Here is a 144,179-nt window from a genome sequence, read left to right as displayed (position 1 = left end):
AATCCCACTGAAAACGCTTCAGACTGGAGAACCAAGAGCACAGGCATCAGAACTGACCATTCTGAAACTTTGGTCCTCAACTTTTATAGTCCGTCAGCTTGGTAACCTCTGAGTCCAGCTGAAAACAGGACAAGAAGAGACGTTAGGAGTTAAAGCATAGCCCAACCCAAATTACTTTCAGAAACCAAACCCAACAATTCAGGAACTCAACACCAACTATTGAGCATTCAATCCAAAAGACTTAGATGAGTGTTTTTGTGGATTTAGCTTGTGGTAGACACCTTTATTTGTCCTCAAAATTTTTTTATTTATTTTGTTTTAATCCATAGATAAAGTCTCCTGGAGCTAGCTCCATCCCTCAGAGCCAATATTGCAAGTGGCTTATTACATTTTTATGACAATGCATATTTGGAAGACTGGGTCTGAATTCTGAGAGTGCAATTCATCTTGCCCCAGAGGTATTTTGAGAGCATGATTCACCTAGTCCTAGAGTAGGCATCTAAATTAGGTCAGATGAATCAAGACTTAAAATATCTATTTCTCTCCCTTTTCTGTAATATAACTTAGGTGGCCCACCAGATGTCAATGTCTTGGTCGTGGATAGCTAAAATGTAGGAGAGAAAAATCCCAAAGCTGTGCTATCAAGCAGTAGAAGTAGCCTATGTAATTTCATTTTATCATCAATTCCCCAGCTTTAACAACCCAGTATATACTAGCAACATATTAATTATCCAGTTCTGTTTGTGTGCATTTTTCTCACTATTAGTCTATTGTGCAGTCACACAACATGTGCAAGACAACCAGGGGATCAGGTCCAGCCAGCATGGATCCATGAAAGGCAAGTCCTGCCTGACCAACCCAATCTTATTCTATGACCGAGTGACCTGCCGGGTGGATGAGGGAAAGGCTGTTGACAGAGTCTACCTAAACTTCAGCAAGGTCTTTGACATGGTTTCCCACAGTCTTTCCTGGAGAAGCTGGCAGCCAATGGCTTGAACAGGTACACTCCACCGGGTTAAAAACTGGCTGGATGGCTGGGCCCAGAGAGTGGTGGTGAACAGAGTGAAATCCAGCTGGTGACCAGTCACCAGTGGTGTTCCTCAGGGGTCGGTGTTGGGGCCCATCCTCTTTAATATCTTTAGTGATGATTTAGGTGAGGGAATTGAGTGCACCCTCATTAAGTTTGCAGAGGACACCAAGCTGGGGGAGGTGTTGATCTGCCAGAGGGTAGGAAGGCCCTGCAGAGGGACCTGGACAGGTTGGATCAATGGGCCAATGGGATGAGGTTGAACATGGCTAAGTGCCGGGTCCTGCACTTTGGCCACAACAACACCATGTAGCACTTGTGCTACACAAGTACAGACTTGGGGGAGAATGACTGGAAAACTGTGCAGAAGAAAAGGACCTGGGGGTGCTGGTCGATGCTCACCTGAACATGAGCTGGCAGTGTGCCCAGGTGGCCAAGAAGGCCAGCGGCATCCTGGCTTGTGTCAGGAATAGTGCAGCCAGCAGGAGCAGGGAAGTGATCGTCCCCCTGTACTCTGCTCTGGTGAGGCTGCACCTCAAGTGCTGTGTTCAGCTTTGGGCCCCTCACTACAAGAAGGACATCGAGGCCCTGGAGTGTGTCCAGAGCAGGGCTACGGAGCTGGTGAAGGGCTTGGAACACAAGTCCTATGGGGAGAGGCTGAGGGCACTGGGGGTGTTCAGTCTGGAGAAGGGGAGGCTCAGGGGAGACCTCATTGCTCTCTGCAATTCCCTGAAAGGAAGGTGTGGGGAGCTGAGGTTTGGCCCCTTCTTGCAGATAACCAGTGATAGGACTAGAGGGAATGGCCGCAAGTTGCACCAGAAGAGGTTTAGGTTGGAAATGAGGAGACATTTCTTCTCAGAAAGTGCAGTCAGGCACTGGGACAGGTTGCCCAGGGAGGTGGTGGAGCCACTGTCCGTGGGGGTGTTTAAGGAAAGCTTGGACGTGGTTCTTACGGACATGGTCTACTGTGTGACATTGGTAGTAGGGGGATGGTTGGACCAGATGATCTTTGAGGGCTTTTTCAACCCTAATGATTCTGTGATTCTATTATATTATTTTAAAGGTCTTAAGTTTGGGTCAGTTTGGGTCAGTATACAAGCATTTCCCACATCTCAAAGCTTTAAGCACTTGATTACTAACCACACCAAGAATCTCTACAGACACCTGCATAAACAAGTCTATTAGTTGCAAAGATTGCAGTTTTAAGTCAAGGTGGATCAACATTTACTTGTTTTTTTCAGGTTTCTATACAAGATCAACTATAATTCTTCTGCACTGACATCTAAACCATTTTTGGCTCTGCTCCATATCCTATTTTAAGCCAGATTGTCCTCACAGTCATAAATGAAGGACATAACACTTTGTTTCACTTGTAAATGTCAAGAGATGTCGCATTATCACCTATGTTACCAGTAGCACTAATAACATTGCAGACTAGACTGCTCTATCTTCATCAAAGGCTATGCATCAGTTGAGACACAGTGCTGATGATAACCTGAGTCAGCTATCAGTGAAAAGAGCTCTTTATTATGTAGGTCACTGCCAGGGCTCATTTCAGCAAACACCTGCAAATCACAATTCACCAGAAAAAAAAAAAAAAAATTCTCTCATCGTCAAAGAACTTAAAATCAGAGAGCAGACGAGACATATGAATTTACTAGGATCCACATGCCTAAGTATACACACAAGAAGCTTGTCATAGCTTGCTCATTATTTGTTTATGATATAAACCTCTCTCACATCATTTTGGTTTGCTTTCTCATTGTTTTTTTCAGACTCCTTCCAAGCCATGTTTTCATTCTACCTATTCAGAGGCCATACGAAATACAGCAGACTAAAACACGCTAGAGACATCATAAAGTGGCATATACAAAGACAGTAACAAAGGACACTGCACGGTAAGACTAGTGCAGAACTCCAACCATAGATGTACTGGCAAGAAATCCCTGCATGTTAGCAGAGTAAAAAACATCTTTAATTTATACTCAGTTCACATATGTGTCCAAGACAACTATACACAGGAAAATTGCATGTTGGAGGGAAGATTGCCCTGAATGACAAGCTAGGTCTACCAGCCCTTCACATATTTGTTTCTTATTGTGTGCACAGTACTAAATGAATCTACAATTTTTAGACTAATTTTTATTTTTTAGACTAATTTTTAGACTAATCTGCAATTAGCCTGTTTTTGTTTTTTGATTTTTTTTTTTTCTTTCTTTACCAGTAATTAGTGGGGAGGGAAGTTTATGAAAATGAGCTCCCAAGTATTGCTCAACACTGAAATCTAATTAGTTCACTGTACAACTTACACTCACAACTAGTGTGTTTGAATAATGCATCCCATTTCTGTTTTTGTATCACGGCTGCTGCCTTAAAAGTCTGTCTGTTCTTTGCAGTCAAAGGACTATGCATTTAGGACATCTATGTGTTTATATGTATTAATATTACACACTTTAGAATAAATTAATGTATATTAAAATTATTTTGTGTATTAAATAATTTTTCCTGTGATGGAATCCTCTTGCTCTGTTTTTCATATGCAGATAAATAAATGAAATATGTTGAGCTACTATGTACCATCTGGGTAAATGTCAGCTAGATCCCTACCTAGAGGGTCTGGGGTTTATTTCTCAAGAGAGCGGGTGTTGGTTTTGCTTTTCTTGCCTACAGTTTGCACAGCTGAATAATTTAAAAAGGACTCAGTGCTGAAAGATAAAATGAAGATGGAGTATATTGTTTCTGGCTACAATCCCCAGTGCTGTAGGTGGCATTTTCTGCTAATACAGCTTGCAGTAGTATTGCTAACAAAAACATACTTGAATCATCATCATTAAGGTCGTGTCAAATTGGTTTTTTCTTCACAAAAAATACATACACAGATAATATTGAGCACAAGTACCACTAATATATATTTTAATTCCTACATACATTATATGCCTAAAAGAATTATTTTATCTTTCAGTGAGCTCACTGAAATTAGGACCCTAAATATCAGACCAAAATAGTAACTAGAGAAATGTTTTATAAGAAATGTTCTGTGCAAGCATAAATGCCTTTGAAACACAGGATTTTTTACCACATAATTAGTGAGCTGACAAAAGGTATCAAACCTCAAATTTTCTTTCCATCAGTACAATTGGAGTTATATATAGCAGGGCTGACACTGGTGAGAGAGAGTCCATTGAAACAGCATACGAGCATGTAGTATGGGGCTTTGTCCAAATCGAAGAATTTGCAGTATAAATAAGGGAAACAGAAGTCTGGAAAGGTCAAAGTGAAGAAGCAATTTGCCCAGGGCCATACATCAATTAAGTGTTAAAGCTCCATACTGACTCAAGATCCCTGGCTTAACAAAATGATGTGCTTTCTGTTTATGTGACGGTATAGGGGAAGCTGCCTCTTTTGAAGAAATACCATGATTCTGCACCAGGTACTAATCTTCTGTGTTTGTCTCATGGGGTTATTCTTACCTGCACTCCCAATTTTGTGTGCATCTCAACTCCAATTTTTTTCTGTGCAAAATTCAATCTCTGGCAAAATAAGAGCTGCATGTGTGCAGCTGCACACTGTTGTTCTTCAGATTGTATCTTCCTGAACTATATATGCTTTATTAACAATGACAGTATTTTGTAATTGAATATTCAGATAAATTCTGCATCAGGTCAAAATGGTTTATCTACGATCAATCTCTGATTGATTTGCCTGTACAGCTGAAATACTTGCATGTCTCCTCAAACACCAAGATGAGAACAGACTGAGCAGCCTAGTGAAGCATCCCCGAAGAGTCAGTAGTTAGAGGAGGGTCAAGGTGAGGGTCAATGCAATACCTGCTAGAGCAGCAGTGAAGTCACCATTTTGAATTTATTCTCAACTGAGGGACAACCTCATTTGCTCCTGCACACTGAGGGAGGAGAGAAAAAGGAAAGAAAGATGGCAAAGTTGGAAATGATAAATAGGGTAGGGAAAGAAGACTTAAGGACAGCGGGAAGGTGCAGAAGAAACTGAAAGAAAAGTGGGAAGAAAATTCATCTATAGTCAATATATCTCAAAGCAACATTAAGAATGAGCAGCTCAGCTCAGTGCTGTTCTCTTCCTTCCTTCATCTCCCAGATTCATGGCTCATGCTGGGGGCTGTAAGATATTTCAGGAAACCGTTCAAATCACCCCTCCAACTGAACAAAGAACTATGTCTGTATCTGCCTAATTCCTTGCAGATGTTCATCTAACTTGTTCTTAAAGTTGTTCCCAGATCAAAACTACACATCAGCACCAGAAAGCCTGCTCCAAACCATAACAAACAGCTTCTAATCTCTAACTTGGTGGTTTAAAAACTTTCCCTTGCAAGATTACTGTGTCTTTAGACATAGCCAATTGCAAGTGCAGGATCTAGTCAAATGAAGCCACAATTTGTTTTTTCTCAATTCTCACAGATCTTTTGAAGTCAACCCACATAGCATCTATAGACATACATGAAAACTAAAAACACTTAATTTAACTTATTTCCTCATAAGTAACATTTTCTAGACCTGCCAACATTTGAATCCCCTTGCATCCTCTCTACTCTCAATTGAAATGTTTTGTTGGACTGAGGCAATACTTAATGGAGCACAACAGCCCAGCTGAAGCCTTGGGGGGTCCCAAGGAAAGAGGGAAGATAGCTTCATGTTTCCACAGGCTGAAGTTCATGTTATGTACCACTGTGTACCACTATGTTATGTACCACTATGTTATCTGTGTTTGGGTTTGTTTGGCAAGGGGGAAAAGGCAAGGGATGGCATTGTTGACTTGCTTTTTGTTTATGAGCCATACAACCTACAAATAAGGATCTGCTACTTAAATAATTGTTCTCATTCTATTTGTGCAGCTGATTACTCCTGTCTAAATGCAGTTCCTTACATGTATTGCCAGTGAATAGCATCCTATTTATTTCAGACCATACCTTCAATTTGTCAATACCGCTTTATATTCTAGTCCTGTCCTCCAACATACTCACAGTCCCTTGCAGATTTGTGGCATTAGCAAATCTAATAAGCATGATGTCATTCCTTTCATTTTTGGAGATCCTCTGTGTATTTACGACCTTGCTAAGTTGTTGGGATAAGATACATGCTTTCCTGCAACACGTTAAAACAGCAACAAACAAATGAACTTTGAGGATATCTGTCCTCAAGAATTCAGTGCAGGTCTCCAGGAAGATGGGGTATGCCTAAACTGCCTTCAAGGAAATCCCAACACCAGTACCAAGGTTTTGTGCGCAGCCTCTCCCACAGGTCCAAGCAGGCCCAGCAGCCCAACACCCTCTTATCAAACCAGTAAGGTACCGCTAGAAGGACACATGCAGGGAGCTAACCCATGGTTTCCATTCATGCAATATGCCAGCTACTGTGCATCCCCTTTACAAAGGCTTTCTCAAAATGGAAGAGCGTCTGGCCATTCTGATGTGTTAGCTCTGGAGAGCTAAACCCATAACAGAGCTAGAGAATTTGAGGACATTGCCCTGCACCATGAAAAGGGTTGCAGATGTCTGCCATCAATAGAGATGGCCAAAAGGTCCCACAGATGACCTACTCAGGAGCCCAGGCTCCCTGCCAGGTGCAACCAGAGCCTGTGATTCTTTGAAGCACTCCTACAGTCCTTACTAAATTTTCGTCTGGTTGTAACTACACCAGCAAGCTACAGACCCAGCCTGCCACCAGCCCTGGCAGAAAGCAGTAACTGGAACAAGCCCTGCCAGCAGTGACTTTTCCCGGGACCCCCAAACATAGCAATGGAGAATCTATCAGTTTCAATGATATACTGTCTTAAGATCGTTCTGCATAGAAACACCAGCTTTTTAGGCCCTCAGATGCTGATTAATGTAACTGCTCAGTTCTACAAGTGACCTGAGTATTGTTAAATCCTATTCCCGCTCCTTCTGGAGATGGAAATGCTTCTTCAGCTCATATGATTCCTAAATTTAGTGAAATGTGATCTGAAATGGAATTTAACTCATCAAAAGCTGTCTATTTTATTTAGATGTTTGTGCCTATTGTCTTCAGTTGCTGTTTATTTGGAAAAAAAGAAACAGACACCTTTATTTCTATATAGCATGTTCACAGCTCTTCCCAACACCTCCAGCTCCTTCATCTACTTCATACAGGAGAATAAAATGTAAAATAAACACTTTATCTGACAGATTTCTATAAACTTCAACAGCACAGTGGGTATCTTGCATACTAAAATATCTTGCTAGCACATGTTAAAGAAAAAATGCCTCAATAAACAAAGTGAATAAAGTATAGATTTGCTCAACATTTGAACAAATATTGTTGAACAACAGCGGTATATGATAAAAGTGCTGTGAATAGACTTGTTCAAAACTGCTGAGGAGGAGAAGCTAATTAGACACTTAAGAGTACATCACCTTCTTTCATTTTCCAGTTAATAAACTGAGTAATGTTAAGGGTCAGAATACCTCTCTCACACTTACACCAAGGGGAAGAACAGGAGATTCTTGTTAGGTTACTGGTATAGAAAATTAGCAGATGACTTTCTGATGAAGAAGATGGATTTCCTTTGCTGCAGCTAGAGGGAAGTCATATTAGTATTAATAGATCTGTTCATGGAAAGCCCCATCACAGTTAGTGATCATCATTTATCATCATCACAGTTTCACCAAGAGATCCTAATTACTACTTCCCTCAATTACTCACAGAAAGAAAGAGCAGTGTTGTCAAATGTTGAATGCAGGAGACTTACTTTATGCCTGGTAGGAGACATAAGATGCCCATGGCAGATCTGGACAGTTATTTTTACTTTTCCTTAGGCTTAGCATAAGAAAACAAAACAAAACAAAACAACAAAAACAAACAAACAAACAAACAAAACATTTTGCCTTTAAAATTACCGCACTGTAAAGGCTCAGTCATTAAAAGAAACTGAAAAGGAACTCTTGTGGGTGCTGAAACTCCAAGGAGTCCAAGGAGAAAATACTTCATCTCTGTGTTTGTCTTCTTCCCTTCATACACATCTCCCATTTACAATTTGTTTTTCTGACACTTGATAAATTTCCCATCATATATTCATTACATGCACTTAACCATTGTCTACTCTATCTACTTCATCTTTACCCAGCTTGCAAAAGATGTGGAGTATGTAGAAATGGGTGCTATACAGCTCACTGGTCTAGGTCACTTCTGTATCGTTACACCTGAAATACATCAGAGGTTGCATGCCCAAAATGACACTCAGTCATGGCATTTTTGCTTTCCTGTATCCCTCTACCTGGAACCATAACACAATGCTGCAGTTCCTCCATGCTAGAGAAAGCCATAGGCTCACAGAACAGCTGAGGTGGGAAGAGACCTCTGTGGGTCATCTTTGTCCAGTGTCCTGGATCAGATCCCCACGGTTTTTTGCTGCTTGAAGACAATGAAACAGCATAGATGATAGATAGATAGATAGATAGATAGATAGATAGATAGATAGATACATACATACATACATACATGGACAAAATGCATGCTTGAGGCAACCGTTCTGGTCTTTACAGGTAACTGATGATGATGAAAAAGGAGAGACATTTATTCATCCCCCCGGTATCATGTAGCTTAAGATTCTCTTTGCTCTGTGTTCTCTGTATAATGCAGACAGCTGGGCATCAGCCAGCTGGGAGAGAGAAGGAGAGCAACTCCACAGACTATTCTCACCCCCTTGCTGCTACCTGTGAAATCCTCCCTTCTCCCTTCAGTCACTGGGGCACACTGAATGCAGGAGGGCTGAGTGAGAAGAGTGATAAGTTTGTAAATATGCTTATTTCCAGTAACGTGTATAAAATATGTATGCATGTGTTTATTTCCAGTAAAAGCTGAACCACTGGTAAGGAAATTAATGAGTACATAAGTCTGGGGTACCTGGCCGCCCCATAGATTAAATATTGAGCTCTGAGAGAACCTTATCATGTATTGCATGCATCATTCCTGTTAACAAGTGATCAAAACTAGTACTTTAAATGAATGTAGTGGGGTGTGACCAAGCTTTCCCTGCTCATCGCATACTGCCTGGTTGCAGAAGGCTTAGTTACACTGGTATATTGACCTCCAACTCCTTTTATATTGATTTTACAGCAGATGGTTAGATCATGTGCTTTGTATTCTCTGGTTCATATGTTCTTTATCATTCTAGCAATATATTTTGAGCTGATGGGTCTTTTATTCCTAATATTTTTTTAATGCATATCTTGTCTTGGATTCACAAATGCTACCATTTATTACCAGTATTTTCAACAATATCTACTTCCGTGCTCTACAGGAATATGTACTTAGAGAATTGTTGTTAGTATAAACTAGGAAAAAAATCGACATACCTCATTGCAAAAAGTAATAAACAGCTACATAATTGAGGGATCATATTGAGATAACAGAGATCATTGTATGTCTTTGCAGTATAATGTGCCATTGCTTTAAATTTGTCTGATAAGCAGAACAAAAGATGAAATACCCTTCAAAGTTTAAACAGGACATAGTTTGCATGTATGGTATAACCACCTCTTTTTATTCCATAGAACAAAATTATGTAAACATTATTTATATGCAATAACATTTATTGCCCCTGTGTTTGTTCTAACAAATTCATTATTTCCTTTGCTGTTTTAGCAGTGATCTTTTATTAGAACATATCGGCTGTGTTTCATTTAATTTTCTGCAGGCCTGTTTTGTTTGGCTCATTTATCTTTCCTTATCCCTTGAAACCATCTACAATAATTCAGTTCACTACTGCTAGACCTTCTGACAGAGGCAGAAATAATCAGCTCTAGGCACTGCTGATTCCGAAGTCAGCTAATGAGTATCTCATGATTCTGACCATTCTGTGTCTTTTAGGTTACTGGAGACTTTTGGATAGCATTTCTTTTGCCTTTGTCCTGTCAAAGAGTTACTTCTTCCTCTTTGCTCTCTACTGAAATACAGTTTGAGAAGTGTTACAAAGCCAAATCACAGACAGATTTGACAAAATAAAACTCTCAGCTGGTTTGTTGTTCCTAATACTAGTTAAACCCTCTTAAAACATTTCCTCCAAAATGCAGTAGCGTTGTAGAATATTTGAATATGGAACAATTTGTTGCTTAAAACATTTTAAAAGTAAGACAAAATCATGCAAATACAGTATCGGTTTTCCTTAACCTTGGTTAGAAAAACAAGGTATTTGGTGGTTTATAGTCAAGGTAGGGTACTTAATGTAAGAGATTTGAGTCATTTGTCTTTTCCTGTCAAACCCAGTGTACATGAAAATTTCCCAAGTGACAGGTATACACAGAAAAATGCGTGGGATACAACCAGGGCAGCCACAGTCCAAGGTCCCTCTGCTATCTGGTAGTGCATTACAGGTTTGCTCTGCAGGACCATTTTAGGGAAGCCCTTTGTCCTATGATGAGACACAGTTCTTAGAGTTTTTCTTATCTAATGTAGGGACAGTATTTTTCTGATAACACCTGGATGGTATTTCTGTTGTGTAGGAAATTTCATCTGTTGACATTCATTTTTCCTGTGAACTGGAACGAAGACAAAAATCTTCAAGGTCTTTTACACAATGAAGATACAGCTTCAGATGGAAAAAATCAGTAAAATCAAACGCTTCTTTCTGACTTTGACTTTTCAAATTTCTTTGGAATTAATATTATTAAATTTACTTTTGGCCTGATAATTGCCAGCAATTACTAATTACCAAGTGAAGAGTGAAATACAGCCATAAGACCACTTGTTTAATTTTGGTCTGACACTTGTTAACATCACTGTTTGCTTTGTATTTCTCCAATACTTTTTCACTGTTTCACCAAAGATAAACTATTTGCCTTCATCTTCAAGGCCCCTTGTGGACTATCACAGCCCTATTGCCATTCTGTGTGCTGAGAAGTTAACTCCTGTCACCACATAGCTCACGCTGTCAGCTTCCTCCCACTCTCATTTAATATGTTTTCTTCCTTCTGTTTTTATGCCTCTTGTCCTTGATAGGAATTTCCTGGACACATTTTCAAAAGTATCAAAGAATTTCCATTCAATTTCTTTTTTCAAGTCCACCTTTGCTCAAAGAGTAATAGTGATTTGGCTTTTGTTGTGATGAGGTCACTGGCTATTGGTCTGACTAATGTTGTTTCATTACTTATTATTAAATAAGTAATAATTTATTACTTATTCACCACCTTAGCTGGCTGTATTCATGCACAATATTGACTTCTATATTTGTAGGCCACCTGGGATAGTTACTGCTTTTTTTTCTTCTGTCTCTACAATACTTAACAAAATGAAGTCCAAATCCATGTAGGGGTCCCCAAGTATAATTTGTAGAATAAAGAGAGATGAAAGGAAAGTCTTACTTTAATCCAGCAGCATTGCTCTTGATGCATGGAGTATTTTGAAGCATCAGATAAGCTGCTAATGAATCCAGTGTGTCTACAGATTTTAAGTAGATTTCTTTAGGATGTACTCTGGTGCATTAGAAACAATATTGTATGGAGTGACTACAACTAGCTGTTAATAATCCATTTTTATTTATTTATTTATTTTTATTTTTTAGTGTTTGACATTGTAAACTCATTGTGGGACAGAGGTTTAAATTTTGTAAAAAATATATATGTGTGTTTGAAAGAGCTACCTTCTGTACTACGAGACTGTGTATCTAGGGAAACAAATTATATTCTAGTCCACATCCCTCAGTAAAATAGATGTCATTTAGAAGAAGCTCTTAAAAAGAGATTGCTTAATTGGAAAAACATCCTTTTCAATCACAAGTGGCTGAGCTGAAGAGTGTCCTCAGAATATCAATATGAGCTGAAGCTATTAAAATGTCATGGTTAACTTTTTAAAAAGCCTAATTTAATTATAAAATAATAATTAGAGTATTCTTACCAGTAAGAAATGCCTGCCTCAAATGAACTTCCTGTAAATTCTCAATTTCAATGGATAGCACTCCACAGGAAAAGATTCAGCATATGAACAATGAGATTGAGTTTGCAAATACTGTGATTAACTTACAGGTTTGCTATTGAAGGTAATTACTGGAGCATGCTGGAGGGCAGGGACGATTTACTTCCTGATCACACCTTGTACAATGTTTTTTGCACATGTCAGCAGCTCTTAAGCATAATAAAAATTTAAAAAAAAAAATCACCAGACCAATCAATGTTCTTATACACAGTGTAGTTTCCTTGCTTCTCCTGAAATCAATGAGAGCAGAGACCTTGTAAACTGAGGGAAAAGGCAGCCTGGCACCCTGCAGGATACCTCTTTGTTTAAGCTTGCATGAGTTAGAGCTTTACTAGCATTTTGCACTTACATTTTCATCTAGGTGAAGCTGTTACATCCCATACCAGGGCTGGAGGGATGCTTCCTTTTCATGCAGGAGATGCTGGAATAAGAGCAGTCACATTCAACAGAAATAGATTATTTGAGGTTAATTGTGGTTCTAGGATATAATTGCTGGCTTCTTACCCTGAGTAGTATTTGGAGACTAGTTAATGTAACTTCATGGAAAGATCACTCACCAGCTTCCAGAATTAGAAATAAATGTCCAATAAATCTCACTGGCTAGAGAATAACTGTTTCAGAAAAATAACATTGGAGTGTTGCAACAGAGCACTCGGGACCAACAATTTTAAAAATACACTTTTAAGATATGGAAGGACAGTTCCAGTTGCTAGCCAGGGCCAGTAAGATCACCCAAGCCAGTGTGCCAGGCTATAGCAGCAGTTAATTTGCTTGAAAAGTATCATTTGTCCACATTCATTTTGTTTTTAATTGGACTGATTCTTGGTTGTGGAATTATCCTGACTGGTTATCCCCATTCTGGTCACAGTGGATAGCCAAAAGTGCCCATTGCAGGAATAAACTTTTGGCTCCATAGTCCCAGGCAGAGGACCTGGCCTTTATTTTGTATTGGCCTTACTTTTTATTCAGCCTTAGTGTGAGAAGAGGCATGAGATCTGGGTCTTTAAAAGGCAGTGACAAAGCAAAGTAAAGCAGCAGCGCTCACAATTCACCCAGGGCCCAAGGCATCCTGGCCCATGCAATATGCAGTGAATGGTAAAAAGAGTCCCCAGTCTGCTGATACTACAGCAAACTGAACTTTGATTTTTGCAAAAGATGCCTCCAGCATGAGGGGGAAAGCTAGCCTCCTGGAAGACACATCATATCCAAACCTTTTCCCCCAGGAGCTACATTTCTCATGTTAAGTAGTTTATGGGATTTCATTAAATGGGGGTCACTGGAAGAACCAACAAATTCATATGCCTGCTCTAAATCTCTGTGAGAACAGCCACGTCAGCTTGGAGCACAGTGTCATCCATCATCTTACAAAACAAGGAGGGAAAGAAGTGCCCATGTTGTCCTAATCTAAGTGTGGCAAAACTGAGAGCTTCTGCCTCTGTCACTGACCTCCCTCACACAACAGACTCGGTGTAGGTCCTGAATTTCTCTGTGCTGTGAAACCCCATGACCACTGCCTGCACTTGTCAACCAGCTCCTCCTGGTTTACTCTGATCTTGCTGCCCTTTCTCACCTTGGCAGGTTCCATACAAGGTGCAGCATGCTGGCACCAGAGTGGTTAAAAAATAAAAGGCAATCAGGTCTCCATACCTCGACACAAAGACACACATTGTGCATTTCCCATTCAGATTCAGAAAGCTAGGAGACCAATAGACATGATACCCTAACACACAGCTTTGAGGGTGCACTCAGCCTTCCCTGAAGTTGAGATTTAAAGAGATAAATGGCTCAAATCAGGCTATGGAGACATTTCAAAAATCTTGGCTCTTTTAAGGCAAGATTATGTACTTGCCTCTGTAACAATTGCTACAGAATTCTATTAGTTTTGCAGTTCTCTTTATGCTGATTTATAAGTATCCTATGAAAGGAATCAGAGCAAAGACTTTTGACTCTGGCATGCACTTGTATAGCAAAGCAATGCACTTAGACATGCTTGTGTAGCTGGGATTTCCTTCCTTCATGTGCTGCATGGGGAACCTGAGGGGTAACACTGTCTATCTCCCTGCTTCACAGCCCTAACTGTGTTTCCTTGGCAGCAGCTGCTGTATCTAACCCTAGTCCGGTCTGGACCGGGTCACTGACCTGCATAACATGATTGTGTAAAATACAGGCACATTAGATTCCTGCAAATCCACTGGCCACCCCATGCTAAAAATAAATACAACTCCAGCTTTAAACATACAGCCTTTGGTACAGGAAGCCTGTGACAGGGATGACCCAAGGAGAAACGTAAGCTTTAAAAGGAGCTAGGAACAGTGTTGCAAAAGGTGGGATGGGAAAGCATGGCGGTGCAGCGAGCTCGTAATGGCACAATTATCCCAGGAACTGATCTCTCAGCTGGAAGCTGTTTAGCTGTTACCCGACCACTCATGGGCGCTGCATGTTCCCTTGCAGCTAGATCCGGGAACTCTCACAGCAGCAACCATTGCTGTGGCTCCATAAAGGTTTTTAGAAAAGTTGCTTCTTTCTCCCTGCAGCCCTGCTGCTGCTCAATGCTGGTTATCGTGCTCCTGTGAGTGTACCCTGACCTGCCAGTCCCTGCTGGCTGCATGCTGGCCTATGTGGTCAGGCTGCTGGGTGGCTGTTCTGAACAAGAGTAAAGCTGTACGAATGTCATTATTAACCATATGCTGGTGTAACCGACAGATACAAAGTATGCCTCAATTCAGGATAGCTGAAGTGTTGCTCTTAGAGCTGGTAAATGAATTGATGATTCCTCACTGCGTAAACTTGGACTGAGGGGAAGAATGATTTCACAGTTTTAAAAGGCTCTTTAAGTAGCAGTGTTCTGAACAAGCCTGCACCACAGTACAACTCAGAGTGCAGTCTTATCTAAATCAGTTTTATAACAGATAACTCAGGTTCTTGTAGCAGAGACCTCAGTGAAGGATATAAACCTACCTATGAAATCAGAGAAGCACTTCGATGATTATTAATATTGCTAGCACTTCTCAAACTCATTAGTTTAAAGCTGTCTTGGGTATGTCTGTGCTGTAATGCAGTCACAGAAGCAATTACAGACCTTGCATCAGCTGTGTGCAACCTGTCTGGTCTTGCGATGGGTGGATATGTGGTGTCTAAATCCTAAATCTCTGTCTTGCTAGATTACAGGCAGATCAGGATTTTAGGTTCCCTAAACAGTTGTGTAACTTTACACATGTTCATGCCTCTACTGAGGACTACAGTACTCTGTAGACAAGCTTTTGGTGCTTAGTATTGAGCACCAAGTTTAAAGTTACTGTGACAAAACAGGGCTTCCAAAATTCATGAGCTGTCTCTGCATTGCTCAGCACTTGCAAACAAGATACCAGTTTAATGAGATTTCCCCTATGTCCTGGTGCTTGACAACATCAGTCCTCAGATTGCTTCTAGTTCAGCAGGAAATGCAGTCCCAAAGACTTTTAATAACTCAATACCAAATGGAGGACATGGCAATATCTTCCTCTGTCCATGGCCCTCTGCCTTAGGAGTATGAAGGTCACTCACCCAATGTAGCTATGACAATCCACTCTTCCTTCTTCCCTTACTTTCTGAAATTTAGTTTCTTCCTGTGCATGTTTCTCTGGGTTGAGTTGCAAAATGTGATTGTGACTAGTAGGGTCCTTTGCTCCTCCTAAGGACTTTTCTGAGGTTGCAGTCCTACCGTATGTTGTATTCTTAGTTTACATGGACTCTCTGGGGATTGCAACATTTTCAAGGCTGTCACAGTATTTTATACATCAAATGTGATAAACTGTATTCACTGTACATTTGCCTATTAATCTTGCAATCTCTTGGTCACCTCTACCTATTGCTACAGAGCGTCCATGACATTAATAATACAGAAGACAGGTTTAGTAGTAGACGTACTAAGTCCTCCCCAGCCAGCTTGTGTCAGCATTAGCAGTTCTTGCTGCCCTGTAACGCATATGCTTAAACTCCTTTGTTCACATCGTGCTGCTGTGCTGCAGTTTCCTCCCCATTGGGCTGTCCTTCCCTAATTCTCTGAAGGCTACACTTTCATCTTTCTTTAATGCAAAGCAGGTCATTACCTTGAAAAGGCTTGTAGGTCACTTGAATACATTGTGCAACTGACCATATGTGGGTAAAGGACACCAGCAAATTATAGTCCTAGGGTTAAAAAAATAGTGCGTTGAGACTATGCTACACTGCCTAAAGCAATATGGTTTAGTTTAAGGTATATGGATATGGTTTAGCAGTATGGCATCATGCACAACTAAAAGAGTTATTTTTGTCCAGAGATGTCCCTTCTTCTTCCATTCTGGAGATAGTCCACACCATGTGTTCTGCTGGGAGGGCGTATCTTCCGAAATTGTAAGATAATGAGAATTTGAATACTTCAACACTGTTCTGCAAAAATCACCATTCAAAGAAGTTCTAATGCACAAACCCATTACAGTTCATGGGCACTTTGTGCAGGTATTTGCCTTCTATGCTAATTCAAACAGAAAACAGGGTTTTGAACAGGAAGGTTGGAGCTACTGGCTGTTTTCCTCTTAGCCAAAGAAGGTCAGATAGTCAACTGCCTGTTGAGTTACCTCTTTTAAAGGGCATATACAGCTATCAGTAAATTGAGAATGCCATTGCAAATATCTCATGATACTTGCCTGGTAATGTAAAACACAGCAGCAGCAAATCTTGTCAAGAACATGGAAATCAGTAGCTTGGAAAAGAAGTGTAGAACTTCAGTCGGTGCATTTGACAAAGCAACACAGGCCTAAAAGCTCCTGCACCAATGCAGCAAATGTTACTTCAGTTTCACATTGGAAATTACCAGTATGGGTGAAGCACGGAGGAGCCCACACCAAAGACTAGACTCTACCATGAAGAGAGTTGCACAAATGGTAATTGAGAGCAGAAGCATCACTATCTTATGACCACTTTTGTAAAAAGTAAATATTGTAAGGGGATGAAAACAAGGGGATATTGACTCACAGGTGCACAGGAATTATATTTGCAATGAAAGACCATTTTTTAAACAGACCTAGGAGAGACTTGTCTACTCTTTTGTTAAAAACAAACAGATCAAAACTATCTTTTTATAAAAGGTATCCTTGAAAATATATATATATATGCTTGGTACAATAGGTTAGTCTTTTTTTTTTTTTTTTTTTTTTTTTTCAGCACTGAGTCACATACAAGCTATTCTACCTCCTTGATATGAGATTTCCTATTTCAACCCATTTTCAAAATTAACTAACATAACAAGTTCCAGGATAACTGCCAGATCACAAGATATTTTTACTTTTATTTTTTGCAGCTGAAGACCAACACATAATAATACACACAGAGTCACACCAACTCACATTGAAGAGCCCTGGAAAATAGGCTCTTCCAGACAGAAATGTTACCATATTGCAGCTCTCAGTATCTCATAACTTGCATTGTGATTCTAAGTGGGAAATCCCCTATGGCTCTCTGAAAGTACGTATAATGAATTCAACACATTATTTATGTAAAACTCTATCCTGTTGAATATTCTGCTCTTAGAAGACACAGCTTTCAAAATTAGATTTGCCAATAAAACTCCTTTCCTTCATTGATAATCAGCAGAGTATCCCAGTCATTCCCTTCAATTTATTCATGACAATGGTGGAGAAGGAGAAGTCTACTAAGGAGTAATCTCTGTTCCACGGGATCACTCAGGGAAATCCATTCAAGGGAAAGAAAGAAAAAAACATGCCAAGTGTACATAAATTAGAGATAGAACTAATACTACTTACACTTGAGAATGTGCTAAACAGAACAATCATCATTTGAGAGTTAAAGTAAGGCTGGTAGCAAAGAACAGTGAGGCCTGGGACATCTCTGAGTGTCACTAAATTATTGGCAGTGCTAAAGCACAGTTTTCATTTCGTCTTGCTGACCTAGAGTCTGAAACAGAACAAACCCCCTGTGATGAGATCAAATACTATACCATCATGCTGGCAGAGACTCATATAGTGACGTCTCTTCCTTCTCCAGGATGGCAGATATTATCCTAGTTTCATAAAGCAAATATTGTGGAGTTTCCCAACTTTTTTATCTTTCAGGGGACATGCATGTAGAAGTTTTCTAGATTCATTCAGCAAAAGTAGCCAGGAATTGTTCAATACAGTTGTATATACTGCTACAGAACTTTTCTGTTGCCTTACCGATCTGTTCCTGTGCAGTCAAAGCTGTGACTGCATCCACTTCAGGTACTAAAATCAACTGAGCAGTGGTTGCACAGACCTCAGCTTTGGACTATTGATAAAATCCCTATGCATGTATTACTGTCAAGGTTACCTCAGCTTGCACTTAACGTAAACAGTCTGCTTACAGAGGCCCTTTTAATGATTCAGTAATGGACTTTAATTGCAGAATTAATTCCATACCTATTCTACAAAGCATTTTAATAGGCACTGAAATTCTACTGACTTCAGAAGGACCCAAGCATCTGCTCACATGTCTCTGAACTGTGACCAGCCCTCCCATTTCTGCTCATGCCACATCCACAGACCATGGCTCAGAGTGGTCAGCAGTGTGAAACCTCCAAAGGCAGAGCGTGGCATGGCAATGGGAGTAAGCCCCACCACTAGCACTGTCTACCTGGAAAATGTCACTGGTGAGCTACCACCAGATCGGAGTTTCAGGACCATGTCTCCCTGGAAGGGCTCAGAAGGGCTGCTTTTTTTGCCAAGGTTTTGGGTGCAGTATCATACTTCCAGCAATTTCAGCACTCACGCTTCTGACATAAGCAGTGCAGAAGACAGCATCAGCACTTCTGGAGCACTCATTTGCTTGTATAATTATTTAATTAGAATTCGCATGTGGTTAGACTTCAAGTTTATTGAACTTTAACAAAAACTGGAATTATTTTCCTGGGTAGCAATTAAGATTTAGTGATTGATGCCTACCTGCTACATACTTGGTGATATTTTTCTACTACGTGTCACTGTACCAATATTTTAGTGGTTTCTTGTTATAAATTGCTTTGTTGCCAAGTATCCCATGAAAGGTATAAGCCACAGCAGACCAAAGATATATTTTTGGATTTCCAAAACGGTCTGTGAGTAATGTGTAATATAATTTATTTATTTAGATGGCACTGCAGGGTTTGTCAAAGTTACAAGTTTCAAAGAGAAAAGTGGCCTTCCAGTATTGTTTGTACTGCAAGGAATAATCATGGAATTTACAGAATACAGAGCAGTTAGACAGCAAGTTCTTCATCTGATTAATCTGATTCAAATTAATATATTGGATTTTTAACCATAATTCTCTGACTGGATGAAAGTCAGGAAAAAAAGAAAAACAAAACAAAACAAAACAAAACAAAAACAAACAAAAAAAAAAACAAAAACAAAAACAAAACAACAACAACAACAACAAACCTATGAACCCAAAGGATTAAGGTGAAGACACTTTTTTGTCTTCAGCAAAAGAAAGCAAAATGTTCTGTACCATGAGATATGCATTAGTCTCAGCATCACTCAGGTAACCAGCACCCAGTGCACACAAGGGACTTACTCATTCCCTGTCTCAGCTATTATTTCTGAGCAAGCTGTTGATTTAATACTACACGAAGAAGGCAAGACTAATATTCAGTAACTGTGATGCAAATTAGCTGCATCTTTCTGAAAGTCTAATGACTGCAGTCTATCTCTTGCTTTATTCCAGTAGTTGTCAATATCCTGGTTGCATTTTGAAGCTGGGTTTTCAGCCCATTTGCTTGTGTTAACTGTATCAGCTGGCAGGAACAAACAAAGCTGATCCATTCAAATCATTCTGGCAGGGTACTGTCTTGACAGGGTTTTTCACAACATGCATTCTGTACAATAATGTTATATACTGAACACAACTGCCAATAGCAGCCATCTCTGTAGGCTCATTTACTTGTTTGTAGCACCTTTTTTTTTTTTTTTATCTATTCTTGCTAAGGTCTGGGTGCTCACTGACTTGCAAACATGTAATATGATACTGAAGTCGCTGCATTCACAGAAATAACCCACAAGGAACAAGATAATGAAAACAGAGACATCTATAGCACAAGTTCCAAAATCTGTTTGTAAAGGAGAGAGACTCTCTGAGTGCAGGAACACAGGTGCTTCCTCAAGATCATGTCACTCTGAGCTCTGTAATGCCCTGTGTCTCATGGCCCTGTCACCTGCTGCCCCTCTGCAGCAAACCAGATGATGCAGATCTGTGTGCCTTGGTTAGCAAAGCCTCCAGAACATACAGGTCAACATCCCCAGGTAGTTCACTGTTTTTCAACAGAGACTGCTGGTAAGCATGTTGAAGAATGGATTCCTGAGTTCTGTCAGAATCTGATCAAAATTTGTGCAATTAAACAAGTGAAGTGATTGTGGTTTTGTTGCTATTGTTCTTTCACTTACCTTTCCTTTACAGTTACACATACATGAATATTTCTCATCTATCAAATGAAGCACGAGATAGTCTATGAGAGCTGCTGGGTTTCCACAGAAATTTCTGTTGCCTTCGTTCTGCTTCAGAGCAAGGCAGGTGCAGAGAGTCAGCTCTTTCACAGGTGCACAGAAGTCACCCTGCCCGTCCTGCACTCTGTTTGCAATGCAAAACGTTGCTCAGGTGTACATGGATTTCCTCTTTTAGAATAAATGAGGATCCTGCTCATCTCTTATCCAGCCTTGGAATTTGTAGGATGTAGGCATGTGATGGTCTGACAGGTTTCTCAGGTGGATGTGTCGCTTGTCAGGAATGGAGTGCTGTGGCAGAGGAGTCTGCTGTGGAACAGAAAAATAATGTGTGAGCTACAAAAGGAATTGATGTTGATAGGGAATATAAACGGGGAATAGTTCACACACAGAGAGAGAAAGAAGCGTCAGTCTGAGGCAGCTCATCTGGTCACTGGGACATGCTTTCTGCTCTAACATCAAAGGCAAGGGCTTATCATATGGTCTGCTCATGAAGGGCAGTCGCCTGTATGAATGATACAGCAGTGGGAGGTGGCATTGGGCTCCGAGGGCAACTTCAAAAGGAGCAAAGATGTTTTGTAGGTTCGTTGTTGTTGTTTTCAGTAAAAGAGACTCATTAAAACAGAAAAAAGGCTGAGCTTCCCGCCAGAGAAAGAACACTCTAACAGCCCAGTGATATTTAGAGAAACAAAGACTCCTGTTGGTAAATATGTGCTTCTTCAGTTCTGGCATGAAGCGTGTTGGGGCCTGGGACCAGGAGTGGGTGCACAGCCTGGCCTGTCCCAGCAGAGTAGGGTGGGCAGTGTCAGAGCCAGCAGGGAGAGTGGTCCTGGAGGAAACATACCACCTGCCTGCCCACAGCACAGCACCAGCCTCCTGCAGCTGATTTACTTCCGTGCGTGGAAGCTTTCACTGAATGCCACCTGACAGGCATATGCATCATTTTAAACAAACAAACAAAAATCCATCTTAAAGATCCCACAGCCAAGCTGCAGTCTGAAAACCAGCAGTGCCCTACAAAGTATCACACAATTTATCATTTTCTTTTATGAAAAAAGCAGAAACAAAACCAAAAACAAATTAACACTATATACACATTTTCCCATGCAGCAGGCATGTGACGGAGCCTACTGGCAGGCATAGTAAATGGTGAGATCTCTCCTGCAATTAAGGTATTTGCTGTGGTTCAGCTCACCACTGAATATTCAAAAGTAGCCTCCCAATTTTCCACTGAAACATAAAATTGCAGGACAAAGGTCCTTTCAAAATTAATCATCCGTCGAGAAAAAAAAAAAAAGTCATGTTGAAATCAAGTAAAAGCGCACTTAACGGTGTCTATAGGAAAGGTTAAATTACAGGGACTTGTACAAAAGAAAATGCTCTTGTTGGCTCAGTACTTTTGCATGTGAAACAGCATGGTACCAACACTGTGGAGAAGGAATAATGCAGATTGGTTCCATAAATTTCAGTTCCATATGGGTCCTTATATTCTGCTCAGCTTCATGGTGTCCAAGAAGCCTCAGAGTTGTTCCATTAGGCAACATCAACTCTCCACTCTTGTTCTCCCACTCTGCCTCCAGAGTCACATGGTCTTTGTTGCAAATGACAGGGGAATATACAGATTCTTATTAAAAATAAATACAAATAAGTAACCAAATAACAAAGATGGTAAACACACCATATTGCTTGGTTACTACTTCTTGTAGTTTTTATTTTGCCAGTATAAAGCTAGAATTATCATAAGCAACGTTATTAATTAAAAAATTCTCTTTCTTTTCTTTTTCTCAGATTCTGGAAAATACATAAACTTGTGATTCTGTTTATTTTAGAATGGTATTATTTAGGTGAAGACAGAAATGTGCAATATAAACATATTTTCCAATGTCACGTCAGTAGGTAAATTGTTTCACATTAAAGATTTATCTCTCATCTGACAGTCATACTTTCAGTCATGCTGATCTCTTTATCTTCTTTTCTCTTTTTATTTTCTTCTCCTTTTTTTTCTTTTTTTCCTTTTTCTTTTTTTCTTTTTTTTTGGTGAAATTCCATTTCTTAAAATAACAGCCGTCTTTGTGAGATGACTAGGTTATCATTACCTCAGTAATCTCACTTTGAGATTTCAGACTATTCATTTTACCACCAATTCTAATCTGTCCTTTGATATTCTTCTTTTTTTCTGTTCAAACAGGTTTTTGATTGCCCTGGCTCATCACTGAGGGGGCTAACACCGAAGACAAAATGAGCTGACATCCCACAATGTCATTCAGCAAACCTTGTGCTCATCTTTAGGTACTGTCGAGGAGGTTAGGACACGGTCATAACATCTCCCTGTTAAATTCTTCTAGCCATTATCCTTATATTAGTTTTAATCTTTGCATCAAAACATAGCAGTTTTGACATAAAAAGGGAAGTTGTCTTTTTATATCTCTGACCTTTGTGCACCTCTATTGTTTGGAAACAGAAGAGAATGCCTTTTTGCTTCCCTATTTGTTGTTGCTGGTTGATACCTTTATAGTGTAAAATGTTCTTCTCTGCTCATGCTTTACTCTTTCTATTTTAACAGCTGATTATATGTTTCATAGCTGTGCCTTTGATTTCATTGTTTCTTTGTAATTTGGCTTAATAAGAAGTATTGTAGTTTCACAAACACTTAATGAACCTATAGGAGTGCTACTCAAAAATGTATTTTCTATTTTTTTCCAGTCTGTTTTCAAAAACCTTGTTGATAGCAACATATGTGCAGGAGCTTCTTTCTAGCTTTAAAGAAAACTTCGCATTATAGAAGTGTTGCTTACTGGGAACATGGTATGCTTGCTCTTCACTCCTTAAACCATGCAAGAGAGAGAGAGAAAGTAATCCAGTGCATATTTAAGCAATATCAGCTTCTTTGTGAAATGCTTTTGTCCCAGTCAGGACTCAGCCTCAGCAGGGGCTTATGTTCAAAGAGATGATGCATGTTGCACACAAAAAATATTCCAAACTAGTATTGCTATCTAAGGGTGAACACTCTTTTCTGTCTTGCTGTAACTCCCTTTGCCTTTATAACTTCTTCAGAGACTTTCAACAGCGTATGAAAGGTCAGACACAACGAAAACAAGCACTGACTTTATCTCCGCTGCCACATTTATTGATCTTTTTAATAGGCCAAAATAACAAATCTGCTTGTCAACACCACATTTTCGGTTGCAGAATTCAGAGTCTCTTGCTGTGTAACTGAGAGCCATGCCAATGCCAGACAGCAGTGGCACGACCCAGGCGCAGCTGCTCACTGCAGCAGCGAGTTCTCCTGTTCTGTGCTTGAGGGTGTTGTGAACACACAGTAGCCACTGGTGGATGTACATGTCTGCTTCTCTAGCTCATCCTACAAGCACTTTACAAACATTCATTTGTTACACCTAGGCTTACTTATTTGGGTTATCCTTGCCTAAGGCAACCGGTTAAAAAAAAGGGAGAACCATGACACATCAGCACAAAGGAAAGAACATATTGCACAGCATATAGATAATAAACGTGGTTGCAGTGTAGGCTGTTTCTGAGCTTGGAATTCATTTGTCTGTTTTATTTTATGTAAGATGTTTGAAACTCTTTTCTTCCCCTCTTACGATACTGTGCTTTCATTTATATTTTATTATTATTATTATTTATTTATTTATTTATTTATTTATTTATTTATTTATTTTCAATGCACACTACTTCTTTTTTGTATTGCAGGATTCAGTTTTACCATCCTTTCCTATCAGGCAAATCCATTCTAGGTACAGAGAATCTCACTTCCCTCTGTGCTCTTGTGTCACGCTGGCCTACACAGCTAACTAGCACACCATTGTTAACGTCTCTGTTGGTGAGGCACTTCCACATCACTCCTAACATGGACCTTTGTTTTGTAGCATACTTCAGCTCAAACCAGCAAAGGAACATAAAGAAAAAAAAAGCCACAACAAAAAAGCTGTTATTTATTATTATTATTATAATAAAACAAAACAAAGTGTATTCAAAAAAACAGAGGATGAATACATCCTTTACAGGTGGAATCAAAGAAATTGTTTTTCGCTTTTTTTTTTTTTTTTTTTTTTAATTTTCAGTTATAGGCTTTAAACTCAGAACCTATTTTAATGAATTCAGTAATCATAGTCTCTATGGAAAGTCCATAATGCCTCTTCAGAGTAGGCAGCAGGTAAAAGTGAGTGTCACAACTCAAGTCATTTGACTGGAAGCTCGGTGGGACAGAACTTTCCTCCTTGCCTAACTGAAGAGTATTGGCAATGCTTATGGGCACTGTGCAAATATTAACAAAGCAGCTGAGAATTTCTGAGCTGGCTGGAAAATGAAGAACAATGCAAATAAGCAGCAGGGGAGGTGGAAAATACATGCAAATGAACCTATACTTTCTGTTCCATAGGTCCCAAGCCTCATTACCTTTGAAACTTTTGCTTGTGCTTAAACAGCACTCCAGCTTCTTTCTCAAACATGGAAGTGGGGTCTGCTACCCACAATTTAATGAGCCTCAAGGAGATCAAAAGAACCAAGCGAGACAGATTCCAACTGTCATCTTAAAATAAATTATTTCTGTATTTGTTTATTTATAATTCTTTATTTTCTTTACCTTATAATTATTTTTACTCCACTTTTTTACATGTATTTTGGGGGATGTCTAGGAGAGGACAGCGTTTTTCTAGCTTGAGAGATGAGAAAAAGCACTAATGTGTCCTTTATGATCAAAGTAGTATTATATTTATCATATATTGCTTTTCATCTTCAGTATGCTCTGCAAACATGCATGTATTAAACCTTAAAACATTCTTGTGAAGTGTATAAGATAAGGTCATCTTCATTTTCTATGTGGAAAAAAGCTGTCAGAGGGAATTTTACTGCTCTGTGCATGAGAAGAATACACCATAGATCAGAATCAATGACAGTTTGTCTGGGTATGGAAGAAAAGTCCAAGTAATGGCATATAATCAGAGCAATTAGAGGCTTTTTTCTTCTCTCATTCCCTGTCAGTGAAAATTTTAATTCTAAAATTTGGGGTGGTAGGGAGATTTTTTTTTCTGTAGGGGAAAAGAGGTTAAATTAATATAAAATAAATTCATATTGGGGGACAAAAAGTAATAATACTAAAAGGAGATTACACATGGCAAAGGAAAAATTCAAATGATATTCCTATCATGTGACAAGAATGAAACTTGAGCAGGTAGTCTCAGCTCAGTTTCCTTGCATGCATTATGAAACAGTCATTACTAATAGGCACGAGTGCTACTTTTTGTTCTGCAGAGCCTCTATTCCTTCAGTGGAATAAAAGGTTATTCAGTATTCAGTTTGTCTTTTCCTTATCCAACAGACATTTCCAACCCCTCTTTGGTGCGAAATATTCAAGTACAGAAATACAAATATCTTCGAGGGTTTCCCCAGCAGGTCCTCAACACTGCCAGAGGCATCAGGGTCCTCAGTCAGAGCCCAGCATGAATAGGTGCTGCAAATCCTTCTGTCACTTGAGTCTCTTGGCAGATGTTAAAGGCAGAAGTAGCCACATACTCTGTGGCTATCTCCCTACTATGGTGCAGAAGAGCTTGGTGGCACAACCCTCTGTCTTAACCTCCAGGTGTGTACCATTGTATCCTTCTTTTCTCAGGAAAGAAGAAGTGACTGGGGAGGGGAGGAATCAGAGATCTTTTAAGATTTTGTCAGAAGACTTCTGATACACTTCTCCAAAACAGATCAGCCACTGTACCCCAAACCTTCCTCTCAGTGACCTCCCACACCCCCCAGAAGAGAAGATGACTCAACCTGAGACAGAAACCTCATTTAGAAAGAAACGGTCCATATGGTGTTTGTTCTACAAATTATAGAGGTTATACAAAGCTTACCTTGAGGCCAGATTACCAGCCTCAGTCCTAGCACTTGTATATGGGCTGAATATCTATGTACAAAAATATTCTTACTACAAGTACAGTTGGGGCAGCTTCTGCTTGGGTCTGTGTGAGATGACAGGGAGAGTTACACACAGAGCAGCTTCACAGAGCAAACACAGCAGGAAAGCCACATGTGAAACGCCAGCATTATATTAATCCTGAGGATAGTGTAGCTCCTCTCAAGTGCAAATATGTGATTTAATGGCTTCTACAGACCATGGTTATTCCAACCATGTAAATAAAATAAGCCTTTTCCATTAAAATTAGAGTGAAAGGTTTGTGTGTGCTACTTGGAAGCCAGAGATATTTCCTAAAACAAGCCCAATTCTTGCTAAAAAATAAAAAAATAAAATGACGTCAAATGTTGGTCATTGAGAAAAGCCATAGCTATGAACCGGTTCTGTGTAGTATGGAGTATTCACGGTGCTAGCACTTTCATATACTTCCCGAGACCAGAATTGAGAATCCCTGGCATTTAGTGACACCCAGTGGTGTTTTCTAGAGAGGACAAGCCACATTCGCTCTTTCTGAAATGCTGGACAGTTTTGTTAAACGAGTGGCTCCTCTGAACGCTCTAGGGAAGATTTCCTCTCTGCTTCCCTGCTGCTTTCTGAATCGGACGGAAAGGTAGGAGAGTCCGTAAGGATTGCCAAAAACACCACACACAGCCTATAAATGAGAGAACAGTTTCATAAAATACAGGAATGGGAGAAAAACCCTCTCTCTTCACATCAGACCCATATGTCTGGGAATGAATTTCAGCATGCTCAGAAATCACAACAGAGAGAAATGTGATGCATTGCTCTATGGGCTGGAATAAGACTTACATTGTGCAGGACCGCAGTCAAATATTTCATGTCTTTAGGAATACACAACAGGAAATTTTATGGGGTTGTGGTCGTTCTCATAACTTTTTTAATGTTCTTTTCGTATTTCTGACTTACACATTTTGGTTGTGTGTTTTTTGTTTGTTTGTTTGGTTGGTTTGGTTTTGACTTAATTTTCTAAGTCCTTTACCAAACTTGACAAGATCCTGGCATCCAGTTTGTGTGTAATTCATACTAAAAATACCTGTCTAAGGCATTACCTGTCTAACCATGAGACATTTTCCTGCAGGTGTCAGGTAATGAGTACAAAATCCCCCCCTGCCCTGTCATGCCAGGAGCTGGGTGGGGAGGAAGGACTCCCGTGGGCCTGGCCACCAGTGGGCTCTGTGCCAGTGCTCCCCAAACAGGCAGCAACCACAGACTGATTCCTAACCCTAAAACTGCCAAGAGGCTTCCAAGAAAGTCTCAGAGGAGGAAGTCACAGGTTTCTTCTAGGGTTTGGCAAAGAAGGATTGTAGACTTTGCTTCATCTGGGTCATGCCATCATCCCTGGGCAGCATGCCTCTGCCTGTGTTGCCCATGGGTTGGACTGTTCCAAAGCGTCTGCTTCTGAGTTTGAAATATCTAAAGTCCTATGCAGGTTGAATTCCTGCAGGCATACGTAGCGGATCCTGAATTTTCAAGCTTAGGCTCCATAAAGCCCTTTATTTGACATCTGTAGAATGGGACAAAGTTTTAGAAGTCTTAAAACTGTGATTGTACAGCTGCCTACCTAAGAACTATCTTTAAGAAGCCAGACTTGAAAATGTCACCATAACTTTTATGTTTGATTGTGGACAAAGTAAAAAACTCTGTTGTCTGCAGAACTCCAGTTCAGGCTTGTTAGCTTTTTAATCTTCACAGTGGTTTTGAATTTTTTCTGTTATTTAAATTTGATATCTACATGTCTGGGAAATTAGCTAATTCACTTGTAATAGCTTTTATGAGCAGTTCGTTTACGTAATTTATTTCATTACTGTTACACAAAATACACCACAAGTAGATTTAGAAAAAGAAATGGATGAGGAAGTTTTCTGAAAGTATGTTTTCTCTGAAAAATGTTGGTGAACAATAACATTTTGTGGAACCACACCAACTTTGACTAATCTTCCTTTGGAAGGTAGTAAAGAAGGACAGAAGCACAGAAATCAAGAGCATCCAAAAGCTGATGAGGAGGGCATCCTGCCGGGTTCCAAATGACCTGCTTGTCTCTGTTTCCAAATCCTGCTTGTCTCTGTTTCTTGACTGTTGTCTTTTAGAGTGCCAGGACAATAAAAATCCACTGTGCTGGAGCATTCTTTCATTGTAAGTTTTTCATAAGAATTTTCAAATGCTGTTCACCTTGTCTTGACTACAAATAATTATAAAAAGAGAGAGAGAGAGAGAGAGAATGTTTCTGTGAACAGAAAATAAATCCTGTTCACCTCTACCTAAAGAGCAAATGTTCTTTTGTTTCAGGAAGTATGCATTAGAAAAGAATTTTGTTTTATTCTATTTCAATACATGATTTTCTAATAGTTGCTACAGAAAGAGAAGCTTAATTCTGCCTTTTCCTATCAAAAAATGACTATTCTCAAGAAGCTTAACCTACTTTGCTTGCCCATAACTGATAGCATTATGCGGTTATAAGGGTCACACAAACAAGACTTTCACAGATAATTTTTGGTCAGCAGATTGTGTTAAATGTAACTTGATAATTCTAAACAATGCTGATTCCCACTGCAGTGGAAATCAAGTGTCTTTATTTGCTAACAGCAGTTGAAATCATGTACCTTTATTGTGCAGTACTCTGAAAAGGCATTCTTAAACAATTTTCTGTTTTGTCAGTAATTTAGAAATGGCCCAGTAGATTTTGCCCTGTTACCATAAGTTAATAAAAAATAAGAAAGCTTTCTTGGAATGATTTGGAAATTTGAAGCTACTCTGAATTTCAGCCCTAGTACCCTGCAAAAATACTTTTTTAAAGACAACACTGAGTTCATAGATCCCCTGAAGAGGTATCACAAGCATCAAATTGTACTTCAGTTTTAAGTTTTGCTATTTAAAGCATTCAAGGTGACGTGAGAGAACATATTTCTGAGTCTGACTTTTGATCTCTGAAGATAAACTTCCTTGAGGTGAGCAGATTAACAGGATGCACATTAATTGCTTCTGTCCTGCACTGTAATTTTCACTTTTTGAATTACTTTTAATGAAAAAAAAGAAAAGCCCTTTCATTTAAATAAGTTGTAAGAATGTAACTTAAAGAAGTGTGACCTTTCTTGGATTTTTCCCTCCATTAATTGCTTCTTTTCTTGTGCAAAACTTATTCAGTACCATGAGTGAGAACTTGATCATACATAGATGTACAAAGCCTACACAACACTACTTAGAAACTTATCAAAGTTTCAGATCTGTGATGTGTGTCTTATTTTTTTTTTCTTACTCTTCATGGTTCAGAAACTCAGTTTAGCAAAAAAACATTACTGGATTTGTGTCACAGTGCAACACTGCCAAGTTTAAACTGTCTTCACATAACTCACAGTTGGGTTTTATATGGAAAACTGTTGAAGGGAGACAACAGGATGAGGACTTCTTCCCACTCAAGGAGAGACCACTGCAAAAGGGCTTACAGCCACATGTTTATTTCATCTTTGGCCTGTGAGCAACAGCCCCAGCTCTACAACTGTCCTCTGTGTGGTGCTTGGAGCAAGGCTTTTTAGACCATGCTCCATTTAGACAATGCTCCATTCCATTCATCATGCCTTACACAGGACCATGCTTGAATCATATTCAGTTTGAATGTTAGTAATTGCCTACTCAGAGGAAAATTCTACTTTGGTTCCTGCTAAAGAAGGGTAGGAGGGACAGTAGGTATAAGTTAGATTCTTCCTTTCACTACCTACCCATGCTACTGATTAAGAGATACTATTAAAGACTATTCCATCTAGTAAAATTATTGAATTGTGAATGCATCTTGTGCTATGCTTTTGTGATGCCACTTCTGGTATTGTGTAACAAAATTAAAGAAAGCCAGACCCTCTTCACTGAACAATAGAATGTTTACATTAAAGGATGCTTCATATCCCTTTTATTTTATAAAGAGTCTCTTGTATATTGCACCCCCCTGAACTATCATGAAACATGGTGTGAAGAGCTATTGCCAAAATCACTCAAAAGACATAAACATTGCAGTGTCTCCTAAGAGTGTATTCCCCTCTAATCAATACTGGAAAGGAAGAAAGAAAGGTGATTTGTAACATTCCTTTATAATCCTGCCTCCAAATTATTCCAAAATGGAAAACAAACTAGAAACTCAGAAGTTGTTTTTTTTTCCCAGTGATCTCTCAGAGACAAACAGTTCAGGAATAGCTTTCTGTAAAGAGTAATGGGAATAAGAAACAATCAATTTTAAGTTGGAGCCTTACCAATTTACAAACAGGCTGAAAATGAACACCTTCAACAGGAGTGAAGCTGATGACTCAGAAGTTCCCTTACTTCATTTAAAAACCTGAGGCAGAAGGGATAAAAAAGGAAAAAAAAGAATGTTCTCAGTTTGTTGCAGTGTTGTTTCTTCCTGTAAGGGAGAACTTCTTCACTTGGTTTCACTTCTAGAAAGCTGAATTTATGGCTGAGCATGGACTTAGTTCTCCAGCCTCTTTTAAAGCTGAAGTGATGTTCACAGAAAATTGGGTTGAACAACCCAGGCCATAGCTTTTGTCTTTTAATAGTAAAGAAACATAGCTTTGAGAAAACATCTCCAGCTTTCCTCCCTTCAGAGTTGATCTGTCTCACTCCCATGGCAGGAAAACCTCCCTCACTGGGTGAGCCAGGACACTGCAAGGCTGTTCACAGGACCCAGCACTAACTGTTGGTCAGAGACCACTTTACATGGCATCAGGCAAGCTCCCCTGTTTGTCCAGCTCCTGCTTTTGTGAAAACTGGGTGGTATGTATAGATATCAGATTACATTCACATCCTCTTATAACCACATAGCCAAAAGGAAACCTCTAAAACAAATATATCTTCAGTGTGATTGTTTCTTGCCCTTGAACCACTGCAAAGGGCGACGAAGCTGGTGAGGGGCCTGGAGAACAAGTCCTACGAGGAGCGGCTGAGGGAGCTGGGCTTGTTCAGCCTGGAGAAGAGGAGGCTCAGGGGCGACCTTATTGCTCTCTACAGATACCTTAAAGGAGACTGTAGCGAGGTGGGGGTTGGCCTGTTCTCCCACGTGCCTGGTGACAGGACGAGGGGGAATGGGCTTAAGTTGAGCCAGGGGAGGTTTAGGTTGGATGTTAGGAAGAACTTCTTTACCGAAAGGGTTGTTGGACACTGGAACAGGCTGCCCAGGGAAGTGGTGGAGTCACCATCCCTGGAAGTCTTCAAAAGACGTTTAGATGTAGAGCTTAGGGATATGGTTTAGTGGGGACTGTTAGCGTTAGGTCAGAGGTTGGACTCAATGATCTTGAGGTCTCTTCCAACCTAGAAATTCTGTGATTCTGTGATTCTGTGAAAGTATTTTATCCCAGAGTGGTAGCACTTGCTTTGTCTGTATATACAGCCACACATGATTGTGAACTAGATCCTTTATTTCCTGCATTATTTTACAGGGAATAAATAACAATAAATTATTTTCTGTGCTTAAACCTCTTGTTTTATATCCATCTTCCTCTGAGCATTCAGAAAGAACTGAAAGACCTATTAAGCTGGACAAGCAGTCCAGCTTTCCTCTTAGCTCTTGCCTCACCAGTAGTCCTGTTCTTTGGCCAAAAAAAAGTATGATGAAGCATTTTCTCTTGACTGCAGTTCCACCTTATCTTGCAGTGACTCTTTCTGTAACCTTGAAGGCCTGTCTTTCACATATCTTGCATCTAGCTGAGCAATGGAGTCTACATATTGACTAGAGATATTATTTTGTTGCCAAGAACCTATGTTTGAGGAGGAAACTGAGCACTAAACCATTCGTTATGTAAATGAGAAAAAGCCACAAAGATTAGATCCAAACTTCCCCGATTTCAGGGTTGCTTATATCCTCTACAGTTCAGGTTTACTCTTTGGCATGTCATTTCACTCTTAATATGATTCCTTTTTTCCTGTCCTGCTCTCTCCACATCCTTCCCCTCCGCTTATGAAAAAAGGAGCTTGCAATTATGACAATTACACAGAGTTTCACTGCTTCATGCAGACACTTTCACCTCATGTCCCCTGTTACATTGTTTTAAGGCTATTTCTCAGAACTTAAAAAGTTAACCCAACAACATTTGACAGATCTAAATCCATGTTGTTTTGTTGTTGTTGTTGTTGTTGTTTTTCTTCAGAAAGCAGAAGAAATTAAATTTAAATTTTTCAATATAAACCTTTTTAATGGGAGGGAGCTAAGGACGTTCTGTTTTCTTCAAAATGGGATGTCTGCATGGAACAGTTTGGCATTGCTTTATTGTAAAGAAAAAGAAGTGCTTTGGTAACTTTGCTTGAAATATTTCTTTCTTTCTTTCTTTCTTTTTTTTTTTTTTTTTATCAAAGATATCACCAGGTGTTTTGTTTTGTTTTGTTTTAACCAAAATGGACTTTATATGCATTGGTTACATAGCAGGGCCATGCCTGCACCCATTTGTTAAGGTGCCCTCTGTGAATGCGCCATGGAAGTGCATCGTGCACCCACCAGCATCCAAATCAGCCTCCTTACTGTGCTGGGATGTCATCAAACTGAGAAAACATGCCCGTTCAAACTCAGATTGCCACATGCCATGACTGACCACTGAACCACACGTAACCAACACAGAAATGAAAGCATGTTCCTCTGTGGTCAGCATGAAGAGACTTCACCATGACAACTCCCCAAGCCAAAGGGACATAGAGACAAAAACAGCCTAAGCAAGCATTATTCTTCAGCACTATTTAATTGCCAGCAAAATCGCAGAGAATCAGACTGTACAGGGACAGGATAATGAGATAATCAGGGAAATAAAATATTTATCATGTAATAGTAGACTAGGAAAGTAAGAGTTGTATGACCTAGGAAAACACAGGCTGATAATCAGTGTGAGGGAGGAAAGAAAATATTTAGAGTGAAGTTGGCAGAAAAACTTACAAATATAACCCAGGCAGAAAGAAATATGATGCTGGAAGCTAGAAGGAAGTCTCACCAAGGATTTCTAAATTCAGGAACAGCCTCCAGTGTGAATGGTGAGGACCAAAAACCCCACTATTTTTAACATGGAGCTATTTCAGTTCATGACACAGACTGCAAGAGTTGGTTACCTGTGATAGCAGGGCTCTAAATTCAGACAGCCACAACACCCCTGGTACTCCTGTGTTAAAGGCAGCCAAACTAAACTGGGAGCTAAGATGGATTGTTAACATTCATGCTCTGTCTAAGAAAGCCAAGAAATACTGTTTACAGCTGTGTGAGAAATAGAAGTTTACAGCATTTATGGGCAGACAGATTTTAATCCTGAAGGGGCCATAATCAGGGCTGTGTGAGTAATCCACTGGAGGTCAAATCAAAACAAAAGTTGCAAAAATATTTGGTTCAGATCTATATCCTTACCCAGGCATGCAATAAGTTTGGATTTCTCAGTTGTCAGAAGAGTACCCTAACCACTAGGGTGGCTGGATATTTTGGGTAGGGGCATGATTTGGTTACTCTTGCTCTAAAATGGTGCTCCAAGTTTATGGTTTAAGATACTAGAATGGGACATGACTCAGCAGACACCATCCTTGCTTAAAGGATTTTTCTGAATTAGCAATGACATAAAGCAGAATGATCTCGAAGGGGAGATTCAATACAGGCCATGCCAGGATGTCATAAAGCATGGTAGTCAGTCTCATATGCAAAGCCCTCATGCAGTCAAAGTAAGTTTAACCAATTGTATCTTCTGAGCAATTGTTCCAGTTGATAAGCTTTGGAAGATGTGCAGGATAATTAAAATCATGACACTGTTACTCCAGTTTGACAAATCTAGACCCCCCTGGCTTTCTGTTCTATACAGAAGTGGCAAAGACCAACCTGTGAATTATTTTAAGGTAACCAAAGTAACATTTAATAAAGCTAATTAAATGATCTCTCAAAAATATTTCCCCTGGGTTATCTATTGAATAATAATGGGAAGGGAAAATAAAATGGTCAAAAACAATAAAGCCACAAGGAAGTATGTAAATAGTTCTTGATGACTCGATTAATTGTAGTTACTATGTTTAAATCACTTTGTTCCAAAACAGAAAAGACACTTGAAAAGATTCGGACTAAGAAAAGGTAATGACTTTTCAGCTCACAGGCCATTCTAATGCTGGATAGTATTCTGAAAGAAATATTACTACAGAGAAAAGTTTGTGAAAATGTTTGTTTCACAATCCTTTAAAAGGATTGTGAAAATGTTACACTAGCAGCACAAACACACGCACTGTTATTGAAGTGGGAAAGGCAGGAGAATATACGAGGAGCGCAGAATAGCGTGTAATAAGCTCAGCCACTGCCCTCTACTGAGTTACTTCCTAGTCCTTTCTTAGGATTTCCCCAAACTTATGCTTTCTGCAGTAGTTGTGTTTCACAGAGAAAATGTTTCTCTGCCCAGGAGCAAGACTGGGCTGGGGGGGCAAAGAAGATTACAAACATGAATCAGATTGTTATATCTCCTCCCACTTATCCCAAGGATGAAAAAAAACAAAGACATTTAAAAATAAAAGTCATTTTAAAAAATCTTTGCTGAATTTTACTCCCACAAGTGTGCATTGGGAGACTGTAGACAAACTTTTGTCAAAACCTTTTTGTTTCCACACCACATATCCCAAAATAGTTCCCTCTAGCAGATGCAGGCCTATTGGATATGCCGAGCAGGATGGCAAAGAAGGCTTGCCATTTTCATTGGGTAGAAAAGGTACTAAGTTTCCTTCAGTAAAGACTTACATGTGATGGAGAAAGCTAAGAATGATCTTTAATTCTTCTTGCTACACAAGAAATCATAATGAATGCAAATCTCAGAAGACTTCTAGACATGCGAAAGAACTTCTTCACAGTGAGGGTGACGGAGCACTGGGACAGGCTGCCCAGGGAGGTTGTGGAGTCTCCTTCTCTGGAGATATTCAAGGCCTGTCTGGACGCCTACCTGGGCAGCCTGCTCTGAGGAACCTGCTTTGGCAGAGGGGTTGGACCCGATGATCTTTCGAGGTCCCTTCCAACCTCCACAGTTCTGTGATTCTGTGATATTGTCTGAACAGTCAGAGGCTACAACATAGTTGTACAACTCGTGTTGTGGTTGTACAACTCGTGTTGTGGCTGAGTGCCACACAGCCACTTGCTCACTCCTCTGTCCTGACCCCCAAAGGATGGGGGAAGAGAATTAGAAAGGCAAAATTTAGAAAACTTGTGGGTTGAGGTAAAGACAGTGGAAAGGCAGTGGAAAAGTATGGGAAAGCGAGGAGAGGCGAGGAGCAGAGAGGAAAGACAAAGTGAATGATGCACAATGCAATTGCTCAGTACCATGCCCAGGCAGTCCCAAAGCAGCAGCAATACCCCACAGGCAACACCCCCAATTTTTATTGTTGAGCATGATGCTGTATGACATGGGACATCCCTTCGGCTAGCCTGAGCCAGCTGTCCTGGCTGTGTCCTCTCCCAGCTCCTGGTGCACTGGTGCACCCCCAGCCTCCTCACTGGCAGGTGAAGAAGCAGCAGGTTCATCCTTGAAGTTATGTTAGCATTGCTCAGCAACAATCCAACCATCGGTGCGTTATCAACAATATTTTCATGACATATCCAAAACACAGCACCGTATGAGCTCCTGTGAAGGTAATTAACTCTGTCCCAACCAAACCAGGACAGTAAGAGATGCTTAAATCTGATCTAGACAGACAAAGGTCTTGTTTCCGATTCAAAAGGCAATCCTTAAGACTCTGCTTATATACACAGCTCAGATGACTCCTGTCTGTTGAATGCAGTGTTCATAGCACAGGTCTGAAATGTGCCAGGGAAGACATCCTCCAGTTATCCCAGAAACAAACCAGTAGCACTAACTGCAATGATGTTGCAAAAAGAAGTTGCCTGTCTCATCAGGTCATACTGCCTCAATTCTTATAAACATTCTATCCAACATAACAGGACGAACTCTGCATTCAGACTTAGGGAGATCTAACATCACAGCACTAAGAGTGGTGAGACTCCAGACCTGCTCTTGCACAAGCAGAATTTGGTCCATGCTTGTTTTAACAAAATCAATTTAGTTTCCTCCTTTGTCTTCTCTTCCAAATAATCTTCACCCAAATATACAAATTGCTGGTTCTTGCGCACTCTGCTTTGACTGCCTAGTTTATTTAGCAATATCAGTGTTTCATCTGTACTTACATTTTTTATACCTCCAAGGAAGACCTCTTTTGAAGGTATATCAGCTAATGTGTTGGGGAGAATATTGTTATTTTCATTTAGAGAAGGCAGAACTGTTTGAAAAATTAGCTGTTTCACAGTGCAACTTGAACTCACACAGCATGAAAGAGTGTGTTGTGGGAGCCTTTCCTATCACAGCAAATTTCACCCAGGGGGTGTGGCTGAAGACTGGGTGGGATTTTTTTTCAAAGACCATATCAAAACTGCTTTTTGAATTCAGATACTGATGTATTTCTCCGGCAAAAAGCACCGCAACAATCAGTCAAATATTTTGCAGACTTGCAGGTTTGCTTATCAGCTGCAGGGTTATTCAAGAAGTTACTTGTGAAAAATAGCGTAGCTCTATTTTAGATCCAGAGGAAAGATATGGGACTTCAGCATGCAGTAATAGGCCAAAAATGAACTTGTATTTGTTACAATATTGAATTTGTTGCAGTATGCATGAAACAGAGCAACTGTAGTCAACCGAAACTAAACTTTTTATTGGAGAACAGAAAGCTAATTTACAGCAAAAATACACATACTCAATGAGATGAAAATGAAGACCTCAACTGCTTGCACTTCAGAGAAGGTAAGACTGAATACAAATGAAATATTCCTTTGCTGGTGCAGTATTTCTGCAGCCTACATTCTGGTTCAGCTGCCTGCTGGATTCTGAGTGTGTTTGAATGGGGTCGCCCATCCCATATAACCTAAGCTGGTTTAGGATGTATTTAGAACTCTGAACAAACAAGATTTCAGACCCTTTCTGTTTCATTAGGATCCATAGGCACTGGTTGCAAAAATGTACTCACAGGCTCACAGCCTGCCCCATTCTCCCTTTGATGTGCAAGGGTAGAAGAGAGTTTCACAGGTATAAAGCAGGATGAGGAGGCCAGCAGCGTGTTCCTGACTGTGCTTCCATGTCTTGGGAAATTCTTTTTCCTTTGAAGTGTAACAGTTAACAGCTGTTTGGACAGAGTGCAGGGAAGGATTCTGTGGGGTTTTCTATTAATTCACATGATGTAATCCAGGCTAAATGGGAGACGTTAAGATTGCATTCAAGGGAGACCAAGAGCCTGCGTTGTCTTTTACAGCAGAACTTAAATAAGCAAATGACAAGTGAGGAAAAGCATTGAGAGAAATCCAGTACCACATCTACAGTAAGGTATAAGTCTAGGTCTGAGAAGCCATTTAAGCCACAAATGGAACAAAGTTGGTGTTCTCTTCTAGTCCTTGTTGCACTTTTGAGCATATCACAGGAGACAGTGTAATTTATCCTGGTCTGAATAACAGGAAAATTTAGGGCATTTGCAATTCTTAGACAAGTCCATGGCAGTAAAGGAGCTGAAATATTAAACACATGAAAAAGTGTTCCTATGCAAAGTTTACCTTAAAAGTAATAGTTCAGCTTTTATTTTACATTAAAAAGGTTACTATGGCAACTGGATACCTGATCTTTAATCAAAAATAGGTTCTTATTCCTATGACAAATTACATTTTTTGAGATTCTTTCATCTATTTTGATTGACAACATATTTTCTATACTTCTTACAGTTGATTTTTTTTTTCTTTAAGTGGAAGTAACATCCATACTGAGACCTAGAGATCCAGAAACACTCACATGGACTTGCTTTATTGCATTTCTTTCCCTACATTATGTTCTTCCCTAATTCTATGCATGCTGAACTCAGTTTCCTGCTGTTGCACTGACTTACATGGTTTTCATCTGGGATAGGTTACTTCAAATGTGATTATCCTGATCACTTCAAACCAAGGTACACAGTTCAAGTAGCATTCTCTATCTCTTGACCTCTAGTTTGCTCTGAGTCTGTAACTCTGCAAAGCCCTATCAAAACCTTCCTCACGTATGACTTGCGTTGCATCTTTTTCACTTTTTCCTTAGTGCTCATAAATTACTACTATCCTCTCTCTGTTCTTTCTGGGAAGTGTTGTCAAGGCTGATATTTGGATCAGTCAGATAAGAAGGGCTTTGACCTTGCATGCACAAACTGTATCTGCCATCCCTCAACATTTTCAAGCTTACTCCCAAGCCTAAGCAACCTAATTACCAGGAAACCCCCTGTAACACCCAGCAGAATTCCATTTCTATTTTATGAATGTGCCCTTCAAAAATCTGATAAGATATAGCTTATATCTGATAAGATATAAGATATGCATTAGTCACATGCTCCCACTGTAGACTAGACTCACGCCTATAATTCTCTCTTTAAGATGATTCATTTAAAACATTTTAAAATTTTTTGTTCCTATTTAATACTCAACCTGAAATATGCCATAGTGGCCGAGATAAGTTAATAATTTGCCTATCACCAGGTAGGTTTGAATCCAGACTCTGCTTGCAGCTATCTGAGTACAGAAGGGAAATTTCCCACAGTAGTGAAATTTTCTGAAAATTTCCCTTTACTGATTGAGCAGCAAGATCTATTGTGGTTCTGGAGTGCCCAGAGTTATATGTTCTCTGATCAGACTTCATGGATGTGGACCTGATTTACAGCTATAGTGACTTTTGTCTACATTAGGGCTCCCCATTTTGCTACCAACAATGCAGATACAGCACCTCTGCAGTGGTGAATTTATTTTAAATGGAAAAAGAAGGCAGAAAAAGAAGACAGGCAGGGTCTGCTGCTGCTATTATTTCTACAGTGTCTAATCATTCATTTTAGAGTAAGTCAAATACTTTGCCTTGCTTTTCTGCACATTGACATTTAGCATAGATTTTCAAAGAAGCTTAAGCTTAACCTAAGCTTAACTGGGTTTACATTGCTGATATCTTACACACCTTTAACAATCTCATTGTGACTTGTACACACCAAGAAGGAAAGCTTCTGTTTTTCATACAGGTGAAATTAGAATTTCCTAAATATATTTAATAACGTGGAGCCCAAATGTCCATCACATTGTCATTTACAAGTGGGTTAGATGTATCCAGCCAGCAAAAGTATAGGTAGTGGAATGGATAGGAAAACTGAAGAGGCTGTATGAAAAATAGACTAAAGATTGTGTAACATTGGTGATAATCATTATGCTTCTTTTCAGAGAAGATGAAGAACTCTCTGCTTGCAGCTATCTTTTTACTTGCAACAGGTGAGTTTTTGTTTGATGCATGACTTATTACTCTTTATTAATACTAAGAATTCTTAACACAATTCAAAGGCAAGGATATATGACCAAAGTCATGACTGACTTAAGTTTGGGTAGGAGAAACTGCACTCAGCAACAGTTTATTTATTTTATTATTTTATTTTATTTTATTTTATTTTATTTTATTTTATTTTATTTTATTTTATTTTATTTTATTTTATTTTATTTTATTTTATTTTATTTTATTTTATTTTATTTCAGTTAAATGCATTCTTTTTTATTCCCTAGATTCCTGTAACTGCTTAAATTTGGATTTTCCATTGTGCAAGCAGCTTCCAGGTGGGTAAATATAATTCACATAATATCTAGTTAATTGTAAAGATGAACAGTCAGATCTCCTGGCAACATTTTAGATTTCAGCTAGAAATCTGCCAGCTGAAGTGATTTGGGTTTTAAATATTGACATAGGGTTGTTTGGCTGAAATCCGGCATGTAGAAGCTGTGAATTTCTGACCCTTTCCTAAGGCCCAGATACTTATTACAGGGCTGCAGACGCAGGGTCTGTCTCTACTTCTTGTTTCTAGGGGCCTCCTAGTGGCCTAATCAAATGACAATAGAATATGTGATGTTTATATTGACAAAAGTTTATGGTTTAGATTGAACTAATACATTGCAGTTAATGGTAAAAAAAAGAGAAGCCAAACACTTACCAATAGATATCAGTTTCACAGCAGCTGGTGGTCATGCTGGATTTATTGTAGGCAGCCACAATGTGGCTTGCTCGGAGCCATAGCAGGGAAGACAGTCTTTTACTACATAGTGGCACTGGATGAGACAACATCAATATGACTGCACTTTTCTGAAATTAACTATGCATAATTACCTAGATCTTGCTATTAGTCTATTGGACTAAAGCATTACTGAGAATACCAGAAAAATGTGAAGAAAAACAATGCATACAGGACTGCAAAAATTGAGCCTTGCTTGTTTTAAAGAGGAAATTGGATTGTGGCTTTTTGGTACAGGGGAAGTTTTTCCTTTGCTTGCACATCTCAGAGTGCAGTCTTGGCACAGGGCTAATATTCTAAGGTGCAGAAGAACTAACAATACATACGTTCTTTAAAAGGAAGCAGTACAGTAAAACCAAAATGGAATGGGATAAAAACAGTATGCACATGTGTACCTACAAATACAGGAAAAGTGGACAAGTGAAAAAAACGTGGGTAACATAACATGTTCAGCTGAAGAGTGTGATATAGGACTTTACAGGACTTTATGGGAATTTATAGGACTTTTTTAGTATATCAGCCAGGCCAGTGAGGGTGGAGTATGTTAATACACTGTTTCCACACATAGAAGTTACTATTTTTGCCTTGTGTGTTTTTAAACTGTCTCATAGAAAAAGCCAATTTATAAAGAAAGACTTTTTTTTTTTTTTTTTTTTTTTTTTTTTTTTTTTTTTGTAAGACCAGGAGCATGAAGAACAATACAAGTCCCCATGCTTCTGTAAGGAGAAACAGGTCTGCAGCACTGTGGTCACCACGTGGGTCTCAGTTAACAGGAATGGTTTGGGGAAGAAGTTAATAGGAATTCATCAGAAGGGGGGAATGTTTCCATTTGATTTCATCTCTCCAGAACTGTTATTTCACAGTTTCAGGAGCAGTATGTTGTTACAAACATACTGATGTGAAGTGTTACAGCAGTTCCAAAAAGGTGTTTTTTGTTTTTTGTTTTTTTTTTTCTAGTTCTTAATCTAAAAGAAAAGAAGAATTACCAAGTTAACAAAAGGCTCAATTTAGAGTAAAAGAGGAGAATAATGTGAGAGCAGTTGCTACTTTCTCCAGTTCTTAGAGCACCATATCAAGAATGCAGGTGGCCAAGGTTTGGTTTGGTGATTGGACTAGGAAAGCAAAGAACTAAGTAATTATTCACATTTGCTGTAGAAACAAGGAAGACATGATCTCTACCTTCCCAAAAGGAAGCTGCACACACCTAGGCTGATGCAGCAGACTTTCATTAGAAATGCATATTTCTTTTGGTAGGACAAGGGAGGTGTCATGGGTTGGAGGTTATAAGTCTGAGCCATAGCGACACACTTTTGGTCCAAAACAACTGTTAATTTAACTATACAGCTGCCATCCAAGTGGTGATAGACATAGCAAGGACACTCTGTAATTCAGGTTATAGGAAGAAATCAGTCTGAATGAGGAAAAGAGGAGGACTGCTCTTTTACTGCATAATTTCACAAGGGTGTTCTGGGGAAACAAGCAGGAGGAGCTGGAAATCGTGGTGCAATTAGAAAAATATGACCTGACTGCTGTAACCGAAACGTGGTGGGATGGATCACATAACTGGAACACTGGAATAGAGGGTGCTCTCTTCTTCTCAGAAGAGGTAGGCAGGGAAGGAGGGGTTGGGGTGTTGCCCTCTATGTTAGGTAAGGGATTGATTGTGAAGAGATGCCTCTGAGAAACAGCCATGGATAGGTTGAGAGTTTGTGGGCAAAAGTTAAGGACCACACCAAAAGAAAGTACAGCTTGTGGATGGTGTCTACTACAGGCTGCCTGGTTAAAGAGAACCTGTGGATGAGGTTCTAGTAGCTTCAGCTACTAGATGCATCATGTTTACACTCTCTCACCCTGATGGGGGACTTCAACCACTTGGATGTCTGCTGGGGAAGCAGCACAGCAGGGTGTGAGCAATCCTGAACCCTCACAGAGTGCACTGAAAATAAATTCCTCATCCAGGTACTAGATGAACCAACCAGAGAAGCATTACTGAACCTGCTGCTCACCAATGCAGACAAACTATTTAAAGGGGTTAAGATTGGAGGCAGGCAGGGATGTAGTGACCATGCCTTGGTCAGGTTTGTGATCTCAAGAAATATGGGCCTAGCAAAGAGCAAAGTCAGGACCCTGAATTTCCAACAAGTGAACTTCCAGCTTTTTACAGACCTAGTGGATGAGATCCCCTGGAACACCATCTGTAGGGACAAAGGAGCTGAACAGAGCTGGCAACTCTTTAAGGATGTTTTTCTTAGAGTGTAAGATCTCTCCATCCCCCTGTCTAAGAAAGCAAGCAGGAAGGGCAGAAAACTGGGATCCCATTTTTAAAAAGGATAGAAAGGAAGACCTGGGGAACTACAGAGTCTCTACTCTGTGCCTGGGAAAATCATGGAACAGATCTTTGTAGAAGCAATGTCAGGGCATATGCAGGACAAGGAGGTGATCTGAGAAAGCCAGCATGGCTCACCAAAGGTAAATTGTGCCTGACCAATCTTGTGGCCTTCTGTGATAGAGTGACTGTATCAGTTGACAAGAGAAGACCAACCAATGTCAGGTACCTGGACTTCTGCAAGCCCTTTGACCTGGTCCTATGTGACAACCTGATCTCTATATTGGAGAGAGGTGGATTTGAAGGGTAGACCATTCAGTGGAAAGGAATGGGCTTGAAAGTCACACCCAGAGTGTGGTGGTCAATGGCTCTATGTCCAGGTGGAGCATGGTGATGAGTGGAGTCCCTCAGGAGTCTATCCTGAGACTGGTGCTGTTTAAGATCTTTATCAACAACATGGACAGTGGGATTGAGTGCACCCTCAGCAAGTTTGCAGATGACACCAAGTTGTATGGTGCAGCTGATAACATCAGAAGGAGGGGATGCTATCCAAAAGGACCTGGACAAGCTGGAGAAATGTGCCCATGTAAACCACATGAGGTTCAACAAGTGCAAATTCAAGGTGCTGCACCTGGTTTGGGGCAATCCCAGACATGAGCACAGATTGGGAGAACTCATTGAAAGCAGCCCTGCAGAGAAGGACCTGGGGATTTTGGTGGACAAAAAGCTCAACATGAGCCAGTAGCGCACATCTGCAGCCCAGAAGGCCAACTGCGTCCTGCATTTTCAGAGGGTTGTGCTTAGTGGTGCAGAGTCTAGTTGGAGACCTGTAGCTAGCGGTGTCCCTCTGGGGTCAGTACTGGCTCCAGTGTGTTCACTTTATTCATCAACTACCTGGATGGTGGAACAGAGTGCACCCTCACAAGTTTGATGACACAAAGCTGGGAGGAGTGGCTGATACCCCAGAGGGCTGTGCTGCCATTCAGAGGGACCTCAACAGTCTGGAGGGTAGGACCAAGAGGAACCTCATGTAATTCAACATGGGCAAGTGCAGGGTCCTGCACCTAGGGAGGAATAACCCTAAGCACCAGCACAGGCTGGGGGCTGACCCGCTGGAGAGCAGCTCTGCAGAGAGGGACCTGGGAGTCCTGGTGGACAGCAGGCTGACCATGAGCCAGCACTGTGACCCTGGGGCTAAGAAGGCCAACGGCAGCCTGGGCTGCATTCAGGAGCCTTGCCAGCAGGTCAAGGGAGGTGATCCTCCCCCTCTACTCAGCCCTGGTGAGACCACACCTGGAGTGCTGTGTCCACCTCTGGGCTTCCCAGCACAAGAAGGACATGGAGCTACTGGAGAAAGTCCACAGGAGGGCTACGAAGACGATGATAGGACTGGAGCAACTGTTGTATGAGGACAGGCTGAGAGAGCTGGGCCTGTTTAGCCTAGAAAAGAGAAGACCGAGGGGAGACCTCATTAATGTGTATAAATATCTGAGGGGAGGATGCTGAGAGGATGGAGGCAGTCTCTTTTCAGTTGTGCCCAGCGACAGGACGAGAGGCAACAGGTACAAACTGAAGGACAGGAGGTTCCAGCTGAATATGAGAGGGCATTTCTGTACTGTGAGGGTGACAGAGCACTGGCACAGGTTGCCCAGAGAGGTTGTAGAGTCTCCTTCTCTGGAAATACTCAAAACCTGCCTGGATGCTATCCCGCACAATGTGCTCTAGGTGATCCTGCTTGGCAGGGGCACTGGATTAGATGATCTTCAGAGGTCCCTTCCAACCTTGGTCATACTGTGATTCTGTGGTCTTGGGCTACATTAACAGATGAGTGGCCAGCAGGTTAAGGGAGGTGATTCTGCCCTTCTGCTCTTGTGAGGTCCCACTTGGAGTGCTGTATCCAGGTCTGGGGCCCCCAGCACAAGAAGGATGTGGATCTGTTAGAGTGGGTACAGAGGAGGGCCACAAGGATGATTTCTCTCCTATGAGAAAGGCTGAGAGAGTTGGGACTCTGTCAGCCTGAAGAACAGAAGGCTCTGGAGTGACTTCATAGCAGTTTTAAAATACTTAAAGGGGGCTTGTAAAAAAGGTGGAGAGCAAATTTTGCTTGTGCAGACAATGACAGGATAAAGGGGAACAGTTTTAAACTACAAGAGGAGAGAGTTAGATTAGATGTTAGGAGGAAATTCTTCACTCTGAGGGTTATGAGGCCCTGGCACAGGCTGCCCAGAGAAGCTGTGGATGCCCCATCCCTGGAGGTGCTCAAGGCCAGGCTGGATGGGGCTTTGGGCAACCTGGTCTGGTGGGAAGTGTCCCTGCCCATGGTAGGGGCTTGTAACCAGATGGTCTTTAAGGTCCCTTCCAACCCAACTAATTTTATGATTCTATGAACCTGGGTAAATCTCTGAACCACAACCATCCTGTATTACCGACTCCAAAGAGACACATATTTACTTATCAAATAGCGAACCTTTATTGTTGAAGTAATAGGTCTACTGGTATCTTATTAAACCTCTTAGATATAAGGAACACGTGGCTCTACTTATTAGGAAAAAAAAAAAATCATTATCATGTTAAATATCCTGTACATTTTGATGTCCTTATCTACTTTTCTGAAGAGAAGAAAAAAACAACACATTTTATTTCTGTATCTTTTTTAAAAAGTGTGGGTGGTAATTTGAGACACAATGGCTGATTCTTCTGAACTAGTAGTTCAGACGGTAAGAGACAAAGCAAAAGGAGAAGAGTCAGATTTTATGATTAAAGTTTCTGACAAGTGATTTCTGAAATACTGAAATTAGCTTTACCACCAGAAACTAAAAGATGAGATCCTTTAAGAACATCATCAGCTGTTAATTTCTCTTTGGGTCAAAAAAAAAAAAAAAAAAAAAAGTCAAAAAATTAAACCCAAGTTGTTTTGTATATAAATGCATCCTTCTGCTTTGTAATGTGATCTTTCTGAATCTGGTAGTATACAATATTCTGTTGTTCTCCAGCAATTATTCTGAACTCTGGATCTCCAGATAGAGATGACTGATAGTTTTAGAGTAATTCTGGAGTCTAGTCAATCTGTGCTGTTGTTGATAATTACTCCTGTGCTATGGTGATATAATGCTTTGCAAGAAACTCCCCAGTAATTCTTTCAGTTTGGAAACTGTGGAAATATCACATTTTCCCTCAGTAATAATCACCAAAAGGAAGCCACTCTTGCCCCCTGACTCCTTAAAATTAATTATGCAAGATGTTTCACAGGGATGTGTGAGGCCTACGAGATCCTCAGTTCTGGCCTATGCTTTCCAAAATGTCTACAAAATCCTGTTTAGCTGTCAATAATCTGCTCCAAGCAAAGTTGTTGCCAGCTCCACTTTGTAATTCTGCTGAGGAACAGTGCCTCCCCTCCATGCAAGGCCAATGCTCCGTGTTCTGCAAGATTTCCAAGCCATAGTGACTCCTCTGGGGGATGTGTTTTGCACCATGGGTCTGGAGTGACCCACCAGAAGCCACTGCCTTGCACAAATTCCAGCAAACACTTGAGCGGTGGCACACAGCTGCTGCTCTGAGCATTTGCAGAGACAGTGAGAACACAAAAGGCACTAACTGCCAGACCAGGAAGGTGTGAAACCAGAGCAGAGCAGAGATGGGAGATAAAAATCTAAGGTCTGTTAGCAGAAAGGTGGTAACAGTTTTGTCATCTGCTATAGGGAAATTAACTTGCAATAACTTTCCTCAAAGTTAGTAAAACAAATTGTCTGCAGCTGGAAGTGCTTCCTTGTACATGTATGCATGGAATTAGTTCTGCCAGAGAGTGCTTCCAGTAGTGTAAAGTATATATTCCAGTCAGAATTGAAAACAACAACAACAACCACAACAAACAGTTTAACCAGTTTAAGCTTTAAATAAGTGCAGAGGCAAACTGCAAGCAAGATGTCAGTGTTGTAGGAGTTCAAAGGTGTAAAAACACCGAAGCCACAAGAAAAACCATGGCAAGCATTTCAGTACTACATTATTTGGTATGTAACAGCTGGTAAAGGGAATGCAAAACATTGGTACAATTCTCCATTTTTACTGTCATGTGGGAAAACTAGTTTTTCCTTGGAAACATTGCAACTCGTAATGTTTAATCTCTCTAAATGTTTCTGTCCCTTGTTCTGAACATTAGTGAGCTGCTTGCCTTGAGAATAAACATGACATAAGGGATCACACTTCTAGTACTTATTTCATTGCACAAAGAATATAACTGGCTTTATTATTTTTTTCTTTTGATTCTCCTAACCATCTTGTACTTTTTGATGGTAAATAGTTGCTTGGATGAGTGTTTTCCAATCCGCGTGTTTTCATTTTGCAGACTGGGACAATGAGTTGATGTGCTACAAAGAAATAAGTGAGGATCTAACTTGTACCTGGTTGCCAGCACCCAGTGCTCCAAATACTGTTAATTACACCTTATTCTTAAAATGGTAAGTCTAAAAGTCACTTCAGAAAATGAAAAGCTCTTATCGCTATTTGACATTACTCTTACCTGCCTGAGATGTGTTCTGATGCATTTCACAGAATCACAGAATCATCTAGGTTGGAAGAAACCTCCTAGATCACCGAGTCCAACCTCTGACCTAATACTAACCAGTCCTCCACTAAACCATATCCCTAAACTCTACATCTAAACGTCTTTTAAAGACTTCCAGGGATGGTGACTCAACCACTTCCCTGGGCAGCCCATTCCAATGCCTCACAACCCTTTCGGTAAAGAAGTTCTTCCTAACATCCAACCTAAACCTCCCCTGGCTCAACTTAAGCCCATTCCCCCTCGTCCTGTCACCAGGCACGTGGGAGAACAGGCCAACCCCCACCTCGCTACAGCCTCCTTTAAAGTACCTGTAGAGGGTGATAAGGTCGCCCCTGAGCCTCCTTTTCTCCAGGCTGAACAAGCCCAGCTCCCTCAGCCGCCCCTTGTAGGACTTGTTCTCCAGACCCCTCACCAGCTTCGTCGCCCTTCTCTGGACTCGCTCAAGCACCTCGATGTCCTTCTTGTAGCAAGGGGCCCAAAACTGAACACAGTACTCGAGGTGCGGCCTCACCAGAGCCGAGTACAGGGGGACAATCACTTCCCTAGGCCTGCTGGCCACACTGCTTCTTATGCAAGCCAGGATGCTGTTGGCCTTCTTGGCCACCTGAGCACACTGCTGGCTCATATTCAGCTGACTATCAACCAATACTCCCAGGTCCTTCTCCACCAGGCAGATTTCCAACCACTCATCCCCCAGCCTGTAGCTCAGCTTGGGGTTGTTGTGCCCCAGGTTCAGGACCTGGCACTTGGCCTTGTTGAACTTCATACAGTTGGTCCAGCCTACTGAGATCCTCCTGCAGAGCCTTCCTACCCTCAAGCAGATCAACACACGCACCTAGCTTGGTGTCATCTGCAAACTTACTGAGGCTGTACTCAATCCCCTCATCCAGATCATCAAAAAAGATATTAAAGAGAACTGTCCCCAGTACCGAGCCCTTGGAGATGCCACTAGTGACCGGCCTCCAACTGGATTTGACTCCATTCCATTTTAGGTTGTTTTATAATACTGATCAAAACCTTTCCTCACACCTCATATTGATTTGGTAAGAGCTCCATGTTCCAAACTGTGAGGAGGTTGACATTGGCAAGCAGACGTAGTGCCAAGCAGAAGCTTAGATTAGTTTAATTGTCAATGCAGAAAGAGCTAGAACCTCCGCTTGAACAGAAAATATATACAGAAAAATCTGAAATAGGTGCATAGATTCAGCAATTGCTCTGTCCGATCTGAGGAAGAGTGATTTATCACTTCCTAATTTCATGAAAGGTGACTGGCAAAGCTACTCTGGATCAGACTGGGAGGACCTCTGCAGCAACTGTGCTTACCTGTCTCTTTCACCGATCCATTAAATTTTGATCGAGACTAGACCCTTATCTTCCCTCCCTGTATTAAAGAAAAGATAACAGGGCAACTTTGTAAGTCAGTAGCTCTGTTGCAGAGAAGTGAAACAAGCTCTGAATACCAGTAATTTTCTTCACTGTCCACTGAAAACATGTAAATTGTCTTGCAAGTACCCTCTTCCCACCCAGTAAATCATATTTATCTGAGAAGCAATTATTTCTTCTTTCTATAGTTTGCTTGTCATTAGACATCTTTTCATGCTTCCAACATGTCTGCTTGGAAAACTATTTCCACAGATCACATTAATTGTTTCTATTTTTGTCTATCGATTTGCACTGAATACACTAATACACACATTGTACATTATATATTATGTTAAGCCACATATCGAATGAGATATTGATGATTTTGAAGTATTTTACTGCAATTTTGAATTATCGAGTTTAATAGCTGGAATTAACTTGTAGGTGTTAATCTCATAATATGGGTATCTTCGGTTTTCATGCTCCATTTTTTGAGGAAGTTAAAACAAAGAACCCATGTTAAATGTAGACAGGCAGATTAAATCAACATCTGCGCTGTGCTTTATTAAAAAGAACAAAGCAGGTTGCTGTCTCAGTACCTTCATGACAAAAGGGATTTTCCTCATTTTATATTTACATATTTGGGATCTCCCATGAGATTAAGGGCATGTTTAGAAAGAGAACTGAGATCAGAAGGCACAATCTGTGCCATGAGGCCATGTCGTGGGGTGCACAGGTTACAATACTGTATGCTGTTGGCAAATTCTGATACTTATAGCTGATTATGTTACCACATAACACACTGCTCTTTGCTCTTTGCATTTAAGAAAAAAAAAAAAAAGAGAGAGAGAGAGAGAGGGCTGTGGTTCTGAGCATCTCATTAAGCTAAGAATATGTCACTAAACTGGCATATTCCCCAGGGTGATCTGCATACTGCAGACTAGCAAGGCAGCCACCTCAGCGCGTGATTACTCTCCCTGGCTCCATCAATACTTTCCCACTGGAGGCAGCAGCAGGTGCCAACTTGCAATAAGCACCAAACCTCACTGAATTTGCTGCCTCATCTCCTGTGTCTTCCAGGAGCACTGATTCCTTGGAAGAGGAGAAGCACCTGTGAAACAGCTCTCCTTCTATGGAGATGCTATCAGCCAGAGCATTTGTAATGTCATTGCTCTTAAGTCTCCAGCCAAACTCAGACTGTGCTGTTCCTAAGCTGCCGAGTTGATGTTATGAGTGGAGAACTGGCAGTAAAATAGTGAAAGAGAAGGTGGACAAGAAGGGAAACAACTGCCTCACAGAGTCAGAGATTTTCCCAAGCCAGAGCCAGGGCTTGAACCTCATTCTCCTAGGCTACTAGGCTCCAGCCTAGTAATCTTAAAGAAAAGCTTCCTTTCTCCCTGTTCTTTGGGCTAGCAGGAAAACAAAAAGCAATTGAAAGGATTTTTTGCTTACCTGGAAGAGGACATCACCCCACTCCACAAATAACATTAGTTTGGCACTGATTTTTTTCCTTATCCTTGCTCGTTATGATTTAATTGTCAGGAAAAAAGGATCAAAGAAAAACTCCCACACAGATGTTCAAACCAAGCACTCAAGATCATAGTTTGATATATTAGTGCCTGATTCACAACCAGGCTGGAGCAGAAGATGGAGGAACCTTCAAGTTTTTGTTTTGTTTTGTTTTGTTTCTTTTTTCTTCTTTTTTCCAGTTATTTAATATTCTATTATGATCAACACACTTAACACTTGAAATATGTAGGTAGGTAATTAATATACCTACCCATTTCTTTTTAAGAACATTGAATTGGAACAGCTTCAGCCTGGAAAAATCTGTTCTGTGTGTGTCAGAGAGTAAATTATATAGGGGGCTTGTGTGGGAAAGCCTGGACAGAACAGAAACAGCCTGCCATTTAAGTCCTTTTCATGAAGGAAACATGACTGAGTGGTGAGGAAACACCAAAGTAAAGTTAAATCTTTCCCCTTGAAGTGTTTATTCATTACCCCTATCCCTGCTGTTCTTTACATATTCTTTACATTCATATACTAGTTCCAAACCCTCCACTACCCAAGAGAACTTTTTTGTGGTAATTGGTTACATGTAGGGCATTGGCAGAACCTCAGTTTTCACTATAGTTCACCGGAAAAGTCCAAAATCTCAGCTGGCTTCAGCCAGTCCAGATAGCAAGATGTTTCATCTCTAAAGGAATTACAAGGACAGTGTATATTGACATAGGACTGGCTCTAACACATGCTCTTCTCCCTGCTGTTCACTGCCCTAGATTATCCTCCTTTGAACAGTAATGTTGGACAAGATGATATCCAGAGGTCCAATACGACCTCAGCTGTTTTGTGAGTCTGTGAACTGTGGACTCCTATCTGCATTAAATGGTTTTGGCCTAAATAGTGTAAAGTGCCTAAATGGCTCCAAATAGTTCTAGACAGTCAACATACCTTATGGCCACTGAATTTGTTTAAATTTATAACAGAGAATTGGCCAGCTATTGGATTTGGGTGAGAATCAAGGTGGCATAAAGTATCTCTCCGTTAACTAGTCCGAAGCATATAGTAATTATGGAAGTCATTTATATAAAAAAAAAAGTTTTACTGCACAGTCACCATGAGTTGGAGGCACTTTGTATCTTGCAAATATACGCTGTGCCTGGTAGACTTACCCTGTTAACTTACTTTTACTGTTGCATCTTCAACCATTGCACAAGGCTGTGGAGGGGAAAGACTTGAAGACTTATTTGAAAAAACTGGAGGTATTTTCGGCTGCTAACAAATGCAGTATAATAAGAAAATGTAAACAAAGTCAAAGGACAAGGGAGATTGAAACTTTGCTTTAGTATTGTTCTTGAAAGAGCGTTCTTGAAGGCAAGTAACTGAGGATGAGAGGAGTACCTGTTTAGGCACCTCCCATGTAGATATGGCAGTACCTGCAGGAGTACAGAATACTAATGTAAAATCTGAGGAACAGGGTGTTTGTCTAGGAGGCCCAACTTTTAGTAACCTTCAAGCAGAGAAATCCCCTTCCTGGATGAATGTTGGAACTACAAACACACAGAAGCACCAGCAACCAGCAACCACTAACTGTGGGTGAAAACAACGAAATTTCTCAGACTTCCTGGGCCATTTTCATACTTAGGTATACTTAGGAGAAATCTACAGGTATGAGGACTGAGGTGGCATAGATTTAATTATCTATGTCTTGTTCCTGCAAAGCATCAGACTTCAGTCAGAAGACAGGCGTGACACCATAATACACCACGTTTTTCATACCTTTGTGGTAATTTAGATTCATTCAAGGAATTTATGTACGTCCATTGTAGGTGGCAAGTAGATTTTATGAAGTAATCTCTAACCTAAAGTTATACCTTCTAAATGCTATTTACATTCAATTTGAAGTACAAGAAGGCCATACAGATTTTGTCTTGTATCACTCTGTGCATTATAAATTTAAAGATTTTAACATTTTCCCACCACACAACACAGATTTACAAGTTTAAATTAGCTAGAATTACTGGGGTACTGGAATTACATTTGCTGTTTCAAGCTGTTCAGAAGAGTTTGGTCTTCATTCTGATTCCTTTTTTGTGAAGGGAAAGAATCCAGAAACTTTTCAAAAGAAATACGTCATCACCTTCCATCACAATAGAACGAAAGGATCTCTTCATGCAACGCTCTGCATCTATTTGGATAGCAGTGAATTATGCCCATGACAGCTGTGTGAAAGGGAAGAACATCTCGTTAACACCAAGCAAAGCAGGTACAACATCTTCATGATTTATGTTACTTCAACATCCAGCTGAAACAGTGGTAGTATTTTCTTCAAAACTACATTCAGGATCGTAAATTCTGATATACACATGTTCTTTTCACTAATTGAGTGTTGCAATCTGGCTTCTTTGGATGAAATCTTCATTGAAGTCAATTGCAGAAGTCGTTTTTTTTTTTTTTTAATGGGAGCAGGACTTTAAAACATTTGCTAGACTATAAAATACTTATATCCCCAAAAATATATACTGCGAATATCTTTGTGTACCATACTTTACCAGCTTCCTCTGCTCTCTGGTGGTTTTCCTAACTTCTTTATGGGCATGAAAAGGGCAGGCTGACTCAGTAGCAGGCATTTAAGGAATTCTTGCTATAGAGCATTAAAGTTTTAAGAAATGTTTTCAAGTTTCAACTATTTTCTCATGCTAGTTGCCTATTACACAGTGCTTGATGTATGTATGGAAATACATACGTGGGATGTATGGAAAAAGAAATCCTATGAACTATGCAGTTTAGATATTTGTTCACAGGTTCTCTAGAGTATCAAATCACTGAGATAACTTCAAGACCTTCCCAAAGCCCCACCTTCTCAGAGTAATTATATTCCAAGTAAAACAATACTTCTCACCACTGACAGGCACTACCAGTACAACCAAATTATCACTATGACCTCCTTGGGAGACTTTTGGACACCTTGCTTCTATTGGAGGAGAAACAAAATGTATTTACATTTAAAATTACATAGCTAAACACAGTTGCTTAATTTGGAAGCCATTAAGTTCTGTAAACTTTTCTACAGAACATGGTTTTAGGAACTATTGACATTTTGATTTTGCCATTCAGACTCACTCAGAATAGCACCTGTTTAGAAACAGGGTCTTCCTGGTATCAGGAGAAGCATTCACAAAAGAATTGCAAGAAGAACAATCCTATTTTGTTGACACCATAAAGATTTAGTAATAATTTATTTCCAGTCTTTTTAAAGTCTTGCAGTGTTCAGTATTCTGAGCCAAGTCTTATATTATATTTTCAGTGAAACACACCGACACACCTGACACATAATTACCAAAGCCTTCCTGCTTCTCTTGTATTGATAACATCTGCATATTTCCTATTTTAGGGAAGTGCTTGACACCATCTAACATAAATGCTCATCAGATCACAAACCAACTGAAAATAAAATGGGACATGCCTGCAATTCCTACACAATATGAACTGAGATACAGAGAGGCACTCACAGAAACCATTCAGTGGACGCTGGTAAGTATTTCCAGATGCCAATTACTTGAGAACATGAGGTGCATTACCATCAGCTCAGCAGTACATAGCACATATGGCAGGATGTAAACAGGATGTTACTGAAGAGCATTGAAATATAGATAGCGAGAAACCATTACATTCAGTTTGAAGGCAAATCTCACAAAGACCTCTTAGTTTTGTTCTGACAGATCCAGAGCTGTATGAGAGAGACAAATTAATAGTTTTATATAGAAAAAAAATAAAAATAAAAATAAAAATAAAAATAAAAATAAAAATAAAAATAAAAATAAAAATAAAAAATAAAAGGAAGAAAAAGAAAGAACACTGTGTTAGCTGGTAACCAGACAATAAGACACAACCATCAACAGTGTCTTCAACAGCTGAGGATCTACAGAAGATATTAGAAATGAGATAAAATCCCAAGTCCTGGTTACACATCAAGTGATGGGCCATATTACTTTCTATGCTGGTATCATTAAATTTTCAGAATTATTAGAGACCAGACAACTGTGATATTGTTCTTCAGAATGCCAGCAAGTATCAAAGTTAAGTAACTGACAATTTTTCAGCACGTATGCCTAATCCATTAAAAAAAAAAATGTTTAGACCTACACTACTGCTTACATGTCCTGGCTGAACAGAGTTAGATCATGAAGAAGAAAACATAATCTTGAAAGAATGAACAGAAATTGGCTAAGATATATAGTAATTCTTCTTTTATGATGGGGACTGCTACTTTCTTCTGCAATCAGAATAATGGTCCTTGACTGAGTAAACAGTTAATATAAGACTATGCTTTATTATGTTTATAAGACTATGTCTTATGTTTTATCACTGCCACATACATTAAACATCATTTATTTTTAGGTGCCCATAGAAAGCAATGCTGTCAACATCACTGTTTCAAATTTAAATGCTACAGCTTCATACATTGTTCAGTTCAGATGCATAGCCAAGGATGGTCTTCACTGTGTTTGCATTTGGAGTAGAGAGATTTTGGTCCCTCACAGTAAGTGAAAGATGGTTTCATGTAAATAAGCATGAGTGTAAAAGCCCTTTCCAATTTTATATCATAGGAAATAGCTTTGTCAGATACTATTGAAAATATGAAGATCAAACTGATTTATATGAGTGCATGTCTCCCTATTTTCCCATGTTTACCAGAGCTCATGAGCAAGCCAAGAATATCATATAATGCAACTACAGAAATCTCTCCAGGCAGAAGAAGTGTTCTTCTTAAGTGGGAGGTAATGTTCTCTTGAGTATGGGTCCCTTCTGTTATATCCATGCTATTCATTCATTACTTTATAGGAAGAAAACAGTCTTTCTTATTTTATTGAGGCTACAGTGTATGAAGAAAAAGCATTGAATATTGAATTTGTGCTTCAGAATTCACTGAATTTGTGTGGTTCTGTGCCAGGTGCTAGAAACTAGCAAGCAAAAACTACACCAATTTATAAACTATTTATTTTTTACTTAAAATTATTAAAACAGCAATTTCTAGGTTCAAGTAATTGACGAGAATTAATATCCTTTCCAGCTAACATCAAGAACTGGTGTGCCTCAGGCTTGTTTTAGAATTAAGCTTTTCTTGAATGATCCTTGTAAGACTTAATATGTTCAAGCGATGTACATTGTGTTTGACATGTTCCTAAGGAACAGTCATATTCTCAATAGACACCAAAACTTTTCCAAAAAGCACTTAGTAAGTCTACTAATTTGCTAATTCAGAAGTGCAAATACATTATAATCAGGAGAGAAAAGTTGTTCTGGCTTACAAGAACATCTTTCATGTTTCCCCTAATGATATGTAAAATTGACTTTGCAAGTGAGAGGCTTCCCTCCTTCTGTAGCAGGTGTCATTACCAGCAGACTGACTATAGTCAGTTGAACCATCTGAAATTGTCTTGGTAAGAAATGGATAATTGACAGTCTTGAATTCACATTTAAGGGGGACATAGGCAATTTCGTTGAGCAAGGTGTACCTGCAGGTTTTCACATGGAAACTAAGGCTATGTAGATGCTGAGAGAAGGAACATCTACAACTCCCAGAAACTTGCCATAGGGAATGTCTAAAGCAGAAAAGACAGAGACTGGCAGAGTTTTGATATATAAAGAAAATCCGGAAAGTTTTGTAATTACCCCATGTGGTTTTTGTAAGGGAAAGAAAAAAAAAATAGCAGAGGAAGTAGACACCTACGCTTCTGATTGGGATGAGATATCCCTTCTTTTCCTTTATCTCCTGAGAAGAAGGTAAAACTGCAAAGTAAATGATTCATTTTGAGATAAAGAAGTGGATTGTACGTGCCAATTTAAATGTTAAGACAAGAAAGCATTCTCCACTAAACAGCTTTGAGTAAAAAATGTGAACATTAAATACAAAATCAAGGCTAGCACCTTCTTTCAGGAAATCTCTCCTACTAATCTAGTATACTAAATAAGATTAAAGTCCAGATGGCTTCAGCAAAAATTGAAGAGGCACAGAAAAGGAGTATACTCAAAAATTAACATGGTAAATGGAGAGGAAAAAAAAAAAAATCTGCTGCCTTACTTGTTTAAGCCAATTTGAAATAAACAAAGAAACAAAACAGCTTTAAAATTGTAGAGGCTAGCTCCTCTGTTCTTATTAAAGTTCCATGTATAAGCTCTACAAAGTTTAGACCAAAAGACACAAGATAGATGGCTTCAGCTCTGAACATCCAAGCAGGCATTACACATTGCTTTCCTCAATGGAAATAGTATAAGACCTCCTGCTGCACCGCACAGTGCTTGCCTTTTCCAGTCTCATGTTGTTAACTTAAGAAAGTTAAGTTCTGCTTGATTCTTCTTGTGTAATAGACCTCATATGCAACATATTCTAGGAATCATTTCTCCTACACACAAATATTTTCCACTTTCAAAGTCTGGTGACAGAACCATAATGCTATTCCCCTAGCAGCTTCACCAGAACTTCAGATAAGGACAGTGGTTCATCCCTCCAAATGCTGTGATAAACTTCTTTCATTTCCATTTTAAGAACTTCCACCTTTAGCAGAAATCCCTCTCAGCATGTATGTCTTTGCCTTTTACATTTGTTGACCATCATCCCATCTATGTTAGTTCAAATTTATGCAATTATTTCACTAAGATAACTTGACCTCCTAGTTTAGTGTTCTCTTTACACTATTAATTCACCACCAAGGTGACTAAGAAATAATAGACACACTGGATGTCAGAAGCAATTTTTGCACAGTTCCCAGACTTCCTTGTATTTCTTTCAGTTTCTATCTAGACTGCAGTGGTTTGAATTTCTGTCCACTCATTTTCTGATCTGTCATGAAGATTAATACAATAAAATAATGAGTGAACCATTATCACCTAAAAATTTGTATCAATAGTTATATAACATATTCCAAGGTTGTAGTGTAATTATCAGCATTTATCCTCAAAGCGACTGGATAGCTAACAAAGTCTACTAGATGAACATTCCCAGAGGCATAAACTTCAATTCAACACCTCTCATTAACTTTCAAATTCCTAATTATGAAGGGTATATGTTCCAGTGAAATGTAGAGAATATTACGGCTGCTTCACTGCTGCTATGACTAGTTGGATGCACGTAACTAAGATCCCAGTTAAACAAAACACTTAAAACTGTGCTTAAATCCTCTCAAGTTAAGAATACTGTTAATATTAAGAAAATACTTTGCTTAATTGATTACTGAGAACCTAATTGAAATATTATCATTTTATCCCCATTATTAAATCTGATGTTTTGTTTATATAATTCCATTGCTCTTGATTTTCCATACAGGACATAACTTCTATAAGATCATAGAATCATAGTATATTGGAGTTGGAAAGGACCCACAAGAATCATCGAGTCCAACTCCTGGGTACCCAAAGGACCACCCAAAAATAAATAAATAAATAAATAAATCAGACCATGTATCTGAAAGTGTTGTCCAAAGCCTTCTTGAACTCCAGCATGTTTGGTGCCATGACCACATCCCTGGGGAGGCTGTTCCAGTGCCCATCCACCCTCTCAGCGAAGGACGTTATCCTGAAATAACCTTTTTCCTCTTTCTAGGTAATGCAAAGTGAGAACATCCTTGGATACTACATTGATGTTGAAAGAATACCCAACAATTGTAAGGACTCACAAAATCGCATCATTCTAAAGGACAGAAATGTTCTTCTAAATCTCTCTATGGCTTATCATAGGGTTAATATTTCTGCCTATAACAATGAAGGAGAATCTCCACAGACGATCTACATTGTCCCAGATTCCTCTGCAACAGGTACTAACTTTAACATTTATTCAAAAAAGTGGTGGAGAAGTTATATGATTTTGATATAAATTAACTAACAGACCAAGCAATTTAACATTCCTGTTAACATCACCAAGCAATCTATTATTCCTTGTATTTAACATAACTTGAAGGTATACTAAGTAAGTTGGTGGTCAACACTAAATTAGGAGGAGCTGTTGACTCCATCAAGGGCAGAGAGGCCTTGCAGAGATATCTTGGCAAATTAAAGGCCTGGGCAATCATCAACCACATGAAGTCTAACGAGAGAAAGCGCTGCACCTGGGACAAGGCAAACCTTGCTATACATACAGACTGGGGGACTGGAGGCTGGAGAAAGGGATCTGGGGGTTCTGGTTGACAGCAAGTTGAACATCAGCCAGCAGTGTGCCCTGGCAGCCAAAAGGGCCTGACATACCCTAGGGTGCATCAGGCACAGCACTGCTAGCTGGTCGGGGGAAGAGATTGTCCTGCTCTGCTCTGCACTGGTGTGGCCTCACCTCAAACGCTGTGTGCAGCTTTGGGCACCACAATATAAGAAGTGACCAAAGAAGAGCAACCGGGATGGTGAAGGGTCTAGAGGGGAAGAGGTCCCTTGGTTTGTTCAGCCCTGAGCAGAGCAGGCTGAGGGGAGGCCTCATGGCGGCCTGCAGCTCCCTCACGAGGGGAGCGGAGGGGCAGGCGCTGAGCTCTGCTCTCTGGGGACAGCAACAGGACCCGAGGGAACGGCATGGAGCTGGGACAGGGGAGGGTCAGGCTGGGGGTTAGGGAAAGGGTCTGCACCCAGAGGGTGGTTGGGCACTGGGACAGGCTGCCCAGGGCAGTGGGCACAGCACCGAGCCTGATGGAGTTCAAGGAGCATTTGGACAATGCTCTCAGACACATGGTCTGATTTTGGGGTGGTCTTTTGCGGAGTCCCCTTGATCCTTGTGGGTCCTTGTGGTGATCCCTCGTGATCCTTGTGGGTCCCCCTTCCAACTCAGGGTATTCTATGATTCTATGACTCCTTATTTTTTATTTATTTATTTATTTTTTTAAACAAGCTACAGAATGCACTGGTGAACAAGGGTGCAAGCACCAGATATCTGCCAACAATTAGTTTTTTAGAATTTTCTAACACACATCCCTCATTACATTCTCCTTTGCCCTGCAAATGCATAACAATTCATTTTGGTCCTTACATTTGACAGCATCTCTTTCTTCTGATGTAATACATACTCTCACCTCAAGCCATCTTTCATCTGACAGCTACCTGTTTACTAAATTGCTGCCTGTTCTTCATGGCTCTCTCCTAGTATCTGTTCTAGATTTGGTTTTACTTACAGGCAGGTTCTCTATACCTATGATGAATTACTGGGAAGATACTTGCATGAACTCTGCTCCCAGGATAAATTTCTTCTCTGCATGCACAATTTTTTCTTGGCTAATAAAGATATTTTCTTTAATTCTGCTCATTGGTTTTCAGATAGGAGATAAAATGGAGAATTTTGTCTGTCTGCCATAATATTCACCTCTTACACTACATGACAAGTTGTTTCTTTTCCCCATTAGTTTCACTCAGAAGGTGTTCCCTGGTTTGATAATCTGTCTTAGAAAACTGAAGAACTTTTAAAGCATTTTGCATTTTTCTGGAAGAATATGAAATATGAAATTACATAGTTACAATCTATAATTTGCCCCTTCTCCTCTGCCAGGTATAAGCAGCCTCGCATTTGCTCTATATGTAGTTGTTAATAGCAGTCCTCAGGAGGCTGTTTAGCAACGTCAGGCTGCTTCTTCTTGAGCCATGGAACAACCATTTCCACACATGCAATTGTAAGAAACTAAAGGTCACGAACATCAATTAACACTGGTGTTCCCAGAGACCACTGCAAAGTATTAGCTGCTAAATTTTCTTTATTGACATAAAAGTGAAGACTATTATATGCCGGTCATCCTTACAATAGCTACTTAATGAAGAGTCTTGAAATGACTCAGAGCAAAAGACAGAAAGAGTGAAAGGGGGGAGGGACAGACTGCTTTCCTGTTCATTCAACTCTAATGGTACATTTGTTCACAGACTTGCCTGGCCAAATCAATGTTAAACCTCAGGGAACTGATGCAGTTGTCACCTGGACTCCAGAATACCGTCCAAAATGTTTTGTGGTTGACTGGGGTACTGGTAAAGAGGATATGCGCGTGAAAATAGTAACTACACCTGCTGGAAATTTCACACTAGGTAATGGCACCAACCACATCTCCTAATGGAGGCACCATTTCATTTACTGGTTATTTCTGGCTGGGGAGGGAAGAATTTTCATCCTGTTTTTAAGAACAAACTGAGGATCCAGGTAAGCATGCCTTGTGTCCTTGTCCAGCACTGAGGCAACATATATTTTTACAAAACAACAAAGTGGAGGAAATCCTGAAGAAATGTAGCTAAGCTGCTGTTGTTGGTAAGAGGTCTCTCCTTCCCCAAATTTCAGGCAGACCTGTACACTACCTGCTGGATAACACTGTGGTATGAGAACAAAAGAAGCTTCCCTAGCCCCTTGGTAAACTTAACTTCAAATATAAACTGCTCTGTTACAGACATTCCCCTATATTATTTTTCTTCCCCATAATTGTACTTGTCAGAGCACAAATTCTCAACTCCAGTACTCTGGTTACCAAATCGGGCATGAAGATCTACAGGCAGAGGTCAGTTTAAAGGACAGTCATCCAAAATCTTTATTAAAATAACATAGTTGACTAATGCAAAGACCATTCAGAACTGTCTTTTATGTACAGCAGAGAACATTTAACTACAATTTCATGTTAATAAATGTAATGTTTTCCTTGGTCCTCCTGCAACATTTGCACCATGTTACATATAGTTGTTTTGCCTGCTTTTAAATATGCTAGTTTGAGGGGGGGAGGGGGGGGGGGGAGGGGAATATCTGTCCTTGAACTAAGGATTCTACAGCCATTTTAGTTTCATACCTTTCAATCAGCAGCTTAAGCCTTCCAGAGCTGGATTATAGGTAAGTATGTCATCTTTTAAAAGCAAAACAGTGTTACATCTTGTTCTGCTTTTGAAATAGTTTTAATAAAGGGTTTAGAGGAAATGAGAAATGATGCATATACTTTGTGCTTGGTGTAATGCACTGTAAATTTATACTATGCTTTGAGGCTCAGAAAGTAAGAGTTGTATAGAAAAGCTACAAACTTGTTGTCCTTCTTCCCTCCTTTTTGTTTTTATTTATAACTTTTCAGTAAAACCTGATATATGTTTATTTGTTTTCCAGACAATTTGCAGCCACATAAGTTGTACAAAATAATGGTACATGCATCTGATGTGTGTCAGTGTGAAAATTTCACAAGACATGAAAAGACTTTTGGAGTGACGCACTTTTACCCAGTTGAAGGAGGTATTCCTCCCTTTTATATAACCTCATCCCTTGTATTTCTTTTTATTTTCTATCTGCAGAAAAAAGAAAAAAAAAAAAAAGTCCTACACAATGTTTCTTTTCCAGGTGACTTAACAGCATTCTCCAGTTAGCATTGCCATTGGTCCTAAGCGGCGATGCACTGGCAGTGAATGACCTGCATGCTGTTTTTTACTGACAGGTCCATAGAAATGATATTATTACACATGACATTACCAAAATAACTGAAAGAGGGTCCCTGAGTTACTGCTCCTTGTAGCTCAAGTTTAACAGTGGCAAAAGTCAGATTTTCCAATTCAAATTCAATGATGTCCTCTATTGCAACGTGAAATGAATACAACTGTGACTGCTGGAGTAAAAGTGTTTGTAATGAGTCAGGCATATTTTCTACCTACTTGGGTATTGCTTAATCACAGAATAACAGATTGGCTTGGGTTGGAAGGAAACTTAAAGATCATCTAGTTCCAACCCCCCTGCCATGGGCAGGGATGCCACAAGAGGTTAAGATGAGGTAGTTTTACTCTATGGGATTTGTCTTTTCTCCTCCAACCTTGATGTAATATTTATGACAATTAGAATCAGCCAAGCATCTCTCCAGGCAGCAGCTAGGTTTCAGTCTTGTATGTCTACTGCATAACTACTAATGCAGAACTTAAATTATTTTCTGAATTTTAAGTTCCTAGGGCAGGCCCCACTAATGTGACAATACTTAATATCACAAAGCATTCTGCACTTGTGAAGTGGACTGAAATAGCTGCTGAAGATTGTTTGGGTTTTCTCCAGGGATACAGAATCAGCTACACAGATTCATCAGGGAAAAAGTGGCTGGGTAAGTGTCCATTGCTCAGAACAAGGGAGTAAATCGGAGTCATGACAAAAAAAAGTTTCATACAGAGACATTACACTCATACAGTATTGCACTGTGATTCTGCCATGTTGAAGGTATTCTACTGCACTGGTCGGTTAAATAATTCTAACTAGAGGAAAACACACTGCACCATCTGGAAAGAAAGGCTGAGGCCTAAAAAGCAGATAAAGCAGAATACATGGCCATTTTTCTAAACTAAAGTAATAGCATCGATATTGATCAAGGTGAATAACTACTGATTACAGTAGTGAGAGTAAAGCAAAGGTCTAGTCTTGCAAATCTTGTTCAGTCATTGTTTACAGGCAGTTCAGATGCTTTTCTCTTTCCATGGTCAAAGACAGGACTTAACACACACATTATTCCCTTACTGCTATGAAAACCTGTCCTTATTTCAACTGTTACAGCCAGGAGTATTCATGAAAACCACTCTTCAGCAAATCAGGCCTATTGCCTATTATACACAGTCTACTGCACATATCACCTAGACATCCTGGTGTGTTAGAAAATCAAGCTTTTTATACCTGGAATTAAAATGCATGCAAGTATTTTGGAGAATAATAACCTCTTATAATAATCCAAAGAAAACCTGCATAGAGTGGCCTCCTCCTGATATGGATCAAGGCATAAAAATTTTGCCTTTTCCCCTGTCAGCTGCATTGTTACAGACTCAGCCAACAGAGATCACCTAACTGCCTCACACCCTAACTCCTACTGTGTTTTCAGCTGCTAGTGTCAACTCTTCTACCGCAAGTTACCGTCTGACTGGACTTAAGGAAAAGACCATCTACCGTGTGCAGATTTCGGGATTCACTAATGCTGGAGAAGGACTGCCAACTCTTTCACAACCTTTCAGTACTCTGAAATACGGTACTGTAGAAGCCCTATGCTACTGTGTTGCCCATCATCAATCTTGGCTTTATACACCATTACATAAATAACTATTTTCTTTGCCTTCTCTTTTCCTTGCTTTTCAAGGAGTAACAAAAGTGCTCATGCACAGGATTTTTTACCCAATCCTTGCTTTACTGATAGCAAATGCAAAATTGTTCCTCTCTTACAGTTATCTATATATTATGTAACTCTTATATTTCTTTACCTAACACACAAAGAAGACTTAGCTACAGTTTCTCATCTCTGAAACATTTTCTGCCCTTTTTTATGTTAACTATTCACAGAACTTTACTTACTGCTTACTCCCATCACAGACTTCACCAGTTTAAATAGTCTGTCTGTGACTAGTTAAGTTCAGTAGTCTTTGTTCTCGGCAAAATCCTGAGCAATTGCATAGAGCTGATTTCCAGTTAGCCCTCTAAGCCATTAACAATAAAAAAGTCCCTCTTTCAATTGTTCCTACTGTGGATGACACTTGATAAGATTTTTTTTTTTTTTTCTTTTTTTTCTAATAACCAAAGTACTTCTTTACTTTTACCAGGCCTGGTAACAACAGGCCTGTCACTCTCACATCAGTCCCTGGTAAAATTATGAAGATTATTCTGGGAGTTATTGAAACACACCTGGGGGACAATGCAGTCATAGGTCACAGCCAACATGGGTTCACAAGGGGTAGGTCCTGCTTAACAAATTTAATTTCTTTTCATGATAAGATCAGCCATCTAGTTATCAAGGGAAACCAGATGATGTGATCTTTTTAGATTTCAGTAAAGCTTTCGATACAGTTTCTCATAGGATCCTACTGGACAAGATGGCCAGCATACAGCTAGATAGAGGCAGTGAACAATTGGCTCAGAGGGTTGTGGTAAATGGGGTTACATGAGGCTGTCAGCTAGTCACCAGTGGGGTCCCCCAAGGCTATCTTTTAGGACTTGTTCTTTTCAGTGTTCTCATAAATGATTTGGATTGTAGGACTAAAAGGTGTTTTGAGTAACTTTGGTGTTAGCTAAAACATAGACTCTCAAATATTTTTAACACATTAACAATTAGACAATATAACACTGACGTAGACCCTTTTTAATTTTTACCACAGCTTCACTCAAGTGAAGCTTTGTACAAGAAAAGCCCAAAACAATAACAAAAGCACAGGCTGAAATAATACCTGTCACAGGAAGAGTACTTTGAGGTATTCACAGATTCTTATGGTTTCTTACCATTACAGCAATTTTGTATTTATATCCCCTTCATTTAATACAAACAACTGAAGAGTCAAAAGTGCAATGAAGAAAGAAACAGGGAATAAATTAAAAACCTGCTTTGAAATCAGCTTTTTTTTCTCCACATGAATCCCTTCTCCTGACAACACAATAAATCAAAGTGTCTCCCTTGGAGCGTATCTGCAGTATTTCTGTTCCATCCATGCTATTCAACATGTATTAAGATAAGACTTTCAGAGTTAATTTAATGCAATATTTTTAAAATTCAAGTAATTACAATGAATTTAAAGATTACACTCACTATTGCCACTTCTCCCCAGTATTTCACAGGTTACTTAATCTCAGGTTTCTTGGTCATAAAAGTCTTTTTCATCAACAAAGCAATTTGCAACTTTTCAAATACCTTTTTAAGCAAACTTAAGTAGCTGTTCAATTTTAAAAGAGAACTTTTTTGCTGGAGAGTATATGGGAAAAGAAATAGCAAGCAGTCATTTTGAAAATATGGTTTATCAGCAACACAACCATGCACTGGCCACACTTTCCTGATGTTATTTTGAAACTTTTGTCTTGGGGTGACTGGTGGAGAGATCTATAACATGAGCAGATCTGTTAACATGAGCAATAGTGGATGCAGGTACACAATGAAGCCTGAAAAATGGCTGACTGAGGATAAAATTATTTTAATATTCCAAATGGGTAAAGCATGTCATCTACTAAATAAATATATGTTACTATTTGCATGACCAGGTGGAGTTTGACCACAAAAAAAAAAATATATATATATATATATATAATAAAAATAATAAAAAAATCCTGAAACGTTAAATGTAAATTTCAATTAAATCATTTCCTACCAAGTCAGACCTGCAGCAGAGGCCTGACCTGTTAAACAAGCCAGAGTTCACTTACATGGGAAGTAGGTATGCTTCTTTTACTATACAGTGTTTATTTTTGAATTGTGTATTTAAGAGTTTGGCATGTATCAAGATCTCTTAAAAATAAAAAAAACTTGGAAGCCTCGGTACAAGAAATCCCATATTTTGTTTAAACTAAATTTCAGTTACAGGAATACCAGAACATGGGTTAAATTTCACATATGTTTGGCCTATTTCTCTAGTGGAGGCAATAAAGCGTCTTCATACTTGATAACATAAGTTTGATTCCATCTTTCCTTTCTTTCTTTTCTTTCCCATCAGATAAAGGAGAATTTGAAGGTTTTATGATTGGCATTTTCTTCAGCATGGTGTTTGTTTTAGTTTTTGCACATGTGATTTGTTCTCTGGTGTTTAAAAGGTAAGAAGTGAATATTGAATAATGCTATTAGCAGTACCTCACTTTTACTTAACTCTAAGTTTCATAACACTGGCCTTTCTTTGTCAGTGCAAGCCACTCAATTCAAAAGCCCCAGACAAAAAGGCTACTCTACTCATTTACACAATGAGAGTATTTACAAACCAGTAACAAGCTGATTAAAATACTTTGTCAAAAACCTATAATCTTTACTTTTGATAGAGTTACCTGACTACTTCCTGTCTCAAACATTTTTGAAAAGAGCACGGATCATTTCTCCCAGTAGAAAATAGGCTATGTATAAGGAAATAAAAAGAGTACATTTAATTCTTTTACTCTTTCATTCCTAAATGATGATCGTGCATTTTCTATTGAAATACAAAGGTGAATTCCACCAGCATACTGAAACCGATGTTGCCATCTGAGCATTTTCCTGCAAGCCCATTCAGATGTTAACTGTACAAATTATACATATAACCCATAATGGGAAGGAGAAATGAATGGATGAGTAGGAAGAGGAGAGAGCAATAAGGGCACCTACAAGATATAGACAATGGAAGATGTCCTCTTACCTCAAATTAGTATGAGGTGCTGGTGCAATATTAGATGTATGCACTAACACTGAAAGAAAAATGTCTTACATAGTAATTGGTTTTAATGCCCATTTACTCATAAGCTTATTTGCATACAACCATTCATATCACTATTATGATATCCTAGAATACCACCTGCCTTTTTTCTCCCTTTAAAAAGCACCAGCCTCAGACGCTGAATTCGAAGCTGTTAAGAAGAGACTAACCAGCTACACAAAAACCCATCTTCATAGGATCAGAGAAGAAATCAGATAACTCTGATCAGATAAATCTACTGCATCAGACTTCACAGCAAGCTTCACCTCAACAAAGACGTAGTACCTGACCTCTAATAAAGTCTAGATTTGACTCTAAGACTAGACAACACTGAAGTCAGCACAGAGGCAGGGTGATGGCCTAGATAACCTTGTGCAGTTTCTCACAGATGTGTTGATTTTTTTTTTTTATTATTTTTTGTATGGATATGAGTCATTGCCCAAAGGTCCTTTGGTGCAGTTCTGACAGCAGCTGCTGGCAGGGAGAAGCTCAGCTAGAAAATGCTGAGTAATGCTCTAGAGCACCCCAGGGTGGCAGGAGTGATGGGCACACTACCATTGTGGTCTGTCCTCTCCGAAAGGGACAGGGAGGACAAAGCCCCTCACCTCAGCCTGATCAGTGCTGAGGGAGCCAGCTGGGCCTTGCCCCAGCCCTTGCCATGGCTGCCCAGCATCATTGCTTTCCAGACATTCACAAGCAGCCCTTCAGCTTCATGCCTCTGGTGTGGAAGATGAAAGGCAGCTTCTTCTCACCCAAGCTCTCAGCAGCAGCACAGAGGGAACAGCCCCAGGGCCTCCTCTGCATGTACCCCAGTGGTGGTGACAGCCATAGGAGGCTGAAGAGCCTAGCGGCATGCTGCAAGTTTTGCTCTTTCTGAGCCCCTGGGTTCAAGGAAGGAGCTGGAAAGTCCAACCCTCTGACCAGAGGGCTGCGGACAAGCAGCCAGATGAAATCAGTATGAATGTCTCCACTCTGAACCCTGCTATGCTTTACAACCCCCAACCCGGGAGGATGAAGCTCTGAAACAAACGAGGATTTTGATTTTACAGCAGGTTGTTGAGGATTATCCCTTCATCTACAGCTGTGGCAGAAATAGTTTGGTAGAGTTATGTTTATGCTTGTATCAGATGAAATGGTGAGACTGTAATCTGTCCCAGAAAGTGCTCAACTCAGACCGTGAAGGAAGAGCAGGAGCCACATTGCTGTCCCCATCCCAGCATGCAGGTCCCAGGGACAGCCTACTCCAAAACAGCATGAAAGCTAGAAATCTGTATTTTTGTTTTTGTTTTTGCTTTGTTGTGTTGTTTTTGTTTGTTTGTTTGTTTGTTTGTTTGTTGGGTGGTGTTTACTAATTCAGCAGTTCAATGCAGACTAACAAGCTTGGCCTTCGTTTCTTAATTGGCAGTGTGGTTAATAATCATTGCAGAACATCTTTTTTTGATGGTCATGAAAATACCAATAAAATGTAGGTAGGAATGGCAGTTAATTTAAATGTATAGGAAATGTAAATCAATTAACCTGACAGTAAACTTAAAGTATTTATTTACAGGTTGAAAATATCATGCTGGCCCAGTGTACCGAATCCAAGAAACAGCAGTGCAATACAAGACATGGCAAGTACTATTCCGATGATGTGAAAAAATGCACAAGGGAGATCTTTCTGACTTATTAATCACCAACACTAGTGTTTTGTTTTGTTTTGTTTTGTTTTGTTTTGTTTTGTTTTGTTTTGTTTTGTTTTGTTTTCACACTACAGCCTAATAAATGTCTAATTGCAACAATTGGGAAACAAGGGTAACATTAGAAATACAGGACACTGGGGAGTTGTTCAGAGACTTTTAGTAGAGCATATTTAAAGGCATGGTTGTTAAAAGAATAAGAAGAAGTTGAATTGGGGGAGTGGTAATGTAAAGGGAATTGTTCAGTTCTCATATTCAGTCACTTTTCAACAACTGGAACTGATAATTGAACACATCACTCAAAGTAGAGAATAAGTAATATATTGTGGCCTAATGTATAAGGTATTTTCTGGAATCCAGTCTTCACCCTTCTGTCTTTACGTGCTTCTGGAGCAATCCAGGGCTTTGGCTTGTCAGCTGGTAGCTGTCTGAGGAGGCATCTGTTAGTCAAGAGGCACCATAGTTCAGTAGCATGTTCAAACCTTACCCTACCCAATGATTTCCCATGTGTTTCAGTAAAGCTACCTGGACTAACAAAGAGCCTGGAAGTTAGCTAGAAACCATGTTAATCATTTTTGCCTATTAGTGAACTTCCTTCCACTTTCCTCCGTTTGCCTCCTTCTTTTGAATAAGAAGTGCTTCTGCTCCAGTTTTAGGACATCTCAGTTTATCTTCCAAGTCTCAGGCTGCCAACCATTGTGTCTTTAGAACAGGAACCTGTGCTGCTTTCCTTTTAATATATTTTTGACTTTCCTGGCAGACCTGAACATAGTTTCACACTTCTAGATCTAGTTTCTCAAGAAAACAATGTGAGCTTTAGCAAAGCAGATGTCTATTTAGGACAAAAGCGTAGCAGAGAAAAGCTAGCCTCCATAAATGACCAAGTGAAATACACATTTCTCTGTGGATCCTGATAAGTAGAGGTAGAAATGCATCAATTCCTTGTTCTCAAGCATTAAACTGATAACAGGAAACATATGCCATTGTCAAGCTGAGCTGAAGTCAGGATCTGGAGAGTTCAACGTTACTTATTCAGATAGGAAAAGGCAAGAGCACAATTTCAGATCAGACCAGAAGCTGGAAGGTATCTACAGCCAGACACAGTCCAAATATAGGACACCAGAATGAAACCATTAGCTAGGAAATTTAAGAAGGTGCTGAGAGGCAGCTGGTAATCAAAAGGTTAGTTGCAGATCAGCATTGCTTTTTTCCTTTGTATAACAAACAAACAAAAAATCTGAAATCTGTCCTTTCTTGTTTTTCACATTTAATTACATAGGAACAGTGTTTTCTAGTAGGAGCTGCAAACACTCTTGTACACATTAGTGAGACTGCAGGCACGGTGAGGGCATAGTGCTGTGTTGTAACGGATAAAGAGAAGTAGATGAAAGGGGCCTCATTTGTAATTTGAGGACATGAGCCCAAGGCAGCAGGAGTCAAGAAGATTCCTGTAAGCATGCAAAGGTTGGCACAGAATATGCTTTGGTATTGTAACTACTCAGGATATCAGAGGTGGGAACAGAACCTTGTCCTGCTTTGTCAGCCCATGCTGGTCCTTGGAGATGGAAAGTCTATCACTGATGCTTTTTCTTTTTACCCATGATTATAAAAGACAAAAGCTCACACAGAGCTTACTTTAGATTTGTTAGGTAGAGCATTAGGGATGCTGTTCATAATGAACATGATAGTGAAGGTACATATCACACAGGTCTTTATTCAAAACAAGACAAATTCTGACTATGCAGAGGGGGTCTGCTCATCCCATTACAAGTGCCATTTAGAAAAAAATACTGATATTTTATGCAGGATTGCTGAGACTTCAAAGAACAGTGCACTCGTTTTCCAGGTCAGAACAGAAATTATAGGAAGAAAGTAAATAAAAAATACATCCCTATTTATATCTTGCAAAAGAACTGTAAGATTTTAAACAAGTTTGGGGCAACTGAGGAGTTAAAAGCAGAGGCTAGTATGTATGTCAGAGAACATACCATCCTGGTGATCATTTTTAAAATATTACAGCAAGGGTGGGGAAGCCCAGAAAAACAATCGAAGTGGAAAACAAAGATGCTTGGCATTACAAATGGTTCTCCATTTAACGATCCAGAATTTGTAAAAGCTTGTAACCCAGAGTATACTTAGATCCCAGCAAGGCATTAAGATGAGTAAGATCCCAGAATGGCATTAAGATGAGTAATAAACTGTATGCTGAGGTTTACATCAAAAGTTGTTTTGGCTGCTGTTCAAGCTGCTGCCTTTTTGTAGTAGCACATTGGTAAAACTTTCTGAAAGCTGTGTCTCAGAACAGCACATCCTGAAACCTACATTTTATCAGCGCTGCATTTTCTCCCTAGCATACAGAAAAGCAAGAAAAACTTTGCATAAATATTAATAATAGAATCACAGAATGTCTTGGGTTGGAAGGGATCCCAGAGATCATCTAGCTCCACCTCCCCTGCCATAGACAGGGACACAACCCACTAGGTTGCTCAGGGTCTCCTCTAGCCTTGTCTTAAACACCTCCAGGGATGGGGCATCCACAACCATTCTGGGCAACCTGTTTCAGTGCCTCACCACTCTCTGAGTAAAAAATTTCTTCCTAACCTCTACTCTAAATCTCTCTTCTTTAAGTTTAAAACCATTCCCCCTTGTCTTGTCTTTATCTACCCAAGTAAAGAGTCCTTCTCCATCCTTTATATAATAGCCCTTGAAGTATTGGAAGGCTGCAATGAGGTCATCCCAGAGCCTTCTCTTCTGCAGGCTGAACAGCCCCAGCTCTCTCAGCCTTTTTTCATAGGAGAGGTGCTCCAGTCTTCTGACCAACTTCATGTCCCTCTTCTGGACTTGCTCTAACAGCCCCACGTCCTTCTTGTACTGGGGGCCCCAGCCCTGGATGCAGCACTCCAGGTGGGGCCTCACAAGGGCAGAGCAGAGGGGGACAATCCCCTACCTCCACCTGCTGGCCACTCCTCTGTTGGTGCAGCCCAGGATGCAGTTGGCTTCTGGGCTACAAGCTCACACTCTCGACTCATGCCAAGCTTTTCATTCACCAGAACCCCCAAGTCCTTCTCTGCAGGGCTGCTCTCAATGAGCTCTTCTCCTAGTCTGTATTCACATCAGGGGTTACCCTGGTCCAGGTGCAGCACCCTGTGTTTAGACTTGTTGAACCTCATTAGGTTCATGTGAGCTCACTTCTCAAGCCTGTCCAGGTCCCTTTGGATGGCATCCCTTCCTTATGGTGTGTCAACTGCACCACTCAGCTTGGTGTCATCTGCAAACTTGCTGAGGGTGCATTCTATCCCACTGTCCATGTTGTTGATGAAGATATTAAACAGTACTGGTCCAAGGACAGACCCCTGAGGTACCCCTGAGGTATACCACTTGCCACCAGTCTCCATTTGGACATAGATCCATTGATCACCACGCTCTGGGTGTGACCTTCAGGTCAATTCCTTGTCCACCCATTGAATATATATCTCTCCAATTTAGAGACCAGGTTTAGGGAAATAAATATTCTCACTCATGTTTATAAAACCAATATAGAATAGTTAAAATGTATGAGTTAGCCATATTATATCGGCAAGACCAGGCTATCTCTTAGCTTTATTCTTCTGATATTTATTTCAGTGAATAGCCTATTGCACTTTGCTAAGGTATTATATTGAAATTATACTTTCTCCTTCTGTCTTGCAGACAAATTGGAAACCCATTTCAAAGTCACTGCTTCAGGCCATGACAGACAATGATACTACCAGCCTTTATGTCATAGAGCATGAGGCAAAAGTTCCCTTGAAGTTAGAGCACTTTACGGATGGTGTAGAAGTCAGGAAATGTGACACCTGTCAGTCAAAAGAACCTACCAATAACATAGACATAAATATAAGACACAAAGAAATCCCTGAAAAAACGGTAACAAGTGAAAAAGAAGGAATCATTTCCATTACGGTACCACTCTTGAGTGACTACACCAGCATGGAGTTCAGCCAGAAAGCCCTGATGAGTCTAACAGTGAAGCTGCCTGCAAGAGTTGCTCATCCTAACCTGGAAATGGAACTAAGGAGTAAGCCAGCACGAACTGAGCATCAGGTTTTGTTTGCTCCCCAGGACTACCTCAAACAAAGTCAGGTAGTATTTTTGCCATCTGTACCAACTTTGATGGGACAAGTCAACTTGAACTGACTTGTCAATTTGCATACTTTTCCTTATCAAAAATTCAGTTTCCAAGACCTCTGATCGTTGAATGGAGGCATTAGGACAGTGAGCTTGTGACAATGGTTATGTTCTACTTAATGAGCTCCTCGGTGAAATAGATGGACTATATAATTAGATTAGCTGTTTCACCATGGTCATTCTGGGCAACTCCTGCTGTCTTAACACAGGCAAAATTTTCAGGGAACTGTACGAAAAACCTTCTAGTAAGGTGCATTTCCTTGCTAATTCCTTAGTCCGAGCGCACTGAAGAAGCCATTTCAAGTCTTGTGGCCTAAAAACAGTGTTGTTCCAGTCTTCAGAAGAGTTCACTAATTAGTGTGACCAGTACAAGGTCTGATTTTAAAGGCTGCTTAGCTCTTTAGTAAAAATTCTACCAAAAGTGCCTACCATGACAAAGAGGCTCTCCAGCTGGCCAAAGCTGGCTGAACAAAATTGTGAGAAGCATTGAATTTAGGAATGAGAAGCAATGCTTTTCCACCTATTTAAAGCACTTGATCTTAGATGAATAGTGCTGTGTAAGTGAAGATGATAACAAGCTTAATCATTATTACTGGAGTTCTACTTGCATTAAATTAAGGATATTTCTTCCTATAAAGACAGAAATACATTCATGTTCTCTTGTGAGATATAGCTGCAGATAAAATTTCACCTTGTATGCAGTAAAGAAATCTGTAGAACAGACTTTGAGAGCTGTATAGGTAGTCATCCACGACAGTTTGCATAGAGAAGGTGTCATTGAAATATAGGGACTATAAGGGTCTCCTCTTTCTGATCTATATCTGACTGCATCACGTATCTGTGCAACAGAATGGGTCTGAACTGGTTTTCCAACTTTTCCAGTTCATGGTTCTCACCCATAAAATCTGTAGGCATTAATGGTTTGCAGTTATTGTAGAAGACCCAGTTTATTGCTGTCTACTCTAGTTTATGAAACTTTATTGAGATTTACTGAAAAAAAAAAAAAAAAAAAAAAAAAAAGAGAGATTATTTTATGGAGAAAACAGTTGATCAGCTCTACACTAAGCATTGGATGTTCCCGAGACATGTATCTTTTAAAATTCTCTCATTATAAAAGTGAAGGATGGTTCTCATTCACTCAAATGTTTCAAGACATATTAGGCATTATGAATTCTAGATTAATCATGTTTGCAAAAAGATCAGAGAAATTACAAATCCCCCACTTGACTAGTTCAATGAGGCCCACGGGATTTTTTTTTAATTCACAGTTTTTACCAACCTGTACTTGACTGTGAGTTTTGCATCACTCATTCTTAGCACATAAAATGCATTGTTATGTCATAAAGCAATGTACCTGTTACCATCCACCCTTATTACTTCTGCTTATTCAAAGAATGGATAACAGCAACACTCCCCAGACCATCACAAAAGTTTAAATAATCATCTTTTAAATGTCTTTCATCATTTTTTTTAATGTTGATCAGATGTCTTTGCCTCATTTGAATTTAGGAGAATTCATTTGATCCTGCTTTTAGCAAGGTAGTTGGTACTTGTGATTTCTAGTAGAGGGGCTGAAATGAATAACTATTATGGACAATAAATTCCCCCAGTCATGCACAATTATGATCATGTAGCCACCTGAATGCAGTCTGAATTGCCTATTTCCCAAACCTAAGAAATTCCATGTCCCTTACCAATAATGTTTCTTTCATTTCTGGTCAGAACTACTTATTTTCCTGGTGCAGTTAATACCATCAATAATTCACTCGCCCCTGTAAATGTTGAATTCATTCCTTCTTACTTTGTACCTACTAAAACAGCACATATTATTATATAATGTAGAAAGTATAAGGTAAGCAAAGAGAATCAAACTAATGACTTGTGAACACTTCAGTGTATAAAGTGGCATTTATATATGAAACTCAAAAGACAGTCTGGGCTTTTGACCCACTGAGTATTGCCTTAATGATATTAACCATTGACTGACATCTTGCTAAAGAAAATCCATTTATCAGAGTAGGAGAATTTCATTAGAAGTACACATGGATCTATTTGCTTGTAATATAAGTGAAGGGTGTATTTCACTCTCAGTTATAAAGCTCACGGTATATGTAATTCTTTATTGATCTCAGAGCAATACCACATCCAATACTTATATTATGGATGCAAATCATACATTTGGAAGAATGGAAGATACATGAAAAATCCTGGTATGGGGATTAGTTATAAACAAATAACTTCATCATGAAATATCCTTCGAGAACAAAGAATTAATCTTGTATGTGGAGAGAAACTGAAGACTATACTTGCTGTTCTCATCCAGTCAAAAGGAACATAGACTTGGAGACACAGAGTGCTGAGGTCCTAAAACTAGAGGCAGCTAGTTTAAAAATGTGTGTGTGTGTGTGTATTGACTGCAGAAGGCTGCCTCTACTAGTAGTTGTGCAAGATATTTCATTTTATTGGGTGTACTACTGTCAAGTGTTTTCAGTCATGTTTTTAGCTTCGGTATCGTCAACTGCATTAAGAGGGAAATTAAAACTAGAGAGGATCATAAATCCCAAGGCATTTGAATATTTCCTTTTTTTAGGCAGTATATAGTAATAACTCCAGATGACCGCTGTTAGCATTAGTGACAATTTAGACTTTATGAAAGTTTAGACACTTGACTGTAGGCCTGGAGATACGTTAAGCGTAGTGATTCATGGCATAGGGTAATACACTGCAGGGTTACAGTGTTTTAGCATTTCATATTCACAGAGAAATGAATGTAATATTCAGTCTCTAATATAGCCTGTGTACTGAGCAGTAGAGGAGGGTTAAAAAAAAATCCAGCATCATAGTATAGGACAATAAAAAAGAATGAGGTAAAATAGTTGAGCGCTGAAGGTATGTGATCTCACTATATTCATATAACAAATATAACATATAATATCTGACTGTGTGTCACCATTTGAATAGGCAGGATATGCACCAAGCCTAGATAAGGTCTATGGCTAAATAAACACCTTAATTGCCAGCAGAATAGTGCATGATGCCAGAGAAAGAACAAGGCAAAGGTGCTGCAAAACCTGTTCCATGGCAGAATAGCTTCCATACCTACATTCCTGAAAATAAAAAGTGTATCTAGTAAGACGCAGTCAAAAATTAGGTAGGTAACCCAGAAAAAGAGATTTGTGAATGCACATTGCTGAGCCAGCTGTGATACCAAAAAAGTACGGTCATGGTAGTGATTAAAGTAGCACCAGCAAAGAGCAAAGTTAGTAAATACATGCTTTTTGTTTGTTTGATTGTTTGTTTTTCTGGTAACAAGATTAGATCTTTTTTTTTTTTTTTTCTGGCATACTCTTATATAGTATGGACAAAGCAATGTATTTTTCCACACTTTTTTATGCTTAAGGTGAGACTACAGTACAGTAATTAGACAGCACTTAAAATTATTACAGTGCTTCAGATAGATGTATAGCTACTTGGCTTGAAACAGTAGGTTACAGAGCCTTTTTCCTTCTGTATTAACTATCAAATAGAATAATAAGAACACAAGAATATCTATAAATTCCCTGAAAACCTAAGCTCTTATGAGTACTTTGACAACCTTAAAAGCCACCTTATAGCACAATGGCATCTGCACTTGAACATAGTCCTTCTGAAAGCAGAGAGTACAGGAGAAGCCTAACAATCCAAGTCAACCCCAGATTGTAACAAAATTGTTACAAAAACTGTAAAATAATGAACCATTTAATTAAAGCCCTTTACTTACAAAATAACTTGTCTCAGAGTTTCCTGATTTGTGTTGCAGGCTCTTGATCTGCTTTTTTTTTCCCTCTCTCTCCATTTTTGTTTTCTTGAAGAGCCGTGTTTCTGCTGCCTGGATTATGTTAACTGTGTTTTAGTTAAGGTGTTGATCAGTGCTGTATGAAAGCAGGTTATAAAACTCTGGACTGTTTGCATCCGTCACTTTGGAACACAGCTTACAGAAGATTGCTACAAAGACAAATTACTCAGTGCTTATTGGGAGAATAGTTTCATCCTTGTATGTACTTTATTTCTACAACAGAAGCATCAGTTTGACTGATAGAACAGAAAACAACATGCTGTGCTAGAAACTGTAATTCATATCACCTTTCATATTTCACATTTCGTATCACCTCACAGAAGGAAACGAACCAAAGAAGTAATCTGGATTTGTTGAAGTGGCAGAGATGGGCATGACAAAGAAAAATGTTGACTACCACAGCAGTAGACAGCACAAGCCAGGGAACTTGTAATGACACAGGTTTGGGTCTTTACTGAAGATACCAGAGTCTAGTTAGGCTAGAGGACATTAGACCCACTATTTTACCTGAAGAATTGCAGGCTGCAGCTTGTTTTTGATAGATGGTTAGAATGGAAATGGATAGCAAAACACTAAAGCTCTTGTAAGTATTACATGACCTTTCCCAAACACTAACTGCTACTGTTGAACTTCACTCACAGTGAACATTTTAGAACTTGAAAAGCTTTGAGGAGAAATCTAAGATTATGAATAACAGAGAAGGCACCAAAAATGGGGGATCTGCCACACTTTAGAAATCTCCTGTTTTTCTAGACACATGTTGACTACCAACAATTATACTTTTATAGGCAACTGCCAAAGGAAGCAAACCACCAATAGCTCAACCAGCTGTCTTGTGAGCTACAGCTGTGCTAGAAACAGTGCCTGGAAACACTCCATGCCTCTCAAACCTGAGTCTGTTTTTGGAAGAGTGTGGGGCCAAGTTAGCCAATATTCTCCTAAAATATTTCCAGTTGTCCATCTGAAAGCTAGCAGAAGAAAGATTGTTTCCACCAGACAATTTGCATGCAGTCACCCTTCTGGGAGGATAAGAGGATTAAGAAATAAAGACACATGAAGTTCTGTGCTGTCTTTGGGGTGACACCAGTTCTATTAATTGGAAGATGATGAGCTGAAAGCATCCAGATTTAGTCTAAGAACAGACTCAGTCATCTCAAATAAACAGTGTAACAAATAGGCCTCAACTGGAAAGAGACATATGAGAACTGGTTTGGTTTGGTTTGTAACAGTCACTAGCATACTGTACGTAGAAATTTGTAGAATTCGAGATGATAGTTACTGTGATAGCTCAAAAGGGGGTGTTGTAGCATTGGATTTTATACTGCAGTGAAGCATAGCATAACTTCTTGAAGATGCTCTTCCTACTCTATTATACTTCTGTTTTTTGAACTTACAGTACAGACTGGTTTCAACATTTCTGTTTCACCACTGTAATTCCCTCAACAATACTTAAGGAGCATGAATCTTTCTTGGACATTTCTCTCTCAGGACTTAGAACCAGCATATGTTTGCAGCAACAAATGGTAACATTGTCAAAATAAGGTATTGCTACAGCCAAACCCTGACTGCAATTTGCAAAGCCTTGATATGCACAGAATCATATTAAAAGATTAAGGTTCCTGTTTATTAATTCAAAGTATTATGATGGAAAGGGCGTATTCTCAACAGTAGCCCAGTTATCTGAAAGGAATTCCAGAAAGCTCGCAGTGGTCCATTGTGTTCAAAGTTCAAATCACAGTAGTAAAGCCAAGATTTTGTGAAAAAATCAAATCAGCTTCCTGCCCAGGCAGCCCTGTAATGGTAGGGTCTAATTGCAAACTACTTGTATTCCTCTGTCTCACATCGCAGCTAATCTACTTCCATGAATGCAGTCCTCGTCAACCAGTAAGTATAGCCATTAATCCTCCATGATTTACACATCTGATCTTTTACTCTTATTTCAAACTCGTCTCAGTTCACAGTTCCTAATACACAAATCACACTTTGTCCTATTTCCTAGGAAAAAAAAAAAAAAAAAAAAAAGGAGAGAAATTAACCTCCTCATAATACAAAAAGGAATGAGGAGGCTGAATCATACACAGTTCTCCAAAGGGAAGAAACAACAACAAGTGAAAATAAAGCAAACAAAAATCTCCTCCTCCACACAAGCATTAATAAGTCTTCCAATCCGCTAAGCAAAAAGCATCAGCAACAACTTAGGTGGTATATATAATAATAATGTTGCTATAGCCAGAGATGACTGATCACAGAGGGATCCAGGAAGGCCGGACACTCCTCAAGAAGGAAGTCTGAAATGCGCAGGATCAGGCTGTCCCTGTGTGCCATAAGATGGGCTGGCGGGGAAGAAGAGGCTGAACAGGGAACATTTGCTGAGTGTCTGGGAGAAAAAGAGAGTTTATATCTGGTGGAAGAAGGGACAGGCAACTTGGGGAGAGTACAAGGAAGTTGCCAGCATATGCAAAGAGAAAATCAGAAGGCCAAAGTCCAGCACCATCTCAACCTGGCAACTATGGTTAAGGATAACAAAAAATGTTTTTATAAATATATTAATGACAAGAGGAGGGCCAAGGAGAACCTCCATCCTGTACTGGATGCAGGGTCGAAAACAACTACTGAGGTAAGGAAAAGGCTGAGGTTCTTCAATGCCTTCTTTACATCTGCCTGTACTAGCCAGACCACTTATCCTCAGGATACTGAGCCTCCCAAACTGGAAGTCTGGGACAAGGAGTAGAAGAAACCACCCACAGTTCAGGTGGAAACAGAGACCTGCTGCTCCATCTGGACTGTCACAAGGCCATGGGGCCAGATGGGATCCACCTGTGGGTGCTGAGGGAGTTGGCAGATGTGATTGGGCTATAGTGGGCAGCACTGGGCTAAATAGGGCTGAGCTAGGATTAACTAGGCTAAATGGGGCTGTGCTGGGCTACACTGGGCCAAACTGACCTGCAGTGGACTAAACTGGGCTCTGCTGGGCTAAAATGGGCAGCACTGAGCTAAATGGGGCTGCACTGGGCTCAACTAGGCTAAATGGGGCTAAACTAGGCTATTGGGGCTGCATTGGGCTGCACTGGGCACCACTGGGCTAAATGGGGCTGTACTGGGCTCAACTGGTTCTGTTATCCTGGGCTGCAGCGGGCTGTACTAGGCTAAATTGGGCTTAATTGGCTCTGATATAATGGGCTGTACTGGGCTAACCTAGACTAATTCGGGCTGTGTTGGGCTGCACGGGGCCAAACTGGGCTGCACTGTTCTCAATTGACACCTAATGACAGGACAAGGGACAACAGGTGCAAGCTGGAACACAGGAGCTTCTGCTTAAATATCACAGAATCACAGAATTTTCTAGGTTGGAAGAGACCTCAAGGTCATCGAGTCCAACCTCTGACCTAACGCTAACAGTCCCCACTAAACCATATCCCTAAGCTCTACATCTAAACGTCTTTGAAAGACCTCCAGGGATGGTGACTCCACCACTTCCCTGGGCAGCCTGTTCCTTTTTTTCCACAAGGGTAACAGAGCACTGGAACAGGCTGCCCATGGGGGCTGTGGAGTCTCCTTCTCTGGAGACTTTCAAAGCCCATGTGGCCACATTCCTGTGTGAAGTGATCTAGGTGTTCCTGCTCCGGCAGGGGGATTAGACTAGATAATCTTCAAGGTCCCTTCCAATCCCTCACATTTTGTGATTCTGTGATTGCTGGGATGCTCTCCTTCATCCATCAGCAATTACAGTCATCTGGAGAGGTCCTGGATGACTGGAGACTTGCTAGAGTGATGCTCATCTATAAGAAGGGTCATAAGGATGAGCTGGGGAACTGCAGGCCTGTCGGCCTGACCTCGGTGCCAGGGAAGGTGATGGAACAGGTCATCCTGAAAACATTCATGCAATGTATGCAGGATCACTGGGGGATCAGGCCCAGCCACCATGGGTTCATGAAAGGCAAGTCCTGCCTGACCAACCTCACCTGTTTATATGACCAGGTGAGCCACCTGGTGTATGAGGGAAAGGCTGTTACGGAGTCTGCCTAGACTTCAGCAAGGCCTTCGACACGTCTCCCACAGTCTTCTCCTGGAAAAGCTGGCAGCCCATGGCTTGGACAGGTACACTCTGCTGGGTTAAAAGCTGGGCCCAGAGAGTACTGAACAGAGTGAAATCCAGCTGGTGACTGGTCACCAGTGGTGTTCCCCAGAGGTTGGTGTTGGGGCCCGTCCTCTTTAATATCTTTAGTGATCACTTGGGTGAAGAAAATGAGTGCACTCTCATTAAGTTTGCGATGACACAAAGCTGGGGGAAGTGTTGATCTGCAGGAGGGTAGGAAGGCCCTGCAGAGGGACCTGGACAGGTTGCACCAATGGGCAGAGGCCAGTGGGATGAGGTTCAACATGGCTAAGTACCAGGTTCTGCACTTTGGCCACAATAACCCCATGCAGCGCCACAGACTTGGGGCGAATGGCTGGAAAACTGTGCAGAGGAAAAGGATCTGGGAATGTTGGTCAATTCTCACCTGAACATGAGCTGGCAGTGTGCCCAGGTCAATGGCAAAGAAGGCCAACGGCATCCTGGCTTGTATCAGAAATAATGTAGCCAGCAGGAAAAGGGAGGTGATTTTTCAACCCTAATAATTTTCCAATCCTAATGAATCTCTGATTCTATAATTTCACACCTCAAGCATACCTGTTAGAAGGTCAGAAATAACAGTGGAATCAGCATGTCGCAACATTTATGTCCCGCTTTGCACTATTCTAAACTTGTGGGAGGCAGGGTAGAGGAATGCTGTTTGGCTGCTTTTATACGGCTCTTGAGAACTATGATATAGAAAGCTGCTATGGCCTCAGAAATAATTCTTGCCTTTATGGTCTTTCTAGAACTTTATTCAGCTGTCTTATAAAAAGCATAAAGGCATAAATTCTTACCTTACTGGCCAAGGATGACACAGATGCCAGGAAATAAGATCACTTGAAAAGGGATATATTACAATTGCAATTATGAGCTACTGTTGGAGTAGAGCTACACATCTGATAGAACAGAAAGTTCTTAAGTAAAAGCACGATTTCTATGTTTTATTATCAACCGTTGAAATACCACATTCCTTGCAACTATAAATTACCAAGTAAGAATGATCAAAGGGAATGTGATTTATTAGAATGAATTAACATGCAATATGTGGTTCTTTCCGTCTAGGTGTGAAAGCACATTAAATGCCTATTTCTAGTACATTCAGTGCAATGCAATGACCCAGTTCTACCACTTTGTTTTTCCACCAAAGATTCTAAACTGTGCTTTCAACTAATAAATTCAGCATTGCTACACTTTGGTTGAACAAAGCAATTATTGTAAGTCCTGTTATAAAATTAGAAGAGTGAAAAAAATATTTCATTGACTTAGTGCGTATTCCAAATTATCTGAGAAATAGCACTATAAAGCAGCCTCCTGCTCTCCCAGGCTGACAAGATAAATGTATAGCTGTTGTCTTTCCATTCTCCTTGGAGATTAAGCAACAGAGCAAACATACCAAGGTTCTAAGGATCTTTACCTGATCAGGGGATCTCCTTGCTGATACAAATAAAGTTTGGCCAAATCAAATAATGCTTTACAATTATCATAATAAATATCCAATCAACATCTTTTGTGAATGTTGGTTGGTGCCTCTCCTCTGCATTCCAACAAATTCTTTAATAACAAATCTACCCCAGATATCTTCTGACAAGAATGCAAACCAAAATAAAAAAAAAATAAAAACAAAAATAAAAATAAAAAGCCTATTTTGCCCTGTTTGATATATACCATCTCATAACATCTCTCTATTCTATGTTTCATTCAAAAACACAGATCAGTTTGCTTCTGGCCTTCAGGCTCACATATAACATAGATTAATATGACTTGCAGCATGGTATATATTCCTAGATACCTAGTCCAGACTAAACTAGGCAGGATAACTGGGTTGCAAGGAAGTTGAACACTTGTGATGAAAACAACAAACTAGTGGAAAGACAAGATTTGTACAGCTTAAAAGTCTTATTAAATGAGTCTTAGTAAAATAATAAAGAGTATCCTTTTAAAATTGAACAAAGCAGAGAAGCAATTATAGAAAATGCTAGCATAATGAAATTATTATAATCATTACAATAGTGATTATACACTCAGTGTTCACATTGCACGTGAACCAATGCATTTCCTTTGAACTTCTAAATCCAGTAATCTGGATCAACCTTTTAAAATATGACTTTAATTAAAGCTTTTCTTTAGGCTCTATCTTTAAAAAGAAATTAAAGATTTTTTCTAGAGAGAAAAACTGAAGAGAAAGAGAAAGTCTTCCCAATGTCTGAAAGTAAAACAGGACATTTAATGAAAGACTAGTACTGACATTTATGTCCTCCTTGTTTCTTAAAACAAGTAGGCAAAACAAGCCATGTATGCACATAAGTTTTGTTTTAAAAGACACCCTTTCTTAGTTAATTTTCAGCCACCTCCTCTAAAAATATATTTTTATTTATATTTTCTGCTTCAGTAAGTAAATTATTTAAGGAAATTAAGAAGTATACAAAAAGACAATATATAATTTTGAAGGATTGCTAAAATACCTCAATAATCTTTCTCAGATCTGTTTTTCCCTGCTTTCACATTCAGAGGAGAAACATGAAGTGCAGTTGTCCAGATCACAGATGTGTTGACTAAATCATCTGATCAGTAGGAGTTGAACCAGCCACAAGATTCGTTATAAACATGACAGTTCCCAAAATCACAAGATCCCTATTGACCAAGTAAATGTTTAATGTGTTGAGAAGCACATCACAAACCTTAGCACCTTAAATATTGTTATGTTTATTTAAATTCTTACAAATTATACAAATTGAGAGAGAAGTTTAAGTGCTTAAAAGTGAATTTTAATATGAAAATATCCATGACAGTAACTTGATATGTGGTGATGTTAAAAAGAAAAGATTCTGCATGAACCCCTGATACTACTTAAATAAAAGAGATTTTGACATACCCTTATACAGACATATTTATTAACTTACTGTTCAAAAATGACAAACTCTGCCTGCTGGAACTATGGTAGTTTTCTCTGGAGAAGAAAATGCCCTGAACACTCAGGGTGTGGTGGTGAGGGGGTGCAGGAGGTGTTCAAAAAGCCTTTTCTGTAACTGAAGAATGATGACACATTCAAGTACTTAACCCCTCACCACCATTCTTGTAACATCCTTGCCAACTTCAGTCCAACAAAGAATTCAACTCTCTTGGGGAAGAGGTGTTTTTTTTTTTTTTTTTTTTTTAAAATATATATATATATCAAGCAAAAGACAGAATTGCTTTACAGCCATTTTCTGCTTTTCTTCTGAATTTAGTGGAAGTGAGCTTATTAATCATAGACTGACCAAGGGTAGAAAAGCTCTCCAAGATCATCTGGTCCAACCATCCCCCTACTAGCAGTATAACCCACTAGACCATGTCCCCAAGCACATGGTCCAACCTTTCCTTTACACCCCCAGGGACGGTGACTCCACCACCTCCCTGGGCAACCTGTCCCAGTGCCTGACTGCTCTTTCTGAGAAGAAATGTCTCCTCATTTCCAATATGAACCTTTCTGGCACAGTTTGAGGCCACTGCCCTCTTGTCCTATCACTAGTTACCTGCAAGAAGAGGCCAAACCCCAGCTCCCCACAACTCCTTCCTTTCAGGGAATTGCAGAGAGCAATGAGGCCTCCCCTGAGCCTCCCCTTCTCCAGACTGAACACCCCCAGTGCCCTCAGCCACTCCCCATGGGACTTGTGTTCCAGGCCCTTCACCAGCTCCGTAGCCCTGCTCTGGACACGCTCAAGCACCTCGATGTCCTTCTGGTAGCGAGGGGCCCAAAGCTGAACACAGTACTCGAGGTGTGGTCTCACCAGAGCAGAGTACAGGGGGACGATCACCTCCCTGCTCCTGCTGGCTGCACTATTCCTGACACAAGCCAGGATGCCGCTGGCCTTCTTGGCCACCTACCTGGGCACACTGCCAGCTCATGTTCAGGTGAGCATTGACCAGCACCCCCAGCTCCTTTCCTCTGCAGAGCTTTCCAGCCACCCTGCCCCAGCCCTGTAGCACTGCAGGGGTTGTTGTGGCCAAAGTGCAGGACCCGGCACTTCACCATGTTCAACCTCATCCCATTGGCCTCTGCCCATCAACCCATCGTGTCCAGGTCCCTCTGCAGAGCCTTCCTACCCTCTGGCAGACCTACACTTCCCCTCAACTTGGTGCCATTGCAAACTTACTGAGGGTGCACTCCATTCCCTCATCCAAGTGATCACTAAAGATATCAGACAGGATGGGCCCCAACACTGACCACTGGGGAACACCATTGGTGACCGGTCGACATCTGGATTTCACTTTGTTCACCACCATTCTCGGGGTCTGGCCATCCAGCCAGTCTTTAACACCAATAAAACTTTGGGACATTGTTTATTTACCAAAAAAAAAAAAAAGAAAAAAAAATTGTAGTAACATTTGATATTTCTTTACTTGTACCATTTCAGTTGCTTCATTAATGCAAAAATACATTCTGCCAACATAGAACAAGTTTGGATATATATTTCTTAACCTTAAAAGGCCTTCTTTAATACCAGAAATATCTGATTTAGAGAAGGGACAAAAATATTTTTCTGCTGCTGTAGTGCAGAGGATCCCCAGGTATATCTGAGCCCAGGTTGTGACAGGTGTTGTGTAAAACAAATTGATCACGGCTCCTGCATCACAGAGAAAAACACCAGGAATGATCTACTGATAAGCTACAGGAACTGTGCACATTGGACTACTCTTGAATTCCAAAGCAGATCACTCATTCCTTTGATCAAATTAGTATGAAAATTATGTATTTATGAAGTGCCAATTTCTAAGTGGACCATGCTCTACACACCACTGTAGCACCACTTTTAAGCCTGTGCACTACAGGTTTGAATAGAGCTACTTATTCTTCTAAGAAACCTGCTCATTTCCCACCAAACATCTAACACCTCCCTTCCCCTATCTCCATCCCTAACCCCCACCCTCCATCACTGGCATTTAACAATCAAAGAGCACAAGGACAAAAAATAATTTGTGTAATTGTGTTGCAAATAAAAACGGGTATGATAAAACAGATCTGAGTGTTTTATCAATGCATTAACCTCCCCAGTAGTTCAAAACTAAAAGACTAGTCCTTAGATGAAAACACAACCTTATCCTTTTGGAATCGTCACAGATTTTTTACCTACTGCACCAACCAGGTGCATCAGCACTGTTAAGAGCTACTTATCCGTTCATGACATCAAGGACTAAGTGAAAGGAAGATGGAATGACTTTTTCTGTAGCTGATAACAATCTTTCAAATCAAAAAAGACAAGTAACCTTCTCAATGTGAGAAGAAAAATGTCAGTAGCGTGGTTAGTATGGAACAGACTTTTTACACCAATTTTAAGTCTTGCATCAAATTTGGCAGCAGATTATCTTATATTAAAAAAATGCAATGAATCCAAATAAAATGTAAGCTGAAGCTCTCAGAAGAAAATAAACAAACAGGTTTAAATAAACAAACAAAAAATAAACAAAATAAACCCTCATTGTTGCTGTCAGTGTTCTGCTCAAAAATCATAAAACTGCCATGACAATTTTTTTCTTACGCCCTCTTGGATAATATAAGTTTGTGGTTTCAGAAAACGTCATGAAAAATGGAGTTCATAGATAGCTTCTCAACAGTCAGATACTCAGAGAGCATGGAATTGAAGCATTAGAGAGGTGTCCTCTAACTATGGGGAAGGTAGCTGCTTCCATATATCAGGCAAGTATCCTAAGCTGTTTTATACTTAAGAGACTGTAGAGGAAATTCCATACCAATACACTCAGATGCTGCAATGGTGCTTACCTACAAATGAAGCATTCTTGAAGTTCAAATAAAAATAAATACTACATAGAGAGAGATCTCCAAGAAGTTTACAAATAAGCAACTGAATTTATCTTACATTAGCAAAAAAAAAAAAAAAAAAAAAAAAAAAAAAAAAAAAACTTTTAAACAATTATTTTAGTTTTCATCATTATTTTAATTACACTTTTCACCATATAAAAATAAACCTAACATACAGGCTGAAAATTGTTTTTCTGTTTATATATTAGCAAACAAAATTAGGTTTTAGATTCTCTTTAGGCAGTAACACTAACAATATCTACAAAGTTCAACTGTCCACACTCTATTCTTTGGTGAGAAAGCTAAATCTCTCTGAACTAAGCACCGACAGATTTGAATTATTTTAGCCATTTACAGATCTCAGCATTTGTGTTACTACGTTTAATTTTCACTTTTAAAACTATGACAACACCGAAGGCAATAATTCAATTATATAAAACTCTAAGTATCACCAAGTAGCACGTTGGACTCATAATATGCCCCAACTTGCAATACTCCATTGTGCAGAATTTATTTATTTAAAATTTACTATTAGAATTCCACTTCCAGACTAACCGAACTCAAGATGATTTGTCTTATTTTCTTCTTCCAAGTGAACATTTTACAAAGTTAAAATGCATGAGCTGTAATCTTGCTTCATTACAAACTAAGAAAAAGACAGCGATGCAGAGATGGTTCAGATTTAAGAGTAAAAGATACACACAGCACTATGGCATTACCGCTTCTGATGGCTATACATGTTAATGAAAAAAATAACTGAAAACAGTAATAAGGACACGTATGCAGTATATAACAATTTGCATCTTACAATCATAGCAGTCTCTACTTTTTAACTTTTGCTTAGACCGAAAGAAAATCACAGAAATCCCTAAATCTTACTACTATTACAAAATAACAGTACAAAGTAAAGGCAACACAAAGAAGCTACCACGTAGTAAACAGATTTACAGAGTTCAAAATTAATGTCAGACATTGCCTTACACATAACGAGGCTGGAAAACACTAGCAAACAAATTGCAAGTAATGCAGAGCATGTTACAGAATTTACTTTCTTAGCAGCAGAGTAAATGAACTCAAATGGTCAACTCATTTCAGAAACCAGACTGTGTGTTGGTTGCTGCTGTTAGCCAGCTCGCTAATTTAAAGCTAGTTCAGATAGATCTATTGAAAATTACAGTAAGAAAGTAGCAGGTGACTTAATGGGTAGGCAGAACCCAGGTCTCGCAGATTTCAGGCATTCTTTAGATGTTACCACTTTCCAAGTGAAATGACCTCCTCCATTTTAATTGAAAAATCTGAATAACAAGTTTCTTTACGCGTATTATCATTAATGTTTGCAAACAAACTTTCAGCCCTCGCACCTGTGTAAATCTATTGACTTAACTGACAGCCACTTGTATTTTGAGGTTGGGATCCTGTTTTTTATCTGTGGGCAGTTGTCTTCTGCTATCTTCCCCTTTTAAAAATAAAATAAAATAAATCCTATCTGTTTTCCAGGAACAGTTTTGAAATAACTGTGGTCAGAAATGGAAGCTTCTGCATACATGCTTTAAACGTTCTTAGCAATATGGCACCATATTGTCTTTTTCTGAGCAATTATGAGTCGTGTTTTCAAACGAAGGCCAAGTCGAATGAAACCACATTTAAAACAATACAGCTATCATGAACTATGCTGTTCTCACAACCTTCACTCGATTTTAACTCAAAAAGTGCAAAAACAAATAACCTGACACCGCATCTCAGCATGCAAACTTGTTATGATGAAGGCAATAGATTTCCAGTGGATGATGGACACCTTTAATGGGTTATGCACACAAACATGGCAGAGCAAGCAGGAACTTCATTACTGTGCTACACTATTGGTTTAAAAAATGATCTGCTCCCCCTGCAGAGATGGGTGTTTTGCACAACCTTAGTTTTCTAATGGCAGCTTTCGACAAATGTAACAAAACCACTGAACACCTAATACAAATAGATACAGCTATCCTCATAGATCTACACAGTATTTATGAAGCAAAACCAGAAAATACAGTATTTGTAAGAAAATACAGCTTGGGGTGGGGAGGAAATGTGTGTATTTGGTGTCTTTTTGTTTTGTTTTGTTTTGTTTTTGTTTTGTGTTTTTCTGTTCTTACTTTAAACTTCTCTAAGGGGACCATTAATTCACATACAATATAACACAATATGCTGTATACAGACTTCCACGTTAATAATTAGCTAATAAAACTGCCATTCTTAACTATGAATTTTCAGAGCCATATTTCTTAGCTAACAGTGCACAAACCTTTACATATTCTGTAATTGCTATATAATAGAGCTATGCAACTTCAGGATAACAAACTCAGACTAGCAACAACTGAAACATGATATACTACGAGAATTCTGATTTATCCCAGAGAAGAAGAAACTTAGTTTTTCAAAGATATTGTAAATAATAAACGTATAAGTAACTTGTATCCACATTTCACATCAAAAGAAACTGCCTGAATAAGACCAAAACTAAAAATACTCCTTTAATAAGTATGTAACAGCAGAAACTTCCCTCTAAAATACTTAACTTTATTAGTGAAATGGTACCAAAGATAACAAGTATACAAACAATCTCTTTGCTCTATGCTACTTACACAACATAAATAAGACAGCTGTTGTTGCAAGACACAATCCTTCACAGTCTTCCTGTAAGTGTACAGATTTGTCATTCTTTTTATCAGAATAAGCTGTTTATCAGCCAACAGCATGTGGCTTAAATATCACAAAAATGACTGTCTATACTTTACATGGTAAAGCATTTTCTATAGTCTTAAATGTACACAGTGGCAAGAACGGTACATCTTATCAAAAATGAAGAGTGATTAAGCAGCTTCACAATCTAACTGGGTTTCATTACTTTAGGAATTGGGCAAATTTTTCATTCCCTGTAACATGCTTTTTTTCATAAAAATGAACTACAGAAAGGAAAAAAAAATAGAAAGCAAATCACTAATATGCTATTTGTTTTATCTGAAAGAAACTCTTTCCATGAGGTAAGGCAATTAAGTTATTTGATTGTAATAAGTTGTATTAAAAATAATCTACCTGATTTTAGGTACAAGTAAGTTTATAAGTATGACTCTTACAAAATCTCACAATGATGAAACTGATTATATTAGTTCAGAAAGCACAAACCAGGTTTTTACTTGACAAAAAATATCTGCTTTGTCATTATCTCCCTATATGCTTTCTCCCCAGAGAATGAAAAAAGAATCTCTGCCATATAACTCTTGTGTAAATTAGAACATTTTCTCCCAAATTACTTATCCCCCCAGCTTTGCATACAATTCCTTTTACATCACCTAACGTATAACAGAGAAAACGATGGAGAGGTAACAATTAAGGCCATCCAAATGTAATTAAATATCTAAAGGGCTGCCTTTGATGCAGGTGATCAGAAAATGCTTTTTATTCAGCTATTATATTTGTACAGTGGTGGTCCCCAAAATGTATCTTTGCTTTCACCTATATATTTTCTAAAAATAAAAAATAAATGTAAAAATGGATTTAAAGAAGTGAATTAAACATCCATTCTGACAAATCACTTGCATTCTTGTCTACAGTATGGTGGTGGCAAAACAGCAAGAGATGATGTAAAATTTAGCTGAAAATGAGTAATAGCACATATACATTTCTAAAAAATACCACATTTTAAGAAGGCACTAAAGCTTCTGCTTGTGCTCCCATATTTTTTAAACAAATAAGAAAAAATTTGTTTTCATAATGGCACCTGTACTATTTGCAGCTGAACAGACACACTGCAGTACATCTCAAAACAAAGCTGTAATTTCTGATAATATCATACAGATCTGCTCACTTCTGGAACGACAAAAGAAAACAACAAAACGATCCCCAAAATAACCCAATAAGCTAACCTATTATCATTATACATGGCAATGTTCCTTTTAGGAACAGAAAAGTAGCATGCATTGTTCAAATACTTTAAAGGAAATATTGAGCTTAGGGATATTAGTAAGAAATTATTTTAAATAATAAAAACCAAGAATCTCAAGCAGTGAGCAAATGAGAAACATACTAGTCAGTGAGCATTTTAACATAAGACCCAAAAAAAAACCTTTTCTATAGTTGCATTTTACAACAAAAGAGTGTATATTTATGCACCATTTCCAAGCACATCAAACAGTACACATTGAAGTTTTTGTGGATTTTTTAACCCACAAGGTAAAACACAAGTCATCAACAAGCAATATTTTAAACAACCTTCAATGCATATCTTCAGCTTTTTTTTTTTTTTTTTTTTTTAAAGATAGTAGAGGTTTACATCTTTCAGTTTCTACTTATTTGTAACAGCCTATGGGAAAACTTAACATAAATCATTTTACCAATAAGTACAGCCATCATGGAAATGCGTGGATTTTTTGAGATGAATAGTTCTGACGGCATCTGCCTTTTCATGGTATAACTACTTATTATCCATGCCTTCTTGCTTTACAGCAAGAAGACAACAAAGCTATCACGAGAATTGGAAGAGCTACTATTACTATCAACATGTTCAGGTTGATTGCTTTGACATTTCTTCCTCATTCTGGGAAATAAAAAGCTTTGGATTTCATTCCTTAGTTGAGTTAGAGGTTCATTATTTGCTTTAAACCTCTTCCATTTTAATTGAGAGGTTATCTTCATTTGGTTGACAGTTCCCATTCTGTTGTAGTTTGACTTCATCTGTCCTTTGTGTATCTCTGTTGTCAATATCCTTGTCAGTTTCTGAATTCTGATCCTCCTTAGTGTAATCTTTGTCCTACAAAAGAGAAAATTATTTTACAAAAAAATCTCACTCTCAGCATTACAGGACATGACACCCAACTAACTCTTGGTATTTTGATTGCCTCTATTTTTACATGCCTATCTTGTGTCAGCAATTTCTAGAATAGATGCAGTGGCTTTTTTTTTTTTGTTGTTTTAGACAGCTTTCTTTTCAAGTAGCTAAAGTGAAGCCATCATGTGTCAGCCAAGAAATCACTGTTGTAAAGTGATCTGTCTTTATCATCAATATTCAGATAAAACAGAATAGTATCACGGAACCTATGAGAAACAGCTCTAGAAGTTAAGACTTCACCATATTTTCTAAACAAAACAGGATTTTGTTTCATATATTTTGTCACATTACTAATGCATTTTACATAAGAGAATTACTGAAGCAAATAGTACACTAAGTTACACAAATCTCTTGTTTATAAAAGCAGTTGGCACCAACAATACGAAGTTTAACAAGAACAAGCGTTGGATTCTGCACCTTGGACATGGCAAGCCCTGGCTACAGATAAAGACTGGGGGACAAGAGGCTGGAGAGCAGTCCCACGGAAGGCGATCTAGGGCTTCTGAGTCAGCAGTGTGCCCTGGCAGCCAAAAGGGCCTGACGTACCCTAGGGTGCATCAGGCACAGCACTGCTAGCTGGTCGGGGGAAGAGATTGTCCTGCTCTGCTCTGCACTGGTGTGGCCTCACCTCAAACACTGTGTGCAGCTTTGGGCACCACAATATAAGAAGTGTCCAAAGGAGAGCGACCAGGATGGTGAAGGGTCTAGAGGGGAAGAGGTCCCTTGGTGTGCTCAGCCCAGAGCAGAGCAGGCTGAGGGGAGGCCTCGTGGCGGCCTGCAGCTCCCTCACGAGGGGAGCGGAGGAGCAGGCGCTGAGCTCTGCTCTCTGGGGACAGCGACAGGACCCAAGGGAACGGCATGGAGCTGGGACAGGGGAGGGTCAGGCTGGGGGTTAGGGAAAGGGTCTGCGCCCAGAGGGTGGTCGGGCACTGGGACAGGCTGCCCAGGGCAGTGGGCACAGCACCGAGCCTGACAGAGTTCCAGACGCATTTGGACAACGCTCTCAGACGCATGGTCTGATGTTTAGGTCGTTCTGTGTAAAGCCAGGAGTTGGACTTGAGGATCCTTGTGGGTCCCTTCCAACTTGGAATATTCTATGATTCTATGAGCTGAAACATTCTGAATACACCTACTCTATAAATGCATATGGTTTTTCAAATTACAAGATTTGAATTGAAAGATATTTCATTATTCTTTTCTTAATCGTACCACCTTCTATTTTGCAAGGTAAAACCCCACACTGTCCTTCCCCAAATCTTCAATGTTCCTTCCTGCACAGTTCAACACACAGCCCAGGACAAAACTAAGTGGGAGAGGCTGCACTATTACAGAGTGAAAATGTATTAAAAAAAAAAAAAAAAACAACACAATGTATTTTGAGTTTGATAGCCAAGCTGTTTCTGAAGCCTGCTTCACAATAAGCTTCCTGCATCTTTGTACGGATACAGTCAGCTAACTCCTAACATATGGCAGAGAACAGAAAAGAGAGAAACCAAAACAGAGGGCTTCTGTAGTCCATACATACACACTCCCACCAGTTGGTTAAGTTCAAACACAAAGACTGATCAAACTGAGCTACTAACATCAAGCAGAGAATGACTTTCATGTCTCCTTTTGACAAAAGATAAACCCATGCGTTTCAAGCTGCACTAATTTGGTAAGGAAAAAAGAGAGGAAATACGAGAGCAGAAAAAGAAAATAGGGGGGGAAATTCCAATATAATCTTGGAGCACTTGGAAACATTCAGCTACTTATCACTTGGTCACAAAGCTTACCTTCAAAGCAGTGGTGCTTTTGTCAGATTTCTCCTTCCCCTCTTTTTCTTTACTACTTTTTTTCTTGGAGGTGGAACGTTCTCTTTCTCTTCTTTCATTGTTTGTATCCCTTTCTCTTTTTTTTTCTTTCTTGTTTCTGTTTATGAAAAGTATTACTCAAGTCAGAATTTGGTCCAAAAGCAACAAACGTACTACCAACGCTTGCATCAAGTATATTGTATAGTAATATGCACAGTACAGTAACTAAGAATGTTGGTATACTTGTTTTGTTTTGGAAATGGTCAGCCATCTTCAAACCATTTAACTGCAAACTACACTCTTATCTGGGGGATTTCCAAAAAAAAAATCTCAAAATGTAACAAAAAGCCCTTCATAAAGACAACTAGATTTTTTTGACTGACGAAGAATGCATGTGTTCAGAATGAATGCTATTTACAAAGAGAAAAGCAAAATAAATTGTCTCTGAGGAAGGGTTTTCATTATTTGAAACAAATTTATATCACTGACAGATGATAGTTCAAAGCATTACAAAGCTTGAGCCCATGAAGCTGTGTTATGTTTTTTTTTGTTTGTTTGTTTGTGTTTTTTTTTTTTTAATTAAAACTGAATCATATTGACCAACAGAGATCATTTGAAATGATGCAAAGGTAAATCAATGAAAATACTTTCCTACTTGTTTTCTATAAAAGTCCCTGTATCCATTTTTGAATGTTTATTGAAAAACACTGACCTTTTCTTTACAACAGAGAACGATTATTAAAGATCCCCTTGCATTAGAAAACAAACAGCAGAAACACAAATCGACTTGGTTCCTTTCATAATGATGATCTCTATGCCACATTTCAATTTGACAAAATGTTGTACCATTTTCCTCCTTTACTGCTCATTAACTAGATTTACACCAAACTGACCTTCTTGGAGAAGGAGTTCGTGAAGACTTTCTTTTTGTTGTTTTGGATGTCTTAGGAGACTTGGAGGGACTTCTACTCTTCCTTTTACGCCTTTCTCTGCAGAATCAAACAATTCAAGATCAGCAAAGAATACGAATAATAAGCTCAGGAATGACAAAACCTCTCATTATTTGAGGCAACAACTACATAAATATCCCCGAGTTATCTTCCTACCAGCCCATGCTCAACAAACATATTTAAAAAGGGAACAAAGGAAGATCTGGGGAACTACAGGGCAGTCAGTCTCACCTCTGTGCCCAACAGGATTGTGGAGCAGATCCTTCCAGAAACTACGCTAAGTGCACCAAAACAGGACTGTGCATATGCCACAAAGAATCACAGACTCACAGAGTCATTAAGGTTGGAAAAGCCCTCCAAGATCATCTGGCTCCAACCATCCCCCTACTAGCAGTATAACCCATTAAACCATGTCCCTAAGCACCAGGTCCAACCTTTCCTTAAACACCCCCAGGGACGGTGACTCCACCACCTCCCTGGGCAATTCACTCCAATGCCTGACCGCTCTTTCTGGGAAGAAATGTCACCTCATTTCCAATCTGAACCTTCCCGGCACAGTTTGAGGTCACTACCCTCTTGTCATATCACTAGTTACCTGCGAGAAGAGGCCAAACCCCAGCTCCCCACAACTTCTTTTCAGGAAGAAGTTAGAGTAGTTTGCCCATACACCTCCAAAACAACGTGGGCATTTCACAAAAACAAGCAGAAAGTACAGAAACCTTTACAGACTTCTCTGCATTATACAAATCCTGAACTCCTGAATTTTGAGGGGCAAGGGAATTCTGCTTTTTTCCAGTGAAGCGCTAACACCACTGAAAGGGAAACAAGTTGCCGGTATGTAACAAACTCAGGTAGCTATTGTTTGACATTAATAGAGTAAATGTAGTGATGCCTTAGGCCACAGAATGAGCTCTGTGTAAGGGAACTTGGTACGTAGTGGTGACTGAGCAGCAGTGAGTGGCGTTGTGTTTGGGTGGCACAGACTGGGAAAGGGAGGGATGTGCTGACCAAGGACAGCACTGGATGAGAGCCTGCTCTGCTAGGTAACAGAAAACATCCCTGCAATGAAGAGCTGACAATATGAAGGGACATCACATGTATGAGTCAAGAATTGATTGTATTATAGCTGAGAAAATTAAGATTGTATGGGTATAAGAACCCAAGGAAATCCTTGAGTATGGTCCTTTCCTTTGAGGTATCCAGATAGAGCTGATATATGGTTACCATTACATTCTCTTCGCTTTAATTAAGAGTTGACTCTTAATTAAGAGTCTTAAGGGGTGACCAATGCCGCTAGGGGAAACACCAGGATTCCCTAACAACATGTAGAACTCTTCCCAACTCATCCGGTATTACATTCTCTCAAGGTAGCAGATGGAATTTCATATTTAAATTTTACATGAGATATTAGTGAACTACGTAATTGTTGAGGTATTCAGAAAGGATTTTTTCCTGACCTTAACTCAGAAGCAATACCTTTTGCTACAGTTGGTCCACTTAGAGAGCTTATCATCAGTCTCACAGCCTCTTTTTCCTGTACTGAATTTATCTAGACATCCACCCACTTTACCCTCTCTTAGAGGCAAAAACAACAAGTAGATTAATTCTTGACTGCCTTCCTGTTTGCTATCAGCATGGTTAAGGAGTGTTACTTTTTCACTTTACCAGACCATCTAACCAGCTTAGAAACATACCTTTATCTTTCAACTGAGATATATTCACTTTCTGAAAGGCTAACCAGTCAAAATGCCATGCTAACTTCTTGCAGTCAGCCATCCAGACCAGAAATTTCATTGCTTGTCATTCCTAAGACAGCCAATTCACAAATACTACCACCACCCAAGTGTTTGTAAACCCAACAAACTGCTCTACAGATGAACACCATACAGTATTTCAGAAACCAAGGAATTATGTTAAGAATGACTCAAACTGTCATCGGGATTGAAATTTCTGGATGGCTCTAACACAGAAATGGCACAAGAGCCATCTACTTACTGTTCTCAAAGACTGTATATGCTATAAAGTTACGTGAAAGGCAAGCACCAGCAGCCCAACAAGAGACTGTGTGTTCTATCAGGTATGATACAGAGCTCTTTGTAATTTGTTTACCTTTGTAAGGAAATCTATAAAACAGAGAGAATACAAAATGGAATTACCAAGACCATGATATTGATAAATAAAAATTCGGATGTATTTCATTTTGCTGAGAAGTCCAAAAAAAGCATGAAAAAATTCTGAACAACAAACCTGCTGGAGCTACGAGATCTTCTTGAAGAGCTATAGCTTCTTGGGGGTGTTCTGGATCTCTTCTCTTTCTTCTTTTTATCATCCCTCTCTTTTTCTCTTTCTCGCTCTTTTTCCTTATCCCCATCTTTTTCCTTTTCTTTTTCTCTGTCCCCTCCTTTGTCTTTATCTCCCTCCTTGTCCTTCATCTTCTCTCTGTCCTTCTCCCCATCTTTCTCAACATCTTCTTTTTCCTTGTTCTGATCTACCTCTTCCCTGTCTTTTTCCTTATCCTTATCTTTTTCCTTTTCCCTTTCTTTGTCCCTGTCCTTATCCTTGTCCCTGTCTCTATCCCTATCCTTGTCTTTGACTCTCTCTCGATCTTTGTTACGCTCTTTATCCCGGTCCTTATCCCTGTTTCTCTCTTTATCTCGCTCTCTTTCTCTTTCTTTGTCTCTGTCCCGGTCTCTTTCCTTTTCCTTGTCTCGGTCTCTCTCTTTCTCCTTTTCTTTGGTCTTTTCTTTTTCCTTGACCTTTTCTTTGTCTCTTTTCTTGTCCCTGTGAAAATTCAAACAAAAATCCATTAATTCTTCTTTGATCTTTCTAATAAAAATTACAACTAAGTCTTAGCATACACTGAATGCTCAAGAGAAAGTATGCCTCTCTGTTGAAAAATTATTATTTTACTTGGATCCATATAAAATGGACTGCAAATTAACTAGCCCTGTATGAACAATGACAGATGACTGGACAGAAGCCTTTATTCTGCAGTGTTCTCTTGTACTGATAACCTGTATGTGCTTGGAAATCCAACACCAGTGACTACAGAAAAACAAAAAATGGGTAAAACTTTGCCAAACAATTCTCTTAAAAGGCAAATGTAAGGTCAAAACTCAATCAAGACAATTCAGTCTTCTGTAATGTAATTACGATTTTGAAAACAATCGAACTGTAAGAAAACTGGTAAGACAGTAAAAACAAAAGCAAGGTAAACAGAACTTCTATAGGACAGGCAGAGTGATACCTGTTCATAAGAAGAAAAACAGTGAGAAACATTCCAATGATATTATAGTAAAACCAAATAAAAACTGATTAGATCACAGCTTTAGCTGGAAAATTACATTTCAGCATAGGATTATTTGGAAGTGGGAGACCCCTGACCATCTTTCCTAGTGGACATGCACATGAGCTGCCTCTAAAACATACGAAAATAAACAATTATTCAGATAAATGGGAGAAAGCATGATACAAAGAGTTGATTAACAAGCCTTTTCAGGTCCACAAGAACCAGACTGATAGAAGTTTGTGTCTTTTGGTATTCGTACTTATTCAAACGTTTTTAAAGATTCTCAGAAGGACTCATTCAGACCTGAAAGGCTCCAGGCATAGCCCCTATCTTTCTTCACTGGAAGAAGGGTTTAGCACTGGGACCGGGCACAGAGCGGCATTTTGCACAGGAGGGTGCTTTTTCAAAAGACTTTCTGCTGGCTAAGTGGGAGACCCAGAGCGCACATAAACCACCAGCCAGGACTGTTCTGCGACCACCTGCACTGGTCAAGAGCACGCATCCTACCAGACCCTCAAGGCAGAATGGTGGGCACTCTGAGAGCAAACACTGCAGCTCCAGCTGGGGGGACTGCACCATCTCCCTCAGTCCTGTCCGATGCCTCCAGCCAGGTGGAGCTGCTGAAGGGACAGGCTGCAGTGCAGAACTGACTGCAGGAAGCACACAGGCCTTACTCCTGGGGCAGGGACAGGTGACAGACCTGCCTACAGAAGGTGTGCCCAGGTGGAGGATGTCCTGCAGCAGGTGGCTGAGCTGCAGGAGGCAGTATAACTGCCTCCAGTAAGCTGTGTAACATCAGGGAGGCCAAGAAGGAGCTAGATAGCTGCTTCCAAGTGCAGTGTTTCGTGGACCCACAGCAGAACAGCCAAAAAATCCCCCACCAGCACGCACAGAAAGGAGGGATGCCAACAGTGTGGAAGAATGGAAGCCTGCAATGGCAAGGATCAGCAGGAGGAAAAGAGTACCCCTGAAGCCTAAGGTACCCTTACAGAATTGCTTCACTGCTCTGCAGACTGAAGAGGAAGGACCTGTTGTCATATTGCAACCACAAAAAGGTGACTGGGGATAGTTGTAGGTGAGACACCTCTTTTCTGAGAGGTGTGGAGGGAACTGGAATACATACAGCCAGGAACAGTCAGACATATCAAAGGACTCCAAAACGACACAGGACACCTGGTTATCTGGGATATGGAGAAGGCTGAGGTACTCAGTGACTTTTTTGCCTCATTCTTCACCAGCAAGTGCTCTAGCCACATAGAAGGCAAAGGCAGGGACTAGGAGGATGAAGAACCACCTGCTGTAGAAGATCGCTTTCAAGATCATCTAAGGAACCTGAATGTACACAAGTCCACAGCACTTGAGATACACCCAAGAGTCCCGAGGGAACTGCCAGATGAAGTTGCTAAGGCTCTACCCATCCTGTTTGAAAAGTCATGGTAGTCCAGTGAATTTTCTAGTGATCGGAAAAGGGGAAACTTAACATCAATTTTTTAAAAAGGAAAAAAGGAAGACCCAGGGTACTACAGGCTGGTCAGTCTCACCTCTGTGCCCAGTCGGATTGTGGAGCAGATCCTCCTGGAAACTATGATAAGGCACATAAAAAACAGAGGTGACTGGCAACATCCAACATGTCTTCACTGAGGGCCTTACAAATTTGGTGGCCTTCTGCAACAGGGTTACAATGAGCCAGCAATGTGCACTTGTAGCCAGAAAGCTAATGATATTCTGGGCTGCATAAAAAGTAGTGTGGACACAAGACGATTCTCCTCCAGTACTCTGCTCTCATGAGACCCCACCTAGAGTACTGCCTTTATACTGAGGCCCCCAGCATACGACAGACCTGTTTGAGTGGGTGCACAAGAGGGCCACAAAAATAATCAGAGGGATGAAGCACCTCTTCTACAAAGACAGGCTGAGGGAGTTGGGGCTGTTCAACCTGGAGAAGAGAAGGCTCTGGGAAAACCTTACTGAGATCTTCTGGTACCTAAGGGGGGCCTACAGGAAAACTGGGAAGGGACCCTGTCAGGAAGTGGAGTGATAGGACAAGTGGGAGTGGCTTTAAACTACAAGAGGAGAGAGTTAGATTACATGATAGGAAAAAATTCTTTGCTGTGTGAGTGTCAAGGCACTGGCACAGGTTGCCCAGAGAAGTTCTGGATGCCCTGGAAGTGTCAAAGGCCAAGTTGAATGGACCTTTGGGCAACCAGGTCTAGTGGAAGGTGTCACTGTCACGGTGGTTGGAATCAGATGATCTTTAAAGGTAATTTCTAACCCAAGTGATTGTATGATTCTACGTACATATAAACATAGAACTAATTTCTCTACTGAAGTTTAGATACCTCAGTATAAAAAATTTACTTTCTATACTTTTGCTTCATAGACAAACCCTACGAACAAGACAAAGCATTTAGACTTCATCCTTTACCATCACGTAAAACATTTGTTACATTTTAAAAACAAAACAAAAACAAAAAAAAACACACTTTGTACTGTATGCTAAGAAAAAGTGTATACTTCTTTTTACAGTTTATATTACATTTCCTATGATTGTAAACTCACCGAGAACGAGATCGACTTCTTGACTTCCGCCTTTCTCTAGATCTAGACCGTTTTTTTAGGGGACTTCTGGATCTGCGTCTGTCCTTGTGTCTTGAGAGTGATCTGTTGCCAGACCTACTTCTATATGAATGATACCACAAGAAAAATACTTTAATATTGAAACTTCAAAAAAACAGGTCAACCAATACAGGAAAAAAATAATAATAATAAAAAAAAAAACAGAAATCTTGCCTAACTACAGAAAGTTATATAGCTACATCTCAGTAATACAGTACCTACCATCATTTTAGCAAACGTGCTTTCCTTTGACACAATGCACCATTTAAGTAATATTCAAGTAACATTCATATTTTATTACAACCTCTATGAATATTCCAGAAAATGTAAATTCTTATCATATTAGGATAGCTCTTCTTAATAAATCTCAGTGCATAACATCTAAAATCAACTTGTAAAAGCCATTAGTTGCACTTTTCCTCTTCTCTAGGCACTTATTGCAGTCTTGGTCATCTGGTTGGATCTCCAAATAAAAAAAAATGAAACTGTCACTATCTGTGTTTCAGCATTTACTGAAGGTACCTTTTCAGTTGAAAGGACTTGTAAGTATGGATTTGAATCTCAAGAATTATCAAGAAAATCAATGAGCATTTGCTATGTGATATATAAGGAATACAAATAACGTGCGGACAGCCCAATAGAAATTCAATTCCAGTCTTCTGATAAAAATACATAGCATAGTCTCAGATTTGATGACAAAAACAAGACTTTTAAAAATGAATATACTTTTTTTTCCAAAACATTTATCATTTTTGGATGATTGTATTGTCTAGGAAGCTTAAAATAAAAGGCTGAATTGGAACGTTATGTTTCAAAAAACAATCACTGGATACTTTGCCTGAGAGGTTCATGTACCATGATGTTAACGTTACCAAAGACAGAAAGACTATATATATACTACTCAATAAATTCTGAAAAATATGAAGACAAAAAATACCAGCTCCACCTGTCTTCTGCAGCTCAAGACACACAGAATAAGATATACCAAGAGAAGAGAAGAGGCAGCTTCATACCATGTATCAGTGTAGAAAAATAACTAATTACAGGATAAATTGATTGCAATTTAGACAAAATAAGCCCTTTATTAAAATTTGCATTATAAAGAAGATAGGGATTTAGGTGGTTTATTAAACACAAAAACAGGAAAGTGGTACAGATAGATAATTCTTAGGAATAAATTTGCTTCAATGAATGATACTGACTTTTTTTTAGCATATACTCAAAACTTTAACACTGGTAAAAGATTTTTATAAAGAAAATTAACTATCAACTTGTTAACATGTTTAAAGCCTAGGTTTTCTGCAAGTGAAAAATGCAAATTTATCTTCTAGAACTCAGTTTGTTTTATGTAAATACAGAACAGCACAGAAATGGCTCAAATGGTACACAAAACGAAGACTCAATTACGTCCTGACTGAGAGAAACAGCAGAGAAGCATGCAATAATGAAGTGACCAAATCATTGTTCTTGCATTAAAAAGTTACCCAATGGTTTGATGTCAGAGAATATGTGCTGCGGTGTCTTGCTTTTACAAAGCTGAAGCCTGCACTTAGATCATACTGCATTGTTAATATAAATGATGTGCTGTGCCCCTCTATCCAGCCCCTCTATCCTGTGTGTAAAAGATGTACACAAAAAATGTAAGAAAGGATGCAACACAAGTGTTTCTGCAACAGTGACAACACTCACCTTTCTAAAGTGTAAGCTATAAAACACACTTGAATGCTTTGGTTTTTGATACTTAATGTAACCAAATACCTTCAGACTGATTACATAAACACAAGAAATTGAAAAAATATGAACGATTTTAGAAAGCATATGCAAGTGTCACATAAAAATATTGTCTCATTCTTGGAAAAAATGTTAATGTACAAACTTTAACAGCGATCTAGAGATTCCCTTTCCTCCTATATTTCAAAGCCTGTTTCAGAAATTAGCAAATTTAACAAAAGCAAACAAACTGAAGAATGAAAAATTACCCCTACCTTTTTCTTCTGGCTTGTCAGAGATTTAACTTTACAGTACAATAAATAGAAAAACTGTTTTTATTAACTACGTGTTTAGAAGTTTGGGACAGCAATGACTTTCTACTAGCAAAACCAGCCACCTTGTCTGTTCAGGGTGTTAAAACTAAAACTAAATATTCCAGCCACAAAGCACAGGTAACTAACTGTTCGTTTGTTTTTAAATACAGAAGACACAAAATGAAATAAGGTCATGCTACCCTGCACAGAAAGTACCTTCCATTGTGTTTTAATTGAAAGTAATTTTGAAAACATTAGCATTTAAAGGGAAAGAGTATCTGTTCAGATAAAGATCCCCGTTACCCTGATCTGGTTAGTATAAACTACTAATCCCCTCTACACTGACATTTGTCTCATAATTAAGAAATCTCAGTAACCACCATCATTCAAGAAAAAACATATCACCTTAGTCCAAAACAAAAACATACCTACCTATGTTTTGAATGTGATCTTTTCCTTCTAGATCGGGATTTTGAGCTAGACCTGGATTCTGAACGAGAATGGGAACGAGATCGACCGCCTTTTCTTTCACTGCTCTTTCCAGACTCTGAGAGGAAAAAACCACTTTGCAGTGTAAGCTCAGAACATTTAAAGATCCCAGTTAACAATCTGGCACAAGTGGAATGTACCACATATAGTGCAAGGGGCCTACTCTTTGCACATCTTCCTTCTTTGCAAATATCCTTCAGAAACATCCAAGAAAGTCATTGCATATACTCGTTGAGTGCAGCCATCCTGCAGCAGTACACATAAACCAGATAATTATAAACAGCTAGCTCTATTAGGAAAGGGACTTATGTTGCTGCCACAATGCACAAGATTACAACATGTTCTCCTGTTGGTATATTATTAATAAAACTACTATTTTTTGTTTGTTTTTAATAACCTGAGAAAAATAGAGTAAATTAGAATAGAGGGTAAAAATTGGAAAAAAAAAACAAACATAAAATAATAAAAAATAAAGAATAAAAAATAAAGTAGTTAATACTTTCAGTACTTTTAGACATTTCAACAACTGCACAAACACTGAAGTTTCATTCCTCATGCATTATTTTGGGGAGGAAGGGATGGAGAAAAGGGGCTGAGAAGTTTGATTCAAAAGCCACGAAGTCAGTGTTAAGCCTATCAGCAATCTCAGCAAACTTTGGTTCAGCCTCTAAAAGAAACCACTTCACATAAAGGAAATATTACAGCTGTTTTAATTCCAGCCCGAAAGAAAAACAGAAAAAAAAACTCATCTCTCCCCAAAATCTCAATACTACCAGCTATCTAACCTACATAAGCCAAAATCTGAGATTGTTAATAAAATGTCTAAATCTCACAAATCAAAATGAAAAGGAGGAACTTACTCGGTAGTTGAACAATGAGAGAATTTTTTATGCTGTGCTTTAAATCATCAGCACTGAAATGTGCATCTAACCTCTCAGCCCATTAACATCTTCCCCCTTGACCTGACATTTCATTGTTAACAGGGATCAGTGAAATGATTTGGATGAAAAAAAGTTCATTACAATATATTAAGTTTCATCCCAGATTCATTCTCTGATCCCATTTGGTTTGAGAATGTACAGTCTTCAGCCAGCATGAAAAAGAGCACAGGGAAAAAATTAATTTGCTAACAGTAAATAAATCATAATATTGGTGCTTTCACCAGAATGCTAGCTCCTCCGATCATGAATTACAACACTAATGTGTGCTAGAAGAACAAAAAAAAATATAGTAACTTTATGTAAAAGTTCGTATGTACTTCGAATTTTAAAAGCACCAACTACTAATACTGTTCACTTTAGCACTGTTTTCCTACCTTTGAAAACATGCAGTGAACATGTATGCAAAGATAAAAAATGATGGAAATAAAAAACAGTCAACTGCTCTGTTGCATGAAGACAATTTTGATTATTTTAATTTTCTTCCACAGATACTGTACAGCTCTGAGTAACCTTTTCCTGTGTCTCAAAGTGCTCTTAAAATCACGTACGGAGGTGCACGTAGAACATGTCTGTTACACAGTGAATATAATATGCCTACCTGGCTCAATAGCAGCAGAAATAAAAGACTGGGCCTCCCTTACTCTCTTCATCACTTCTTCCAGTTCCTTGGCAGCAGCTTGTGGTGTCATTTCAGGAGGCTTCACTATTGCATTATTGGAGTGATTTATTCTAAATTAAGGAAAAATAAAACCTTTAACACACAAACAGTTGAAAACACAAAATGAAACATAAGAAAGGAAAACATTTAAACTTCAACATATGATTAAAAATTTCAAAGTTCAGTAAAACTGCAGATTTTTCATAGCATTTATCTGTTGCCTAAATATCTGAGATGTGTATTTTATTCCTTTCTAATGTTACCACTTTTAAATAAATGAGACACAATGTTTCTGTTTTACTCTTAACAAACAGAGGTTCAAGTCTAGAAATCTGTTCCTCTGGTTTAGATCAAACCTCAAAGTTAAAGCCTATTTTACACAGACTTCATATATAAAACTTTGGACAAAGGACTTTGCAGATTCTCTCCCTGTTATGGCTTCCATTGCCTCAATATTAAATGTAAATGTACTCTGCTCTAGGCCGTTCACATTCATCTTAGAGGAAGTTACACCCAACCTTGAAAGTGGAGTTTACAAAAGTGTTCCAGTTAACCAACAACAGATCATTATATTGAAAAAATATTCATCACAGTATATTCCTACAGATCAGAGTCATGAATGCATGAGGATGCTATGAAATCTCTCATTCAATATTCATATGGATAATTCATTTCTTACTTCAGTGGCCTGTCTCCAAACATAACTCCATTAAAGGCAAGAGCTCGAGGTACAGAATTCTGGTCTGCAAATTCCACAAAAGCAAACCGTGTTGGTTGAGTCTCATCACCCGCCATTCGCACAAATTTGACTTCTCCAACTTGCTTAAAGAATTCGAGCAGCTGATCCGCTGTGGTAGTCTAGAAAAAGTCAAAGAGCTCGGCTGAAGTAAAATACATAATGAAAAAATTATCCAACATATCAGGTAACATAAAAACTATAGCTTTTGCTAAGAAATTTCACCATTACTACACAGGTGACACAGGTTTGATACGTTACACTATAGGATAGACAGGCATTATTTTTTCTTCCACTAATCTGAAGAATAAAATACAGTTTAAAATAGTGCAACCACAAGTCCTGAAGTCTTACATTTAAGCAATAAATAAACTTGCACAGGATTTTGCACATTTCAGGCAACCCATTTGAAGTAACTGTTGAGGCATTTCCTTTTACACCTATGTCAAAGCTATTTCTGCTATTACGATTTTTGATCAGTTAAAAACAGCAAGAACAAAAAACAGAACAACATTACAAGGCTTTGGTTTTATTTTTTCTACTAGCTTCCCGCTTGTTTTATTTTATTGCAATCAACGGTACTTTTATAATCTAGTAGCTATTTTGGCAATCAAATAACCCCCCAAAACAAATACTCATATTGCCATCAATCAAAAACAAATCATATTTCAAATAAATAAATCAGTAACTGATGAAAAAAACAGATTTCTGACAGACCTAGCTTTTCTGTCATTGAAACTCAGAAATACTCAGGCTAATTTTGCAACTTTTACTAGGACAAATCATTAACCTTCTGCTATAGTTAATTTATTGTAATTCAGAAGGTGAATTCCTTGCTTAAGCACTGCACAATACTATAAGCAGCTGCACAGTATTATAGAGGAACAGCTATCATGATCTCCTGGCTTCTAAGGAAATCACTCAATTAATACGTTCCAGTTGGATCAACATGTACGATCTTATTTCTGTTGCTTGAATTCAGTCACACTGTTATTCCTCTGGCATCCTGCTAATCTGAATTACAGTCTGGTGCAGGATCTGATCTGATTAGTGCAAGAGCATTCAAAATTTAAAATAATACTAGTAACCAAAAATGGCGAGATTTTTTTTTTTTCTTAAATTCCTACTGTCATCAGCTACAAAAAGCTCTTAAGACTACAATCCGTAAATTACAAATTTATATCTTATATTAGAGTTTCTCATTCAAAACAAACAAACAAAAAAAAAGCTACCTGGGAATTCAAGTTTCCAACATATACTGTTCTCCTGATTTCATCAATTTTGGATGGGTCCACATTTCCCATTATTGGTGGCTGTGGTATTTCCCCAAGTGCTGTTATGTTAGGGTCCAGTGCTGCCGCTGGTATTGCTCCCAAAGTGCCAAGTGAAACACCAAGCTGAAAAACACAAAAACTTCAAGATCCCTAATCTTTCTTTTTTTTTTTTTTTTTTTTTTTTTAAGAATAAAACTCTACCCACAAGTAGTCTTGTACAGTTAAGATTTTCTGTATGCTACTAGTTACCATCTTATTAAAGGCACCTGACCAGAGATCAATCAGAAAATATGGAGGCGTGAATTTCTAATGCTAGTAGTCAATCACATTGATAAGGATGTCTTTAAGCATTGCTATTACTACTGTTTTTTTTTTTTGCCACAGCAAGTATTACAGATGAGGAATCACTGAGGACTTATCTAAGTTTGGTTATAAAGAATTTCACCTTGAAACTGCTGAGAACCAAGAAAGAAGAAGCATCAAGACAAAACATGCATTCAGAATGCCATGGCCACTGGAAATAGCCCATCAAACACACACCAAGTTAATCAACTAACACCACACAAACGTCTTTGCTTTGCAGAAATCAACAAAATCTTAATCTTCCCCTGACTTATGAAGAAAATACACTACAATGTTTTGCAAGTACTGCTGCACCAAAAATGCCCTGTAGTTAATATCCAGACTTCAGAAGAAAGTTTTTAGTGGTGTAATTTCCTGCACATTTTCGTACTTCAAGTACTTAAGAACAAGGAAGAGACAATCATGACTACAGAGCATTCAGGAAGTGTGATTTTGTTATTAAGTATGCTCATCTAATGAAGTATGAAATAAAACTTTTAATTTTTAAGTCCTACCTTACTAATAGAATGTGTGAGAAATCCTATCTGTATACACAATGCTATTATTATGCACGTACAAGAGCATCTCATGCTTGACTATTTTCTAGTTCATCCTGTGGGTTCTGCTTGGTTACTTACAATTCCAACATCTAAAGAAAAGCCATTGGTCATCACTATTGACAAATATAGAAAGTAAAAAAAAAAAGTTTTTAGGCATAACCTGTTCACCAAACAGCAACTTCACAAAAACAGCAAATTTACTGCTTCTGCTAAAATCTAAGGAAAAGAGAATAGTGACATGATGACATGGTTAATTAATACTGTACGGGAGAAAAAGGGAAATTCCACAGATAACACCTCTACATTCCATCTCCTTGTGTTGTCTACATTTACCCAGTGGAGCCCATCGGTCCAAGAAACCAACAGCTAGCAACCACTGATGCAGCAGTAGACCAAGCCCCAAAAATGCCACTTTGTAACTAACAATGAATTCTGGATTCATGGAATAAAATACTGAGGTTTTGTTTTTAGAATTTTCATTCACAGAACAAGATAAATTATTCGTATGATACTGAACATATGCATTAAATTAACTCCTGGAGGATAAGGGGGGGCGTTTGCTATTTGCTGTCATCCTAACATCTGAACAGACTGACAGAAATTTGTTAATAACAGATAATTTATTAATGATGGTATAAAAACAGAGTCACTTCAGAAAGTTATATTAGAAACAAATGTCTCTAAATCCTGCTATTAATTATGCTTAATTAGCAGCAATTAAGCAGTTGAACCACGAGTAAGCACACTTTTAATTTATGAAATGCCTAAACTATTACTTCATATATCAGTGAGCATAGTATCACCTATCTTAATAGAAAAAAAAAAACAACAACATTCTTGTGAACTAAAAATGGATTTTCAAAGCCAAGCATTGCCTCTTATACAACAGTTGTAACTGGTGACCTTGGTCCCACTGTTTCTGAATAGAAGTTGTGCACTCTAAAACAGCTGCTGGACTAGAAGCTTTGAAAAGGGTGGAAACTTTTGTGTAGATTTATGAAATACTGCAGCAGAAAACAACACTGCATTTTCAAGCAAGGTTTTTATGGAAGGGATGAAAGAAGAAAGAAATTAATTGATATTCATTTCTTCTAGGATGCTTGTAATTATCAGCTAAGGATTTAAAAGTGGGAATAATGCTTCAGGTAACAGAGACAAATGAGGAATCATTATAAAAACAAGTAAGTCAGAATCTGCATGACACCCTTAACACACAAACGAAAAATCCAGGACAGTATCAGGAGTTATCAGTAAGCACGCAGCTGCTTACTGATATTAAACATATTTGAAAGACTGAGGAATTTCATCTTCAAGTAACATAGGGGTGGTGACACTAAGCCCATTTTTTTCCAAAGTAGGCTTTGCTATTTCCAGAATTGTGTCTGAACAGGGCACAGTTGCCTGCTGATTTCAAGAAAAGCTTACAGGGGCAGATGGGAACTGTGTAGAAGTAGCAGCAGCTAGCTCCTGTCTTATTTCTAGTGAAAATATTGCTAGGCAAACAGTCAAAAGTCCTACCACTGAGCATCCCAATGCAACATTTCAGCATTATAAAGGTCTGTGCCAATTTAAATATTATGTTTCGTATGATTTTTAGGAGGTGGATAGCATTGCCACTGGATCAAATTAATGGGTCTAGAAAGGGACAAGTAACATGGACACAACCAAAACCAGTATTCACCCACTAGTTTGAAAATTAAAAATCCAAAAGAAAAAAACAGGAAAGGTAGTGCACATGCATCTCGTGATCCACCCTCAAACGAAGAATCATAGCTAGATTCGCACTGATCTGACAAAGAAGAGGATTAACATCCATGGATCAGATTGTTCTTGTTCTCTGAATGCAGAAAAGACTATTAGATATAGATGAAACCAGGAATCAAACAGCAACTGAATTTTACTTACTGTAGTCAAAGGTGTTGGTGTAGGTATAGGAAGTAACCCTGCACCAGGCATCAGGCTTGTCATGGTAGGAGCAGGTGCCAATAAAGAAAGGGCTTTGGCTTCATCTGGGATTTTACCTGAAGAAGCAAATGAAAGCATTATACAGAGTTCACACACTACACAGATGTTATTCTTTCTATGATTTTAAAATTACCCTTGCATTTAAAAAGGTAATAAATAAGAATGAATCTATCTACCAGATCCTTACAAAGAAACAAATAAGAACTTAAGTTTTTCCTTTTACCCTGCCCTACTAGGAAAAACAAAAGTGAGAAAAACTTCAAAGACTAGCAATCTCATTAATGGATTATTATTTTAAAAACTGAATATGTACACAATTATTTAACACTTTGAGCTATGGGTCACCTGTACTGGAAACTTAATGTTCATGAACCAAACGATATCAAGCATGGACGCTTTCCCAGGGCGGTGTTTTCGCGGTGATCGAAAGTTGTTTTACACATGACAACCGTTCGTGTTGGCTGCATCACTAATAGCACACAGAACATCAGATACAGAAAAGAAGAACATTTTTTAAAGTTTAATCCCCAGAAATGGCAAATAACCAAATCAGTAAAAGAAAAAAAAAAGAAAAAACATGTATGTGCTAACTGAAATCTGTGCTTTTTTTCTCTCTGAAGCTACCTACTCTTGATGTAAAAATAAATAAAATAAAAACTACTGTGACTCCACACAATACACACTACAAGTAAAGCTGGGGGAAGGAAAGGTGAGTGCAGAAAAATTTAGATTTGTACTGTCTTATATTCTAGGTCATCTCAGTTTATCTGAAACTTTGATAGATTAGCCGTAAATTTACTGAGATTGAAGAAAATCATAAAAAAAAAAATCAGCTAAGAAAGCTATATATTCCTAAAATATGCATTTTATATTATTTCAACCAGATTATCTTCTCCCTGTCATTATAACCATTTAAATATATCTAATCATAGGTTAGATACCAAACATAGGTTTCATTTAAAGTTAGATACAATTAGACTGCCAAATCAAACCCAAAAATCTTCAAAAATTAAAAGATGCAATAGTTGAACAATTAAATGTGCCTATTAAATTTGAAATGCAAAGGGATTTTAACTGGTACAGACACTAAACAATCAAAAGAAAAACTACAGAATGCAGTTCTAATTATACTACACATCCAAGATTTATTCAAAATTGCTGGCATAACCGTATGTATGCTAAGCCACTGAGCCTTTTGGTACTACCATATGCGGTTTAATAAACCAAATGTCTTTATTTAAACTTTTTTAATAGCCAAGATAGCTACAAAAACTGTACTTTAATTAAAACTGTGTATTTTTTTAGCTATAAACGTCTAACTACAAGATTTGAAAATGAAAATATTAATATTCTTATCAAAAAGAAAAATATTAGGTAAGTTTTTAAAACACTGTGCAGTTTTAGCTACATGAGTTCCAATACACGCCGCAAGAATTATACTATTTAAAAAAAAGACGAAAAAGGTACTGCAAAACAGTAATACAGATCTGCAACATGGACTGGGATACAACTGGATGTGACCAAAGGACAAAACAAATCTAAATGAAAAATAATTTATATGCAGCATGTGTGGAATAGAAAAGATAAAGTAACAGTACACATCTTTTTCTCATGCCTCTTATTTACATTTATTTTAAGTTTTGAGGCACCTTGCTCTTTAACATGTAACAAACCACTTGATTTTGCTATCTATAGGGAAAAAATAGGAAAATTATTAGCACTCAAGTATTAACTCTGCAGTCATGTCTTCCAAGGCTTTTTAGAAAACATGCACGAATCTGAGTAATCACCACAATGTTCAGCGCTCGTTTTGAAGTCAGGCATGCAAGGCGAGGTGTACCTGATCTGCTGTACCTGATCTGCCTGACTGCTCACAAGAATCATGTACTTTGGTGCATATCCTGCCTACGAGGTAGCTAACTAAACAGTCTTTCCAATATACAGTTCCAGCAACTGTGCATGCAAATTAGGCATACAATTATGTACTATTTTTTCTGAAAAATCAAAATACTTAAGTGTTTTCAGATGACTAATGAACCAGACCATTAACTATCAGACCTAACCCTGAACAGACAGCTTCTTACAATTAACTGGATACTCATGCAGGTTTCCACATGATCAACACACATGGCTCAACTAAACTTAGTAACAGAAAGGGCTCCTAAAATTGTGTGTCTGCATGCTACTGTGTCTGTAATGTACATAAGCATATGCCTAATTTAAGTATGCACTTACATACAGCCAATTCAATATAGACAGGAACCGAGTTAGGCACACAATTAAACATACAGTGAGTTAAGTTCAGAAAGTTACTTAAATACAAGCCTAAACTTTAAGCATATGGGGCACCTTACTGAAATAATAGGAATTATTCATTTGCTCAAATCTTGCTTAAGGAATCAGCTAAGCACTTTTCGGTTAAGTCAACTATTATAGCAGTTAAAAGAATGCAGAGTATGCATATATTAATTGCAAATTAGCAGCATTAAGTCCAGACTACTTAGGGCTCTAAATAGTGTCATGTTTTGTTTCAATAGAAAATCCAGTCGGCCAGTTCCATGCCACAAAGAAAGATTTGCTTGTTCATTTTATTGTAGAAGGGTCTAACTCTAAAAACAGAACCCTGAAAATTTGCCTGTATTTTTAGAGACACTCTATTTTCACAGGTTCACCCTCCAGTTTTTAAGATCAAGTCAATTTTTTAAATAATTCCATAGAAAATAGACTGGGACAGCAGAAGGAAAACCTTTCACATTTGCTTTCCTGAACAAATGAGTATGTGAGACCAGCTAAACTCGAGAATTAAAAACAGACTAAGTTTTTAGAGCTTTATCTCCCTAGGTTTATCAAATAATATAAGCCCACACAGATATACAACAAAACATGTGAGCTATGATACAGTAAATTAGGATACTTTAATAATTATTTAAGAATAACAGATTTGTTTTTTAAACTTGGGCTTAATGGAAACGAGTTAAAGATATTGATTTTCTAATAAGGGAAACAGACAAAATAAATGTCACATATACTACATATTAATAATATTTCTTAGAAGCTTTTGATTGTTGAGCAAACTACAGATTCTGTGATCTTAATTTACTTAATTATTCTTTGCTTTGTGATGGAATCTGGAAGCACATGTAGATTAGTTCTGCACTGACTAAAAATACCTTATGCTCCTTAGCAGATGTACTGTTGTCCTAAATATATGATTTTTTTTTTGTATCAAAGTGCTTAAGAGTCCTAGCCAACTGAGTCCATACCAGAATCCACTTTGCTAAATGATGAACATAAGTATTTGTGTTAAGCAGGTAGTAATCACAGTATTTTATCTCCTTCCAAATGCTCAGAAGAAATTAACTTCCTGTTTTTCATACTTAAACTACATGCTTAATCCTCCCCTCAAAACTGCTTCAGCAATAAGTGAGTTTGTTTTAAAATATTTTCACATCTACTTTAAACGTAATTAGAGGTATTGTTATTTTCCTGCTATTTTAAGTCTGTGGCAAATGCACACTTTGAAGTAAAGTAATTTCTGTGTGATCCAATCCATGATTGTTATTGGATTTAACAGCAGTGATTAAACAGATTAGAACTACTGGCAACAACCTCAACTGCCTCAGATAAATGAAACAAAGATTATGAGGCAAAGCTCTTCCCAGCTGCAACTCACAGCCTAGTGCATTACCAAAGTGAAACCAGCTGATCTCAATGCACTTAGCTGGGAAAAGAAATGCCTGAGGATGAAACATACCACCTGGCCCATCATTTCTGCTGCAGGGGTTCCATTCCACAAGAAAGAAGAACATATCTAGAGATTATAAACTTCTCAGTCACTCCAGCATCAACTACCAGGGCTTGAGATAACCAAGATGACTTTTTTTTTTTTTTTAAAAAACTTCTTCACATAACCACCACTTGAGCATGTAAAAGTGCAATACATACACATACATACACACACACACGCATACAGAACTGATTCAATCTTCACACAAATAACAATGTTAAAGACAATGTGCCTCATATAACACATTCCAATCTAAACCTCGGGCTGCATTTGTACTTATGAGTGGTATACAGTCTTTCTAAAAATTGTAAAAACAAAAGGATGAAATTTTACTGCCACTGACCTCACTGGAGCAAGATTTCATCAGAAGCAAGTATTTCATGACATTCAATATCCATGAAATTGCAATTTCAGAAATAATTATATGTTAAACTCTTTATAGTAGACATAAATAGAAAGCCTTCTTTTAAACAGACCATGCAACCTAAAATGAAAACTACTCTGCTGAGAAGTGGGGCAAATAGCAGAGAAAGATCATGACTGTATTTTGCAAAGTTAATGTCTCCAGGAAGTTTTAAGTGTCCTTTTCCAAGGTGAACTCATAAAATATAACATATGAAAGAATGTATCTTAAAACTACGTTTCACTATTCCAGCCTTCTGACACAATATGCTCATCTGTTGAATTTAGATGCTTACATGTATTCAAAATCAAATTTATCCGTAACTCACAGCATAAAAATCAGTTAATCATACTCTGTGTATACCATCCACCATTCATAAGCAGCTTCAGGTCAACTTCAAAATGAAGCACTGCGAACCCTTTACAAAACACCGTTTTTACAGAACTGAAGTACCAGTTCACAAGTACAAGGGAAAGAGATTTAACAAAACAAAACAAAAAGGGACAAAATAAAATAAAAATAAATTTAAAAAAAAATAAAGAAAAAGAAAAAAACAAAGGAAAGAAAGCAAAATAAAATAAAAACAGAGACAGGGCGTCCATCTTCAGCAGGCCAGACTTCGATCTCATTTCCCCCATGAAGGTTTCACTTGACGGCAGGTTTAGTGGCATGGCAAACAATGCCTAACTCAGGCAAGTGTAACAGGTCTGCCTTGGCCAGTCTAGTCATCTAATAATGCACAAATATCACACAGAGAAAACATACAAAACCAAATTAATAGTCAAAATCCATCTACCAGATAATGTGGACATAAAATTTAGAATGATTAGGGTGGCATCTTTGTTATCTTTCAACCTTTGTGTTTTCAAAGCATAACATTAAAAGAAAAACCTACCCATACACACAGAAGAAAATGACATTTTAACAGCTTGATAATGTTACTTCATTCACAATTACATTTTCAGTTAAATTGTTTATTAAATGACACAAAATTAACATTGTTTTCATTGTATAGTGATCCCCACCTCATATTTCCTTGATTTACCACTGTTTAAATGCACTCTGAATTTCAGATTTTATCATGGTTTTTAAAACCAAGTATTCAAAGTTGCATTTTTACCTCTCCTCTATGTTCAATTCGACACATGAAACATTTCATTACTGGCACCACTGGCCACCAATATAAGTTAATCTTCCAGTAAAGTATAGCCATTGCTACTTTTAAAGTTTGTGATACACTCAACTGACTCCATTAACAATGCGTTATATGATACACAGGTGATTCAAAAACGTTGTAGTGTGATCTTCAAAGCCATGCTTATTCCACGCAATATACTCTTCAGGAAGTTAAACTTATATGAATTCACATCTTTACAAACTAAAATGTGTGATTCTATTAGAAAATTACATGGAAACAGTATTCTGACATTAAAAAAAAAAAATGTCCTCACAACCCAATCACTTGTTCAGCTAATTATGCATGAAACTGGGTGGTTCAGAATGACCTGGAACAGTGACAATTTATCTGTAATGCATTTTCTTAGAGATGTCTAATAAGTCAGCTGCAAATTGGGTGGGGACAAGGTTTCTCAGAACTTCGATTTTATTCTCCTTCCACTCACTGTCTACTGTCAAAGAGACACAGGAAAATGTAGCTTTACCTGCCTGTTGCCATACCACGTCAGGCAGTGATTTCATCATAAGAAAAACACCAGGAAGTGTTGTTCATTCATTAGGCGGCAATCTTCCCTCTCTGGCAGTACTGAACCAGTGTTAAGGTCGTTTGGATGAAACATAAAGCTAAGATCCTGAATAATTTATAGTCAATTATTTAGGGGCAGTTTTTCAGTTGTCAGGGCTCTCATCGGATATATTTTGCCTACCCAAATCTTCAAGTTGATACAACAATATCCTCTTCATGGTTTAAGAATAAGTTCAAAGAATAAATTAAAAAAAAAAAAAAGCTCTTTTGTTTTAAGAGTTACTAAAAATCTAGGCTTCACAAAGACAAAAATATAACAAGGCTATGAGAACAGGCAGGATACTGTAGGTCAATATAACCTTCAGTTGAAGTAGTTTTAGAGTCCATGAAATTTTGGAGACTTGCCAGAGTTTGCTAGAATATCCCAGACCATTATTACAACAGTACTAACCTCATACTATCCAGATCACAATGTGGCAAGCAAGCCAAAAAAAATGGTACTCTGGGATCATTGTTAACAAACTCCAAGAAGTCAGCAGTGTTTTTTAAACCAAAACGTGACTCTTGCAGTAAGTCACGTTAACAGCAGGTGTTTCTGGACTCACTCCATCATTCAATATACTGTTTTTCAAGGCAAAACAGCTACCATGCTCAAAGTGAAGTTAGCTTCAGTCCACCAGCTGGAATGTTTCCACTCCAGGGAGTCTAAAACTCCAGATTCAAATGGGCAGGTACTCAATTCCACAACGATCCCAGTGAAGTCAATGGGGCTCTGCCTAAATCCCGTTATCTGCCTATGTACAATTCAGTAACAGTAGGGCCATGTTTCATAAAACTGTATTCAGATTTAGAATATTAAAAGTAAGAATTCCTTTGTATTCAACACATCCGTAAATTATGGGCTCAGAGCTACTTAATGGAAACATCTTGTCTTTACTAAGTTATAAAAACACTTTACTCTGAAAGCATTCTGTGCAGTTAAATGCATTTTTCAAGAGATATCTAAAATCAAAGAGGAGTACCAGTATGTAAGAAAGCATTTTTAATGCAAAGTAATACTTTCAACAGTAAGAAGGGAAAACTGAAACCTTGTTATTGCACTAGGAGGTAAACTATAGTTTATATTCAAATTGTAGTTATCACCATACATACAAAATATTTTAAATTAGATAAATCTATAATGGCTGAATGCATACATTGCATGTTGACAAGACAAATGGAGATTCGATACAAAAAAAAAAAGTAACAAGCATCATCAAAAGAAAAAAAAAAATCCCCCCGCCAAGAGAAGTCACACATTACGATCCAAACTGCAGTGTTAACTGTGCAAGGCAATTACCAAAGATTTTCAGTGCTCCATTGACTTCAGTGAGAGCTTTGTGTACAAATAAGCTTGCAAAGTCAAAGATCATATTGAAGGGGAAAAATTTACCTTATTTTCTCCCCAAAGCATCTAACAATGGAAAAACTGAATTAACCTAATTTAAATTGAATTATTTTTTCTAATGATGAATTTAAATTAAATCTCTATAGCTAGGTTTCTTAATTCTATTCTAAATGTTGTTTCAAGTCTTTTTTTTTTTTTTCATAAAGCAATAAAATAAAATAACAACAGAGCACCATCTCCTTACATGAAAAGCTTAAAACAATTAGCAGACAGGACAAAGACCATCATTACAGAGAAATGTTTAAAATACCAACCTTCTGCACAGGGCACAACTATCAAAGCTCTGTCAATAAAAACCGTGTTAGTTAGATGCTGGGCCACACCAACACTTGATGCTTCACGGAACTTAATATAACATACTTTGGAAGAAAAAGCAAGAGGTGCGTTGCTGCAAGATAAAAAAGGAAAAAAAAACAATCAGTTATACTGAACAAAGGTATGCGTGTATTTTTAACCATTATTTCTTAATAATAAAAAAAGAGAAACCAGTCTTCCTGGAAAAGTTACCCAAAAGACAAAACTATAGAAATTTACTAATTTCTGTCCTATGTCACTAAAAAAAAAAGCATATCACCTTTTTAATAAAAACTTACACAAGCTAAAACCTCAAATACACAAGTCTTATTTTCTTTACAAATCTTGCTATACAACTTTCTGAAACTAGGACAAATTTACTATGCTAACTACCACAAATCAAACATCTAGTAAATAATTAACAATAAATCTCTTCTTTCCTCTGTATAGTCCTTTTTTAGGAAATCAAAACAGTAAGCCGGGTCATTTTTCAGTTTGTCCTTCAAATATTAGCCCATAATAACTGATAAACTTCCTTAGATCTTCACCAAGGAAATTTTGTTAATTCTTATTAATATAAAAAAATCTTGGGAATTCTTTCAAATATTTGGTCTGGGTTCACTAATGTAACAAAAATCCTTTTTATCCCTCACCTTAGTTTGGCATAATACAGAACAGGATAATACTAGAGGAGGTAGGAGGAATTCACTCAGCATATTAAGTTAGAATAACAAAGAAAAGTACAAATACACATGTTGGGTAATGTGTTTATGCATTAAACAATATATCAACAGACATGTCAGAAAGCACCATTTGTAAGGACTGTAATCATGATCAAAACCAAAAATATTTGTTTTTCAAAACGTATTTTTTAGGTAGTGGGAGAGAAATAAAATACATATGAAAGTCAGGATTTTACAATTTAGAAAAACGCTGCAAGATGACTACATTTCTTTACCCCATTCATTTTGTCTGTGGTGGGCAATGTTTTCACAGTTTTAAGTTTTCAGATTTAGGAAGGAAATAAATTTATAGAAAGACCTCTGAACCACCTGTAAGGTCTTGGTTCAGAACATTTTCCAACATCAGAGCTGTCAGGGAGCTTTGACTTTCTCAGGTAGACATTACTCACTGTGAAGATGTTTGTTGTAGTTTGGTTTCTTTGTGTGTTTTTCTTGGGGTGAGGGGTGTGATCTTTTCTGTGTGGCTCTGGGGTTTTATTTGGGGGTGGGGTTGGTTTTGTTTGTTGGTTGGTTTGGTTTATTTATATATTTAATACACATTCTACTGTTCCAGCTCAAATGGCTAAAGTCTCCAGTGAAGATTCTGTGGTTCAGACTGTTCAAAACTTATCTCGTCTCGTATATATGAATGACCCTTTCAGAAAACTACAGTAAAAAAAGAATCAAATAAAAGGCTTCTGAACATCTATCTAAGGTTCTAGATTTTCTCAGGGTGGTGGTGGAGAAGAAAATTACATAAATAAGTAACGTATTGAAATAAGATGTTCTGAGTAATCGTGCACAGATCATATCCAAATAAGGCTCTGCATGTTTCATCTCAAAGGTCTTATCTACACTGCAGGACACGGTGAAGTCTAAGAAAGAGACATTCCAGGTCACCCAGAAGCAAGCAATATTATAGCAGGGCTTTCAATGCCTCATGCAGACAGTTGTGTCTGTCCTCCTGATCTCAAACAACTCAGGCTGCGAAAATACAGTTGTTTATCAATACAGACTTTCAATACTTAACTGCTTGAAAATCATCTTACAGCCACATTTGAAGGCTTAGCACTACAAATGGAATTTTGAAGGCTTCTGAAACAGACTTCAACTGGGTGATGAGTGTAACATAAAAGCATGACTGGAACTAAGAACCTCAGACATAACTTATCTCCTAGGATGCTGAAATATAATCCAAAGCTGTAGGAGCAGTCTGCATACTAGAGTAAAGAGCCAAGGCAAAAAAAAAAATTGCCACACCCAGCAAAATAGCATCAGATTTCAACTGTATCTGTACTGCAAATTGAAACTGTCTTGTTTAGAGCTATGAAAGATAAGCCATGCTTCCTGTTCTCAATGAAGTCTATCTAAACAGCCAAAAGAAAGATACCAAATTAATACTTTACTGAACAGCACATTTTGTAAATTTAAACATATATAACTTTAGGATGACTAAAAACCATACAAAAAGAACAAAAACCACCACCAAACAGACAAAGTTTCAGGCAATACTCCATAAAGTAGGGAACACAGCATTCCCTCTCACTCTCCTGTATATTTAAACATTGGCATCACTTAACACAAGTGTGGTTTCCTAGGGACTTTTCACACACACACACTTGCAGGATGCCTCCCTCCTATGTCCTCCACGGCCTCTGTGTGTTCCTGCTTGAGAAAACTCAGTATCAGAAGTTTTGCAAATGGTAAATTGCCGTGTAGTTGTTAAAACAATGATAGCAGTTCTTTGTTCTCAATGTGGGAATTCAGATCTGTAGCCAAATCAGGACCATGCACAGATTAATTCAAAACCTCAGTAGCCTCTCCTCAGACTTCCGTGACAAAGTACCATCGAAGCTGATGGAGGACTTCTACTGAAGACATTCTCCTTCTACACAGAGGTGGCAAATCCACAGATGCCCTGAGGTAGTAACCAACAACTCTTACTACATGAAGTAATTCTCTTACATGGGCTGTCATTATACCATTTTCCACTCTTTCTGTCTTCTTTACCATCTAATTTTCCACACCATTTTCAAATACACTGCAACTTTTCCTAACATGGATGAAGTCTTTAGCTTCAGGAAGAAACCCAGATCTCATTTGGTAAAAATCATTAACCTGCAATTCACCCATCCTATTTTCCTCAAGATACAAGCAGAAGAGAAAATAATATCCATGCCAGTAGATTAAAAGGGAAAAAAAAAAGTGTGTTTCCAGAAAGGATTTTATAATCATGCCTTCTTTTCACTTTTGTGCATTTTTTATAAAAAGCTGGTTAAAAAAAAAATAAAAATCTCAAAGAGTCTCTGAATGTCCTTCTTCTCAAGGCTACAGCTTTGTTTATGAGAAAGGGGAGGGACAAAGAGATTACCAAAAGGCTTGGGAATGAAGTGGAATAAAAGGGCGTTTTAGGCACTGAAAGCTACCTGCACCAGTCTTTAAGAGACAAGTCTTACAAGGAAATTGTTAAAAATCTCATTAAGTCAACGTTTCTTGGCACCAGTGACTAAGAACATTAAACAAGTAAAGCAGACAGATAAACTCTGCTAGTCTAAGATCTGATAAAAACAAATGAAGAGTGAAATAAGTGGATTAAAAAAATACATCTTTTCCCACTTCCATGTAGCTTATATTTGTTTACTGATGTTATTCAAGATCCACCATTTGTTTTAGACTGAAGTTTCAGTGAAAAGCCTTCCAGAGACCAGAACAGCATGCAGTTCTGTGATCATGTAAAATTTGAAACTTACTTGTAAGAAAATAGGTAAACGTAAATAAGGACTACCAGTAACAACCCACTGAAAGATGACTCATGTTAATGGCTTTTCAGTAAAAAAGAAGTATTGCTTTTAGTGCCAAGGAAGCTTCATTGACCAGTAGCTAAAATTAGGGTGATGACCATATGGAAATACCTTGTTCAGTGCCAAGAGTCTCAAGTGCCCTCAACACTGAATGTGAAGGTAGACTACTCATAGCTCACATATGCCTTTTCGGAAAATAAGAGTGATAATCAAGTAGCACCTACTGCTACCTGAATAAAGCGTGAAACCCTCTGAAATACAGGATAGAAACTTCCCCAGTGAGTACCAGCCTTTCAGATACATGACAAATACGAAACCCTTCCTTCTTAAAGGGATGTCTGATCAGGAGTGACTGGAGAACTGGAGGGCTTTTATCAATGAAAATGAAAAACAAAGTGACGAAGTACCGAAGAGCCTAGTATGATTTAACTCTACAATCCTAGGGAAAGTCCTCTCCATCTATTTGGGATACAAAATAACAGACCCCAACAGAATCCATTATTTAAAAAAAACAGTCTTAAGACACCGATTGGAAAAAGTCACTGGGATCAGGAAGCTCACTGCGAATACTGAAGAGTCATCTTGAAGGACTTCAATTTTATTTGGTGCTTTAAAAAATAAAGTGGTTTCTCCTTCTTCCCCTCCACAAGCTGTATGGTTACAAAAACATTGAATCAACTACTCTAATGCTAAGATGCTATTTATTGTAATCTGTAAATGACTGTACTCAGCGATGGAGACTTCCTCTCAGTTTCTTAAAGAAATTCTCTGTTGCACCCTAGAAAAGCAAGGGACACTAATTTTAAGTGACAGGAGAAATGTAGAGAAATAGTAAAAAGGAATACTTCTCATAATAACAGGTCAAAAAAAACATAGCAAAGCCTTATACTTTGCTCTACGATCATTGAAATGCAAAATGCATAGGTACCAGATATACCATCCTTGCTCCCTACTAAGTTATGCAACTTCTCCTTTTTCATTCAACTCAGCAGTAGGGTGGTGCACAGTGAATTACAGTGGAACAGGGCTACATAAGGAATTTCCTGTAGAGTGAAAGTGATCACCTAGTCAAATTCACTTCTACACACTTTTTGAATTACTCTGACAGCAAAATACCAGAGGATCAGGGAAAAAAAAATAAATTAACATGTAATGCTGCACTTCAAAGAAGGGGAAAAATCTAAAAAAAAATAATTGTCAAGAGCCATGCCCCAATATGCTACATGTCCTTGATCAAATTTATATAAAAATACCAGAATGAAACTACTATATTTTTGTTATAAAAAGCAGCTTTGTTAATGAAAAATGTGAATATTTTATAAAATCAGATTTTCTGTATTAGATTTCAGCAGATAAAGTGAAAAATATAAAGCTGAGAAATATGACTGACATCGAAGAGGTGAAGAATAACTTATATTTTAAATCAGAAAGACATGATTAGAAAAAAGGGTATATGCTTCATGAAGTGTGTGCATGTGTATGGCACGTATATGACATACGTGCGGACACTTTATAAAGCAAATACATTCCCTTTTATATTCTCTTAACTGTTACAATCATATGTAGTTCATAACCATTATAAGTAAATACACCCAGCAAAGGCTATGTGATTAAAAAAATTACACTGAATCTCTTAACTCAAATGCCTTTTTTTTCTTAACCAGGAGATGGCTCAAGATCTTCTAAGAAATCTGAAAGTGGATGGTGGCACTGAAAGAGTTGCAGTCAGTGACTCAATGTCCAAGTTGAGAACAGTGACAACCTCAAGGGTCAGTATTGACATGGGTGCTGTTTAACATCTTTGTGGGTGAAATGGACAGTGGGATCAAGTGCATCCTCTGCAAGTTTGCCGATGACACCAAGCTGTGTGGTGTGATCAGCACACTGGAGGGAAGGGATGTCACCCAGAAGGACCTGGACAGGCCTGAGAGGTGGAGAGGACATGGAGCTGTTGTAGTGGGTCCAGAGGAGGGCCACAAGAACAACCAGAGGGCTGGACCGTTTCTCCTGTGAAAAACCAGGCTGAGGGAGTTGGGGTTGTTCAGCCTGGAGAAGAGAAGGCTAAGGAGAGACCTTACAATGGCCTTCCTGTACCTAAAGGGGGCCTGCAGGAAAGCTGGGGAGGGATTCTTGGTTACGGAGTACAGCGATAGGGCAAGGGGGAGGAATGGCTTTAAACTACAAGCGGGGAGAGTTAGATCAGATATAAGGAAGAAATTCTTCACCCATAGGGTGGTGAGGCACAGGCTGCCCAGAGAAGCTGAGGATGCCCCATCCCTGTAAGTGCTTGAGGCCAGGCTGGATGGGGCTTTGAGCAACCTGGTCTGGTGGGGAGGTGTCCTTGCCCACAGCAGGGGGTTGGAATGGGGTGATCTTCCAACCCAAATCATGGATGGTTACAGAAACGTTCAGTGTGAAGAGAAATGTTCATCTCGGTTCTGCAAACTCATGCTCGATAGATGAGAAAAAATGTTTTGTATGTACACTGAGTATCTGCAATACAGAACTAGAAAAAAAAAAACAACAGGTTACAGTTCCATGCAATGTAACATGTAACTTTCTTTCACTGCTGCTTTGTCTATAAAAAAATATTACTCTTTTACTATCCTATATTATTATCTCTAAACAAGAACTGTTTTATAACTACCTGTTTCCGTACAAGGGCTGGTAAATGAAGTCCCAATCTCAGTGAGAGCTTTTGTTTAACTACTTATAATCAAAGCTTTTACTGCTGTTTAGTCTCTATTTATGCTATTTACATAACCTAAATATTCTGGAATTACTGAAAGCTATATTTTTACTCCTCACTATAAAATAAATAAAAAATTGCATATTAACATTTGTCATGGAGTAGCCAATATCCATGAGACCTGTAGTTCACTAAATTCAACTTACTAAACAATATTTTTCAGATGAAAACCTGACTGATAAGTTAGTTTCCCACTGTTTCATTAAGGTCATAAAACTCATGCTCCAAAATGCATCAAAAATTTAAAATATTTTTGTAAGAAACCCAAAGTTATGATGGCTATGGCATGAATTTTTATCTGATGTTAACTATAATGTAAAAGGCAAACCTCCCTTAATGAATAGAAAAATTTCATTTTTAAAAATCCAGGCCTTAAAGGAAAAAGCAGTAACAAAACATAATATATTTCTGCAGTTTGTTAAAATTACGGCATGTTTTTGCTTGAGAATCCTTTGCTTTCCGTACATTTGATAATGAAACACTTTTCTGAATTTATCATAATGTTATTAAAAGGTATTTTTAGATAGTCAATAAGCAGCACATCTTTTCCATTTCACATGAAGAAACAGAAACCCTTATTTGTTTTCCAGTATTGTGATATTAAAGTCAGGTCAAATGTTCTGAAGTATTTGACAAAGAAATGCATATTTCTAAAAGTTATGCTTAAAAGCTGTAAATAAATCTACAGTAAAGTAAGTAATTAACAGTCCTGTAACCTATCTTGGGAAAATAGAATTAATTATTTAGAACTGGTGTTTAAAGCATCGTAACCCTGACATTTTCAAGTCAAACCGTACTGCAGTATTGTCATTTTAATATTTCATTTATATATGCATATTTCACGTGTGTATATATACATATATGTATATAAAAATTATATATAAAATGTTGCTCATGTACATGTATATATGTATGTACACAAGCAAAATGTTATACACAGACACAAAGATTAATTGCAAACAACAATATGTATTTGCCTTAAGATCTACTATATCTGTTGGTAAAAAATAAAAGCAGCAGATATAACAAAAAATATATAGTTAGTCAAGAGGAAGTGTATTAAGAAGCAACTGTAGAAAAAGCCCAAACTAAGAAGCTAGAAATTCTATGAAAATCACCAGAAAACTAGAGTGTTTGGAATTGTTTAAAGCTCATCTTTGCAGGAATGGATGTGATTACATATATTCTATGTAAATGTAATATGTAATACTTCATATGTAATGCAAAGTCATATGTAATATTTCTGAATGAAAAAGTCATATGTAATATTTCTTGTAATATTTAATTTCTTGTAATATGTAATGAAAAGTCATACATAATATTTCTGAATGGTCCTCTTTCAAACCTAGGCAAGTATCTAGTAACAGATAAAAATGGGCAAACACCATTTTTTTTTTTTGCTATTAAGTTTTAAAATACCTTTTATCTCTCTGAACCTCTTAGTATAAAGATCAAAATATCTGGATGCGAAATGACTTCTCCCCCCCCAGCCCTTTCTGTTACCTCTGTTTTGTTTTTGTGAGGGGAAAAGAAAGGATATATTGTTCAAAAGGGCACGTCCGTCATTCACACTCTGGTACCGCAGACGCGCTAACAGAAATTATCAGATGTGTTAGCAGGATTACTGCTCTTCCCCCCCTGCTCTGCTTGGGTGAAACGCTGGGGTCAGCACAATAGCACCCAGATATCGGAGGGAGCTGCCAAAACGCGGGCAGCCGCGGTCCTGAGGCAGGTTCCGTGCCCGCCGCTAACTTTCACCGGCCGCGGGCGCCCTGCGGAGGGAGGGCCTCTGGAGAACAAGGCAGCTGCCGCCCCTCAGACAACAAGGCGCCGCCAGCCGGGCCTGCCGAGCGAGGCGGGCACAGGACCGGGGATTTTCAACCACGGGGGGCGAAAAGAGGGGCGTCGGGGCCGGGCCATCCCCGTCCCCGGAGGCGCGGGGCGGCGGGAGGCGGCCACGAAGCGCCGCCGCTGCCCCGCCGGGGTCCGGGGCCGCCATCTTAAGTGCGGGCAAAGCTCGCCTCCGCCGCCATACAAAGGGCCGGCACCACGTGACCCCGCGCCCGCTGCGGCACTCTCCGGTGCCCGCACTCAAGATGGCGCGGGGGGCCTCCCCCCCCCAAACACACACACATAGACACACACACACGCACGCACACACACAGAGCCCCCCGGGCCCCCAGCGCTTACTCCGGGGGGTAGAGGCGCAGCTCCTCGATATCTCCCAGGAAGCCGAAGAGCGTCCGCATCTGCTCGCTGGTTACCGCCGAGGAGAGGTTGGTGACCTGGATGACGGACGTGGGGCCCAGGGGGAAGCCCAGCGGCACCCCGATGCCGCCGCTGTTCATCATGGCGCTGCCCGCTCCGCTCCGCTCCCCTCCCCTCCGCTCCGCGCTGCTCCGCTCCGCTCCGCCACACGCCGGGGCCGGGGCCGGGGCCGGGGCCGGGGGCGGGCCTGCCCAACGCGCAGAGCAGCGGGCGGAGCGTGGCGGCGGGCGGGCGGGCGGCTGCTCGGGCTCCGCGGCTCCACGGCTCCCCGGGGGCGGGGCCGCCCGCAGCCCCCGGCAATGGCGGCCGGGGCCGGCCGTTAGCCCGTAACGGCAGCGCCGCCCCGGCGGCGGACGGAAAATGAGGGGAAAATGGGGAATAATTCCCGCGCAAGTGCGCTGGCGGTGGCCGAGAGGTCGGCTGCCGCTGGGGATTTTCAGGGAGAGGCGGTTAAATTACCGCGGGGGACAGATATGCCCGTGAAAACGCGCGGTCCCGCAGCCCTCAGGCAGGAAGGGTTGTGACGGGACCGGTCGGTAATGGTTTTGTTAGCAGCTCGACCGGGAATCGGTCCCAGCGACAGCGATTTTGCTTATAATTACGTGTTAATTCCCCTTTAAACATTAAACTGCCTGGAGAAAAATGGGTCCGGGTGCGCAGTGTTTTAGATCCAACTGCAGTCCTTCCCAGGTGATAATTGCGCCTCTTGGCACTACAAAGCTAAGGCTCCAGACGGGAATATTTTAACTTCCTCGGGCCTTCTATACCCCAAACCTAAGCCGAGAAAGGGCTGAAGCACTCAGGAAGCCATCTCTGCCGAAAAAAAAAGACTGCAGATTTGTGATACTTCCGTGAGCATGTAGGTCAGCAGGAATCTCCGCATCTGTAAGTCTGGGTAGAATTTCATGTATTTGCTAGTATAATTCTACTAAAGGTAAACCAGTCCTTTAGGAAAAATATGGTACAGAATTTTAAATAAAATAAGTCTTGGATGATTGCTTGGAATTCCTTAACAATGTATGTGTTTCAGGTAGCATTTAGTTGAAAATAATACTCACTGCAGTCATGCTTCTTTTCTAAGTGGAATCTCAGTTCTAAAATTACAAGATTCAAGTTAAATCCTTATTTTCAGGCATACTTACAGCTTTGAGAAGTTTAGCTGGAGAATTCAAGGTCCTTTGTTATGTTTTAGGCAAAAATTATGTTTCTTAGGATTATTTTATCTATAGAAATGTTACATAAAATTTTCCTGTGTTTTGACCAATAGCTATTCGGTGGGTGAGCAGACATGTGGAAACTCTTACTGCTCTGAACATTCATGCCTTTGTCCTGCATGTCTCTGTGGAAGGTACAAGAAAAACAAGCTCTAGAACTCACTGAGAGAAGAATTCTGTAATGTCAAAACTGACTGGGATATTGTCCCTCAGGTAAATCCTTTAATAATAAATATGAAATTATGATTTACTCTTCTCTGTCCCAAAAAATAAAAAATAAAAAAAAAGAACAGAAGCAAAATACCATTTACATATTGTGTTTGTCAGTCCCTACCACAAGACAAAATTAGCTTGAAAAAAATAAGAAAAATAATAATTTAGATTTCAGAAGAATAGCAAGAAAAAAACAGCCAGAAACCGTGGTTCACACAGGCTGCCATCAAAATGCCAGAAGCAAATAATGACTCTGTTTTAGCCAAACTTTTCAAAGTTTAAAAATATGTACTAGTCACTCTCTCCTATTAGTAAAAAAAACAAAGCTATAGTGTAAAGAAGTTAAATAACATAGATAGCAATGCAGAAGAAGAATCAGTGTACAAACATTTCATGTTACTGACTGGAATGAGGCCTTGAAATGAGTTTTGTTTTGTTTTCCTCTCCCAGGTATGTATCTAATCCACAGCTGGTCAATTTGTTGAGGTTTAACCCTGGTAGGGAGGTAGTCACCACACAGCTGCTTGGTCATTCCTTCTCCAGTGGGATGAGGAAGAAAGTCAGACAAAAGTGAGAATTTGTGGGTTGTGGTAAAGACAGGTTAGAACCGTTGAGGTTGAAAAAGACCCTTAAGTTCATCTAGTCTGACCATCACCTAACACTACCAAGTCCACGGCTAAACCATCTTCCCCAAACCTGTACTGCTGAATGGGTCGTTATGCCCCAAGCACCTGGTGTTTTAATTGTTGAATGCCATGCAGCTGGATGCACCTCCTTTCCTGTCCAGGTCCCTCTGCAGGGCCTCCCTAACCTCAAGGAGATCAACACTCCTGCCCAACTTGGTGTCGTCTGCAAACTTACTGAGGGTGCACGTGATCCCCTTCATCAAGATCATAGATAAAAATGTTAAGGACCAGCCCCAAAACTGAGCCCTGGGCAACGCCACCTGTGACTGTCCACCGTCTGGATTTAACTCCATTCACAGCGACCCTTTGGGCCTGTCCAGCCAGCCAGTTTTACCCAGCAAACAGCACATGTCTGTCCAGCCTACAGGCAGCCAGTTTCTGCAGGAGATGACTGTGGGAAACAGAATCAAATGGTTTCATAAAGTCCAAGCAAACAACACCCACAGCATTTCCTTCATCCACTAAGTGGATTACTTATCACAGAGGGAGATCAGGTCAGTCAACCAGGACCTGGCTTCAATAAACCCGCACTGACTGGGTTTGATCACCTGGTTGTCCTGTACGTGCCATGTGATGGCACTCGAGAGGATCTGCTCCCTGACCTTCCCTGGCACCGAGGTCAGACTGACCGGCCTGTCATTCCCTGGATCCTCCTTCCTGTAGATGGGCATCACGTTTGCAAACCTCCAGTCAGCTGGGACCTCCCCAGTTAGCCAGGGCTGCTGGTAAATTACTGAAATAATGTCTTGATGAGCACTTCTGCCAGCTCCTGCAGTACCCATGGGTGTATCCCATCTGAGCCCCTAGATCTGCGTGTGTTCGAGCAGTGTACTAACCATTTCCCCTTGGATTATAACAGCTTCATCATGCTCCCTGTCTTCCAGCTCGCTGGACTGGGTGCCCAAGGAACAAGTAGTCTTACTAATAAATGCTGCAGCAAAGCATTGCAATGAACCCCCTAGCCTGGCTAGCAGCAGGGGGGTTCTGCTATAGGACTTCCAGTAACGTGCCACTCAAATCTGGGGTTACAACACTTCAAAGGCATACCCATTACGATCTCTACCCCTTGTCCTCACAGACCAGGACACAGGGTTTAATGTTCTAACTCCTTCCCTCGCCCCTGCTTCAGCCTGGGCTGGTCCATCACCCTCTGCCCCTTACAAGGTCTACCTACCTGTGGCCTCATCCACAGCCACAGAGGCTTCGATGTAGTCTGGCGTGATTTCATCCACAGACATGGACGCTGCAAGGTGTACCTGCTGCAGCACAGGCTGATCTGTGCACACACATGCTTTGAGGTGTACCTGCTCTGAAGTGGACTTACCTGCGGCCACAGACATTTTGGTAAGTAAAGGAACCTGCCAGTTAGCAGCTGAACAGCTATAGCATCTATAAACTCGGTCTAGCACACTCCAATGAACTTTGTCATCATCTCAAATCCTTTGAGCCTCACACTGGGCACCAAAAAGAATTTTGAGGTTTAATCCTGGTAGGCAGATAAGCACCACACAGCCACTCACAGACTCCCACCGGTGGGATGGCGGATAGGATCAAGAGGGAAAAGTGAAAGAACTCAAGAGTTGAGATAAAGACAGTTCACTAGGTAAAGCAAAAGCCACACCTGCAAGCACAACAAAACAAGGAATCCGTTCGCTGCTTCCCATCAGCAGGCAGGTGTCCAGCCGTTCCAGGCTCATCACACGTAATGGTTTCTTGGGAAGATAAATGCCCTCACTCTGATTGTTCCCCCTTCCTCCTTCTTTACCCCAGCTTTTATTGCTGAGCACGATGCCATACCGTGTGGGACATCCTTTTGGCCAGTTCGGGCCAGCTGTGCTGGTTCTGGCCCATCCCAGCTCCTGGTGCACCCCAGCCTGCTGGCTGGCAATGTCCTTGGCTCTGTGTAGTCACTGCTCTGCAACAAAGGAAACATTTGAGCATTAACAACGCTGTTTCATCACAAATCCGAAAGGCAGCATCCTATGAGCCTCTATGAAGACAATTAACTCTATCCCAGCCAAAGGCAGGACATAATTGCACATCAGCCTTGCACTCTGTTTTCCTGCAAAATGGATGTTTTCGTGCTTACTGTAAAATTGAAGCTACAGTGTGTAGTTTACCAGGGAGTGTTGTTATTCAGCTCCAAGGCTGATATGAGGGAATTGAATGCAGGTTCTCATATAACAGAACAAATTCTCTAACCTTTAATCTGAATTGCTAATGCTCTGACAAGGGGCTGGAAACAGGAGCCCTAGCCCCAAGAATAATTTCTGAGTATCAGTAGAGTTTAGGTGAAAACCTTGGCACCAAGCCACTCTGCAAATCTTCCTATGAAAAGCAGTTTGCTGTGGAAAAGAGAGGTATCCATTGGTGGTAGCTGGAACAGGATGTGGTTTTATGAGAGGCCAGAATCTGAGCTCTGCCTTTCCCAGAAGGAGCAGTCATGTTACACGACCTGTTTTTTCACCTTCTTGTTCATATTGGGCACTTGTTTCATCTGCTGGTGAGCTAGCACGGCTCATTAGATGGGCAGAAAACTGTTTAAGTATTTGTGGGTTGTTTTTGTTCTTGTTTGTTGCTTTCTCTTTTTCAAAAAAAATTCAAAAGTTTGGTTTTTTTTAGCCACCTGAGCCAGTTTATTAACTTACAAGAGTACTATCAGAACCAACATAAGGAAGTGGGAACAAATGGTCAGGAGCAAAGAAGATTGACAAGAATGTCTGCCCCCTTTAGATGTAAGGAAGTATGAAGTCAGCCCAGTTACTTTGTGAAAACACATGCTTAGGCTGCTGATCTGGCATGTGAACTATTTGCCAGATTGTATATTTTTATTTACACAATAACCATGTTATATTTTAGACTTAGAAGAGATTCATCTTAGAAAAAAAAAAATCCATAGCATGTCATAGATATCATGTTGATTCTGACTTTAAATCTAGATGTCTAAAATGAATTTGTTTATCATCGAAAGAAAATAATAGCACAAGAACACTTATACAGAACCTAAGCTCTTCAGCACAGCCAAGGCTGACACATCGACCTTGAGAAGTTTTCAGCAAACAGTGGGCAAAATCTTTCTGGTGTCTTCACTTTGAATTAATGACTCTCTTCACATACCTCTTCTTTGCATCCCTGTTTCTGGCAAAGTGCTTCTTTCAGGAAAGACCTGAAAAATTCTGATTTGTTTTCCCAAGCATTCAAAGAGACTGGATGCTTGGGAGTAAGAGCTACACAGTCCCTAGTGTATCTTTCCAGCTTCCAGCAGTGTGATGCTGAAGGACTTCCAATGACAAAGGTTGTTTCAGTATTTAAAGAGCCCTAAATAGCTTGCTTTGTTGTTGTTGTTATTGTTTCATCACTTATTTGTGTAATCACATTTTATACCTGCATAAACATTTGAAAACCACAAGATGTCTGGAATATAATTACATATTTCATAAAAAAAAAAAAAAAAAAAAAAAAAACACATTCTGTTTCTGCTCTTGTTAATACTTGCTGTAGTGTAATTTCATTCCCCGTCCTTCAGAGAGAAACAGTGAATAAGCTTGTTTACCTTCTCTTGCCACTTTTCCCTCGCTCATATATAGGAAGAGACTCATGACACTGTTGACTTTGATTTTGCAGCTTTTCATTATGCCTCATTTTTGTTACCAGTCTCTTCTCTGTGTATTTTTAGTTTTATTGTGGTATTATTTGAGCTTGTCGGAAAGGTAGTTCAAACTATACACACTATATGCAATACACAGGACCAATACACTTACATGTTAGCATGTTGCTTTCTGTTTGTTTTTCTCCATCTCTTTCATAAGCTTCAGTTTGTTTTTTATTTACCACCACAGAGCACTAAGATGATATTTTTCAGAAGTCTGTCAGCAGCAGCTCTAAGCTCTCTCTTCCTTATGAGTGCTAGTAACTTATTTTAGTTTATCACCTGTACATGCAGTGAGGTTTGCTGTTTTCTCCCAAACAACTTTGCATTTTTCAGCACTGAGTTTTATCTGCTAGTTTATAATTATGCAATACCAGGAAATCATTTTGCAACTTTTTGTAGTTGCTTTTTGTTTTGCTTGAACACTTTAGTGTTGTCAATGAATGTTATGTCTCCCCACTCAACAATACCTTGAAAATGGGGCAAGTAGGTCAGACTTTTTGAAGAGACTGCTGTGAGATCCAAGTGATAGCATTGTGAAAATTGATCACTAACTCCTGTCTGCTTTCCTGTCTTCAGCCAAATATTAATCCATGAAAGAATCTGTTTATCCAATGACTGTCTGAATTCTTTAAAGCCATTGGTGTCTAAGGTTTAAATCTGTTGTATCCGCCCTGCTCTATGCACACAATGAAGAACACTATACACTGAGGCTCTTTATGAACTGAATAGACTTTTTTCTTTAAGTCATAAAAATGATGCTTAGGTTATCTGTCATCATGTTCATCAACCGAACTACAAAGAGCCAGCCAACCCCAAACTATTATTAGTCCCAAAGCAGTTACCATTGCCTGATCTCAAATGAAAGTTGGTAATAGTTTACGTACAGTTATTAGTTATACAATTGCATAAAGTAAATTATTTCACAAGACAATACGACAAAGCATGCAAAAAGAAAATCACTGGAGTTTAAATGTATAATTTGAATATAATATAGAATTTAAAGAAGATTCTGACTCACAGTAATTAAATTATTAAAGTTGCTGGAGCAGTAGCTTTCTGACCTTTTTTTTTTTTTTTTTTTTTTTTTTACACTACTGGAATAGATAATAAGGGAGGGAAAGATTTGTACCTGAGGTTCACAACATTGTGAGGATAGAGTACAAAATGAAGAGGGGCTTCCCAGTCTGAATATTCCTCTAGGAAAATAAATGAAGGACAAAACTATTTGCCTAAGACCTGGCTCAACAGTCAGAAGAAAAACAGCCCAAATACCTTCTTCTACAGAAGGGTGTTGAAGAACAAAAGAAAATTTCAACTGTGATCTAAGTGCTGGATTAATACATGTAGAAGCTTCTTTTCATTTTTTCTCACCTGTTTTTGCACTTCTTAGTAACTGGATTTTTTGTGTTTAGATTCAGTAAATAAATTATTTTACCTTACATGCATGAGCAACGAAGTCAGGTGAGCACTCAAAGACCAAGTCATTCCATTCCCACAGTGCAGCAGTCCTTGAACTTCTCCCAGCTGCGGATCTCAACATCAATCACCTGACAACCCAAACAATGGCTTTTTACTGAGCTCCAGTCCTGGCACTCTAACTGTGGTTTCAGAAAACCCTTTGTAATTGCAGAGTTACCCAGAGTTGATCAGGTGCTCTGGAGAACAGCTTTACGCTCATTATTCTAATTCACAAAAATATGCATATATACCTTTCCTGGGAGAGGGAAATTATTATTCCATAATTCCTATTAATACATAAAAACAGATGCAAACTGTGCTTCAAAGGGAGCTGGTTTATCAGCAATTGAGCAGTCAAAATATGCACATTCCCTTTCTTCACCTCTCCTTCAGAGTTACTCTGGCAATTAGACTGGGTGGGACTTTGCAATTCTGAAGTTCTGGTATGAACAGTTTTCAGATAAAGTGTAGCCAAACAATAGATAATAAACCATCTTGTGTTCACAAGGACAAACGAGCAATCCTGTCTTAAAACAGAAGAGTGAGGGTTTTTTAGAATTACGAAACAGATCTCTGAATATGGATTACTTGCTTACCTCTGCTACAACTTACAGCATGTGTCTCAACAATCAGCTTAGTTTTCCTGAATACAGAGAACAATCTTCCTCTAAAAGTGCATCCTGCCCTGCCCTCATTCTTTTAGCTTCTGAAGTGATCTGGAGATGATTGTCAGCAGCAGGATTAACATGCAGTGTGCTCTGGCAGCCAGGAGTGCAAACCACATTTTTGGGTGCATTGAACACAGCACAGCCAGCTGGTCTGAGGAGGCAATTCTCCTGCTCTGTGTAGTGTTGGTGCAGCCTTACCTTGAGCACTGCGTGCAGTATGGCTTCCAGTACAAAAAGGATGTTAAGTTGCTTCAAAGCATCTAGAGAAGGGCAACAGAGCTGGTAACAGGGCAGGAAGGCCTGTCCTGTGAGGAGAGGCTGAGGACACCAGGGTTGTCCTGCCTGGAGACGAGGAGGCCGAGAGGCAGCCTCACTGCTCTCTGCAGCTTCCTGAGGAGGGGACGTGCAGAAGGAGATGCTGGCCTCACCATTGACAGGACACAAGAGAACAGCACAAAGCTGCACCAGGGGAGGTTCAGATTAGGTATTTTTCATCATGTCCTTCTGTGAAATGTGTCCATCTGATTCATGTCAATATGGAACAATGCTAGGGCCTCATGGTATGATGAATGTGACCTTCTGTCTTACATACCCTTGAATAACCACAAGTCTAAGAAAAACAGAGTGGTTAATGTGTATAGTTCTTGTATCTTGCAAAGGAATGTTTTAGCAATTAGTGTCAATAGAGAGCTTGAAGGGAAATGTATTTGTAGGCTTTTCCTTGAAGTCTCTGATATCTGGGGGGGTTTCAGAATAACTGCTAACTATTATGACTATTGCATGGGACACTATGCAAGCTTTTGATATCTGGCCAGGAGATTAAGGAGATGGGGAGAGCTGAAGAACGACTAAAAGACAAAGCTTACAGAGGACATTGCACAAGTCTCTGACATACAGCCAAGTTGGACAAAGGAGAAAGACAAGAGGGAGGACGACTATGAGCCTTCAGCACAAGAGACCCCCAGAGGGACCACCAGAGTCTGATACACATGCTCCAGTAGGAGGGTTTGGATTCTGGAAACTAATTATAATAACCCTGTTTTTTTTAGAAGTAGTAATGAATATGTATTAGCCTAGGAGCATTAAAAAAATCAGCTGCTTGATGTAACTGGTATGTGTCTTGGTGGAGCAGAGACTCCCAGCGCACCCAGCACTGTTTGCTTACCTCTGTTCCTTTAATAAATTGTAAACTTTGATTATAGTCCTATTTTGAAGACTGAGCCATTTATAACACCATGAAGGTGGTCAAACACTGAGGCAGGCTTCCTAGAGAGGTGGCTGACACCCTGTGCCTCCTGTCCATGCCCAGAGACGTCTGGATAATGCCCTCAGTAACATGCTGTAACTTGCGGTTAGCCCTGAAGGGGTCAGGCAGTTCGTGATCTCTGAAGGTCCCTTCCAACTGAACTATTCTAAACAGCGATAACCGCATGTAAAATGATAGTCTTTAAACAAAAGTGATTATTTTACTTTTGTCTAAGATTGTACTTCTCCATCTTTCCACAAGGTTTAAAAAACAATTACCGGGGAACATTTATTGCCAGTAGAAGCAAATGAGAAAATCTCTCACTAAAATGAGACAGTTCTAAGTCTTGGGCAATTTACATAAGGTAAAATTTAGCTTCAGATTCAACTATTCCTGGGGCACTTAAGGCTGTGCAGCCTAAATATAGGCTTATTTTGTAATTAGCTTGTGATAATTGCCTGTCACAGAACAACTACAACCATCTTTGAAAGCATGGTGGGCAGCTGTCCATAGTGCACTGTTAAGGAGAGCAGACGTAACAGGCAGTGCATGTTCCCTCTGGGGCATTTGTAGTCTGTGCAGTCCTATTATAATGCATAACTAGGGACTTTCTTCCACAACACCAGGCTTTGGAAGTGTGGCTGGAACTACGCTGTTTTGCCTTTATACTAGAAACTCGTAAGTGATCCTAATGGAGCATGTACAAATGCCAAGAGGACAGTGTTATGGTGAAAGCTCTCATTATCTTTCCTGGGAAATCAGCAAAACTGGATGTCGGTCTGAAGTACCTGGACACTAATGCACAGAGCACAGTGAACAAACAAATTAGCTATCCACGTGAAGTTGCTGGGCTGATTTGTTACAGGGATCACACGGATTTGGTGGAACAGCTCACAGACCTGAAGGCCTGCAAGGATGCAGGCTTTTTGTGATGGACAAGCTGGGAAGATGGAGAGGGAAAGTTGCCCTTTATGTCGAAAAGCATGTGGAATATGTGGAGTTGTGTTGGAGAGATGAGCCAGTTGAGCATTTCTGGGTTAGGGTCAGTGAGCAGAGCAACACTGTCAAATCTGTGGGTGTCTCCTACAGACCACCCAGTTAAGAGAAAGAAGTAGATGAAGCCTTCTTCAGACAGCTGGAAGAAGCTTCATATTAGCAGGCCCTGGTCCTCATGGGAGATTTTAATGACCCCAAAATGTGCTGTAAGGACAGCACAGCAGGTTACAAACAATCCAGAAGCTTTCTGCAGTGTTATAACTTCCTAACATAGGTGATTATGAAGCTGATAAGAGGGGGATGCTTTACTGGATCTCATACCAATAAGGAAGAACTGGGCAGGGACAGGAAGATCAAGGAGAGAGTTGGCTGCAGTCGAGTTCACTAGATTGTGGAGTCTGGGATCCTGAGAGGAGGGATAAAAGCAAGTATCAGGATCACAACCCTGGACTTTTTGAGAGCAGACCTTTATTTGCTTATGTTCTGAGTTGGAAGAATTCCATGGAAAATGGTCTGAAAAGAAGGGCCCAGGAGAGCTGTCTTTTTTTTTTTTTTTTTTGATTCACTACTTCCAAGATCAGGAACGTTCCTTCCTGAAGGACATCAAGCATAGCTGTTAAGAAGCCTGCAGAGATAAACAAGGAGTTTGTGACAGAAGCCTAAGATGAAAAAGAAACATACACAAGGTAGAATCTGGTAAGAGAATATTGGACAAATTGGACATGCACAAGTCCATGAGACCTGATGGGATGTTCCCATGAGCAATGGGTCAATATTATAAGGCTGCTATTGTTCATCTTTGATAGATTGTGGTGACTGGGGGAGCTAGAATAGGACTGGGGAGAAAAGTGAATATCATCTCTAAATTCTCTGGGGGCAGTAAGGAGTATCTGGAAACCTACAGGTCAGTCAGCCTCGCCTCAATCTCTGGGAAAGAAACAGAGCAAATCCACCTGGATGTCATTTTCAAACACAGTAAGGGCAAGAAAAAGATTGGGAGTAGTCAGCCTGGATTTGTGAAAGGGAACTCATGCCTGACCAGCCTGATTGTCTTCTACAGTAAATGACTGGCTCTGTGAACAAAGGGAGAGCAGCTGATAGCATTTATCTCAACTTCAGTACAGCTTTTATCACTGCATGCCATAACATCCTCAAAAAAAAAAAAAACAATGAAGTACAGACCAGATAAAAGGGCAATTGGGTGGATTGAAAACCAGCCAAGCTGCCATGCTCAAAGGATGTTTATGATTATGTCACAAAATCCAGCTAGAGATGAGTCTATAGTAGTGTACCCCAGGGGTCAGTACTGGGTCCAGCATTGCTGAATATCTTCATTAATGACCTGGACAGTGGGACGAAGTGTACCCTCAGCAGGCTTGTAGGAGATGTAGAACTGGGAGGAGAAGCTGATACACTAGAATATGTGCTGCCATTCTGAGGGACCTCAGCAAACTGGAGAAATGGACTGACACACATCTCTTGTTGTTAACCAAAGAGAAATACAAAGTCCTGCACCTGGGCAGGAATAATCCCATGCACCAGGACATGCTGGGGGCTAACTGGCAGAAAGAACCTGTGAACCCTGTTGAACAAGTCTTACTTGAGCAAGTGGTGCACCCTTGTTGCAAAGAAGGCCCTGGGTTTCATTAGGAAGAGGATCACCAACAGGTTGAATAAGGTGATTTTCCTCCTCTATTTTGCACTGGTGCAGCCAGATCTGGAGTCATGGAATCCTTTCTTGCTTGGTAAGAAATTTGGAAGAATGCTTTTCACTTAGCTTTCTATAATAGCAGAAATGTTCTTTAATAATTCAGGAAATCTTTGAATATCCAGTATCCATATAGTCCATGCAGATCTGCTAATTACAGCTGGTTGAATGGTTCATTCTTTCATTCTTCTTATTTTACATAAATTCTTCCTTACAATATCTTTGAACAATTTCATTAATGTTTTCTGTAATCATCCGTCTTCTTCGTGGAGACAGAACCTAACAGACTCTATAATTCTTACTGTCATTGTCAAAACTGTTGAGTAGAGTCAGCAATGCTTTGCTCAAATACAGCTGCATTGTACAGGATTTGAAACAATATGATCAAAAAGCAAGAGAGGTGTTACTAGCTCAAATAGCAGAACAAATCTGAACCATGTATTTGTTTTTTTCTTTTCTTCTGTAACAGAAAGGAATGATGCCTGACCTCCACGAAGATGTGATTAATTACAAACAGCATTTCTGCATGGAAGGCCTTGTTCCGAGTTGCCTAGTTAATGTTGTAGCAAACAATGTTTGGAATTGCTCAGTCAACCATATGAAGTAATACTTTACGTTGGGCAGGGAGCACACAGAATATCAAGCCTATTACTGTCATCTCAAGTACGACTGCAAGACAGTCTACATAGAGCTTTGCCTGAAAAACTTTCCATGGGTACTGGAAAACCTCAATGAATTTGCATCACTGCCAGCAAAAACAGCTGATCTCAGATGTTCATATCTGTCAAAGTATTTGTCCTTATGTCAAAACAGCTATTACTACTCACCATATTTTTCTGAATTACCAGTTCTTTGAATGACATTGTAACACCTGTTACTCACCTGACTTACTGTAATGCTCAATTTAACAAAGAAAAATGACTGACAGGTACATTGTTTGGGGAAGAGCCACACACGGAGTTGTAGGGTGGCCATATGACTGATATTCCTTTCAGTGGGCATTTCTCAAATGAGTTTAATTGTAAAATAACTGGGTGTTTCAGTGTAGGCTATTTATACATCAGCTCTCATTAATACTTTTGCAGGATGCTAACAATACATTCTTTGTTCTGTTATTCAGTCAGGCTTTCATAATTCTGCAGTTATGAGCTGAACTCAGAAAAAAAAAAAGCTAACAGTCCTCAGGGGAAAAATGTCCAAAGATTAAAACAACCATTGTGTAACACAGTTTGAATTTAAAGAACTTCTGACCTGTGGTTGGGACTTCAAGAAATGTTCAAGTGAATGGTAAAAATGTTTAAAATACTGCCATCATCTAACCAAGGCTAGTCCCTTCGGTTCCCATTAAAGCATACAAGTTGTGTATTCTTTACTATTATTACTTTTATTAAGATTTTGTATTTGTGTTCAATTTTTATCTTTCAGCACATAAGAGTGATTGAAATAGGTATGTATTGATTTGTTGTAGAGATCCAAATAAAGCTTTCTTTTTCCTGCCTGTTCTTTCACGAACAACACAAGGAGCCAGTGTATTTGTATTGCTTTGGCTGCTTTAGTCTGTTTCCATAAACAGTAACTTTACACTATTTGTATTACTATATGACCAAAATGTCAAGGTTTTGCATAGATGGGGGATACAGAACACAGGAGACAAATGTATCTTTTACAATACAAATATTCTCTTCTCTTGTGAGTTAACAAACAGGTATAAACTTCAAATGCCAGTCTCCACCTACTATTCATAGTAGACTTCTTATTGAAGCTATCAGCAGATAATACTCTTTATTGTCTGTTGTTTTTCTGTTTTGTTTTTCCTTAGACACATGCTCCAGGTCAGGATATTTTTCTGCCTCCTATAATCAGTCAGGAATTTTACTCAATGTATGAATTAATGAAATCATGAGAACAATTTTATATCCCTTCCCTGCAAAATTATAGGAAGATTTTTTTTAACATAATATTTCTCTAGTAGTGACTTCTCCCCTCCATCCCCCAAGAATGAAACCTGAACTAGAATTCTTAAAAATCCTGCCTACATTCAGATTAATGGACAACCTCAGCATACTCACTACCAGAAGGTGAAACCTTGTCAAACACCCCACCTCTGCCTGGCAGTCATCTAAATAAACAAGAGTTGGTAAACTGAAACAGCTGTGAGATTTCTGCACCTGCTTTGTCTTTCTGTTGCTGCAAGCACATGAAAAAGAGGATTGTTTTATTTAGCACAGTAGTAACAGTTGTAAGAGCCACATCAGCAGCTAATTCAGTGTGTTCTATAATAAAGTCCCTTTTCTCCTTATAAAATTGCTTACATAATCAAAGATGGAATAGTTTTTTTTGTTGTTGATTTGTTTTGTTTGTTTGTTTGTTTTGTTTTTTTAGCTTTTAGGTTTTTTAAAGCTTACTCCAAAATTAGCTGATGACTAATAGCATTTAGATAGTGCTTTTATCTCTGGATTTCCAAGTGCATATCAACAAATTATCTCCACCATTTACAGACTGCAAAAATGAGACAAACGAGGTAAAAGGTAGATTTGAGAACAAGCTGCATAAAGATAGAACTGAGAATAAACTCTGCATGTGTTTATAATTTCAGGGGAGTATTTCTTCAGTCGTTTATGAAATCTTGTATTTTCCATACAGCAATGGTCACAGAAGCACATGCACTTCAAAAGGGGTTTTTAGATGACCCTTTTTTAGCATGTATAAATTCTCCCACATCAATTATGTAAGTGTGTATCAAACTAAATTTTTTATGAATATACTTTAAAATGAATCACTGTCATCACAGATATTGGTTTGATAAACCTGAGTTCATAGAGCATCACCTCTGGGCAATCGCCAGCTGCATGAAGTTTAAAAAGAGCAAGTGCCAGATTTTCACAGAATCACAGAATCACAGAATTTCTAGGTTGGAAGAGACCTCAAGGTCATCGAGTCCAACCTCCAACCTAACGCTAACAGCCCTCCACTAAACCATATCCCTAAGCTCTACATCTAAACGTCTTTTGAAGACTTCCAGGGATGGTGACTCCACCACTTCCCTGGGCAGCCTGTTCCAATGTCTAACAACCCTTTCAGTGAAGAAATTCTTCCTAACATCTAACCTAAAACTCCCCTGGCTCAACTTAAGCCCATTCCCCCTCGTCCTGTCACCAGGCACATGGGAGAACAGGCTAACCCCCACCTCACTACAGCCTCCCTTGAGGTACCTATAGAGAGCGATAAGGTCACCCCTGAGCCTCCTCTTCTCCAGGCTGAACAAGCCCAGCTCCCTCAGCCGCTCCTCGTAGGACTTGTTCTCCAGGCCCCTCACCAGCTTCGTTGCCCTTCTCTGCACCCGCTCAAGCACCTCGATGTCCTTCTTGTAGCGAGGGGCCCAAAACTGAACACAGTACTCGAGGTGCGGCCTCACCAGAGCCGAGTACAGGGGGACGATCACCTCCCTAGCCCTGCTGGTCACGCTGTTCCTGATACAAGCCAGGATGCCGTTGGCCTTCTTGGCCACCTGAGCACACTGCTGGCTCATATTCAGCCGACTATCCACCATCACTCCCAGGTCCTTCTCTGCCTGGCAGCTCTCCAACCATTCCTCTCCCAGCCTGTAGCTCTGCTTGGGGTTATTGCGCCCCAGGTGCAGGACCCGGCACTTGGCTTTGTTGAACTTCATGCAGTTGACCTCAGCCCATCGGTGCAGCCTATCCAGATCCTCCTGCAGAGCTTTCCTACCCTCGAGCAGATCGACACACGCACCTAACTTGGTGTCATCTGCGAACTTACTGAGGGTGCACTCAATGCCCTCGTCCAGATCATCAATGAAGATATTAAAGAGGACCGGCCCCAGCACCGAGCCCTGGGGGACGCCACTAGTGACTGGCCTCCAACTGGACTTGGCTCCATTCACCACGACTCTTTGGGCCCGGCTATCCAGCCAGTTTCTAACCCAGTGAAGCGTGCGCCAGTCCAAGCCAAGAGCAGCCAGTTTCTTGAGGAGAATGCTGTGGGAGACGGTGTCAAAAGCCTTGCTGAAGTCAAGGTAGACCACATCCACAGCCTTTCCCTCATCTACCCAGCGCGTCACTCTGTCATAGAAGGAGATCAGGTTCGTCAGGCATGACCTGCCTTTCATTTTGCACCTGGGAAGGGGCAAGACTTGCCATAGGTACAGACTGGGGGATGAGAAAGGGAACTGGGGATTCTGGTTGATGACAAGTTGAATACGAGCCAGCAGTGTGCCCTGTCAGCCAAAAGGGTCAACTCTGTACCCTGTGGTGCATCAGGAACAACATTGTTAGCTTGTTGGGCCTCTCTTTTCTTACAGAATTGTAGGGGTTGGAAGGGACCTTGAAAGATCATCGGGTCCAACCCCCCTGCCAAAGCAGGTTCCTCAGAACAGGCTGCCCAGGTAGGTGTCCAGACAGGCCTTGAATATCTCCAGAGAAGGAGACTCCACAACCTCCCTGGGCAGCCTGTCCCAGTGCTCTGTCACCCTCACTGTGAAGAAATTCTTTCGCATGTTGGTGCGGAATTTCCTGAGCTCTATCTTGTGGCTATTGCCTCTTGTCCTGTTCCCACAAACAGGATAAAAATGATAACTTTCTTTTACCCTAGTGTGCAAGAGTCCAGACAACCTCCACACACTCCTCCTGAGGGAACTGGGTCACCACTTTCTTTTCAAAGAAAGACGTCTCTCTCCCTTTCATATACCATGCCTGTCTAGAGCACTCATCCAGGAAATGACAACAAGAAGTGAAAAAAAGAGGTCAATTTGCTTCCCAAAAAAAGGGCCAGGGGGGAAGGGTTGACATTCCGATTTATGTGTCCAAGATTCTTTCTCTCAACCAGAGAGCAATGATTGTTTAAAGGAGAAAGGCACCTCCACCTGTCCCTGTACAGAGCATAGCTCAGAATCTGCTTGGTGCCTTGCATGTCACAGGCAAAGGACTTTGTACTACGTTTTATACCTCCCACACAAATTCTTAAAATACCTTATTATTATTGCTATTTAATCATACCACCCCACCTGCTGTCAAAAGCATGTAGAAGAAAGTAAATGTTCTCTTAAGAAAAGGTATGGACACCTTCCTTCATGAAAATTTCAGGCTCATGCATTCTAAATAACTTTAAAATGAAGGGAATAAATATGTTGGTAGTTTGGGCAATTTATTTGGATGTATTTAGTTATTGTTTATTAATAAGTGTTGAGTTGCAACTACAAAAATCTGTGGACACCCTCCAACTTTGAGTCTGTGATCATTCATAATGGCTTCTAGCTAGCTTTGTCTTCATATCAATGTTTATGCAATGTCCTTATTTCAACGTGAATATTTGGGCAACTAAAACAGTTTTGAACAAATAATAGGTAAAATTAAATATTTATTTTGGTCATTACAATCTTTCTAAGAATTAATTAGGTTGCTGGTAAACAAGTTAACTTGAAAAAAATTCCTGAAACCCATAAGATTTTTTAAAACTCTCATGATCACAGTGAAGAAGTTGACTATACTGAAATTATTTTTACAAAGCATCAAAAATGTCTACCATTATATTAAAAAATACGCAGGATACAATTTTGTATTCTACATTTAATTGTGAATGTTATTTTATTTGTATATTATCACTACTGACCTCATAACAATTTTGCAAATAAATACTACCATTTAATTTATAATTCTTACTTGAAAGCTGTGAATAATTTATATTATTGAAAAACAGCTGAAGTTCAGTACTGATGCTGAAAAGTCCTTCATTGTTTTAGTATCTTAAGATGCCTTAAAAATCAGCGTATCAATATTAATGCTACAATCAAATAATTAAAACTTGCAATTTTAAAAACAAACAAACACTGCAAGTCACCTATTACAGAGTCTGTCCCATTATTCAAATTACCAAGTATATTTTCATAGCTTTTTGAATTAAAATGCAATAAAAAAAAAAAAAAGTGTTTAGAGGTTTCATCTGTCTGGAGGCCTAACAGAATATTTTCTAGCCCCTGCATATATCAACACCAACTCCATCAGTCATTTCCCAGTATAATTAGCAAATAAAAAAAATTTACATGATTAATTCATTTTTCCCAGGACATAATAGCACGTTGGCTAACCAGCTGTTATAATTTGTTTCAATATTTATTAGAAAACCTCACAGTACAGGAGCAATGGCTTTCAATTGATGTACTTCTGGCAGAAATATTCTCAACAAAAATACTTTCTCCATATTCAAAACCAGTAGTTGATTATTCTATTGTGAGAGAAAGCTGTTGCAGACAAAAATCAATCAAATATGCTAAAATGTTATGATGTTAGGAGCCTTGGCATAATACTTTCAAATCATGTATTTTGCCAGTGCATATTTATAATTCATTAGAATGCTTTTTTTACTTTTTTTTTTTTTTTTTTTCCTCCAAGGTTTCAATCATCAGCATTAGCAATTGAATGAGGTTTTCTCTGAAGAGCATCTGGTTCATCTGCTATGAGTTTCTCTATTAAGAGACATTCCTTGGGAAGTTTATCCAAATTATTATTTCTACATGTCTGGCAAACAAGATTGACTATTCTGTCACAGTTTCTTTATTAATATGGAAAATACTGAAACATAAATAGCTCAGCAATTTGCATCCATGCCTCATGAAATGCATTAAGTGCAGAGCCATACTCCCTTTTGTGTTATGCATCTGCAAAAAAAAAAAAAAAAAAAAAAAAAAAGGATGTTACAAATTCCTGTTATTAGAAATTTAATCCTCCAAAGTTTAGGCCATGCAGAAAAGCTATGTCATTTCAGCAATAGAAACTTCAATACGCTCTTGCCCATCTCATTGCCAGCAGAGTCACATACTTGTTCTGTTTCTTTTTATTATGTCTCTAAAACTTTTGATCAGGTATTCATATAAATTGTTTTCCAAAAATGTCCTGACTCAGCCATTGAGAGACAGCAGCTACAAGTTAACTGAGTATTTCACAGCTCAGTAATGTTTATCCATAACTACTTAACACATTTTCTCTTTAATGAGATAACTGCAACCTACTTTTCCAATGCACAAAATCTTGCAGAGTATTTATGGTGTATGTTGTAATTCCAAAATATGTAGGTTGTAATGTTTATTTCTCATTTTCTCCTCTTTCAGCCAAAAATTCAGCTTTTTTATACTTAACTCTTATCCTTAATACAAAGCAATATCTCAAATTGCAATACAGAAGTATGGTCGTGATCATGTAGACAGTGTGAGAAAAAGCAGACACAAGAACACAGGGAGCCAGAAATCAGGAGATGCCATACTTTAAATGAGGCTCTTAGAAAATGGCAAAAGAGGAGGGAGGATTCCTGGGAGCCCCCTGAGAGACTTGAGGGTAGCTGCTACCACAGGGTTATGGGCTCATGTAAGCTCTGACAAATGAGGGTAGCTGCCCTTGACCCGGGGTGCCTGGATAGCACTTCTTGCAGCTGCCCATGCTTTGGGAGGGTCAGGCACCCACCTTGAAGCTGGCACTATGAGACCTATATGAGAGCAGGGCCAGGAGCACGGCCAACAGATGCAGCAGCTCATGCAGCAGGTGTGAAACAAGAGTTCCTCATCTGAGTTCCGACCAGCCTAAATGTTCTCAGGTGTGATGGTGATGCACCACAAGGCACATTGCCCAGCAGGGGCACGGGATCCATGTGTTATCCTCCTCAAGGACCCCCATGAGGGGAGAGGAGGAGGACTCCTCACGGCACTACAACAAATTGTTGCAGAAC

The 144,179-nt window shown here is 39.3% G+C and overlaps 2 protein-coding genes across 4 annotated transcripts; one reads left to right on the top strand and one right to left on the bottom strand.

The window, feature by feature from the left end:
• Positions 1–39,630: 39,630 nt before the first annotated feature.
• LOC311221619 (interleukin-6 receptor subunit beta-like) lies at positions 39,631–72,187 on the top strand (the record flags this gene model as incomplete). Its single annotated transcript, XM_084305708.1, has 15 exons — positions 39,631–39,673; positions 39,959–40,009; positions 47,127–47,238; positions 52,307–52,473; positions 53,602–53,741; positions 54,609–54,750; positions 54,906–54,988; positions 57,811–58,021; positions 60,090–60,248; positions 61,297–61,419; positions 62,114–62,266; positions 63,029–63,172; positions 65,610–65,706; positions 67,882–67,945; positions 71,702–72,187. 15 exons carry the CDS (start codon positions 39,631–39,633, stop codon positions 72,185–72,187), a joined length of 2,175 nt encoding a protein of 724 aa, XP_084161834.1.
• A 13,895-nt stretch (positions 72,188–86,082) lies between these two features.
• Positions 86,083–124,844, bottom strand: SREK1 (splicing regulatory glutamic acid and lysine rich protein 1). Of its 3 annotated transcripts, none has more exons than XM_084305475.1 (12): positions 124,527–124,844; positions 116,025–116,158; positions 108,372–108,487; positions 105,523–105,687; positions 104,234–104,412; positions 103,495–103,625; positions 101,899–102,013; positions 99,386–99,505; positions 95,785–96,318; positions 93,481–93,576; positions 92,570–92,705; positions 86,083–90,716 (listed from the first exon to the last, which is right to left on the bottom strand). In XM_084305475.1, the coding sequence occupies exons 1-12, from the start codon at positions 124,685–124,687 to the stop codon at positions 90,564–90,566; spliced, it is 2,040 nt and encodes a 679-aa protein (XP_084161601.1). In that variant the 5' UTR covers positions 124,688–124,844; the 3' UTR covers positions 86,083–90,563. The 3 variants fall into 3 exon arrangements, with proteins under 3 accessions (XP_084161601.1, XP_084161603.1, XP_084161602.1); XM_084305477.1 differs by lacking the exon at positions 124,527–124,844 and adding an exon at positions 108,777–108,900; XM_084305476.1 differs by lacking the exon at positions 124,527–124,844 and adding an exon at positions 108,777–113,350 and having other exon boundaries at positions 116,025–116,151.
• Positions 124,845–144,179: the final 19,335 nt, after the last annotated feature.

Source organism: Netta rufina (genome assembly GCF_964035555.1).
Source record: "Netta rufina genome assembly, chromosome: Z".
Lineage (NCBI taxonomy): Eukaryota > Metazoa > Chordata > Aves > Anseriformes > Anatidae > Netta > Netta rufina.
Note: the sequence above shows the minus strand (reverse complement) of the source record. Positions and strands in the feature narration are given on the sequence as shown.

Bases quoted from the DNA above. Each gene is read 5' to 3' on its own strand.
- SREK1 (XM_084305475.1), bottom strand. From the start codon at position 124,687: ATGATGAACAGCGGCGGCATCGGGGTGCCGCTGGGCTTCCCCCTGGGC. The intron at 104,413-105,522 runs GTAGCTTTTTTT...GACTTTTTCTAG, and splicing joins TTGGAAACTTGAATTCCCAG to ACTACCACAGCGGATCAGCT. The intron at 103,626-104,233 runs GTAAGAAATGAA...TCCTTAATTTAG, and splicing joins TTTGGAGACAGGCCACTGAA to AATAAATCACTCCAATAATG.